At 38.9% G+C, this 123,551-nt stretch overlaps 4 protein-coding genes across 15 annotated transcripts in view; 1 reads left to right on the forward strand and 3 right to left on the reverse strand.

Moving 5' to 3' along the window:
- LOC113082821 (dedicator of cytokinesis protein 7-like) overlaps positions 1–19,121 on the reverse strand; it is a 44,919-nt gene extending 25,798 nt beyond the window's left edge. For 5 of the 6 annotated variants that reach the window (XR_003282949.1, XM_026254276.1, XM_026254277.1 and 2 more), the window contains exons 1-14: positions 18,967–19,121; positions 15,336–15,423; positions 12,156–12,331; positions 11,437–11,505; positions 10,318–10,441; positions 9,053–9,265; positions 8,603–8,688; positions 7,108–7,174; positions 6,829–6,978; positions 5,299–5,379; positions 4,811–4,967; positions 2,784–2,908; positions 2,594–2,687; positions 2,349–2,511 (exon numbers count right to left, since the gene is read on the reverse strand). Coding sequence is in view for 5 of the 6 variants with exons in the window: in XM_026254276.1 (XP_026110061.1) it covers positions 2,349–2,511; positions 2,594–2,687; positions 2,784–2,908; positions 4,811–4,967; positions 5,299–5,379; positions 6,829–6,978; positions 7,108–7,174; positions 8,603–8,688; positions 9,053–9,265; positions 10,318–10,441; positions 11,437–11,505; positions 12,156–12,331; positions 15,336–15,423; positions 18,967–19,016 (1,643 nt within the window). In the remaining variant the exon portion in view is untranslated. The remainder of the gene's footprint in view (positions 1–2,348; positions 2,512–2,593; positions 2,688–2,783; positions 2,909–4,810; positions 4,968–5,298; positions 5,380–6,828; positions 6,979–7,107; positions 7,175–8,602; positions 8,689–9,052; positions 9,266–10,317; positions 10,442–11,436; positions 11,506–12,155; positions 12,332–15,335; positions 15,424–18,966) is intronic. The other variant, XM_026254268.1, reaches the window with a different exon arrangement.
- Positions 19,122–34,309: 15,188 nt separating this feature from the next.
- On the forward strand, positions 34,310–51,401 carry LOC113082878 (ELAV-like protein 3). 7 transcript variants are annotated; one of them, XM_026254283.1, is made up of 7 exons: positions 34,310–34,820; positions 40,760–40,976; positions 41,056–41,159; positions 43,980–44,133; positions 45,026–45,254; positions 45,676–45,714; positions 46,341–51,401. In XM_026254283.1, the coding sequence occupies exons 1-7, from the start codon at positions 34,812–34,814 to the stop codon at positions 46,687–46,689; spliced, it is 1,101 nt and encodes a 366-aa protein (XP_026110068.1). In that variant the 5' UTR covers positions 34,310–34,811; the 3' UTR covers positions 46,690–51,401. The 7 variants fall into 7 exon arrangements, with proteins under 7 accessions (XP_026110068.1, XP_026110085.1, XP_026110076.1 ...); XM_026254300.1 differs by having other exon boundaries at positions 34,312–34,820; positions 46,362–51,401; XM_026254291.1 differs by having other exon boundaries at positions 34,312–34,820; positions 45,029–45,254.
- Positions 51,402–52,904: 1,503 nt separating this feature from the next.
- On the reverse strand, positions 52,905–60,391 carry LOC113082921 (glucosidase 2 subunit beta-like). The gene is made up of 18 exons (XM_026254344.1): positions 60,207–60,391; positions 59,812–59,958; positions 59,605–59,721; positions 58,397–58,492; positions 58,252–58,309; positions 57,947–58,064; positions 57,538–57,667; positions 57,318–57,402; positions 57,149–57,227; positions 56,970–57,053; positions 56,049–56,207; positions 55,712–55,802; positions 55,547–55,616; positions 55,260–55,349; positions 55,107–55,181; positions 54,118–54,217; positions 53,864–54,037; positions 52,905–53,231 (listed from the first exon to the last, which is right to left on the reverse strand). The coding sequence occupies exons 2-17, from the start codon at positions 59,903–59,905 to the stop codon at positions 53,891–53,893; spliced, it is 1,593 nt and encodes a 530-aa protein (XP_026110129.1). The 5' UTR covers positions 59,906–59,958; positions 60,207–60,391; the 3' UTR covers positions 52,905–53,231; positions 53,864–53,890.
- Positions 60,392–64,493: 4,102 nt separating this feature from the next.
- Positions 64,494–117,073, reverse strand: LOC113082913 (cAMP-specific 3',5'-cyclic phosphodiesterase 4C). The gene is made up of 15 exons (XM_026254336.1): positions 116,778–117,073; positions 81,235–81,420; positions 80,410–80,446; positions 80,188–80,258; positions 79,901–79,950; positions 75,210–75,322; positions 69,684–69,777; positions 69,331–69,494; positions 69,099–69,197; positions 68,032–68,196; positions 67,801–67,900; positions 66,605–66,759; positions 66,382–66,504; positions 66,077–66,259; positions 64,494–65,980 (listed from the first exon to the last, which is right to left on the reverse strand). The coding sequence occupies exons 1-15, from the start codon at positions 117,071–117,073 to the stop codon at positions 65,483–65,485; spliced, it is 2,334 nt and encodes a 777-aa protein (XP_026110121.1). The 3' UTR covers positions 64,494–65,482.
- Positions 117,074–123,551: the final 6,478 nt, after the last annotated feature.

A 123,551-nucleotide genomic window follows, 5' to 3' on the forward strand; every position in this document is an offset into this window, starting at 1 on the left:
AGCAAAGATGCCACTGAATAAATATGTAAAACTATTTAAATGTAATAATATATTTACTCAACATGCTCTCACACTATATATATACACACACACACACATATATATACACATATATACATACATATATACATACATACATATACACACACACCAAATTGAGTAAATATTGTATAAAATAAAGGTTTGATTAACTTCATTAATATTGTAGATTTTTTGTCATTCTTATTTTATTTCTCATCTCATTTACTAACATAATTATACTGTGATTCTCACTTCGTGTACCCCAATCTGTGAGTCCATGAGGAGTTGGACTAGTGTGCTCAACAGCTGGTCTGTTTGCAGGCTCAGATGAAAGCGCTGGAGCTTCAGGTCCATGAGAACAGAGATACAGTCACCAGGGTAGAGCTGGAAGAGACACAGCTAAAGAGAAAGCTAACCAGCCTGGAGGTTAACCTCAACAACTCTGTCCCAGACATGATCAAGGTAGTGAAGCTGCAGAACTGCCTTTCAATAAACACACTACAGTTTATCTGAAAATAACCAATAACCTCTTTTTTGACAGGACACATCACTTAAAAACATCTCTAACCTGAAGGACCTGACGAAGTGGACACAAGAACAGAAACTGAAATTGAGGAATCAAAACCAGCAACTGGCTGATTTACAGAAACAGGTAAGCCTTAGTGCAGACTTGCTAGTAAACATGCGATTGCCTGTAAAATCATCATTTCATCTCAGTATCTGCTTCTCATTTCAGAATATGGTCTAACCACAAAAAAAATAATAATCACATATGAGGAGGAACCTACTCTCATCAACACTCCATTAATGGCACTGCAAATGGATCTCATGTACTACATGTGATGAATATAAAAAAAAAAAAGTGAAATATGACACATATGTCCACTTTGCCAGCCGTTTTATACGCACATTGGGCCTCATTCATGAAGCCTTAACGAGAGTGAATTTTTGTAAAACATTTGAAACTGTGAAATGCTGCATGAAATTCCTGTGTTACAAATATTTAGCTACTTTTTGGTAGTGAATAATGTTCATAATAGCACAAAATATAATTATATATATGTAATGTATATGTAACTTATAACTTAATACTTTCTAACTTATAACTGAAGGAAAACAAAAGTTGTGTGTTGTCTTTTTCTGTTTTGAAACAATATTAATATGGCAAAAATAAAAATTATTTACTTTATACGTAAATGTTCATGGTCTTTTTATGCATGATAAAATCAGTGCACACAGTTTTAAATAAATACTTACAGAGTTTATATTTTCATAATCATTTAAAAAAACTTCTCCACATATGAATCAATGCAGACATAACCATGGCTGAATGGGTGGGCAAATATAAACCACCCAATAATTTCAGCTAAATTAAAGAAATAAATCACCCACAAATGAAAAAATAAATAAATAAAAATGTCAAGATGTACTCACCATTTATTCTATCCAACACAAAATAATAAATATATTCCATTCAACAAAACCAGATAGAGATTTAACACTTTTAACATTTTAAGGAAGTCTCCTATTATCACTAAAATTGCATTTCCTTGATTTGAAATACAGTAATATTGTAAAATATTATTGCAATTTAAAATAAACGTTTTCTACTGTAATGCATTTTAAAATCTAATTTGTTCCCGAGATGCAAAGCTGAATTTTCAACATAATTACTCCAGTCTGACATGATGCTTTAGAAATCATTCTAACATGCATCTCAAGAAAAATATATTGAATAAGATATAAAAAACACCAGTGCTGCTTAATATTTTTTGTGTAAATAAAACAATACATTATTTTAGTATCATATGATTAATAGAAAGTTGGAAATAACAGCATTAATTTGAAACAGATGTTTGTAACATAAAATGCCTTTACTATTTCTTTTGATCAATTTAATGCATCCTAGCTGAATAGTACAAATTTATTTTTTAAGCTTAGAGACCTTAAACTTTTAAAGGGTAGTGTGCGTAAACATTTTTATAGAAGTATGATGAGTGATTTGGTGGGAAAGATAATAAAATGGATAACGGCTTAAATTTTAGTCTGTTCTGGCTATCATATCATATCAGCTATCATATGAATTCAGGCGACACAGACTGTAGTTTTATAACACTCCATGATACCTATATGTGACCCTGGACCACAAAACCAGTCATAAGAGCCGATTCTTTTAACTTGAGATTTTTACATAATCTAAAAGCTGAACTGATGCATACAATGTATTGTTGGCCAATGCTACAAATATATCTGTGCTACTTATGACTAATCTTGTGTTCCTGGGTCACATATCAGCTGCTCTTTGACAGGAATGTGTGTGGACTGACCTGTAGGTAGTGTGTGGGGTGTAGACATAGCGAGCGGGAAACTCCAGCACTTCTTTGGTGGGGCGCACACGTGGGTCAGGGTAAGGCTTCACATGAAGCAGCTCTGGAGAAAGACAGTAGTGTGGGGACTCTGGAGCTGGGGAGATGTCTATCTTCAACTGAGCTAGACAGAAAGAGACCGACAGAGTGTGAGAAAAGGCTTAAATAATAGAACTGCTGAGGGAAAAATAAGTGCGGACAGGTACCAGTCACAGGTCTGAGTCGACGCAGGACAGACGACGGCCTCCTCATGTCTGCCAGGAACTTATATAAGTCTTCGTCACTCAATCTGTCCCCTTCCTGCAGCAGTACACAAACACTCAGCATTCATTCAGTGGGTATAATACTTTGTGATAATACACTACCATCAGAAATGTGCATGAATAGAGAACTGACCTGTTTGAAGAAATTGGTGACAGTGAGAGTCGCTGGACGGAAGTTAGTAAAGTTGCACATGTCCTCTCCTACACTCATCCTCTCAAATCCTTTCTTCTTCCTCTCATTCCACGTCCCCTTACGCTCTGTAAGGAATGACAAAATGCTGTTTGATAATAGTGTCATGCAACTAGGGCCGGCTCTGTAACACCTTGAATATTTATATTTAATATTACTTTGTTAGCCATATAAAATGAACCAACTCTGTGAATATAGGATCCAATGGATCCTCTGCAGTGAATGGGTGCCATCAGAATGGGAGTCCAAGCAGCTTATTAAAACATCACAATAATCCACAAGTAACCCACATGACTACAGTCCATCAATTGACATCCCGAAAAGTGAAAAGCTTCATGTTTGCGATAATTCAAACATTAAGGCATTTTTAACTTCACACTGCCACTTCAGTTTTCACTTGTAAATGGTGCTTGATCGGTGTATATTTTTCTTCTGATTTCGACAAAATGTAAAGATGTGGATTATTGTGATGTTCTTATCAGCTGTTTGGCTCTCATTCTGACGGCACCCATTCACTGCAGAGTATCCATTGCTGTGAGCTGTGAAGCAAGCGAAGTACTGCTAAATTTCTCCAACCCTGTTCAGATGAAAACACAAATGTATCTACATATTGGATGGCCTCATGGGGGGTACATTTTCAGCAATTGTTGGGGGAATTTATAATTTGGTGTTTTGTAATTTTTTAAACAACTGCTTTCAAATTATTAAACAAAAGAGAACTGGAGCGCTGCTGGAATCCCTTGTATCCTCTGGTGCTCTTGGAAGGGTTAAATATAGAAAAAGATTTTGGAAAAAAATCCAAGTCCAGGCACTCAATAGGATGCAAAAGTTAAAAAGCCTTTAATGGTTGGGCTAAAGCATGTGTGGTTCTGCTTTCAAATTATGTTCATTTTATCAGGAAATTCAAACAATGAACTGTTGTTTTGATGATCTTTAAATGTAGTGTGTGCCAGAATAGCTGTTCAAACTAATGTAGGGCATACTGCTCTCTTCCTCTTATCCTGCATCTTAACTAAAAGTTACAGCATGTAAAATACACATGGGTTTGGTTAAAGATATGGATAAACTTACTGAAAAGTATCATCTCTGCAATGGTCCAATTTGTGTTTAAATCACAGATGTCGTCAATGCAACAGCTTGTACAGAACATTTTACCTAACACTACGTTTACCTAGTTCCATAGCTCATAGCAAGAAAAATGCATATATTTTTCAATATATGCACTATATATTTTTATATGTATGAACTTAAACTGTTAGTGATATTGTAATTATTCAAGTTCTTTCTCCTCAGTTTCTATTGATTGTGGAGTTCCTCAGGGCTCCATTGTGGGGCCTATCTTTTTTCACTATTTTTGACTGTTTTATCTTTTTTAAAACAATACGTCTTATCTTCATGCTGATGATATTCAGATTTATTTGCCTATTAGATCTGGAGGAACAAGTTGTCATTTATCTTTATTATTATGTCTTGAGGAGGTGAAGGGCTGATTAGAGCAAAATCGACTACAGCTAAATGCGAGGAAATCTGTTTTCATTTTTGGCCCAAATAAGGTTGACAGTGACATATTATGTTTTAGGTACATGAACAGCATATGTGCAGTCACAAATAAGGAATCTGTGTCTAATATTTGACTCGGCTCTAACGTTTGACCATCAGATTAAATGTGTGGTTCTTTCAGTTGAGGACTATTGCAAAAATGAAATCATTTTTGTCTGTTGCTAAAACAAGAAACTAATAAAACAAACTTTTAATTACATCATGTATGAAAAAAATACCTTGAAGATGCATTTCTGGATCAAAATGTCTTAATGTAGCACATGTACTGAGTATTGGAAAAAGGCTTACAAATACAAAAATATACAGTTACATACAGTTATATGTGTTATTTTCAGAGACATCTTCAAGATGACTGGCTATAAGAAAGCAATAAAAAGTAAACTCTTAGCTGAGTTCAAATGTGTTAATACCCGTGTCTGAGTCTGAATCAGAGCGGTCCAGGCCTCCAGCACTGCTGACGATGTTCAGCAGATGAATCGCAGTCCAGGCGAAGGGCATGCGGAAACGACCCAGCCTAGTGCACATCTGCTCAGCCTGAGCCCTCAACTTCTCCAGCTTTTCCTTATGCTGTATGTAGACACACACATACACTTAAAGGTAAAAACCACTGAATCATTTCAGAATGTCCATCTGGGATGTTACACAAACCCTGTGTAAAGGTGATGGGTGATTTATCATGCCATTTCAAACAGCCGAAAAAAGCAACTTGGCAACAGAATTGTACAGTGACAGACACGGGCTCCAGCATCTACTGGACCTTGCTCATATTGAAAAAGATTAACAAATATTGCAGCAGTCCAGATCAAATTGAGAAATCCCCCAGAGGATCCCATAATCATGCCAGATGTGTCTGATGAAATACTCATGCAAAAACCCTCATGTAAATCTTCACTCGTACCTTAGTGGAGTCGGATTCCTTCATGACCATGTACGGTTCACAGCATTCGCCGATGTCTCCCTGCTGAAGGACTTTCTCCAGCTGAAACACAAATACAAGCAGAGCTTAACAACAAGGATGTCTGGGGCTAAATGTAGATTTATCATTTTTGAGAAGTCTCTTATTCTCACCAAGAATTTCTATTTTAATATATTTTGAAATGTAGTTTATTCCTGTAATGCAAAAGGTGAATATTCAGCATCTTCACTCCAGTCTTCAGTGTTACATGATCCTTCAGAAATCATTCTAATATTGATGATTTGCTGCTTTTTTAAATCAATGTTGAAAACAGCTTTGGCTGCTTAATATTTTTATGGAAACTGTGATACATTACCATTAAATATCTTGGAATACATTAGACAAAAATAATAAAAATAATGTATTCAGCAAGAATGCATTAAATTTACAAAAAAGTGACAGAAATATATTGTTACATTATAAATCTCTTTTCTATTTTAAATAAGTGCTGTTCTTTCGAACTTTTTATTCATTAAAGAATCCTGAAAAAAGTATGATGAATAATATTAAGCAGCAAATAATGGTTTCAAAATAGATAATAATAAGCACCATCATTAACAATTTAGCATGAACACTAAATTAATATCTGATTTTTATATAATATGGTTTGAGCATATTCAACCCAAAACAATCTGATTAAACTAATAATACACATACAATTGTACTTTTCACATGTTATTGAATACACTTTTGAGTAATCATTGAATGTACAGAATGGAGAAAGTATGCAAAACCTTTAATTTAGTAACTTCAGATAATCCTTTAGCAGAAAAACCTCTACCTAAATGCCTTCTGTAGCTGCTTATGATACTCTTGACCAATTTTGGAACATCCCTGCAAACATATCAGTTTAATCTTAATCAGTATTTATTGGCTGTCTTTATAGCACAACCCTCTTTAGGTTATACAACAGCATCTGATTTTGCTTACAGTCAGGAAAATGTGCATTTTCTTCTTTTCAGTCATTAATATTGCTTGTGTGGTTTGACTCCTTACGACTCCTGTAAAATGTCTTGAAAGGGTTTAAAATTCATTGTCGAAAACAGTTGCACTGCTTGTTATTTTTCAAGAAACTGCGAAACATTTTTACAGGATTCTTTAGTGAATTGAAAGTTCAAAAGAACAGCATTTATTTAAAACATAAATCTTTTTTTAATATTATAAATGTGTTTACTGTTACTTTTCTCAGTTTTTAGTGACTTTGCTCAATAACAGTATTTTTTTATAATAAAGAAAATCTTACTCATCACCAATTTTTTAAATGTAACGTATACTGGAATAGAAATACAGAAAATGTATATTGTATAAAATATAAAAAAAAAAGAAATTGTGGTAAGGCCACTGAGAAAATGCTGGCACAGCAAGAAAAAAAAAACTAAAAACTAATTCTTATGACCTAAAGTCACTCTTGTCCTGCTCTGACCTTTTGTACCCTCTAAAGGACACGTGCACTGCGCCCCCTGCTGGTCATACCTTAATGACTAGGAAGATGTCCGGAGACGGGTATGTGATGGAGAAGATCGTGGATCGTGCCAGTGTGGAAATGGCTACGTGTGGACAGTGGGGTCGCAGCAAGCTCTTCATCTGATCCGAGTTCAGGTCAAAGTGAAAATCCTCTGAAATCTGAGCATGGATGTAAAAGAGAAATGGCATGTCAATGATCATGATCTCAATTACAGGAACCTGCTTGGAACACACAAACTTTTCAGTAACTATACCAAGCATTTCGAGGTGAAGAACACCTTAACATACCTTCTTCTTTTCTCTGACATCATACAGAGCCAGGGATCCAAATATTGGCTCGATTTCAATCTCAAATCTAGAAGAACAACCACAGCAGGTCAGATCATACTGCAGCCTGCTTAACTGTTCAAGATGGACGTGTTACATCGCAATCAATGAATACAGTCACCAACTGAAGAATAAAGGGCCGTTCACACTGACGTTTAAAGTGACAAGGAAGTTATTTTTGACAGAATACTCCAGTCAGGCCGAGGAAATAAATTAAATGAACCCATCTGACTCTAGGTATGTTTCCATCCACCAATTTTTATGCACATTTTGGGATAATATTGTATGAAATAATAAAAAAAGACGCATACAAGTTCTAAAAATGCACATAAAAAACATATGTGCTCTGCTAAATTGGATTAATTACTTATCTGGTAAGAAATAAATGAAAACAGTTTTAACAAATCACATCAATGTGACTTCGAAACGGGACAGCATAGAACCTAGGACTGTGACAATAAAGCGATGCAGAATCGATTCGTGGATGGATTCTGAGATCTTCCGAATGCATAGTGATTCTCCTGGAATCGATTCTGAGCTTAGATTTTAACAGCAGATGGCGCTCTAATCTAGTTTTTATCTGCACACTCAAATGCTCACGAAGAAGAGCACTTGTGCATTAGGCTGAGTCTGTAATTTCACCTCGGCTCAGAATGTTTTTATGACACCAGATTAATGTAAACACAGCCAATATTTCAAAATGTATGAATTATTATTTTCGTTCATTTGGAAACAAGCAGAACACAGCTTTTTCTAAAGCATGCAGGGCCATCTGCTGTTCAAAACTAAGCTCAGAATCCACTCGAGAAAGAATTGCGATGCATTCGGAAAATCTCAGATTTGATACGGAATCATTTCTCGATTCGCGATGCATTGATTCATTTTCCCAGCCCTAATAAAACTGCACCAACCAACGGAGTGATCTCACTGCACAGCATCTGAAATGTTAGTTTTGTCATTCTAAAATGCTTGAGCAAATACTCTACAAAGTGCTTCATTACGATTAACTCCTAGAACTGCGTTCGCAAACAGCAGGGTCCAAAAAGAAGACTAGATTACTGCGTTTTTTTCTGCATGCTCTGAAGGTTGTAATCTATTGTATGCCAAAATTATCATATACAATGCCTTCACCTACTTCAGCAAATAACATTTTTCGTTGTGATATTTGGTGCAAGTTAATCAGTAAGGGACGATTTTGTGCTCTTCAACTCACTGGATACAAACGTTGCTTTATTCGCAAACGATTTATGCACCATTCCAATCTTGCACACAAGTTTAATTCATAGCTTTGAATATAAACCGCTTCTGATTGAATCAGAAAAATCCATTTTCTCAGTATTTTCTTTGTGTATATTTATAGGTTTACTATATTTACTATTACATTCTGTAATCGTTTTCATAATTTTACCAACAATACAACTACTGCACGATTGAATGGGGAGGCTGAGAACCTTACTTGAGCGCCAAACACTTGACCATGATCCTCTGGCCGCTGTGCTCTTTGGGCACCTCTGGGATGGCGCACCTCTCGACGGCCTCGTCCTGTCAAACACAAAGAACCATCAGCATGACTACGACTCAGTCTGCAGCACCATGGCAACGTTTGCTCAGTCATCAGAAACAATGTGTACACAGACATAAAGCGAGAGGATGAGCAGCGAAGATGCGGAGGAGCAAGAGACGGAGGTAAAACAAAGAAGATGTTTGACAAGATCAAACAAAATCGCAGATGGATCATCAGAGAGACGTCTCTGCTTTTGAACTTCAGCGTTTGACAGCTCTCCTACATGAAAGTGTTGGGTGTTACTCATCGTCTCCTACACACAAGACTCTACTTTCCTTTTCTACTTTCTTTTGCATATAGTCCTGAACTTTCTGTCTCATACGGTGTGTAATGATTTCAGACCTCATCCGGCGCGGGGTAGAGTCCCAGCAGATCAGCGTGGCGGCACTGCTGACGGTTTTCGGCGTTGCGCCGGTCCATGTCCTCTGCAGCCGTGCGCTCCAACACAGAAGGCAGCAGAGCATCATGAGTGGAGTTTTTCAGGTCAAATATACTGGAGGCCCAGCTCCCCCGCGGAGTATCATCCAGCGACACCGAGTGCCTCTTTGAGTCATCCTGCCACAGACAAACTCTGCATTAGGAGAACTCTTCTGAACATTTTTATAATGACGATAACAATAGCTAATCAATTATCCAACTAATTCCTTACATTCAAGAGAAAGTTCATTCAAAAAATCATTTACTCACCATCAAAATGTTACAAACCTGTATGAGTTTTCTTAGTGGAATACAAAAGAAGATATTTTGAAGAATGTTGGTTACAAAACAGCTGCAGGCAGCCATTGACTTCCAGAATGAAAAATAAAATAGCTTGAAAAGCTTCTTTTGTGTTCAACAGGAGAATGAAATTCATACAGGTTTGGAACCAGATTAGAATTTTTGGTTTAACTATCCCTTTAACCTTTTTACATTCAAAACAATAAAATAAAGTATTGTATTTACAACCATTCATCATTTCACAAAAACCATAATGACCATAATACAGGTATTTTCTTATAGGCATTATAACAACTTTTAATTTGATTAATAAACACAATTTTAAGAAATCAAATAAAACAAATTAGTTTGATATACTTTGCTCATGTAAACATTTATCCAGGCAATTTCAAGTTTGATTTCTAATACTGAATGTAATTAAATAATAAAAAGAAGTTTGAGACTTTTTGCTCACTTGAGGACTTATTTTTGTCACAAATTGCCATTTAATTAAATAACGAACATAAGTAATATATAATAAAATAAAATAAAATAAATAGAAAATTTGGACTTTTTGCTTACTTGAAGGTTTATTTATTATTATTTTGCAATGATCACTTATCTATTTATACGCATCAATTTATTTTCATTTGCTTAAAAAAAAAAAAAAAAAAAAACAGTTCGAGAGACTCTGTTCAGTTGAGATTTTTATAAATTTCAGGCATTTTTTCCCCCACCATTTTCACTTGTATGTATAGTCACAGCTATGACAGTAAATGACTGGGAGAAGAATAGGGAAAATGACACTAGCCTGTGTTACCCAAAGAGCAGCGTGACTCAATGCATCAGCATTAGGCCGCATCTCCAAGCACCAGTGGGATTCTACGCACTGCATGCGTTCACTGTTTTACCTGCTCATCCTGCCGATCAATGGTGGCCTCATCCAGCTCAAAGGTTTGTTTGACCAGTCCTTTCCGTTTCTCCCGCTGCCGCTCAGAGCTATGAGGCGTCTGTGTTGTGCTATATCGCTGATACCTGAGAGAGCACAAAGCAGCATGTTTCCACGTCCTAAACAACTTGTCCTCCAGTAAGTATTCATGCAGTACAAAGCATAACCACACACAGATGATGGTTATTAGGAACTTGAGCCTTCTGGTTTAAAGGCCTTTAAGCAAAACCTCTTTTATTATATAAATCGGTTTTGTAGACAAAATAAATTGTACCTGTGTGTTAAATTATTTTTTGTAGATGGACTAATGAATGAAAAAAAAAAAGAAAAGTCAACAAGCACCCAGCATACATTACTGTTGAAATGTCTAGGTCAATAAGATGTATTTCTTTATTCGAATGAAATTAGCATTTTTATTGATCTTCTATGAATAAAATTGATCAAATGTGATGGGAAAGATATTTTATATTGTGACAAAATATTTGATTTCAAATGCATGCTCTTCTAAACTTTGTACAATCAAAGTTATGAGCAAAGTATAATATTAAGCAGTAGAACAGTTTTTAACACTGCTAATAATAAGAACAATTTTAATACGTCAGTACCAATAATAACTGATAACATTAAGTACAACATATTAAAATGATTTCTGAAGGATCTTGTGACACTGAAGACTGGAGTAATGATCTTGAAAATTCAGCTTTGCATCACAGGAATAAATTACATTTTACTTGAATAGAAATTAGGTATTTTAGATGACAATAAAATTTCACAATATTGCTGTTTTTATTGTATTTTTGACTAAATAAATACAGCCTTAAGCATGTATTTAAGCAGAAAAAATTCTCGAAACATGAAAAACTTCTTCAAAATGGTTTACAAATATCCCAGGATGTACCTCAGTGAGTTTACTGAGAGGAAGTGTGATGAGCTGGAAGAGCAGCTGAGATGTTTTGATTGGTCACTAAATTACTGCCATACTTCCATTTGTTTTACAAAGTAACAGATTTCCAACTGTTACTGTGTGTGTATTTTATTTGATTGTTTTAGTCAAAGCTCCTGTAGAAGGAAGAACACTCACTTCCTCTGGATGATGAGCCAGTCGTCGGTGTAGACCCCCAGGGCATCCCTCACTCTGGGGTCCAGTGAGCTATCAACAGTGAGTACAAAGAGATAACGTCAACCCCCAGATACCCTCAGAGCACTGACAGACAGCACAGCGTGGCTGAAGCAAGACGGTGAGATGAGCTGACTAGCAGCGTGTGTGAGGAAGGGCAACGTTCATTACAGTCTAGACATCCGCCGGTGTTTCTATTTCGGGAAGTGTTTCAATAAAAATCTTCTATACATTCATTAATATAAGGTTATTCCAATATTTATTAACACATTGTTAAAATCAAAAGGTGCAAGTGTTGTTTAATGAATTAAACATTGTATTTTTTTAACGAAAGACTAATAACTTCTGTAGCAAATGTAGCTATCGCTCGTTGTGAATGTTAACACATTCAATAACTTTAACTAATGAGATCTTATTGCAAAGTGATTGGTCTTTGTTATTCTTTTGCACTTTAATCGGTGTAAAATGTTGTACTTTATACATTTTTTTGTGCATTGCTCTATTGTATTGTTAGAAAAAAGTTATTCAACCTGATATAGTTTATGACAACACTTTTGTGCAGCTAAATTGCAATATTGTGATAATACCATGTACTGTAATAAAAGCACTGGCAAACAATTGCAACTTGAAAATTTCATCACTATTACAGTGTGGCGTGTGTGTGTGAGTGATGAGCGACTCACTCCTCTTCCGGGACGGGGGGCTCTATCGTGGCACACTCTCTCTCCTGCAGCAGCAGCTCCAGGTCATCGCTGGGGAACTCCAGTAGCTGTCTGAGGGGTCCGGGCTCCGCTCCTGGAGGATGGCTGCTAACGTACTCCTCATAGTCCACCGGCTCCACCACCTCCGTCAGAGGCACCTAGAAGAGCACATCCATCACCTCAGGACCCAGACTCACAGCGGACGTCAAGGCTAAATGACTGAATACCTGTCGGTCTAAGAAATTCAACTAACTTTTATTAACTAGTGCAATTTCTATGCCATTCACTTCATCATCTGAAGATTTTTTACTTTAATAATTTTTAGCACATTCAATCACGTTTCTTTCAGGATTCTCTGATGAATAGAAAGTCCAGAAGAACAGCATTTATTTGATAAATATATATTTTGCAACAATATAAAAGTGTGTACTGTCACTTTTAATCAATTTAATGCATCCTTGCTTAATAAAACCATACTTATTTGATAACGATATTCCTATTTGGGTCTATATATATGCTTTGTTCATTTTTTTTTTTTTTTAAGATTAACAGTTTTTCCCAAAAGAATTGTTAGCTGCCAGTGTTTCCCGTCTGTCACAGTTATGAAAAGATTCGATTTCCAAAATGATTAAACTATATATTATGATTTTAAATCTGTATTTAACCGCAATGAAATTATTATAATCTTTGTTCAAGTTAATTAGTACTTTAAAAGTCTGACAGTAATCAGTGTTGAATCTGTAAAGTTAACCCAGTCGGCTGAAAATGATTAACATTTAAAATCATTTGTTAGAAAACTAATCATCTAAGTAATTCAATGTTACATTACTTGAATGATTTTGGCTAGTGGTCAGTTCAACTTCCCCTTTTCACCCCTATGTATAATCACATATATACAGAGATCCCAAAGTTTATTTGGACACTTTGGTCACATTTAAAAATATCATGCCATTGAATTAGATACAAAACATCCAACCAGCTGGCCTTGCAAACACCGATTTCTCAGAAGAACTTACATTGAAGAGCTATTTTTGACTCACTGACTTTTGATCGACTGGCGTCAAGGTGATTTTGAGTGACTGTGTGAAGTCATTTCTACTCGAGTTCACACAGGTGTCCAAACAGGTATAACCACAGGAGGAGAGAATCACATTAACTATAAACATGATCCACCTTGACAACAAGAAACTCTGCAAATAGTTCTGTTTTCATTTTCAACAGTATATCTGTTGTTTTTTCAGTATAAATCTAAAGAAATTTGATTTTTTTTTTTTTTTAGCTTTAAAGGTATATTTGTGTTGTGTTTTTTTTAAATAGATGCCACTTGGATATATTACAGTTTAAACATTTGAAGTCCGCAAGTTTTCTTTTTTCTTTTTTTTTTTAGAAAGAAGTCTCTAATACTCGCCAAAGCTTGTTTATTTGATCACAATTGCAGTAAAAACATTAATACTGCAAAATATTACTACAATTTAAAACTGTGCTGGTTTTCTATTTTAATATATTTGAAAATGATTTCTTTCTTTCTGTAATGATAAAGCTGAATTTTCAGCATCATTGCCTTCAGTGTCATGTGATCCTTCAGAAATCATTCTAATAAACACTTTTTATAATATTATCAGTGTTGGGGCTAGTTACTCAAAAAAGTAATATATTACATATTACATATTACTCTCAAAAAAAGTAATGCCTTACTTTACTTTATTACTCCCTGGAGAAAGTAACTAGTTATATTACTAGTTATATTACTAGTTACATCTTTTTTTCTTAATTACTCTATGATTGCCTGAGATGCATCAGATGGAGGGAGAACATACAAAGGAGGAGTGTTCTTTCGGGTCTTTATCAGTGGCGGCTCCTGCCAATTCTCTCAGGGGGGACAAATGTTTGCTCTATTAATGAGGATAGGTCACCCATTCAATTGATAAATTAACGGGTAGTTAAAGATGTAAAGGGAACCGAACTACTATAGTATTAATTAAAAATAAACTGACATTAGGAATCAATCTCTTGCACTCCTTATTTTTCTATATCCGTGTTAACACTATTCATCAGCATATGAAGACTAACACTAGGATGTGGTTTTTCCAAAAAATACTTTTTACTTTTCGATTTCAGTTTAATAAGAAATAATTGAAGTCACATAAATCACTGTTTACACAACTCACTTATATTACTGCTCGTCAGTACACCTGTTCTCTAATCAGCGGTTAATTCCATCAGGTGCGTGATTTCACATAGAGCAGCTGTTACTACACAGAGCCGTTATTAACTGAGAAGATGCGCAAATCCACGTTCATTTTCAGCGTTTATTGGCACGGTTGTATGAACCTATGGTCACTATGATCACTGTTCCATTCACGCCCTCCTTCCCTTCCCTTCTGTTCTCTGTGTTGTGTGCCTTGTGTGTGTGATGAAGGTGCTACTGGCAAATGTAACGCAAGTAACTAGCTTGGAAAAACTGTAATAATATTACCATTTTCAGACGAGTAATGCCTTACACTACTAGTTACTGAAAAAAGTAATATTATTACAGTAACGCGTTACTTTGTAACGCGTTACACCCAACACTGAATATTATTAATGTTGAAAGCAGTTGTGCTGCTTAATTTTTGAAAAAAAAAAAAACATTTTGTTTCATGACTGTCTGATAAATAAAAAGTTCAATAGAACAATACTTTATGGATTTATAATTATTTTGTAATATCATAAATGTCTAATTTAATGCTTCTAAAAAAGAAAAGAAAAAAAAAGAAACATACTGACCTCAAACATTTGAATATAGCGTATATTACGCAAACCCATTTTTAAGTATATCTAGGTACATTTTGGGACCACTTTATGTCCATTAATTAAATATTTTTTGTTTCTTGATGTAAAAACCTCAACAGTGCAAATGCATGTGACACTGCAAATACTTCTACATTAATTTCAGTTCTGATAAATTTCTGAAGAACAAGAGTATTGAATATAATACAGTATTGCACCAGATTAAACTCTGTATGAAAGTCTTATTGTGTGTGTGTTTGTGTGTGTGTCAATGCAAGTATTTTGTAAAGCATTAAATTACGCCCTCGTTCTTACTCAAGAGCTGGCAGGAGCCCACATGACTGTGTGCAGACAAGCAGGAATATACATGAACAAACACAAGTACACACTAACCGGTTGATGAGCTCCAGCACGTTTTTTGGACATCTGCGGAGAGCCATATTCCCGGGAAACCTGCTTCCTGACCTCAGACGCCACTGTCCTGTGAGAGACACAGAAAGGGACATTTATTATATTTCCTTGATTTCATACAGTCGAATCAGGAGCTCACATGCAGTGTCCAAATATCACAAAGATGTTCGGGATCACAACGAATCAGACACAGACAGCGGGACGGGTTCACATCAGATATAGTGGCCAGAGCCAGCAGCAGTTTAGATGGCGAGGGTCAAACTCTGAATGTCTGAAGAGATGCTGAGCCGCTGGCAGAAAGCAGGCAGGACGCCACAGCTCTGCCAATTTGGGAACTAAAAGCAAATGAGAGGCTTTAATGCTGAAAAAAACCAATAACCCCTCAGGTTACTACACTCAGAGATAGCCTGCAGCTGCTCCCTAACAAACTGAAACGGTCTCGTTCTCACAGAAAAACAGCTGCAGATGCTCCAGTTCCCTTCAAAACACACACGCCCCATCATTACTGCTGCTTGCTAAGGCAAGTATCCCTATTACTACAGCTCAAACTTTAGAGTTGGGGATTTAAGACAAATTGTATCATGCATCTGATATTGTGTGTACTGTAGGGGTGTAGCAGTATATTTAAAAAATGAAATATTGATACGTTACAGTACACAATACAATACTATTTTCATTACTGTTTCTTGCATAGTACTATTGATGTACATATATGTCTGTGTGTGCAGGAAGATTATATATTATGAATGCTTTTGTACAGTTGTAATTTATTAACTCTCACTTCTCCTCCCTATACTCATATTTTAAGAGTGATTCATTGGCCAAAAGAGAAAACAAAAACAAAAAATAAACAAAGTTAAAGAATTTGACTGATTGCACCCCTCCCCCCAGATATAATTATATATTAAATATAAATATATATTAATTAATATATAATAAAATTATTAATATATAATATATTTATATTAAATATATAAAAATATATATAGGTTAAATATATAATGAGAAGTATATATTTATATATAATATATAATATAAACTGAGAAGCTGCGCAAATCTACGTTCATTATCACCATTGATTTGCGCAGCTTCTCAATTAACAACAGCTCCGTGTAGTAACAGCTGCTCTAAGTGATATCACGCAGCTGATGGTATTTACCGCTGATTAGAGAACCGGCTTTACTGACGAGACATGCATTAATCATCAGCCGATATATATCGGTGCATCATTTTTAGATTTGCTAAACATAGAATGGTGTTTTTAAATTATTAGTGCTTTAAAGATGAACTGTAGGTAAGAGTTAGATGACAGCAAAGGTCATTTTAATGTAAAGTTAGGTAAAATGAGCATAATAATTAAATATCTTATTTCGAACCATACCGATAACTTCTAAATCTCTTTTATCTGCCGTTAACTGATATTTCCTGCATCCCAACACATCCACCCAGAACACCCAAACAAGTGTGCACTTGTTAACATCTTAGCAACAACATGGCAAAACCTGGCAACCAATATCAATACCCAGCAATAATTCCACATTTTCTAACCCTAACCACTGCTGCAGTCCATGATCTCCAAGCACAAATCCAGACTTTGCTCTACTAAGAAAACCCTGCCGACTACAGCATTAGGCCCTCCTGTCATTCAAAAACCCCCGATGTGGTCCAAAGAGCGGATGTAGCCCCCTCCCAGGGGTCAATCCACTGCAGTGACGAACCATTTCCTGACATTATAAAGCTGTGACTGTGAAGGGAAAAAACTGTTCGGACAAACTCCAAACTTGGCAGGCCAGCGGGGTCAAGCTGAAACAATAATAATATGCTGATCGGTTTACAGTGTGCAGCAAATTAAGCACATACAAATATGTAACCTGTGTTAAATGTCACAAAATCAGAGCCCCTAACAGGAATTAGGGCTGCACAATTAATCGAATTTCTAATAGCGATTACAATTACGGATGACACAATTACATAAATGTTCAAAGAATCAGTTAAACAAAGTCCACTTAGGATATTCTGCATGCTTAAGACGCTTTTTTTCTTTCTACATCTCATCTTAATGGTTTTTCCCCCATTATTTTATTGTTAGTTTAACATTAAAATACCATGCATATTTTACCTTTTTATTTAAAAAAGAAACCAATCCAATGTATAGTTGACATTTGAGGCTCAGTACTAAAGAAAAGCAATAAAAGTTTTTCAGTTAAGTGTTTTCAGCTTGTTTATTTTCATATAAAAATATGTCATGCAGTTGCTTCAAACAAAGGTGCGAAGATCATTCATTTAATCGTAATTAATAAATCGCAATTACAATTTCATAGGAATAATGGACAATTCTGATTTTTGTCATAATCGTGCAGCCCTAGGGAATGCTACCCAACACTGTGGGCTTCCTATTTCCTGCTTCAAAAGGAAAGAGGAAAACTAGTTTGCTCTAAAAGCAATGGGCGGAATGGAGCACACCACCCTTTCCTACATCCTCCTGCAGAGAAACAATGAGTCTGCGCTCACAGAGGTGAAGACAGAGAAAGATAACTCATGAAATACAATCCTATGCACAGGTTTCATGCCTCTCAGGTGGGGAAAAAAAGATCTCTAAAAGGTTGCGACTGTGCATCAACAGTTCTGCAAACCTAGGCAAGTTCCAGAGATGCTTTCTCAGCCAAAAGTGAGTTGATCCCCACTGAAGAAGAGCATCAACCCTTGATGAGCATATGCAAGGCTCACATAAAAGTGCAAAACAAATATGAAAAACACTAACTGATCAATCCATAATACCAGTCAACAGTCACATGAACACATATTTTTTATTTCATGTTGCCCCTCTGACAGAAGAGCCATAAAACATGCCATATTACAGATACAACTACCATATTTAATATATAATGTTATAACGGTCCCATATTAATGTAGTATGTGAGACTGGCATGTCTATATATCACAGCTAAAAGTTAAATCTGAAATATATATGTATATATATATATATATATATATATATATATATATATATATATATATATATATACTTAACTATCTAAAAATTATCACATAATGAAAAAAAATACACAATTGTTACTTAATTGTTAGCAACTATGTATTGGGTTTCTATTGAGCAACTGAGCAATTTTTACTGTACTTTTCCAGTGTTTATAACTGTTTCAACTTGTACCTTAAATAACAACTCTTTTTATTGCGCTATGATTACATTTTTTTTAACGGACAGCAAGCCCTAAGCTCATTCCTGAGCTGTATCTAACTTGAATAGTTGAATAGTTAAGAGTGTAGTTTCCAATATCACTATCATATCACATTACACTTCATGGCGCTCCATGCATCCTCTTTTCACACACAAAAGTCTGATTATTTAAGATTTAAAGACGATACACAACATGCATTCGTTACAAAGTACTTAAACGGGTTCACGTGTGAAACAGAAGTAGTTTAGTTGCAGTGTCACACTGTTGCGACGCCCGGTGAGTTGAACTAAACAAAAGGGTCATCCCTGTGTAACTCGTGGCGGATCTCTTTATCTTTCCCAGGCGAGTCAGTCCCGATGCGCGGGACAATTAATACACGACTCCTCTACCGTTAACACTCGGTAAAGTTCACCTACCTGTTAATCTTGTGCGCGAAAGCCCTCCGCTCGCTGGGTAAAGTTGCCATCCCATCTAAACAGGGAGCACTCCTTGCAGTTTTCCTGTACTTTGGTATTATTATTGTGGAGCGGAGGCATAAGCTTCCTTGTGTCAGTTTTTGGGCGCATAACAGCGCCTCCTCACGGTCCGGGGGCGAATGGCGCTTATAGTAGCTCTATAGTAGCTGACCAAACCGGTTTCCCATGACGCACCTGTCTGTCTGTCTCCAGGGATCTGCTGCGATGTTTATCGTTTCTGGATAGTTCAAGGTGATGAATGTTTTTCCTATTAAAGAGGAATAAAGCTAACTCTGCAGACTACCAAAAACACCACAAGCTATCTGTTATCCTAACTACTTGTTACAGGGTTTTCATTTCTTTTAAATGCCCCTCTTATGGGTAATGAAAGTTAATATTTTGGTTTTGCAACAGCAACAGATTGACATGCATGCAAGGTCAAAAAACACATTTGTTGTCTTAATATAATATTCTTTTTTTACCTTTCTTGCTCAACGATCTCCCAAACGACTCGTTTAACCCCTCCTTTGCATGAGCGTAATCAGCAGTGATTGGTCTGATAGGTCTCATTTTCATTTCATCGTGAGCATGTGACGCCTGATAAAGCAGCGTTTGTGAGCGCAGTGCTGCTTTGTATACAGTATTGTTATCGTGAAAACAGCTATTTTTACCGTTTCAAAAGCGGCACCAGTGGCAAAGAATTTGCATTTTCATTCAACACGAAAAGACCATCAAGTGGGCTGGGAATATGCGAATATGTCATGTTGACATCAACAGGAAATGGCTCGGGATTCGTTTTTAAAAAGACTCGTTTCAGTGATTCAGAGTCGTCTCTTTCTTTAGAGAGGTAATATCTTTATACATGGTGCACTTTCAGATTTAAAACTTTGCAGGATGTTTTCATTCACTTAGAGCCGTGTTACACACTGCATAAAAGGTCATTTTCAAAAATACATAATAGGGGCACATCGGCTATGTTGTTAAAAAAACAGCATACCAAAGCTATCAATATATTCTTTCAGAATAGTTTATTGATCCGATATTGTTGTAAAACATTTCATTAGCCAACTGTAGACTCCTAACGGATGTCAGGCGATATTATATAGAATTCAGTATTGATGTAGCATTAATGTAGATTATATATTTTACAATGGTTATAGGGTTAGTTTTTTTTCCGTGTGAATGAAAGTGGTGGAGCTGTGTGATTTTTGCCTGAGGCAAAGAGAAAGTTTTTTTTAACTGAAGGTAAATCAGTAGCAAAACTCGAGAGCTTGTTGATCTTGTGAGAGCTTGTCATATTAACATTCGTATTTGTACGCTGAAATTTTTACTCCCAGCTCTGATGTGAAAAGCTGAATCTTTCAATTGGCACAAACAGACAATTATCAAAACACCCGTGTTTTGAATCGGAAGTTGCAGATTAATAGTTACGAATGTGTAGAATGACATCCACACAAAGAAAATGACATATTTACTTTTGCACTTTACTTCAGTTTTGCTGCACAACATCAAGTCGGCACTTACAACCTCTCAGATCTGGCAGTTAAAGATCAAATCCTAGTGCTCTGACTTTTGCTACTCCTTTTGCGGCATTCCTGTTGCAAAACTCACATTTTATTAAGACATTTTATATGTATCAGTAATTTGTAAAACACTGCAAACTATTTTCACTGAATATCCTTAGCTTTTACAGGATTTTAAGACATTCATCTTTTAATTCAGGTATTATCTGGCAGACAAATAATGCAACAACAACACAGGCAGCATACGGTCTTCTGTATCAGCCGCGCTGCATGGATGCACTGTTTTTTTTTTCAAATCAAAGTGTAAATACACATAGAAAACATTTCCTTGTCGCGGCTGAAAATTATTCTTGTCCCTTCAAAAAGTTACGGTTGAACCACTGATGGCAGATGGACTATTCTGACTATGTATTTTCATATTTTTCCAGACATTGACAGTGTAAATTACTTGGCAGTCTATTGGACAGTCACAAGCCTCCTGTTTTTCATCCGAAATATCTTAAATTGTGTTCCGATGAACCGATGAACAATGCTTTTATGGGTTTGGAACGACATGGGGGTAAGTGTTAATGACAAAATGTATCTTTGGGGTGGAGTATCCCTTTAACTGCGGTTAATCTTTACAGAATTTATACCCTGAGATGTAGGCTATTTTATGTAGGACATTTACATTGAACATGCATAGGGCATTTAAGTTTTATATATATATATATATATATATATATATATAATATGTGTGTGTGTGTGTGTCAGGACAGCATAAAAAATGTGCAGAATAAAATGCAATGTAATGACAAAAATGTATCTGATACCCTATCAGAATCCTCTTATTTTTACTCAATGCACATTTATAGATCAATGCATAGTTACACAGACATATAAATACTTATTTTGCACATTGCTTGCACAACCGATGCATCCCCTCAGAGCCTTTTTCACGATTTACAGTATTTTTTATCTCAGTCTCTTTTTTTTCTAAATATATTTGTTTTTATTTCTTTTCTATATTGTATTTACTCAGAGACCCATATTATTCTGTCCCTGTGTTTTATGTTTACTGCAGCAGTGCTTCAAGTTCCCCCAGAGGATCACTGAAGTTATATTCCCTTATATTTTCAGCAAGCCCACACATTTGCTATATGTTATATTGCAGTACAGCCACCAGAGAGCGATGTGCTCCACAAGTGCCGGAGACTTAGAGCCTGAAAAGGCGGTGGCTAGGAAATAATGACTCAACCCTCCACCTTATTGTCTTGATGCAGCATTGTCCAGATTTAAAACAGCACACAGACAGATTTCATTAATCTTTTCGGAATAATTCCACAAATAACCTAACACAGCAATAATATAGATATGTAAGCTCAGTGTCCCTTCTAGTTAAACAATAGATCTAAAAAAAACAAAAAGCTGTTGTTGCATCCCAGGATTCTTCAGATTTCTCAGACAGTTCTTCCACTGCTAGTTGAATACACATACTCTTGTAAAATCGCATAATTATACTTCAAATAGCAAGACACCTATGTTTATTTCCCATAAATCAAGTCCCACACCCAAAAGCAGATTACCAGGAGGCATTTATTGACATTTTCCTTCACCCAAGGGCACACATTTATCAGTTTAGAGCGAAGCCATCACTCCTCTCTCCTTCTCCCCATCCCCCACGGTCAGTCAGTGAGGTATGACCATACAGCGCAGGCTTCCTCCTCCCTATAGCTCAGCTCAGCACCATGCCCCATTAATTCAGCACCAAGGAGAGCTGCTAGTGCAGGTACAACAAGCCAGCACTGACCTAAGGAATGATGCTGACAGTGTTTGTGTGTGTGTGTGTGTGTGTGTGTCTTTTCCCATTTGTTAAGCTCTCAGAGCGAACAAGGGCATTTCAGGAAACACTTCTGCCATGTGTGTTGTATGCTTTATATGTTTTTTGTGCAGACTATTCCCCTCACAGCAGTCTGTACTCCCATGCTGATGAAGATTAATGAATCTCTCTCCTCTCTTTGGCTTGCAAGTACTAAAACCTGATGCTTGGCATCACAAGGAATAAATATAGATCTTGTGAAGCTTTAGGGGTTTTTCTACCGCAGCCTTACTGGGGATTTTCATGTCATTTGTCCGGGTTTGAAGGATGAGCAGCATGTACCGATGGGAGTGGACTGGCTCGGAGATGTAATGGACCATCATTCGAGCAATTACATTAAGAGAATTACCGCATTGCGACTGTCATGCGAACCCAGTACATACATCCGTGGTGTGTGCGAGTGATACACATGCATCCTTGAACTCTGTGACACTCTGTTGGCAGTGATGGGATGCAACATGTGCCATCCAGATGGAGAATTAAAAATAGTTTTGCTTTTTGACTTGATTGCGTGCACTGTAGGCAGGCGGCGTTTCCATCATGTCTTTCTTTTCTTCCCTTTCCTTCTGCCTCTCCACGTCGAAGGCTTTCTGTTCCTCGACCAGCACTATTGTTTGGCTGCCCCTCCCCCCACGGGCAGGAGAGCACCCCCCATCCCTGCTGCATTACCGAAGAACAAAAGAGAGAGTGTCAGACGCCACCCTCTAGATCTCTTTCACGCCCCAGCCCCCACCCCGCTTCCAGATGGGGCTGCCTTTTTTCAGGGTCTCTCTGAACCCCAAGAGTCCTCCAAAATGGACGCGCCCCTCCCCCTCTCCCCACTCTTCAGCTGCCCGTCATCCACCTGCTCTCTCTGCCACGCGCCCGTGCCCAGAGCACGCCCCCTTCCCTGTCCCACCCTCACAGCCAGCTCCATTCAAATCGTTAACCACTTGCTTGCTGTGGCCTTGCTCCAGGACATTACTTTTTGCAGCTGTAAACCTTCTTTTTCTGATATGTAGTCCTCCCAGGCCTGCAGGGAGGGGGAAAACAATCATGTTTGCATGTGTAACGCTGTGTGATGAAGCAGTGTTACTCAACTCAAAAGAATCTACATTTGATTTTAAGTGGCAACCCAAGACAATACTAAAACAAAACAACAATATTGTCGTGAAATGCACTGTTACCGTGAATACTGGCTCAACAATATGCAAAATCTAAAAGAGAAATATCCCCATGATGTTATAAAAAAATGCAACCTCCTTCTACTCAACACGGTGTTTGCCCATGCACTGAAAATCAATGGGGTCCAGGTTATCATAACTTTACTATGTTATTATTATTGTGACCTCTCTAGAAATGTTGAAAATAAATAATGCTATCAATTACAGTTAGCTTTAATTTAGATGAAAATTTTCCCTTTGTTTGATCAATGAATCACACTCAAAATATGAGAGTAGGGAGGTGGGGAGAGTGTTTTATTACCATAACTGTTCAAAAGTGTCCCAAAAAAAACCTTACTCTTGATCTGTACTTCCTGCAGGCAGGCTGTTTAGCATCCCATCTTTTTTTATGAAATATAAAATATTTGGACACAGAGTACAGGTGGAGTGTCTTGTTTTTGTGGGACAGTAGCAGTATACATTGTGTTGTAGTTGTGCTTTTTCCCAACAAGATTGCTACTGGTGCTAAATTGTTTACAATATTATCATATGCATAGCATCAACATTTAGTGTTTTTTGTCCATAGAGTAAATAGGGTCCAAAATAGGGCTGTCAGTCATGATATCAGATTTTCACTACATGATGGTCATGGTCAAAAGAAATTTACAATAACATTATTTCTGCAATATCTATAGATATTAACTTTGCTTATTTTGTCTTTTCTATTTTTTGGCCAATGAGCCACATAAAAAAAAAAAGTAATGTACTTTTAAGTACTTATTACACAAACAATATACTTTTGAATTTTTAGAGTGCTTTTTTGATCCACTTACTACTTGAAGCAGAACGTAAGTGCATTTTAATATGTAATAATTTCATAAAATGCCAGCTTCTGCGTCGGCAGCATCACATGCATGCATCGTGATACTCTTGTGAAAGCACATCCAAGACTGACATGGAAGAGAAGAAAATGTTGAATAAAGTTGTTTTTGTTTTCTTTGTGCACAAAAAGTATTCTTTTAGCTCCATGCAATTATGTGCTATTTTAACGATGTCCTTACTACCTATCTGGGCCTTGAAACTTGGGCCTATTGTCTATGCAGGGTCAGAAAGCTCTCGGAATTCATCAAAAATATCTTAATTTCTGTTCCGAAGATGAACAAAGCTCTAACAGGTTTTTAACAAAATGCGGGTGAGTAATTAATGACAGAATTAACATTTTTGAGTGAACTATCACTTTAAACTTGACATTATTACAAAGTGCACTTTTTAATAAGTGGTAACAAAAATAGTAAAAAGGCCTTTTCTTACATTCATATTATCAGCAAGTACAGTTTTTAAGAAATGTAAGATTTGAAATAAATACACATGAAGAGTTCAGATGAAATTTCTTGTAAAATGAGCATTTTTTTAATCAATTGCATAGAAAAGATCATATCCTGTACATTGCCATTAGAGTAAAATTACTGAACCTTCACATAGGAGCCTGATAAAAAAAAATGCTCATGAGATGAACATTTTAGACGACACTTGAACTCTACACATGTACATTCAATACAGTGATAAGACAAGACATTTTTCAAAATATCTAGTGGTTTGACGTGACATAAAGGCAAATAAATGATGAAAGAATGTTCATTTTTGGGTAAACTACCCCTTTAACATGGCTGATTAAAAAAATTACAGTATTGTAAATACATAAACAACAGCAGAAGTGTGATTCACCAGCCTAACACATGGAACAAACACCAAGCAAAATATTGCATTAGAATATTGTCAAGAGCCAGATGAAGCCAAAATACCATAGTTTTTAGTTTCATTGGGCACACAGCCTTTGACGTCAACAACAAAAGGCAAGCATTTTCTCCTGAAAAGCTAATAAGTCCAACCATGCATGATTATATGCTTAGTTGCATAGTATTATTTGCATTAGCATAGTTTTTCCTTGCTGTCCGTGACCGTATTAGACCTGTGACCCCTTTTTGCATTGTCATCCACTACTGCAATGAGGGACAGGACAAAATGAAAACTACACAGAGTTCTTGTAGACACAGTGAGATCAGAACATCGCGGGGAATGTTTGACATAATCAGTACACTTATTTTTAAAGCGAATGATTTCAGAATGAGTCATTAAGTCTGCAGTGAGATCACGGTTTGCACTGGTAAGTGGTGATGCCGAGGAGGGGGCAGATGCTCAGTTGATTGTGTTTCTCCAAAAGCTCTGACACGTTGCATCCTCTGAGCTGTATTTGCTCTAGCCCCCCACACCCCACAGCACCCTCCTGAGCCCTCAAGGGAACGGTGGAGAGGAGTGGCACTGGCCTGCATCTGTCACGGGGCAGCTGTTGGTCACTTAATGGAATTTGTCCTATCGCTGATGGGCCAGGGGCAGTGGGAGGTTGGGCTAATGACTCCTGATTCTGCTAAAATCTTGCCAATTACTCAGAGATAGTGTAATCTATACTGCCATTTTAGCTTCTTCTGTCACATTCTCCTTAAAAGCTGATTAGTGATAAACTGGGATTGTATATGCACTGTAGTCACACATTCCAGCAATTGAACCTGTACAGCATGAACTATTTTTCTGCTGAATTCACTGCATTTTGTAACGTCACAGAAGTAAATTAGACAATATTCAAACCTTATATGTTATAAGTGGATAAATGGCAGAACTTGAGTTTTCAATGTAGGTGCAAGCCCCAGAAATTGGATAAAACCTATATTTCCAATAGATTCAAAGACAAAAATGAATGGGAACTTATTTATTTAATATAGATTTTATTTAATTTATTTAATATATGAATTGATTTACCTTTTTTGTATTTTATATATATATATATATATATATATATACATTTTTCATATCATACAAGTTCATATCAGTTCAACAGATTGCCAAAATTGACAATGTTGTACTGAATGATTTTACAATCAGACTCTGAAACCTCTAAATAAAGAAAATCAATGTACACGTGGCAGTCTGAGGCAAGTATTAAAGTAATGGCTTCCCTTGCAATTAAGCCACCATAAGTGCCTTCTCTTGCCTTCATTCCAGTGTTTTAGAAAGCATTTGTGTGTAACTCTTTGACTGTAAGACAATAAGCATTAAGCCACTAAGCATTACTCTGATTTGCACGACTCTTATTTTCCCCCCTGACCTGCAGGAAACACCAACCCCCCACAGCCCTGTTCGCCGTCCACGAGAGTTCAAGCAGCCAAATCAATGAGAAGAAAGAGAAGTGAGCCCTGTTCCTCCCTCTGCATCTGTTAAGGAGCAGAAGAGGGAGGGGTTCACTCGTGGGATGGGGAAGGGAACAATATCAGTCCATCTGTCACAAACAGCCTCATCTCTGCTAAGATGAAATGTAGCTCCAAAGTAAATCAAACAACATGTTACTCCTGCACATTTCCTCGTTATTGACGGATTGAGCCATAAAACTGATAAAAGCCAACGGCATTACATTTGCCGAGCTCCCTGCCCTGACTGATCCACTTAAATGACTGTCAACCAGGGTCAGGCAAAATAGCCTCACAAGGCCATGGATGTATCATATATATATATATATATATATATGTGTGTGTGTGTGTGTGTGTGTGTGTGTATGTCTAAGAAGGATACTCGGTGCGCTTTTAAATCTGAAGTGCTTTTCTCAACGTTCACCTGATAAAACCTCGGCAGCATGTAACACACCCCAGCCTGACGGTTTGTCTCATAAGTGGGGTATTTACAGTCTCCCCTCCCCCTCCCATGCCTTATCCTGCGCTCTCAGTAGCAGGTACAGCCGCAATCTCAGTCATTCATATTTAATTCTAGCAGAGTTTCCGGCCAGACTAATGCGCTATTGATTGCAGGTCTCCCATTACAGTATGGTGAGAGCGAATCGGGAAGGGAAAGAGAAGGGGAAAGAATACCGAAGACTTGGTGGTTCGGGAAAGACGATAAATCAGACAAGAGCGGGGGTAGCTAGCGATCTGACATTTAAGAAATATGACCGTACTTTTAATAAATATAGAAAATGGATGCCGTTTGTGCAGCGTTGTGCAGTTTTCTGCTCTCAAATCCTCAAACACAGTATTTTTAGGTCCGAAAGAGTTTAAGGAACCCCAATTCCATTAAGGCCGGCGCATGTGCTGAATGCAAAATCGTCCGAATGCATTTAAGTGTAATTAAAGATAAGTGCGCTGACATGTTAGAAAGGGCCTTGGCTTTGCTTTGCTTTCTTTAGCACAAGCTGGATCTAGATGTGCTCATTTATGTGTTATGAGAGAGAGCCGGCAATGCTTGAGCAAGTGGAAGAGATGGAAAAGCCAAAGAAAGAAAGAAAGAGGGCATCCTGGTGCTTTGTGTATTTAAGGTTTTCTCCCTGGATACCAACGCAGACGAGGCAAGATGAAAGATTAATAACCGAATCTCTATATTTAACAAGATTGGGTGTAAAACATGCTCCCTAGCAGACATGAGGCCTTCACTCCCACCCACAGCCACCGTCATATGAGCACAGTATAGACGAGGAACTGGGAAATATCTGCCATGTTTATGTGCGTGCTTGTTGCGCCTCACGCACTAACATGTTCGTGCCAACCACATGCATGAGCCGCATGGCAAGCTGAAGAGAATCAATAAGTAAAAAGATGACAAGAAATGTCTAAGTCAGATTCTTCCTCCCACCAGCCTGTCTGCTCTAATAATAGCCTGGAGAAAACACAGAAAGGCAGACGAGGAAAAACAAACTAAGGGGGAGAAAATGCCAAATAATGCATGCAAGGCTGAATTAGGCCAATATCCATTACCCGAAAATGGCCCAGAACTATATGTGGAGAGGCTAGGAACTGCTCTACCAACCCAACCACAACCCCCACCCCTTGCTCCCACAAGCCCATGCCACCCGGAGGGGACGGGAGTGTTACCCTAAGGCTTGGAGCCCACTAAACGGTGGGAGCACAGGCCCAGAGCGCCCATCTCTCACTGCTCTAATCCCATCAGACTCAGCAGCTCTGACTCTCTCCTAAAAGCACAGCAAAATCACATCAGCCTCTCAAACGCAAGAAAGCGCTCCATTACACCAAAGAAGCCGTCTTTTTGTAACGCATGAGTGTTGAAATAAAAAACGAGGATGTAGACAAAATGAAGGGAGATGGTGGACATGCAAAGGATTCTTTATTAATTGTGAGTGTTTATTATGACCGTCTAATCTTGTAAGCATTCTTATCACACCTCATCACGAATGTGCTAAAGTGCTTAAGAGAACGCCAACAAACATGTCCAAATCCCAAACTGTAAACTGGATAACCAACTGCACTTAATCTAATTTAGTAATTAGATTCAATTTCAAAGAAAAACATCATTGAATGCTTGGTGTGCCTCAAAATGTGACATGAATTATGACTATGACTATATTTATGGTGGCTCCAAAAGTCTGAGATAATGCTAGTGATGGATGATTGGATGGATGGATAGACAAACCAGACAGGACTTAAGTCGGTGGACTTGAAATTTAAAAATAGTATTTACTGATGTCTTTCTGCTTTTGAAACAAGATACCGTCTGATGTTCATTCAGGTTTCATTCAGGTTTATTTTATGTAAATATAAAAAGATGATCGTTTCACGTGCGAGAAACGAGACACTACAGTAATCGGTCACGACACATTAAAGAGTCACAAAATGGTATTCATTGTTTGAATTTCTTACTAAATTTCTGATTTTGAAAGCAGAGACCTTGTTTCATACGAGAAGTAACTTGCTCTGTCTTGTCTGTTGGTGTGTTTTCAGTGTCGTCTTTGCTCTGCAATGTATTTTTCACTGTGTGAGAACAAGATGTTGGTGTGAGAGATGCATGGCTTGTCGGACATAACTACGGTAACAAATGGGGCGGGGATCTTTGCAAAGGGTCAGTTTAGCCTAGGGGCTCAATTATTTACTATTTAACTCAACTATAGTTGGCTTAAATTTAACCCAAAATAGACTGAAAAATCTAACAAATAATTAGTATTACTAGATGCATCGGTAACAATCAAAAGGTGAACATTTTAATAAGTAATTTTAAAATGTTTATTGTTTAATTATCATCAAGTCCGTAATAAAACCCAGAAAGGTAGAAATAAAATTAGCTCAGTAAATTTGTGATATATGACAATGCACTTGCACATGAATTTTTGAATATCTCAATATGCATAACATTTATGTAAATGTGAAAAAGTTTTATTCAGTCTTTCCTGTTTTTGCTTTCTTGGCAGCAGCACTCGAGTTGCATAAACTTCATAAGTTTGTGTCAAACCTGATGATCATGTTCTCCTCCAGCATGAATTGAGATGATGCAAAGAGCATTCTGAGCTTCGATGGAGGAAGAACATCTGACCGTCTGTATAAGGTACATCACAAATCGAGAATCTGAATTATCAGGATTTTCAAGTGGCCTCATACCTTTGGACCCTACTGTATATATTTAAGATGCACCTTGGCTAGTGTGATTTACAGTTTGAATATATTGTTGTAGGTGTCACCAAGTTACATATAAATTCAATATAAAAGCATTCTATGAGTCAGGACCCTTCATGAAATACTGTCAAAACAAATGCCAAACAGTGTATTGACTGTGATTATATGAGCCGTCACGCTCAGCATAGCTGGGTAATGAGATTCCTCTTCATTATATGTTTCTACATCCTGAGCTACCGCTTTCAGTACGTGAGCAGAGGTCCAAATTATGCCGCAATAGTGTACTCATGTAGAGCTACTATTAATTCGTAAGACGTCTGTAAAAGAGGTAAAACTAATATTGAAGCACTGCAAAAAAGCACTGGAATAAATATTTGAGAATATGATACTGATGACATTGAAATGAAATAGAATCATTAAACTGATTTCAGAACAGTGTATGGTGAAGGATATTAGTTTTTCATTTACATTTTATGCATTTGTCTGATATTTTATAAAGTGAACTTTCATGCATACATGCTATATAAATTCAGCTATATAAATGTAGGTATTATTCCTAGTGAAAAACCCTAGCTCAAGTAGTACAGCATAATGCAAACAACATTAATATATTACATATAATTACTTTAAATATAATTTATTGTAACTCTGTTTGCACTCATCTTGGGTAAATTAATACAGGATTATTAATTTAAAGCATGAAATATGTATTTATAATCAATGTTAGGTAATGTCCCTAGCTTCACTAGTATAGTATGGTGATAAAAATATTGATATTTTAAATTTTTATATTTATTTATTTTAATTTACATTATCATGGTTGAAAGAATACAGCTTTTATTTATTTATCATTTATATTTATAAATTCCGCTAGTACAACATGGTGATTAAATATATATATATATATATATATATATATATATATATATATATATATATATATATATATAATTATTATTATTATTATTATTTTTTTTTTTGCACCTTTAAAAGTAGCAACAATGTTTCACATTTTATTCAAATTAAACCATATACAAATATTTAAACTAAAAATACAGCTTCAGAAACCAAAATACTAGAGAATGTTTATGACCACACAAAATGGAAATGGATGGTGTACAGTATAATGTTTTACAGTGTACATGCATTTTTTCATTTGTATATGGTAATGAAGGCATTTTAAGGTAAGGAAAAGCATTACAAGCTTAATAGATGCTATTTTAAAATACTGCCAAATTAAAAATCTTCTTTACCTCAGACCATAATAAGGAGAATAACACTAGCTGTAGCAATGGAACACATCTGCTTCACACAATCATATCTCCTGCGCTGGTGCTAAATAGATTCAGCGCGATCATAACATGCTTTCTTCCCATTAATGTGTAAATCCACAATTTGCAAATGTAAAACAGACATTTTTGAGTTATTAGATAAAACCGAGTGCACAGTTGTCTGTTTCCTCCAACAGTTATCTCCACAATAGCCGCGTTTGGATGGCCATAAAAAAGTGACTAAAATCAATGATCATTGAAAGAGCAAAAGAGAGTCTCTTATGCTGTAATGCCACGAGGGACAAAAGCGCCAGTCTCTTAATCGGCTCTTCTGGAGGGGCTCCTGAACATTAAAAATCATCAGTGAAATTAATGTGAGCTTCAAGCAACTGCAATGCTTGATCCTCTGAAGCAGGGTGGTGAATAGGTGCTTCAGATGCCCTCTTACCCACGAGCTGGACTCAGCTGCCCTGCTGCCAGCCAAGACCCCTAATGAGCCTCCGCAATTAAGACGGTTTATTCACGCTAAGTGTGAACGGGGTGCGTGTGGAACCGTAGGCAGCTAACAGACCTGGGCTCTTTGTGCCACAAGTGCCGCTTTTATTCAGCTCACAAAGCAGAAAACAACACCCGCACCTATAATGGCGAAGTCTTTCCCCCTCACTTGGTCGCGACTTGACAGAGCAGAGTGGGCGGGGTTAAGACAGACTGACAGCGGGGCCCATCTCTATCCTCTTATTAACGCTTAACGAGTGCCTTCCTCATGCAATATTCATCGCCACTAATATCATCCAAGCTCTGAGCTGAGCTGGCTACTTATGTAAGGCAATTATGTAAAATATCAGACAGGGCCCACACTCAGAATCTGACTGGGGTAGAGATGCGGGACAAGAACCAAGAGTGAAAGGGAGAACTGAAAGTGAAAGGGAGCATGAGAGAGGAGGACGAAGGCCAGGACGATTAGCCATGGTTATTATAGTTAACTAAAACTAAAACCATTATGTTACGTATGATAAAACAAACTTTAACTGAAATAAAATATGAACAATTTATTTTATTATAGCTAGTTGCCAAGGAAACATGTCTCAATGTTATTTAGATTCACTTGTACTAAGACTAAAACTGAAATAAAAAAGTATTTACAACAAAATTACTAAAAATTAAGAAATATTCCATCCAAAATACAAAGACTCACTATTTACTCATCCTCATGTCATTTCAAACCTGTATGACTTTCTTCTGTGAAAACACAAAATAAGATATACTGATTATTTTTATTATATTTTGATATTTTATGCTGGTAACTTCACAGGTCCCATTGACTTCCATTGTATTTTTAAGTCTATGCAATGCAAGTCAGAGAGAACCTTAACCATTTGGTTACCAACATTTATTAAAATCTCTTCTTTTATGTTTCTCAGAAAGAAAGTCAAACAGCAGTAAATGATGACAGAGTGATAATTTTTTGGGCGGACCATTGCTTTAGCTAAAATTCAAATGAAAACAGAAAATAGAAAAACAAAAACTAGTTTCAGATCTTAATAAATGATAACACCCGTCGCAATCATATTGCCATTCATTCCTGAGTACCAGATTGAGTCAAATTACCAGAGAATGCTTGGCCTTCGCTGTTAACCCCTACCCAGAAATGCACAACAATCAGCGCTCTCGAGCTTATCAAAAGGTTAACGAGTTTGAACGCATCTGCCCACTCACCCATCTCCAATGATTTCCCGAGAACTCATCAGCCAAAATATATATAATTGTCTATATTACTCAGAGTAGACACGTTGAGAAAATGCTGTTTTTCTGATCTGCATTACAGCGCATTTGCCCGCCAACGACAATACCTCCCACTCAGTACCTCTCTGACTCCTGATGCCTGATACCTGTGCTGTGACTGTCTACAATCTGCATAATCACAGAGAACTTCTGCTGAAGATGCGCGCACACACAGCGCTCGACTTCCACAAGGTCACCCAAGGCCGATGCAGATGTAGGTGAGTTCCAGCGACCTGCGGTCTCTGGCGCGCACATAAACAGACTAAAATAAACACATCCTCTAGTGGGAATGACATCCCCCTCACACCTCATCGGCTAAGCGTACATTTCCATAAGCCTGCATGCTCTGCAACCATCTCCTCCAACTTCACCCAACGGAGTGAAAGTGCCAAAGACATCCGCGTAACAGAGATAAACCGAGTGCACTCCCTCAGGTCAAGGCCCTGTGGGGGTCTGTGCAGAAATAGGTCATTTGTCACACATCAAGTCCTGGGGCAGGAGATGCATTATAGATGAGACCAAACAGCCTGTCTCAGTGAGCTCTATCCACTCCCTGAGACTGGAAACGGGGGGAAGGGAGCTTGAGATAACAACCGCTGCAATCAGTGTGTGGATGTTTAATATCAGCACCAACGAGCAACAAAAAGCAGACACATGCCTTCTGATTTTAGATATCACTGGACATTATGTCAATGGGATTATAAAACAATGCATGACATCTATATGACATTGACAACCAAAACGATGTCTTAATCCATATTGTAAGCACTGGCCTTTGTGTGATTATGCAACACACTCATTCAACACGTACCTGACATGAACCGTTAAATAAGTATGGGCAGGTATTCAAACAGTGGGCCGTGTCATGACCTTCACACAGTTATGCCTTCAACACAGCCATTATGCATTTGGAAGAAAAGAAATGCCGGACTCATTCACGGCATTCTTAGAAATGCAGCCCATCAGACTGAGAAGATGGAATTTGAGAGGAAGAGCTGCGCTGCAAGGACAAATAATCAAGAGAGGGAAAAACTGAGGCTTGAGTAAGGGGATGAGAGAGAGAAAGAGAGAGAGAGAGAGCGAACGAGCGAGGGGTAAAGAGAAGGAGAAAGCATGGCTCCTGTCTTTTTCTGCATCCATCTGTTCGGCGTGCAGGTGGAGCTCTATTCACTCAGCTCTGCATGTGTGGCGGGGGGAGGCAGGAAGAAAGGGAGGGCAAAAGGAAGAGTGGAGAGATGGTGGGGGTTGGAGGGACGGGGGGCTCTCGGTGATCTCTCCTGAAGGGGATAATGGGAGAGGAGAGCATTGCAATGGCTGCCATGTAGTACCCTCCCTGCACAATTAGCCAATCAGCAGCAAGCTCTGCCAGCCAGAAGGACACATAAAAGAAGAACATTGCAGCAGAGGCACAGAAGGAGCCTGCGAGGAGCTGGGAAATACACACACAACAGCAGAACCACAACACCCTCCCCTGGACACACCCTACTGGGGATCACTGCTTCTCTTTTTTCTGAACCATCGCCCACGCCACACGGAGAGAAATCTCTCTCTCATCATCGTCCTGAAGAAAACCCCCTTCTCCTCATTTTCCCACTGCTGAGGAAACCTACAATCACACGGGCTGAGCTTTCCTGCCGAAGACTGTCGTTTTTCCTTTTTCTTTTTTTTTCTTTTCGTTTGGAACCTGACATTCGTCGCTCTCGAGCCACGCCACGGCGTAATATCTGCAAGACGGCCTGAAGACCTGCGACTTGAAGGACCTAGATCACTATCATCTTTGTACATCAAGAATGGTTACTGTACGTATGCCCTTTTTCTCATGATCTCATGAAAAAACAATAACAGCATCACCACAAAATCAGTTCTAACAGCTGACATATATACTCAGATACACAATACAGGGCATATCAATACAAGCAAACCAAAACATATGCACACAGCATTTGGTCAAACATACTGGCACATCTAATCGCGGATCCAGTAAACAAGATTAACGATTAGCCCGTGTTATAAGTAATGTGATATACAGGCATGCGCGAGCTTCGTTTTCTGAGGGGATTCAAAACATTGCTTTCTCCTGCCGTAAGAGCCACTCGTCATAAATCACGTAATACGTAAAACCCTCCGCAATATACATGTATTCCTACATCAACTGATTAAACGCGTTCAGGCGATAATTAGCCATTGTTAACAAAGAGCGCCAAAGAATTCCTCAGAAATAGCTGAGGCGCGGCGGAGGCAGAAGAAGAAGGGCGTGAGAGGGCACATGCCTCGCTCGGAAAGGATGCTCGAGACTGAATCTCGGAGACAAAACACGATGCCTCGGAGGCTGAGAGCCCATCAAGAGCAAAGGCAAAGAAAAGGGTCGAGTCACTCAGCGGGGGATGGGAGATATTATGCATCCGTTGGAGATTCCTAAAGCTTGCGAAGCAATATAAGACACCGCGAGAGAGGAAAAGGCGAAATGTTATGTCTGGAAACGGCTAAATATCAGGCATTTCTTGAGACATCTTAGCGAGTTGCGCTTTTCTCCTTCCCTCGCCAAAAATATGACGACTCCGAACGAGTGTAAATAAGCAATTTGAGTGGAATACAAAGGCCTTGAGGGAAAGCGTTTTGGGCGTGTCTTCTCTAAAAGAAGACAGCGATGGCACGCGCGCAGAATCACCGTCTTCACGTAGATTTTCGGTGTGGAAACATAAACAGAAGCGCTTATTTGAATACAAACGTGTTCTCATTTAGAATGTTAAGATTAATTAATGACGTTTAATTCTCAAGGCCTGCTCGAAGTGATGCGCGTGCTGTTAACCGTCTTTGTTTCTTATCAGAAAGAAGTGATAATAGTAGATTGGTTTTAATGGCGACTCGTGTTGTAGAATATGATTTTAAAAGCCTACTCTTTGAATATTACACTAGCTATACCATTGACATTTTGCGTTTGATGTTATAGAGGCCTCTAGCCTTGACAAATAAGTAAATATATATTGTTCTGCGGTGAAGGACAGCCTGCCTTGTTTTATAGTGACCTCAAACAAAAGGCGATAGGCAACGACGCGCTTCTCTTTCGCTTTAAGTCTCAATCGATGTTGTGATGGATGAATGACGGGCCCCTCGGCGTGTTGTTCCGCAGTCCTCCGTGAGCACGAGCCTCTACCGCAGTGCCAAAGCACATAAAACCGTTGAGTCAGATAACCTTCTCCAAACCAGTCGCGTACGCAATCCAAGGACGAGGACATCACAACGATACACAACACAACACAACCGTCTGAACACTCGAGCTCCTCGTTAATCGTTCATAAAGGGGATTGCCAATTAAAGAAAAAGACGGCGTTTTAAAATAATATACATGATTGACAGTAGCTAGTCAAGGCCGTTACGCACGCTGTAGGATCACCAGGCCTCGTCTATTGTGAATTTGAACGGTGATTATTTTGAACAGGTACAGTACAGAAACGGATTTTAATCAAATTAACTTAATTATTACGATCATTCCATTTAAATATGGATTTCGGGTGAGAAAAAAGAACTACAATAGCACACACACACACACACACACACAAAAACCTTTCTGTTTGATAATGCATTTAATAATTGAAGCATTTTCTATTGTTTATTACTTTTTTATATATAAATCTTACTCCATTACAATTGAATTGTTTCTGTTTGTATTTGTTGTGGTTTTAGTTATTGTAAAGCACATTGTTCAGCGTGGGTTGTTTTTAATTGTGCTATATGAATTGTCATACAATAGAACAGAATATTATACAGGTGTTTTTATATAAAGGAAAAGCATGAGCTAGAGGCATTTCTTCGATTACATTGTTAATTAAATGTACATTTTTAATATTTTTGCTATTATTATTATTATTATTAAATGGTCTTGTTCCTGTAGAATATAGTAAAAGTGAAGACAGTTGCAATGCTCATTGTTCCCGGAGAGTCCCGCAGCCTCTGGTCTCGACACAAAGCTCTACTGTTTACATTAATATTCATAGTGCTGCCATGGTCTCTGTAGAGGAGGAACGGGTGGCTCTTTTGTTCGCTTGTGTCAATACGTTTATTCAGCAAAAAGGAGCTCGGATTTGTGAATGCCCACAGAGCACACGCGCACTTGTCCAATCAAAGGACGAGAGGATAACGAGTTTAAACGACTCGCAAACGTGTTTATTTATAAGGACGACATTAAGAGCTTAATGCCCACTTGATAAAACGGAGCCCGCGGCACCAAGGATATTTGTAGGTAGTTGTCTATGTTGAGCCACTCCCGGTTTCAGCACTCTGGATAGCGACCAAACAGGAATACCGGAATACGGCGAGCGCCTTTTCTTCCCGCGTTCTTTCAGAATTCTGATAATTGAAAATAGCAAATAAATAGCTTTTAAATAAAATAGTACTATTTACTATTTACTAGTACTAATATAAGAGAGACTTGTGTATCCGCGTGATAAATCAATGATCTTTCGCGCTGCAAATTTCACGAGTGAAATTATCCCAATTCACCGAAAAAACAACAACAAAAAACAAAAACAAATAAAAGGGTTTATCTGTTCAGTTTTGACTTGTGTCCTGTTGTTTTACTGCTGCCACAGTGATCCCTTAAGCTGCAGTGAGAGTGTGGCTAATGTCTTTTGTTTAGGATAATCCTGTAATCTGTTACTGAAACGGCCTATTGGTAATCCAACATTCCCATTTCAGTCAGGAGGCCCGTCCAGACACGTATACGTTTATGAATTACAAATGACAAAATTAAGGTCTGCGTTAAGCGTCAGAAATGTCACGAGAACAGATTCATTTTCGTTGACTGATAATGCCGGGAATCGCTACCCTGGCAGTCTGCAAATTAATGTTGACATGTTACATACAGCTAAAGATTAGATCAGCCTTATGCTTTATTTGTTTACCTCTCCGGATCTTGTTAGAGACTGTGTTTATTTTAAGCAAATGGCTTCCTCACTACACAGGGATATTAAGGAAGTGACGTGAGCCGATGGTCTTTACAGTCAGATTGCTTTTTTCTCATGCTGCTTTCAGGCCTGTTTTTTTTTTTTTTTTTTTAAAGCATGATGTGTTTAAGGCTGTTAGTGTATTTGAATTTATTAACATATTTTAAAATCATCTACATTTTTATTAAAGTCAGTCACATTATGTCTCTCAATAACAAAAATGGTGGTAATTAAACCAAGTGGCTTGTTTTTTTCTTACATTTGTGTACTGTGACATTCAAAAGGAAAAAAATTAATCTGGTCACACTTTATATTAGGTGGCCTTAACTACTATGTACTTAGATTTAAATAAATCATTTGATACATTTGATAGTGTATGTACTGCGTACATACATGTTTTTACATTGTACTTCTATAAATACCTGCATGTAATTTGATCTGTAATTGGTTTCTGTAATAACAATTGTAGTTACACTGTTGAACCATCCCTTACAATTTAAATAACCTAAATCCTACCAATCCCTATCTCTAATCATACCTGTATCCCAACTCAATAGCAGGAGTGTTTTGCAATAAAAAATGATCACAATAAGTACATTGTAATTATTTTTTTTTTATGTAAGTACATAGTAGATAAGGCCACTCTACAAAATGGGACAAAAATCACTTTTGTTTGACAAGGCTTGACGGTCATTTCAGTAGACTCTAATTACAGACTCACTAAGAGGAATCTTAGCAGTCATTTATCCTTATCAGCGCGCTGGTGGGAAGGTAATAGGTTTTGCGTAAGAGATGCAGGGCTCTTGTTTGCGTGCGAGTCTGTCTCCTTGTGTAGGCGATGCTGATGCGGTGCATTAAATATTGAGGGAGAACTCTCCCAGAAATAGAAAAGTACAGGCTGGGACGGAAGCGCCAAAGCCCGCTCGGTGGCCACATTTTGTTTCGAAATGCCTATTTTTAATGGCGTAGATTCAGGGACAGTTGGTAAGGTGTGTGATGTTTAAGCAGCACAGTGGAAGGAACTCCAGCAGTAAGCAGTCTCTTGCCTGTCTCTGTGAGTCATGTATTTTAGGATGAAGTGCTCTTCCTCCTCTACCTCTGCTGTGCTGGCGAAAGTATCTGGGCTGTAAGATAGTGTACGTGTCAGCCAAAGAGGCTGTGTGTTGTGTAACTCCCTACATTCGTCGCTGAGGATGGGTGGCTTGCCATAGGGAGGTTTACTTCAGTTCACAAATCACATTTGCCCTGATCCTGTCACTTTGTGTCAAGACTCACTCCGTTTGTGTCAAGGCATAGAGAGGGCCTGTTTGAGTAGGTTTATATTCTAAACCCGAGATAGTTCCTAGGCTATGAAGGCTATGGGCTACTGCCCAAGCAAAAGATGCCATTTTATCGCCATTCATGATCAAACGAACGCCCCTTTCTTGGAAATTCCTGTTTTGGTGACAGTCAGTTTTGCCTAGATCCATGTTTGCCGTGCTTTAATAACTCGTCTCTCTGAGCTTTCTCCTTGTCAGTGTCAATTTGCCTGAGATATAAATTCCGGCTGCCCCGAAAGCTTGTTTTATTAATGCAAGACAAAAAGCGATTTTAACCGAGCGCTAGTTCTCGAACATGCACACACTAAAAGTCAAGAAGCCAGCCAATAGCAACAGTCGTCAAGCTGCTGTTACCTGGGCAACCTGGTTAGAGGTAAGGCTCAAGGCAAGAATAAATCATTCCACCGAAGAGACAGAGCATTACAGAGAGATGAGAGGAAGAGGCAATGCTGAAGGGAGAACAAAGGAACAGACTTCCCACACTACTATAAATTCACCTGTTAGCGCAACTGAACATAAATTTTTAAATTACACGCTTAATTAGATATCAGATACACTTTCGTTCATTTCCAATTACGTTCCTGGAAGGGTTTCTCAAATTAATTTTAATCTAAAAAAAAAAAACGAAGACACTTGTGGCAGATGATTCTGCCTGTTGATCGTGGGACTCCAACAAAAAAAAGATGACGGATGCATTGTTAATTAAGTTGGTGAGACTCCCTGTTCCACCCCAGGGGCCGTTCTGTGGAAAGAGTGCTTTCAGTCAACTAAGGATGACTAATACATGAACATACATTACACGCGCCAATCTGTAAATTCTTGAGAGTAGCAGCCTTGGGAGAAATACAAAAACTAAAGAGATAAAAATGCTGGATTTCTTATGGTGCGATGCACAGCACTGACTTTAAGAACTCCAGTTGTACATTGTGACAGAAAGGGACCGTTAAAGACTGAAGTAGCGTCTACAACCTGCATACATCTGTTCTTTGAAAATCCCCTACAGACCAAATTAACCATCATGCTGTGCACCACACCAACACGGATGAACCAAAGACTCAGACACCTGCACACACACACACACACTTTTTATATAAACAAGGTGCCATCTTCTCATCTTTATTTGTCGGAATTACATTTTTTAAAAGTAAATGAAAAAATAGAGTTAGCAAATACATTTATGTGTATCCTCTCAGAGGCGAGTGATGTAATGCTGTTTGACCCTGGATAGCATGAAGGGGGCTGGGAGAGAGTGAATGGACTGTGACATCTGCAGGGCCAGGGGCTGAGAGTTGGAGAGAGATGAAGTGAGGGAGGAGGTCAGAGGAGGAGGGGAGGTGGAATATTGTTCTCCTCCAGCCCTATAGCATTCAGACGCATTGATTTTTAACCCCTCAACCAGGATGCAAAGCATTACGCCCCTCAAATTATGCGTTTTCACCCAACTCAGAGTGTAATTTGTCATTTTCCCACCTGCAGATAATTAGCACCATGGAAACTCAGGTGTCCAATGGTCCGAGCGGAACCAGCCTGCCTAACGGCCCCGTCATTAGCACTAACGGTGCTGCGGACGACAGCAAAACCAACCTGATCGTCAACTACCTGCCTCAGAACATGACCCAGGAGGAGTTCAAGAGCCTATTCGGCAGTATTGGAGAAATTGAGTCCTGCAAATTAGTCAGAGACAAAATTACAGGTGAGCACGCGATTTGGTCTTGGTGAAGATTAGCATCAAAGCAGAATTCACCAATGCCTTCTCATTCATACAATTGCAGGCCAGAGTTTGGGCTATGGCTTTGTAAACTACGTGGATCCCAATGATGCCGACAAGGCCATCAACACGCTCAACGGTCTCAAACTGCAGACCAAAACAATCAAGGTAAGAAACTCATGAAGCCACGCTCTTCAATCACTCAATGGGGAGGAATAAAGCAGGGCCCAAGACAGACGTTACAGCAGGACGGGAGGAGACTGGGAGGGGCAAGGGGAGGAATCGGTGGCGGGGACAAAAGGAGCAAAAGAAAAGAGAAAGTAGAGGTCAGAAAGCAATGGTTTGTGTGCAGAGGTGATTGTGATGGAAATGTAATTAGGGAGACGCAATGTGAGGCTTGGAGGTCAACACGGAGAGCCCCATCTGCCTGCAATCTTGGCTAATTAGGGCCTTCTTTGTCCCCAATTCAGCTGGGTTTTGGGGTGGGGAAAGGTCTGCCTGGGTTTCTGAAAGCGAGAGATAATAAACAGTCGGTCTGCGCCTACACCTGATCACCACACATCAAAGCCGAGGCAAGTATCAGCAGTTAAGCAGCTTCCCCAGACTTAGCGTGTGTTTGTATGTGCTCATATCATGTAAATCGCATGATAGGCCAATATGACCAGCAGAACAGTTTCATCCCGTAGTCTAATTTGAAACTGTCACGCACTGTTTTTCAGTGAATAATGACTGCAGTCCACGGGCGAACATTAATGGGATAGTTATTTAAACAACACAGAGTCCGACTGCTATTGTCCTAATTGTCTTGTTTGTTCAGCGCATTCATCCGGCTTGGCCACTGTTCTCTGACATTCAACGTTCGTGTGCCCACTGCCCTCAAATCCAAAGCCGGGCAAATGTCATATTTTCCATGTCAATACAGCATTGTTAGAAAGGTGGAGAGCCGATAGCCAGGATGGAAGTGGGGGAGGGAGGGAGACGGGGCGCAGGAGCAAAGGCTAGGAAGGAGCCGAATGCCAATGACAGGATTAGGGGCCATATGGGCTGCAGGCACCATCTGTGGGAGAGACAGGGAGAGGGTTAATTATGGGGCAGGATCACGTCCCTCCAATACATCTCCCCCCTCCAGTTTCTGCTGTACACTCACCCACTCACTGCACAATTACACCCCTACCTCAACAATACCGCTGCTTAGTCATACTGGCCTGCAAGACGCAAACACACATATGGTGAAAAAACACATAATTCTGCCAAGGTCTGACGGCGAAACATGCAAAAACTTGGTTGGACGTCGTAAAATGGCTTGAACACATTTAAAATAGACTCCTGTTTATGATAAAAGCAAGTTTACTTGCTTAACATTTTCGTTGTTGTTGCTGTAATCGCTTACATAAAGGTCATCAGATTCAAATATGCAAATGTATGTTGAAAAAATGAAATGAAATGCTTTGTTATAGAGCCCATTATTAAAGAAAAAGGTTACAGACAGAAAATGTTTTTTTCTTCTTGATTTAGAATTTATATAAATTCTAAATTATATATGTAAACATTAGCAAACAGCTATATGGTGCTAAACATTTGTAGAAAAATAATAAAAAGTACATATGCAATATAAATTTAATTAAAATATATATTAAAACAGTATATTAGTAAATAAGTAAAACAGGACCATTGGTAAAAAAATAATATATATGTGGCAAAATACAAATAAAAAATATTACATTATATTAGTATTGGGAAAAAGGCTATATGTATATATATATATATATATATATATATATATATATATATATATATATATATATAGGCTATATACTGTAAATGTTTTACAATATAGCATTATATTATATTAAAGTTGATTAAATTCTAAAAAAGTATGCTAGAAAATAAGTAAAAAATAGCTTTTGTAAAAAGTATTATATTATATATGCCATATAAAGGTAAATCGATTATATATAAAAGAAAGAAAAAAAGATTCTAAATAAAATATGTCTATATATAAATGAGAAATATTAGTTGTATGTGTAATACTGTTGAATAGAAATGATCGTACCAGAATAATCCAGAGTTTTGGTAAAGTGAGGGTGCCACATTTCCATGTGAATGAATTGGCATTGTGCTTTTTATTTGATTTGCTTTTGTTTTTTCATGGGGTATTTTGTGAGGATGTGTTTTGGGGAGTTGTCAGGGATGCTGGACATCTTGTAATCTGTTTACTTGGTTCACCGGTTGCCAGAGGAGCAGTTTCCCCTTGAGAGAGAAGACAAAGGAGAGATGGAGGAGAAGGAGGGGGCCAATCTCTTTATCTCAAAAAACCACATGCGCACACACTGACACCATCAATCAAAGTCAGCCCCTTTCAAACAGAAACTCATAAATATACATATTTTATGAGAAAAATCTGTTCGCATCTCAAACACGAGCAAGGCGGCTCAGTGGGAGAGTTTTAGGAATATAGAAGGGAATATAAAAATGAGATGAATATTTGAACGTCAAAACAAATGCCTAATTGGACTTGATATTACATGACACGTCCCAAAGCGGAACAGGTTCTAAATGCTGCTGTCTTGTGGAAAATCACCGGCTAGAATAACAGCCAATGATATCAAATTTTGATCCCCGAGGGAGCTGGTCTCAAATCGGCGCATAGGGTGTCGATGTGTCTGTGGGGGAAGTGTGAATGTGAGAGTGGGTTCATGTTTCTGCTGTCAGGAGCACAGTGAAGCTGAAGTAGTGTTTAATAAGGGAACCGGGTTTGGTTCGAGTGAAGTGCACGCAAGAGACATGGATTTCAAGGAAGGAGGGATGAGAGAGAGTGGGCCGATGTCTCGCCTTTGAGCGTGGCAGTACTGTGACATATCTGCTTCGACTACACTGCTGGGAGTTTAGGACTGTCACAGCTGTCTTGATGCATGCTTCTTAATATTTCTATTAAAAGAAATCCTAAACTGCAGCCCCTTGTTTTGTGTGTGTGTGTGTGCAATGTAGGTGTCCTATGCCAGACCAAGCTCAGCTTCCATACGCGATGCCAACCTGTACGTGAGCGGCCTGCCTAAAACCATGAGTCAGAAAGACATGGAGCAGTTGTTTTCCCAGTATGGAAGGATCATCACCTCACGCATCCTGGTAGACCAGGTCACAGGTAAACGTTACCTCACTTCCACTAACAGCATAGGCACCCTGTGTGAGGATTAAAAATCTCAATAAAGCTCTGGATGTGATGCAAAAATAAGCTATAGGCTCCACCACAGTCAACATGAAATCAAAAATAACCCTGTATTTGCATATCTAATGCACATTCCTGGCAGTGTTATTTTGGTAATATTTTGAATTAATTTGATTTCAGTTACAGTTTTAGTAATTATTTAGGTATGTTTAAACACGAGTAGTTTTTATCAATTTAATTTCAGTTATTTTAGTATTAACTAAACAAATGATGTTTGGCAACTAGCTGATTTTTTTTTATTGTACAGTATTTCAAGTAAAAAAAAAAAATAATCTTTTAGTTTTAGTAAACTATAATAATCTTGATTCCTGATCTTACTGTCAAATAAAAACATAAATAAATAAACTTTATGAGAAAAATTTAATCCTTTAGGTATAAAAGGATTAAATGAATAAAATGAATAAAAAAAAAACAGTAGAACCTCACAGAAATTTTTTAACGAAAGAATAAAGACATCTATTGAAATATAGTTATGCATTATTCACCTGTACGTTTTAATAATAAAAAATCAAAAACTATTTATGCATTTTCTTTGATATTGACAACATACAGTGTTAATCAAAAGCCAACCTCTCAGTACATAAAATCAAATCCCACCCATTTTTTTTATCATCAAATTTCCTGTATCAGTGAGAAATATGTCATAGTATGGAAATTAAATGGTGTGCAATGAATATGGTTATCATTTTTAAAGTAGATAAAGTAATAAAGTAAACAGTCTGGTTTAACCCTGTGTGACCACATGACTCACGTATCTGTCATTGATTTGATTGACGGTGCTAACATTTGCCTCGCTTTCTGTCCGGAGCAGGTATATCGCGCGGAGTAGGATTCATTCGGTTCGATAAGAGGAACGAGGCAGAGGAGGCCATCAAAGGCCTGAATGGTCAAAAGCCATTGGGTGCCGCCGAGCCCATCACCGTGAAGTTTGCCAACAACCCCAGTCAGAAGACGGGACAGGCCCTGCTTACCCAGCTTTACCAGACAGCTGCTCGCCGCTTCACTGGCCCTCTGCACCACCAGACTCAGCGCTTCAGGTACTGCTCCCACCTACAGCCCACACCCCTATCGCTCCCTACTCTTCCTCTGCCGGTTTTAAACCACAGCGCGTTCACGCCATCAGGGGGATTTTTTGCAACAAATCACAACGGGCCCATCTGAGGCAGTGCTTCATTTTAAAAGAACTGCCCTGCTTAGAGATAAAACACTGCATGTGAATCAGTCACATCATGGATGCATTCACAAGCATTCATCACAGTACTCTCAATCCATCGCCTGAGGGCTCTGTAAGCACTGCGTCAGTCTAACGGCGAGACGCCGCCTGATGATTGGTGGATGCAGTGCCCAGTAAAGAGCTCCCCCTGGTGGCTGAAGTGGCTGCATGAGAACGCTTTGCACTGGTTGTTGGATCTTGCAACTAATATCTTCACCTCCGTCACTCTTCCTCTTGCATTGCAGACTCGACAATTTACTAAACGCCAGCTACGGAGTCAAGAGGTAATTTCCAAAAAAAAAAAAAAAAAAGGTGTCCTTTCAAAAGCATCCATGCCTAAACAAGCTCAAACAAAGTGCCCGGAATATCACCTGCTGACTTATGCATTACCATTAGAGATTTGATTTGATAAACCACCTTTTCAGTAGACTAGATTGACGTAGCTGATATCACAGCAGGACATTCTGGCATGGCTTTGTTGAACCTTTTCGTTCTTTTGGTTGGTTCCTTGATTGAACTGATTTGTATGTATTTCTGTATTGAACTAACATTATTATTTTTTTCAGTTTTGGTTGCTTTAATGTATATTTTTCCACCAGCATGGACATACAAGATTCCGTTTGCGTCTCCTCTGTTCGTTCCAATTTTCCGTTGATTTGTTTCTGATTTGCCTTCATCCCTCTCTAGGTTTCTGTTTTGCTAAGTATATTGTTACACTGTGAATTATGTGTCTTAACAGGGACTAGAGTTTGGTTTGGTCAACCTAGGTAATAATACAATAGCTGCCCATTTTCTTACCTACTTAAGGCTGTGGAGAGCGAGTGTCCAGTCCTCAAAGAGACAAAAGTGGCAGGGACATGTGATAGTGAGAAGCACTCTGTGCTGAACTTCAGAATGACACCCATGGTAGCTCTCCTTCTTTCCTTCCCAGATTCTCCCCCATAACCATTGACAGCATGACCAGTCTAGCCGGCGTCAACCTGACCGGGCCCACCGGAGCCGGCTGGTGCATCTTTGTCTACAACCTGTCCCCGGAAGCTGATGAAAGCGTCCTGTGGCAGCTCTTTGGGCCGTTCGGAGCCGTCACAAACGTCAAGGTCATCCGTGACTTCACCACCAACAAATGTAAGGGCTTTGGCTTTGTCACCATGACCAACTACGACGAGGCGGCCATGGCTATCGCCAGCCTGAACGGCTACCGCCTGGGCGACCGCGTGCTGCAGGTCTCCTTCAAGACCAGCAAGCAACACAAGGCCTGAAGGAAGGCCTAGTCACTACTGCTCTTTAACATGCAGGGGGAGCTACTGAGCTCCCTGTACATTCACTCTACATGGGCCTGGACTGAGTCTCTCTCTAACACACATACACACACACACACACACACACGTTTAGTTGTTTCGAACAAAAATACACCAGTAGAGTTGTTTTTCTTTTCCCTTTTTCACAACATGCTAGTCCTTCCCAACATTTGCCTGTATTGAATTAGCAGAGTTGTGAGTCGGGGCTTGGGAAATCCACGAGGAGGGACAGTCTAATGAATGTGACAGAGAATGTCTGCAGAGATTTAATTTAATTCAGGCAAAGTAGGAGAACTGGTCAACGAAGGAACGAAATGAACGCAAAAAAAAAAAAAAAAAAAGTTAATCGAACGTGCAATTTACCCGAAATCTTGCCCTGGTTACTCTCCTGTCTGACTTCAGAGGATGTAGTCACTTTTTTACACTTGGGCATTTTGAATCAGTGATTTTTTTAGAGAAAAATGATTAAAACAGTGTTCTCTTATATATATTATGATATAACTATATATTCAACATTTAAGGTGGTTATAATAGCCAAATATGTAAGCATTTTCTAGAACTTTGATTACAGTTTCCTGGCTCTACATTAGGTTGCAAACTTGCCTTATGGCACCACACACACCTTACTCAAGGTCCAACCCAACAGCCACAGAACAAACGATGTAGATGGTAGTCAAAAATCGTGAGGTCACCCGGGGGTCATCACAATCACCTCAGCACACCAAAAGACAACGTGCATCACAGAGACACTCCCGCGCGCGCACACACACACACACACACACACACACACACAGAGACACACACCTCCGCTGGAGGGCATAGCGAAACATTGCGACCTAGGATCTCCACATATCTTTCCACAGTTTTAGAGTTTTAGAATTTAGAATCAATTCCACCACATGCAGTTGTCTGTGTATCTAGGGGCCTTTCGACAGTGTTCCCATGGTGATGGCATTTGGAATTCTTTTGAAAGTCTTTCAAACCAATTACGAAGGACGACTGCGGAATCCAGAACCATATTAGATCATCTTAAACAGGTCTGAATGGCTCGGGAATAGGAAACGCTGTGTGTCAGCTCTTTGAGCTAAAGAGTGTGTTGTTATGAAGGTCAAGGGCCACTGGGATTGGTCATCCTTGGTCTTCATAACTTCTCACATACATTTAGCTCCATTCACTAAACAGAATTGCATTATAATTCGCTTTCCCAAACCATTTTAGCAGCCCCTGCATATCTAAACAGCTACATATCAAATCAAATTTATAGTCCTCAAGGCCCTTTAAAGCAAGTCGCAGCCACACGAGCTACACAAAAAATGAATTTTTAAAAAAATATATGCATTTCATTACTGAAAAATTCTCTAGATACATTAAAAACAATGCCCAAGCTGTCCACAGCTCTGCGATAAAACAAACGAAACTGTTCCATGGGGAGAGACATTGCTGTAAAATCGCAAAACTTCACGTTATATGAAGAAAAGAACTGAAAGATGTAAATGTGTGCTCAAATCAAATGACATTTTGCTTTTCTAAATAACGCTGTGTTAGCCAAAGAGGACAATGATCTCTTTGAAAGGATTACATTAGAGATTAATATATTTTTATATCTACGAAGAAAAAAAAACAAGACCTTGTGCGACATTTTTACAGATTCTTAAATCGTGGAAATCTTTGGACACACCGCATGGCTTTTTATTTTCAGAGTTTTCAACTTTGGGGAGAGAGGGCCAGTCTGCGGTGTAAGGGAGGGGATCAGAGGGTTGGGGACTAAGACTTACATGCAGTGAAACCATTTCATTTTCAAAAATACAAAAAAGAAGAAAAAAAAGATAAACATACGAAACATTTAAAATAAAGAATCAGCAGACAGGTACATGTACGCATTAACGCAGGAAAATGACGTTACGGTTTCTCTAGTGTTGAAAAAAATAATAATCAAGCGTTGCTTCAACGACGGTGCAGTGAAGCTCGAAACGGCGTCACATCGAACACCCAGAGCATCTCATCTTGTATCGGTAAAAACAAAAAAGAAGAAATCACCTTAACGCTTCAGCATGTTCGGTGCACCAAAAAAAGTAAAACAATTGACAATGCAATGTAGCTGCACTTATCAATGTAATCAATTCTCACACCATAGTGAATTATATTCGCCAGTATGTCAACACAACAAGCAAATGTCTATCATTGTGCTGTCTAGATTTCTTTGTTTTTATTTAATTTCCACTTCACATATCTTCTGTGTTCAACCATCATATCGTCAACACCTAATTTTGCTCCTTTGCACAAGCACTAACCAACCAAGGGATCTTAGCTTTGTCACTGATGAAGGGAAAAATTAAGTCTGAAACATTTAGCAAGAGTGTGACTGCACACACACATACACTTAGACACACACACTGAACCACACAACACATATCAGTGTCTCCAGGACCTCCACAGCATTCACATCTTATCAAAACTGTGTGATACACTTTAAAGTAAACCCCTTAGCTTATGCCACATTAACATCGCAACATGTTTTTCTTTCGCTAACGCAACTCATCATGGAACTCATCGGTGGTGTGCCCTAAAGGGGACAAAAATCCTAGACGTAAAGATTGGTCCGCCCTCTAAAATGAGCGATGGGGTAGATACAGTGACCAGTGCAACCCTGTAGTGCACCTGGTGACCCTAGGGAGGTTTTAGCGTCGTCCCGACGAACCCTTTAGCTACACCGCTCCCCCATCCCCTCAGAGAGCCAAGGACAATGGCAGGAAACAAACATACTGCACCGCTTGAGCAACTACAATAATAATCATTAAAAAAAGACAAAAAAAGACAAAAAAAAAAAAAACTTTCCTATGGAACAGTAAGTGCAATGTGCTTCGTTTTTATATTGACTGAGAACAAAAGATATATATATTTTTTAAAAAAGAAATTAAACGTCACACTGAAATGGTTTGCAGAATAATGAAAGGATCAAATGTTACGAACAACAACAAAATGAAAAACAAAGTGTTAACTAACAGATTCATGAGAAGAATCAAACAAGCACCAAGAGCTCTGGTCTCTAAAAATGTCCATTATCCCTTCCTCCACCCCCTTATTAGTGCTCTGACCATGCAAGCTAAAACAAAACAGCCGTCTATGGTAGCCTACCGAAAAGAGCAAATCTAAAAGACCGTGAATGGAATACCGTCTAAAATATCATCGGTTTTAGCCCATGTTGATTTCAGAGTATCATTTTTCCTGTAATTGATTGATTTAGTTTACATATCAGAATCACACGTTAACTTAGCGTATTTGTGTTGTTGATGTTGCCATAGAGGACACACGTGGGTCGAATACTTCATTTCGGTTCCTTTTATTGGGTACGGTTTCTTATATTTGTTTCCATTATTTATAATTAGTTGCTGTTCTTACAGTGTATGCAGGTTTTAGAATTAGTTAGAAGTATTTCTTTTCAATCAAAATGTGTTTAATTGTGTTTGTAAAAGTCTGTGGTAGCTTCCGTTGCAACATAATTTAAACTGAAAAAAAAAAGATCAATATAGCGCCAATGAACTTGTATTATTTGGGCGACTTTAAGCTTGTAGTTTTAACTTATTGTTAACTTAAAAACTATTTATTATGATTATTATGATTATTATTATTGCCTCGTATGAAAGTATGTTTTGTGTATATTTATTTCATTATATTTGCAAGTTTAAATACTTTTCATTTTGCCAAAATGTGGTTACACCTTTTTGTTTTTCTTTAAAGGGAACAAATAGATTTAAAAAAAAGAATAAAAAAATAAAAAAACAAAACAGAAAAAAAAAATCTGCTTTAGAATTACAATTTGGAAAAGTTCTCCATAGGCGAAGAATGCACTGCTATATTAAACTAATTGAAGTGTATAAACATACATGCTGTGTGCTAGATGTTATGCCTTTAATGCCTGTGTTTTGTTTGTCTTGTTAAATGAAAACCTTCTGATTATTTAATCTAATCACAGTCTTGTTTTTCCAACCACGTTCAGAACCCCATAGCGAATCAGGGCCCGGAGCGAGGCCTAGGGCAGGGGAGGGGGGCATGTTGAGGCGCGGTCCGGACCCACAGCTAGGCCTAAAGTTCAGTGTCCCTCGCCAAAAACCTCTCACCCGCTGCCTTACAGCCGCCAAACCGACCGAGAGAGCGGTCTAGAAAATAAAAGAGTCAGTGGGAGGGCTAGAGCGCAACGTTTAGCAGACGTGGGCGAAGAAAGCGCAGCGGGGGAGACGGGCCAGGCAAGGCGAGGCGAGGCGCTGAGCTAGATAAAGGGGTCAGTGGTCACTCTGTTTCTCAACCAGTTGTATTTTGTGTCAGTTAATTTAGGAGGGACACAGAGTTACTTAGCAACGTTCTTCTGAAACCATTTTCCAGGAATAACAGAACAATAATAGAATAAAACAAACGAACAACAATAAAAAAAAAAAGATCAAAAGCAGAACTCCTGATCTCAGTGTCTATGTGTCACGAAGAAAAATCTCACACTTCCAAACATGAACAAACAAAGACAAACACATTACAAAGGGGAAAAAATATTAAACCTTTCAGTTTAGTTTAGGATATTTATTACTGGGATTTCAACTGAAGACGCTTGAGGACTTTTTCATGGAATTGTTTAATTATTTGTACTTTACATGCCAGAAAAAAAATAAAAGATATGAATCTCAGTGTTTTCTTGGTGACTGTCTTTTTTTTCTTTTTTTTTTTTGAGGGGAGCTGAGGGGTTGGTGGATGTACATCACATGCTGCTGCACTCATTCAGGACAAAATGAAATTTTGCATCCAATTTGATCATGGTCAGTAAAGTTAACAAACAGCTTGATATGTAACAGGTTCAAAACAGGTAATGCTGAAGTTCATAGTCTAATGTGTAAAACATTAACCTCAGCTAGCCAATGACAATTTAGGTTGACCACTTCCTACACTAAAGAGGTGTAATTATGCACTACTCAAAGCTATTTTGTTGTATACAGTCTAAAAGTACTTCAAATAACCAGATAATGCACTTAACGGTTGCACAAGTCCTTATGCAGTTCAGGGGAAGGGTCTATTAAACTGATACTGAAATAAAAAATAACTTAGAGAAAATTCATACACTACACCAGGGTTATTCAAATCTTGTCCTGGAGGGCCAGTGCACTGCAGAGTTTAGCTTCAACTCTGATCAAACACACCTACCTGTGATTTTCTAATGATCCTGAAGACACTGATTAACAGGCTCAGGTGTGTTTGATCAGGGTTGGAGATGAATTCTGCAGTGCATTGGCCCTCCAGGACAAGATCTGAATAACCCTGGTGTAGTGTATGGATTTTCTGTAAGGTAGTCCATTACTGATTTCAAACTACATGACAAAAATTGTAGTTAGTAATGTAATCCATTACATTACACATTTCAGGTAATATAAAGAGACTACTTTTTGATCACTTCTGACTGAACACATATATCAAATACAACAGGATATTCTTGTACCATACGGACATAAAAATACAAAGAGAGAAAAAAAAAAATGTTGCATAACATGAGGTGCATTAAACACTACATTATGTCAACGTTTCACAAATGTGGTTTGTGAGTTAAGTAAAAAAAAAACGAAAGAGGTTCAGCTACCAAAAAAAAAAAAAAGCTAAGAATTCCTGCAATACATGTAAATAAGAAATAACAAGATTGTGCATTTAATGTGGTTAAAAAGACAAAAGCCTTCCAAAGAAATTGTAATATGTAGTTAAATAACTGAGTGATAATTCAAACAAACACTAACGTGTAGTTGATGCAACACTTAAAATTGGTATGATTTTTTGTACATCCAGTGCTCAAATACCGTGTGACCTCTCAATGTTTTGTGTATTTAGATCCACCTGACTAGTGACTAGTGTCTTTGTGTGGATGTCCACAAAACTGGAAGGCTTTCTGAATGCATGTATACGAGCAGTAGGCTTTTTTAGGAATGAATGATTTATTGCTTTTGTGTGAATAATATGTAATCATTGCATAATCATAACTGTAGTTTGACTCACAGTATTTTTAAAAGTAATATACGGTAATCTAATACTAATTCTTGGAACCTGATTATTTAATCCATCTTAATTGTTATCAGCTAATACCCAGCACTGATCCTGAATCGGTTTCATTTAGGACAACTAAGATCATTTTTCAACAAGCCACAACAATGTTTGAAATATGAAGTTGAATTTATTTCAAAAGTGCTTAACCGTCACAGTTTTTCTTACGCAGCCAAAGGGAAAAAGGCTATCAGACTGTGTTCATAAACTAGACAGTAGAGTACATTTTTGAACAAGTCACAATTATTTTTGTTGAATTTCATAATTATCCATGGAATGTAAAGAGATCAGAGTTTACCCCAGTAAAAACAACAAAACATTGCAGTTTACCACATGTAATGTTCTCCCAGCCTCATTTAGCAGATTCACAACTAATGGAAGATGTTCTTAAACAGCCTGAACAGGAAATGAAGTTAATGTTCCCACAGAGCAACAACCTACAGACCCAAGAGACAGAGAAGGGGGGAAAAGTTAATATTGATTTGTCTCCACACGCAAACATTTAATGTATTCTGAAGAACATAATACACATTTAACTGCACTTTAGGGTCATAAATTGATGATAATGCACAGTGTGCATCAGTATAGATGCAAAAGCTGATTTCAAGAAATTTGCAAGTTAGTTTACTGTAATCTGAACAAAGTCAAAGGCGTTTAAGCTACAACTCCAGACAAAACAAGACAAGATCTTTCGTGTATAATTCTTGACATATGCACACTTGCTCCAGACAGCTAAAGACAGTTTTCCAAATTTGATATAAACAGAATGCAAATGTTGTTGATTATTGGTGCATGCATTGGTGGAACGAAGCAATATTATATACAGAACTGTCTTCAGTTATAAAGTTCATAATGTTGCACATACACGAAGGCTAACTGAATCTATTAACACAACCTGCAGTAAACTGTCAACACTATGGCAAAACCCAGACTCCATTACATTCAAAGTGTGAAAAATGCATAAAACCGATTTAGACCCTACGATAATTGAAAAATTAAGCCTTGTTTTTTTTCCATTTAGAGTGCTTTAGACGTTTAAAATAGAGTCTGAATGTATTTTGTGGCACACCATGCATCAGCAAGCTCCTCGTGGAGTCTAGAGCTCCTCGTGGCCATGTGGCGAGCGCTCAGTGTTGTTTGGCTCTTGGCACACTGCAGGAGTGGTGAACTCCATTAGGTATTCACAGCGACTCGGCTCCGACGTCGAGGTCACCACAGTCTCCTTCCCACAAGTCAGCTTCACCTACCACACAAAGACACACTTAGCAGAAAAACTCCCAGCGTGAATGGCACAGAGGAAGCAATGAAAGAGCCGGTACTTACTGTAGTTGATCTGTTCGGACCTTGCCAGCACCCAGTGCCATGCTCGTATTTCATCACCAAGTACTTATTATTTTCAGGCCCTGACCAACTTCCCCATGTCCTGGGAATGTGAGCATCTTTTATTAAATACTGTCAAAAACACTCACGCCATGATACTGCAAAATGTGATGACAAAGTGATGTGATATTGAAGAAAAGAAAAAGCTAAAACCGGTCTACGGTGGTTTGCTGGTCTTAACAGGTTTAGGCTGTTAACACCAATCAGGTGTTTAGTTGATTGCTATCGATGCATCATAATAAAAAATAAAAAAAGTATAGGACTCATACCACTACATAAGGCAATATTAAAAGCTGTGAGTCAGAGACTGTGAATTATAGGAGATCCCAAAAAAAAAGTTAATTTTAAAAAGAAGTAAATTTAGACGCTGAAGCATTACAAGATTATAATGTCACGAAAAACAAAGGGGTTATTCATTTTGAGGTTTTCAAAAAAGATCATATTTAAAAGTGCTACTAAAATATTAGTTTTAAAAATTACCTTTAAATAAGTGTTAAATAGCAAATGTTTTTTAAAGAGTCTTATTCTCATGAATACTGCATTTATTTGATCAAAATAAAAACATTAATACTGTGAAATATTATAAAAATGTTTTCCATTTTTATATATTTTAAAATATAACTTATTCCTGTGATGCAAAGCTTTGTTTCCCTCAGTATCATTACTCCAGTTTTTAGCGTCACGTGATTCTTCAGAAATTATTCTAATATGCTTATCTGCTGCTCAAGAAAAATTTCTGATTATGAATGTAAAAAAAACAATTTTTGTAAATAATTAATGTAAACTGAAATCTTTATAAAAACTGTAAAAGTCTTCACTGTTGCTTCTGATCAACTTAATGCATCCCTGCATAATCAAAGCAACTGAAAAGTGCCCGAAAACCTCTAAAACCAAACCACCCTGGTTGCTCTGGTTTAAGCTGTTTTTCTTACCCAAGGTTGGTCTCTGAGCCCCCATACTTGGGTTTCTGTGAAACCCGGTTGAAAGGACAGAGCCTGTAGACGTACCTAAAAGCAAACAGAACACAGAAATAAATCACAGCACAAAAATATCACTCCAAAACAACAAACGCTGGTTTCACTTACTCGCTAGTGGTAAGTTCGTAGCACTGGCTGTACATGTAGGTGAACTCGGCATCAGGGCCGAAATCAAACGACAGCTCCTTTTCAATATTTCTGCAACACAATCAAAGGAAAACTCAACACTCCTGCGCACCGGCGTCAGAGAACACTGCGTATGCATCGAAGGACGCAAGTGATGCAACCATAAGTCAAACTCAGACCAATGAGAATTTCAGTTCGCTACACTCCCACTTGATTTCAAACTCAACTTCTTTTGACCATTTTGTGGAAGACAGCAGCATTGAACAAACCTGATTTGATCGTCCATCTCCCGAAGAGCTTTCTCTGAATCCTCAAAGTCATCTCTGGCCTTCTGAGCAGCTGTGAACCAGAGAACAGTTGGTTAGCAGAGCAAGACAAAGAACAGCTCGATGAGTACAAACGGATTGATGAATAGGACCGGCAGCAGAGCCAACCTTCGATGAGGGCCTGGGTGTCTGGATCATAGGGTGGCATGGCTTCCTCATCTTCCTGACTCTTCTCTGGAGTCTTAACGGTGGGCGGCGCCTGCACAAAACACAACCACGCTCATATACAGATATCATTTTTACACCTGCACAGTACGGTGAGCATGAGTTATAGCACACTATGTTGTAAGACCTTTGCCACTGCGCCTCAGGATATGAGTTAAAGGTTAAGGACTTTAAATGTCAAGAGGAGAAGTGTTAATAGAAGAATCAAAATGTCACTGTGGATCTAAACACCATTGAAGTTAATGCTCGCTCAGGTTTTCTGTGCGATACACACACTCACCTTATCATCGTCTTCATGATAATCATCTTCGTCATCCTCTTCCTCGTCGTCTTCCTCAGAGATGTCGTCTTCTGGGTACGGCTCGGAGTCATTGTCTACAACTGGTTCCTTCACTTCATCTGGAGGCGTTTCCACTGGGGCAGGTTCCTCAGGCTGGGACTGAGAGAGAACGGAGGAACAGTCAAAATACATGCTAATGGGCTCTTGAGTTCAATGAACGTGGAATTACAGAAAAACTGATTTGTTTTGTTTCTTTTACACCAAGTAGACATGACATAAAGCAAGACATGTAATCAAATTAAAAGACAATTTAAAGTACAAAATAACTAACTACACTATTACATTGTTGCGAAAGATTTCTATTTAAAATAAACGCTGAAAAATAAATTCAGCTTTGAAATCACGTTTATGAAACTCAATTTTAAAACATTGATATAGAAAACAGTACGTTTTAATTGCAACAATATTCCATGATATAACTCTTTTTAATGTATTATTGATCAAATAAATGCAGCCTTGGTGAGCATAAGGCACTTTTATAAAATAAAATAAAAAATTGGTAATGATCCCAAAGTTTTAAAAGGCAGCGTAAATAACTAACATTGTTGAGCTATTTAATAATTTATCTAAAAAAAAGAAAAAAGAGGAAACAGAATGAGATTATTTAATTTTTTTAATATAGTTAGTTAATACTTTTTATATCTTTGTATAATAAATTAAGCATATTAATTACAATATGTAGTTAAATGACTACTTGTCATACTTAAAGTTTTAATTTTCTATGTTCATTTTTGTTATAGTTTATATAGCTTTATCACTTTGATTGTTTGCGTCTTAATTGTTTTAAAGAGATTTAATATGACACAAAGTGTTACCAAAAACAACTTCAGAAGTCATTTAACGTGACATGTCTCTACTAACCTCTGAGTGGTACTTGTCTTTAATGTTGGTCCAAACACTCTCAAATGTTGACGTGTCCACCTGCGCAGCTCCTCCCATCAGTCCCTAAATAAATCACAAAGCAGGCTTCTAAATTAGTGCCAATAGACTCAAAGATAGCAAGCACATTTTGACTGAGAAATGCTTAAATGCAAACACACCTGGACTTCAGTTTCAGTAAGTGTGCCATCGGCATCTGGGTCCAGTTCAACATGAGACTGAAGCTCAGAAACAGACACACTGACACAGAGACAACACGCCAGATTATAATCATTCTCTAGCTATATGCACAATCAGAGAGAGAGAAAATATATAATCATTGGCACTTACAAGCCATCTGCATTATCATCCAGCTCCGAAAAGGCTTCTGCCATTTTGGCTTTGTCCTTCTCCAAGCGAATAGCTGCCTTTTGCTCTGGAATAAAGTTAAAAAACAGATTAGATCAGCATTAATGACAAACATTTGATGAAATGAGCCAGACTGCAAACTAAACACTATATGTCAGTTTTCAAGTGGATTAAAGGTATAAATATTAGCAGCTTCACTCACCTTCCCAGGCCTTGAGGTGGCGCTCTTTAGCTTCCTTCTCAGGCTGCTCTGCAGTCTCTTTCACCGTCCTCAGTGCTTCCACTTTCTCCTCGAGCTGTTTCTTATTTTCCTGCATATCAGTCACTTTACCCTACAGAAGAGATAGCATTTTACATTTGCCAAAACCTTCAGAAAGAATATGGGTTTTTAAAAGTGCACCGCATACAGGCAATCCTTTAATGTGGGAACTGGATGATTTCTGTTGCATGTGAGAGTACAATAAAAACAGAAAAAACCAAGCAAAGCAAATATGACTGCAACATTTCATCATGTTTAAAAACTAACATTCGCTAAGATTTTTGCAACACTAGCAGCTGAACAAAGTGTATGATGATAAAAAAGGAAACCGAAGCATTATGACAAATCTTACCTGCTTTTCTTCTCGTCCTTTCTTGGCTTCCTCAATGAGCTGCTGCTTCAGGAGAAAGCCCTCTTTAGTGATCTCAGCCATCTTCTGCAGAACTTCCCGCTCTTTACGACCTAGTTCCCTAAGAACCAAACAAATCGCTCATATATCAATGTGCTTATAGCCTTTGCATCATAAGTAAAACTGGAAAGTAAAACAAATAAATATTTTCACAGATCTTTGTTCTCATAAAAACAAATGTGTACTGCATTTATTTTTATGCTATTTAACATTTCTACAGCGCAAAAAAAAAAAAATAGAGAACTCACTTGCAGGTATTTTCACATATGGCTCCGCTGTTGTACTCATCAGTAGTGTCGCAGCAGTCTGTGGTGAGGAAAGATTTCAAATGTAATACCATTCCATTCATTGAACACTGCTGAGGAGAAATTTCCAAATGCAGAGTCATCTTACCACAGATGCCATCATTAATCCGGGAGGATGGGATAAACATGGGCCTGTAACCAGCATTGGTGCAATGGAAGCTGCCATTCGGACAAGCAGCGGTGCCTGAGGACCGACAGAAACAACTGTCACGCACGATGCCAAACTATACGGCATCATGTACTGGAGACAGTTCACACACAATATTACAACTCTGAGATCTGTTGTACTCAACCTCTTTCTCTTTCAACACAATGAAGTCATACTCTTCATTCACTTCCACGGATTGAATGAAAAAGGGCAGCGTTTGTATTCTTTTAGATGTCTTCTTTTGTGTTTCATACAAGAAAGGAAGCCATGCAGGATTTTTTATTATTATTAATATGTATGCATAGAGTAATATTTAGCCCTTATTTGTTGTTTTTTAGCACATTTTTGTTATAGCACAAACACAGTTTTGTTCCGGAGTGTCACACAAGAATGTCAAAGCTTCCGTTTATCATATTTGATATGCTTTATATACGTGCTGTCCAACACATATAGTGTTTATAGTTATAAAGCTAAAGTTTTTGTTTACAAAATGTGTGTATACTGTGTACGTTTATTATGCATATATAAATACAAATGTATATATTTAAGAAAAATGTTATTTTTATATTAAATATATTTATATGATATAAAATATATAAATATAAATATATTAGTGTATACACATGCAAATATTTTCAAAATATATTTAGTGTGTGTATTTATATATACTTAATAAATATACACACAATGTGCACATATTATGTAAACAAAAACTTCTATCTTGGATGCGATTAATCGTGATTAACTAGTGTTGATCAATGTTTATATGTCAGTAAAAGCCTAAATTAAATCTACTCACCATATAAAGTGATCATGTCTCTTTAGAAGACTTTTACCATACCAATGATTTACTTTTACAATGCATTTATGAAATTTTTGACACTTCCAAAGTTTCAGCAGCATGAATTAAAAAAAAAAAGCATAGAAATCTCTCTATGCAAAACAAATGTTTTATGGTTTGAAATGACATGAGGGTGAGTAATTGATACCCTTTAACAACCTTTTAAATGTAAAAACTAGGCAGAGTTTTCAGGAAAGCGTTTCACTGCTAAATGACTTTAAATATAAATCGGAGGAGAGAAGCTCTCAATTAAAGACTTGCAAGATAATCCTTCTTAAATTATAAACCAAATTAAAAAATGAAGTACCTGGCTCATCTGAACCATCCTTGCAGTCACAGTAGTCATCATTCACACGGTCAAAAGGAATAGTCCGGGATCCATCGAGACAGGTGAAAGGCTTGTTCTCCTCATAAAAATGTTTCTCTTTATTTTTTTAGACAAAATATGAGTTAAGCCAGTTAGACCAGAATGTGGTTTAATGCAGAATAAATGATAAATGATATATGACTTTACTTGTCAGTGGCACTCCTCGTGGCCGCTGAACCTCTACAGTTGTCCCCAAGCTGACAGCAAAGCCCAAAGTCACCAGCAGGTGCAGGCAGGTCATGATGCCTCAGGAAAAGAAGGGACAAACGCAGACTCCCACCAGAGGCGTGTGACCTCGGAGCAAAATAAAGGCACAGTGCATTGTTCAACTGAACATCATCTCACAGTACATCTAATCCATTCATAAACACAGATCTCATACCAATGGTTTACAAAAGGCTAAACAAATCAACGTTATTCTTCATTCAAGCGATGGTCGCAGATAAATCCGTCTATAAAATGTCTTATTTGCATCATGCTCGTTAATTCAATCTGAAATGGCTTCCGCACACACGGCCAGCCGAGCACACTCAAATACTCACCGATCTGAAGTGATAAACAATGCAGTGTCACGATAGGAAGTATAATGTTTCAATAAACAGCGCCTAAATTATATGTGCGCTTGTCTAATTAGTCAAAGAGATCTAAAAAAAAATTGTAAGACAGTAACTTCCGAAGAGCGTTCTTACACCGTTTTTACGTCACCAAGATGAGCGGTGTTCTCATGTGATTGGTGGATTCAAGCGGAGGAATGCGGCATTGTGGGTAATGCAGTCATAAAAAGGATGGATTTGCCTTTTTCATTTATTTATTTATTTTTTTTTAGCTTTTTTTTTTTAGCAAAATCAATGATATGCGTAATAATAAATCAGCTACCATATATTTAGGCAAAGCGTCCCACCTATGGAGGACCAAACCTGAAACCTGAAACCAGAAATAAAAAATAACCAAACAAATATATAATTAAATAAATAAATAAACGACTTGATAAAAAAACAAAAAACAAATACAGTACATTTGTAATAAAATTAATCCTGAATGTATTTTTTATTACTCTTTTCCTTTATTTGGTATTTTCTGTATTTATTTCTAATTTTTGTATTCGTATTTAACTTTTATTTACTTTTTTTTCGTTTATGTTTTGGTTTATTTGTGTATCTATTTATTTTTAAACGTATTTATTCAATCGTTTCTTTCTTTCTTTATAATTTCATTTAAATTTAAATAATTTAAATAACCTACTGACAGATCAGCTCCTTCCAACACAGTGGCAGGATTAAATCCTTTTTTGCATAAATAATTGTAAACATAATCATTATTTCAGAAATAATTGAAGCTTGAAATGAAAACAATGTGTTCACGTGACGTGCGAAAAGCCCGCGCGCGGTTTTTCTGCAAGCCTATGTTGTAGCTACTCGCTGACTGTGCTAAACTTATTTTAACCGCATACAAGTTGTTTAAAATGTTTGTAAGGATTTAAATTAGTAATGGGTTGGGTAATTTAGTTCTGAGAACTTATTTTAACCCAAAGTTTCAGGACTTCAGGTAAATAGTTAGTAAATTTTGACAAATAGGCAACTGTGGCCGTATTAACGAGGCTATTAACTGAATTTCCAAATGACTATAACAAAGTCCAGCAATTATAATACCTTTAAACAAAGCTTAATTTGTAACTTTGTCTAAAGTTCCATGGTTAAAAGTAAAAAGGCGTTATGAACGGTTTCATGTATGATGATTAACTGACTGAATGTTTGCTTTAATATAGCCAGGTCAAAGGATAAAGAGGAGGTCATGAGGATAAAACTACGTCACATGCAGGTGAGAGCTGTACCATAAGAGAAAATAGTGGATGTTGTTTTGTTACCAAACATTTAAACAATATATTATCATTTATTGTAAAGAGCATCTTACAAAAACTAAACACAGGGAAATGCAAGTTCTAGTGTAGTTGGTGACACAACTCTGCCCCCTACCTTCAATTTAAAGACATTTTTCCTATTCTCACATATTTAAACAGTGAAATTACGTCTTAAATAGGTTATTAACACTTCTCTTTCATGAATAATTTATACTTAAATATATAGAAATTGTTTTATTTTAAATGAAAAAAAAAAAAATCACAGGTCCTATATAGGACAGCTTCAGAGTGTATACATTATTAAGCTACTAAAAATGTAAAAAAAAAAAAAAAAAAAAAAACACCTTCGGTTTTTAACAATAATACAGCAACCATTCAACAATTGTGTTTTACTAGAAACCTTTGTCTTTAAATAAAGCCAGTCTGTAGGGGTCAGTAAAGTGTCACACATTACTGACTGTAACTCTCTCACCAAATATATATTAACTACTGTTTTGCTAAATACCACTTCATCTTCTAAACAGATGATGCAAAATATTTTCGGTGTTTTGTTGTCATGAGGCGTGTAGTGATCATACACAGAAATCAGCCTGGTTACATGTTGCAGTTGTGAGATTGCAGATAAAAAAAAAATAATAATAATAATTCAGATATTGCATTTATTAGAAAAATCGTCCTTTATTTGTATTTTCAACACACTTTACAGTACTGAACAGTGAAAGAAAAAAATATACTGGTATATATTTATATATTTGTTTTTTTATATATAGCTGTTTGCTTATTAAATGCATTTTATTCACAAAATGACAACTTAGTTCTCTCAGAGGAAAACCTTTCATAAAAATAATATAATATAAAATAACTTGGACACATTATACACATTACAGCAATATAATGTACAAATATTACAATCATTTTCCTGTGTTTTCTTTTTCATTTATATTATTACCATAACTTGTGAACAAGTAACATATTATTTAAAGCCCAGAGAATAATTTCATTGGAGAGTCTCATGAGGCGTGACTTCAAAGTACAAAGAAAAACTGTTCTCCGATTCAGCCTCATCATCTTTCCGACTGTCTCTTGGTCATTAACCTCACAGAAGTATTTAAAAACCCTATTAAAAGCCATTACAGTCTAGATTATTGACACAGAGTAGCTGATGTTGCTCAGTGCTTTAGCAGAAAATGGCATTCAGGACCAAAGAGACGACGTTTGGACCAAGCCATTCAAAGTGCTTACTCTGTGCCATGCTATACAACACTCTATACCATTCCCCTGATATCAGCCATCTCACAACAGCTTCCTACAGAAAAAATAAAGTGCTGGTAAAGACAAGTTTTTAGAAACAATGGATGATTAGTCTGTTTTCCAATACATTTCAAATATTCACATTTAAAGGTGGTGGGAGGTTGACTAAAATCCCCCAAATGAATGGCAGGGAGATGACAAGAGAAATAAATGAAATGATGAAATTCCACAATTCAACTACAGTTCAGTATAACTAAAAGTGATTCATTGTGACAGTGACTGATTCTGAGAGATTTCAAATTTACAATTCAACATTACAGTATATACAAAACAAGCAGTGATTCGTCTACTATTTATATAAGATAGTAGTTTTTTGATTTCCAAACCATCAAACCAGAATGATACAAAAATAAAAACTGTACACAAACTGTTCAAAGAAAACACTTGTTTTTCCTTTTGATATCCCAAAAGAATGGCAGCAAGGAATTAATTTGAATAATTTCTTAATAAGAAACAATTGCTACAGTGTCGTGTTAAAATGGCAAATATTATTTGTTAGCGTAGTGCTCACAACATTAACGTAAAGCCACACAACAAAGCAATTTTAAGGTAAGACAGGCAAATGTTTATGGGAATCACACAAACCGATCGTGTAACCTCGGCCTTTCCTCCTGTAGTCCACCAAATGAAAACTTTCACCGTGACATCCTCTAATCCTGTCACAGACGAGTTCAGTTATCACATACGTACTGGTTTGACCTCGAGTTACTGCTCTGACCGGCACAGGCTTGTCTAAAGCTAAGCTACTGACCAGCAGGAACTAGCTTGCCATTTTATTTCAAGAGGGATACTCACAATATAGCAACAATTGATTCATTCAACTGAACTAAAACCAAACCAAACCAAATTCTGAGAGAAGAGAGAGGCAATATTGCAAATCTAACATCAACCTGAGAACTCACTCTCATTCATTCTTTTCATTCTGTCTCTCTCTGTCTCCCTTTAAACATTGGTGAAAGTCAAATAGACACCACTAAAAGATGCTGGACATGAAATACATTAGACGAGCAAAAGTTTCCTTTAATGGTATGACCTGCTTTCTGTCTGTACTGCATTACAGTCACTTTGCCATGCAGAAAAAATACCCAACACCTCCAGATGGAGCTATTGTGAATTTATTTAGGAAGGCATATAAGACATGAAACAAATAATCTGGGATCTAATGCCAACATCTTATTATTCCACAAAATGACAGGTAGAAACCCTACAGTTGACATTAAGGCAAAAAAGCATCAAACTCAATATGGCTGCATGTCTTTCCAACATCTAGCCACCAACGTCTTTCTCTCTCAGATATGCTTCAACTTCTCTCCCCATCCTCTGTTCTAGCGACTGATCGAGGCTCCTCCAACTTATCAGTTTAGCACTCATTCCTTTGGCAATACATAACTTAGTGTGTTGTGGTGTAGAGAATGCATTACCAGCATGAGTGGGTGAAGGTGAGAGAGTCTGTGCGAATGTGTCCTGCAGTTGACGAGACTGTTGCTTTTACAAATTTGGCAGGAATGGACATAACAAAACAAAATAAAAAGAAGGCAAAACATATGTTTCAAAGCGTCACATGGCTTATCCTCAGAAAGTGACTATCATTAATTATTCACATGGAAAGTGAGGGCAGTTTGTAAGCAATGACAGTGATAAATCTAATGTTGGCCCTAAATGCTTGGTTGGCTTGAACGCAACAGAGGAAGACTGACAGATGAGAGCAGGAACTATTGCAAAGACAATGTGAATGCTCCATGCTGGCACGAACCATATTCAATGGAGATAGATTGCTTAAAAAGAGAAAGAGACAATCAAAAATGAAGACAAAAGCAGACACCCCTGTCCCACGATGCATTGCTTCACAACAGCTCCAGAGTTGAAGCTGGTGTTTCTGAAAGGCACACGGCCATCTTGCACTGGTAGCACTCCTGGGTAAAGGGTAAGAGGGGGTGGGACCCACTAACAAATCATTTCCGACATACTCATCCCTCCACAGTCTTCTGGACAGCAGACGTTATCTTATTTTCTCCCGGCAGATGCAACTGTGTTCTCTCTATGACAGAAATTGAAAAAGAGTCTCAGATTTCACTCAGCGTGTGAATTCTGAGGATTCAAGTCGCTGTTAGAATGCTTTAAAAACTGATTATTGACACTGATGCTCCTTTTTATGATGGCTTTTTCCCAAAGAGATTCCTTTCAGATCCAAGCCCCCTGAACACATACACAGACACACAGCTGTGTGTTTGCATGTGCTGTGGTATTGTTATATAAGGTTAAAATGTAGGCATGTATGTCTGTGGATGTGTGTTTGTGTATGTGTAGAAATTCCAGAGTGCTACACTGACGTAATGGCCCTTTACAAACCCCACCGCAATTCTGGTTTTCTGTCAAACCTCACCCTTGCTGCTGCTGGACGGACTCCAGCTCGCACTCCAAATCTACAGTTGCTGTGTTCAATACTTCTATGATATCAATATTATTTTGTTCCCTTTTTGAAAAATAAAATCAAATGTCTTATTGGATTGGCACACAAGACGTATTCTGTTCATGGTCTAGCTAGCAGAAACAGAAGAGTCCTATGTGAGCGGAATTGGGACAGAGTTTTTGAAGAATTGCCCCTACTTAGCCCCCTGGGCCAGACAGCTGTTCCTTCAGTCTTGAGTATTACGTGTCATCTGTAGGAGAGGATGACTTCTCCTCCTCCTCCGTCTCCTCCACGGGGCTCTCATCAGACTGTCTCTCATCTTCCTCTTCAACTACTGACTGAACCTGCAGTCGCCTCGGTCCCGACCTCTCGACCACGACCTCTGTCACCTCCTCACCGTCCTCCATTTTTTCCTCTATCTCGTCCTCCTCAGCCTCTTCATCTGCCTCCTCGTCTTCTTTCTTTGCCTCTTGACCACAGCTGTCTATGTGGTTATGACTGGGAGTGCTGTCCTGTCCTGGCTCTCCCTCCAGGGTGAGCTCAAACTGGAATTTGTTCGTGCAGGATTCAAGCTCATTATCTGGGCCGTCCGGCGGTGGCGATGGGCTCTGGGGAATGGTGCTTTGGTACCAGTCCCGGTTGTCCTCAAGGGTGTCCAAAATTTCCTGAGCATCAGGGTGGACAAGGTCCCCCCAGGTCTCCCACAGGGGATGCACAATATAATCAATAAATCCCACCTGAACAATGAAACCCAACATGTAGTGAGACCGTTAAGGAGCAGCTTATGCCAGAAGGTTGAGAATGTATGCTTGTGTAGGTGCTTATACGTGTACCTGACTCTTTTCCACAGACGCAGTGTGTTTGTCACACATGGGGCTGATTTCCATCCCACGCTCTCGCTCTTTATCGCCCTGCCGGAAGAACTCCTCCATAATACGCTCAGTCCATTGCCTGTACACTGCCAGGGGCTTGGTTGGGTTACTAAGGTCAGCACAGTGCACCATGTTCCTCAGGACCTACACACACATACATACAAATACACACTTGTGACTAAGTAGTCTGTCTTTTTTTTCTATACTGCACTCACAGACTCATGTCATAGTGTTGAACTGTTTTGTTGCATGATAAAGACACACACCTGTATTCGGTCATTATAATGGTCCAGCATCAGCACACCTGAACTTGTCACTTTCTTGGTCTCAACCATCGTCTTTAAATCTGCCAGCAAGCTCATGTGCTTTGACATGTCTGTTGCCAGAACCTGGAAAGACAAGGAAATTAAAGTGTCCATTAAAAATGTTGACCCTCTGTAATAAAAACAAAAACAACTGAGGTTCAGTGCAGTGCCATCAGGGTCTAACCATGTCGATGACTAGCTTGCGCAGACTCTGTCGTTGCCTTTTGGTGAGGTTCTGAAAGATGTCACAGTTCTCCTCATGCAGAAGCTTGAAACCTACAGCCAGATGGTGGTTCTCCAGTACAGATTCATCATTGTACATTAATGCCAGTTCTGAGTCTGTAAGAAAAGAGCAGGACAGGCTATCAGCGGATTTCAGGGTCTTCTTGGGTCCTTTACATAAACAAGTGAGGACGATTTTGCTGATTTTGCCCATTTTATTTACAATATTTAGCCTCAGATGCAGTATATTAACAAACAGTATAAAATTCAGTAACAGGTATTATCACATACCATGGCAAGCCTAGCTACCGATATATTATCTCAAGGGGTGGGAAACATTTATTACCTCACAGTACGATTCAGATGGATTTTATTTATTTATTTTATTAACATTAATGTAACAAACGGCAAAGTTTATTAAGCTGCTTACACTTTAAGAACAAACGCACAGATCTAATTTACTGTTACATCTGATTTTCTCAAAGCTTTTTATGTTCCCATTTGGCATCATAGACTGTGTGCTCCACACAATGTGCATTTTGACATAATTATGTGTGTATTTGACCATTTAAGCGCAATAAGCTTTGAAAGCGAATTCAGGTCACATTGCTTCTGAGAGGCAGCATTTGTGCTTGCACATCAGCTGTATGTCCATCAGCAAAAGTATTGAGCCCTTTCCGCAGCTTCCTGTGATTAATAACACTAACATGTTAATAACCCTTGATAGTACAGTCAGCAAGTTAAATATAACACTATAAAAACCATTTTTGAATTTTGTGAATCAATGCGAATTGGCAGAAGATAGAATCAAGATTCATATGTGAACCGATTTTTTTCCCGTCCTTATAATGATCAAGCTGACTAACACAGATGCAGTTTGATTAAATCTGTGATAGTCTTGGAAGCATCAGTAAAAAAAAACATCACTCATGTTTGCATAAAAAATGTATCTGTAATGCAAATGTATTTAGTATTCGTATCATTTTACTTAATATTATTTCTAGATTATATAAAAATTGGTTGTTAAAAAATATGTTCCTTTTGTTCCAAGTACAGTAAAAAAGCTGAATACATTCTTATTGTTGAGGCCTATGATTTTGTGCTGCCATAAACTAGTTCTCAGAGGACATCATCATTATTTTTACAATGTACACTTACTGGTGTTGATGAGGAACTGGTTGGAAACTCCAGGGTGGTCTACATCATGAATGGCAGCAGCAAACAATGCAGCCAGGATTTCAAGATCAGTGAAAACAGCCTGGTGGGAAGATACCATAGTATGATGGTCATTATGTAAAGTGTCAGTGCTGACTATGAAATCTGTTTTCAGATAATACAACTTTTTGCTTTTGCATGGGCACTGGCAGTCCCATGTTGGCATATACTCACATCCAGTGCCGGTGTGGAGAGCAGCACATGTGTTGACTGTGTGACATCAGCGGCATGCAGGCTGTTGTGATAGGCCACGTTGGCATGGTAGTGGTCTTCCAGTGTCATCACATAAGTGATAAACGTGTCCACTGGGATCCGAAATGTCTTCAATAGATCCCTTTCCTTTAACGCATCGCAGATTGTAGACAGAACATAAAGAGTGGAAATAAAGTATCACGAGTCAATATAAATAACAATGTTTGCTGTTTTAACTAGCATTTTGCTGGGAATCAGTACTGATTTCCTGTTTCAATTAGATTCGTATTTTGATTCCAGTAAAAAGCCTTGTTCACACCAAGAACGATAACTATAAAGATATCTATATTAGCGACCACAGCATCAGATAATATAGTGTTTATTCTAAGTACACGCTTGTCTGTCACTTTAAATTCTCTAGCTTATTATAGCAGGGTGGTTTCTGATCAGGTGTCAATGTTTTTATTGTTCGTCAGCCTGGAAAAATTGTTCCGAAAGTTATTCCAATGATATTGTTTCTCTGTGCCTTTTTTGTTACAGCTGTGGTCTAGACTCTGCTATTCTTAAATAGTGAGAACGATTTATGAAATATATATTTATCATTATATTTAAGGCCTCAAGTCTGATTTGCTTCAGTTCAGCTGGTATATTTCAGTTATGTTTACATACAGCATTAAGGAAATTAGTTCTCTGCTAATGCTTTTTTTATTGCATCACATTCAAAACAGACTGCAAACTTACATTCACAACTCAGCAGGAACACTGATACAGGGAACATTCTGTGAAATATTATGAAAATATCCATTTTAAAAGTTAACTATGTAGTTGAGTGAGTTAGTTCAGCAGAACACAGTGGCATGTGCAGGACAGAAAGTTCAAACACATTTCCACACAGCCACTGAAAATTGTCACTAAGTAAAAGATTGATATGGGGATTATAAGAAACGATTTTGTGATTGTTCAAGTTTAAATCTGAGATAAATCTGACCTATTTAAAAAGTACAGAACAACACAGGAACTTAAAAAGAAAAAAAACAAGGACCACACACCTGGAATATAGCAAACATGATGCAACTTAGAGGTCTGTTATTGGAGTACTCAGCCACATGGAAGATATTAAGGCCCCACTTGTTTAAGTCATTCAACTCCTGTAAAGAATAGTAAATTAAATCATCAAATCCATCTGACAAACTAACTTTTTCATACCAATAACTAGTAGTAATGGTAGAAGATTGGGTGTTGGTAAAGTTCTGAGTTAGTATGCATGCATTGTGCCTGTACCCTGGCCAGTGAGTCCTCCTGTTCCGTTTTGACCCCGAAGCGGGGCAGGGCTGCACTAGTGAGGCTCGAGCTATGTGTAAGCTTCTTGACACCACTGATGTGAGACATTGGTTTATCTCGCTCCCGGAGTGTAGGAGAGGGGATCTCCACCTCATTCTGTTTGTCTGAGACACAACCAAAGTATAAACCTTTAACATATGACAGCTAATTTTAAATCGGTAAGCACTGAGTTTTTCAGAGCAGTGAATATACTCAAGTATAACATACTGCAGTGTTGAAACTAAGGTTCTGCGCTTCTGAAAATAGTAGCAAGGCTGAGATGTACAGAGCGGAGCGTGCGCAGACTCACTCACCTAGGAAGGTTGTGGAGATGTATTCAGACACCTGATTTCCCGAGCGGCTCATCTCAGACAGATGAGACAGTTCCCTGTTTAACATCCTCTTGAACTAGAGATCAGAAGGGGAAAGATGGGGATAGACAGACAGAGAAAAAGGGAGAGTGATAAGTACACAGTAGATGGTAATAAGGCAGAAAAATAAAAAGTCTATCTGAGCAGAAACTTTATTACAAACAGGCATTATGTACTAATACATGATTATATGCCAAATACTGTACATTGTTTTAAATGGATAGTTCAACCCCACCAAAATTCTCAAAAATGAAGATGATGAAGAAGAAAACTGTTCTGAACAATATTGGAACCCACTGACTTTCCTTGTTTGGACAGAAATTTTTTCAAAATGATGATGGGTAAATTATGGCAGAATTTTCATTTATGGGTAATCTGTCCCTTTAAAACTTACTTTTTGTCTGTATTATTTAGATGTTTACTTTCGCTATTGCATATAGATATAAAACATATATTGAAAATGTCTGAATGCCACCATGGTATGTGGTACTGCAAGGTCATATGCAGTTTGTGCTAATACAGAGTGCAGATATTGTAAATGCAAATAAACCTAAGGCATTTCTAATGTTGTAGCTGTAACATTGTGTGGTTAGAGGAAGGGCTCGTCTTTAATTAAAATCTAATTAAGTGATGGCTATCGGGGGGAGAGCATTGTGGACTTGTCTCCTTAAGTCTCTGCAAACCATTGCTCTAACAAATAGGAGAACAAAGGTCTGTGCAACAAAATTAGAACAAATATGTGCCTTAAATGACTGAAATTGTGCAACTTCAGCAGATAACGCATCACAAGTACACAGTCACACAGCACAACTTCGATAAGACCCCTGGTCTGTCCCACTGACTGGTCCTTCACACATTACAATCTCCATGGAAACCAGCAGGTTTCCTTAGCAACTGCCTCCTCACAGTCCCTCCTGCAGCATGATGGGAGCGAGGCGATGGGTTGGGTGACAATCTGAGAGAGTAGGCAGGTGTCTGTCTCTGACCTCCTCCAAGGTCAACACTCTCTGTATCACTCACCATCTCTTGCACTCCTCCATTCTGTCTTTATCTCTCTCTTTAAGCCCCCATTTTCGTTTCCTGTCTCTCTTTATCTCCGTCCTCCACATTCTCTCCATTTTGCTAATGCTATTTAATCACCCTCTGCAGTCATATTTTCCATTGATTGTGTTTCTATTCATTCTCCTTCATGGTCTGCATGTCATTTCATTCCTATATTACATGGATGTGTGTGTATCAGACATATGCAAATGCATTTCTATTAAATGCATCATCATTGTTGTTAAATCATCTGAAAATAATGGGTTTAAAGACGCAAATAATGCACAATTTCTAATCAACAACACAACAGGAAAAATAACAATCAATGTTAAGTGTAATTTTTAAGTAAGTCCAAGTCAGTTCTCTGTCACAGCTATCAACCCACTCACTGTGAACCTGAATCTTCCTGAATTTTCCCTCAGGGATCAATACACAATGTCTACCTTACACAGTCAAGCTGTGAGTTTATATAAAGCGTCATTACAAAATCCTCTTTCCTCTGCAAGTGCATATTACATACTGTACCAAGGCTCTGTTTGTACTGTGCTGAGTCATTATTAAAACATTCACAGAGTGCCAACTGTTTTTAGCATGCATCCTCTGGAGGACCAAGATGATACCAGATCATGTGGAAAGTAAATCAGAGCAAATTATTACAAATATGTGTTACTAGGGGAGTCTGATAGTATCTGTTGCCTTTATTTACCAAGATTGAGTTTGATGTTTGAGTCTGATAAAGTGGAAACAAAACCTCTATTTACATTTAAATCTTTCTAATTAAATGTACTGACACTGAATAAATTAACCACTTTAAATAGTAATAATACAATTATGGCCACACTTTGTTTTGAAGTCCAATTCTAGTGATTATAAAATTATTAACTATGACTATTGCCTCAATAAACTCCTAATTTTCTGCTTCTTAATAGTTAGTAAGGTAGTTGTTAAGTTTAGGTATTGGGTAGGATGGGTATTAGGGATGTAGAATATGGTCATGCAGAATATGTGCTTTATAAGTACAAATAAACAAGCTAATATGTTAATTATAGGCATGCTAATAAGCAACTAATTGTAAATAGGGAATTGATCGCTATTTTAAAGTGTTACCAAAATTATTTTAAATGCTTAGGCATTTTAATAGGCTAATATCTACAGGTCCAATAATCAGCTTAGATGAAACCTATATGTCATTCAACAATTAACAAGAGAATGCATCGCGTCACTGATTGTGTCCCAATGTTTTTAATTGTATCTGCAACAACAGATTTTAAATAGCCCATGACCAAGGTTAAGGCTTAAGGTTTATTGCGAAAAAGAATTAAAAACATTGGGGCACAAAAAGTGTCTCTGTTTAATTTCACTATCATCAATATTCACATCTAACCTCACCAACAGTACACAACTCTTGGATGAAGGAACTATGCAGAAAAGCTGGTCCTACACTACCAAATATTGACCAGATGTAGCCAAGTCCCAGGACAGACTGAGAGCAATGGAGAGAAGGCTTAAGGAAGGGAGAGAGGCGGTGGTAAGAAAGGGGTTGAAGCATCCTGAGACACAAGCCCAGTGTAAAGGTTCTGTCCATCTCTAGGCACATAAACAACATAAGCCAAGAGCTACAGCTGCAGCCATTTTCTCCCAGCCACACAAAGTTACACTTTTTTTAGATAAGTTTAGAGCTCAGGTTTAAAATCACACTTGAGCTAAGGAGAGCGGTACAAATTTGGATACACCGAACATGCAACAAACATCATCACATTATCACATGTAGTCTGATCCAGAAGCATTACAGGACACAACACCTGGAACTTTTCTTTTTACCCTGTCCTACTTGCATCTCCACATTTTTATCTCTCTGCTGAACAAACAGTCTTGCCTCTTACTTGGACCTGACCGACTGTTTGATAACAGATATTAAGTATCCTTTTTCTGTTCATGCTGGCCCTACCTGGTCCCACCAGCCAATCAGCCAGGGTTTGGAGCAGGTGTCACAGAATAGATCCATGAAGGGGGTCCTACGCTCGGTGGCCTGACCATCCCCATCCAGCACCCCATCTGCAGCTGCCCCGAGCTCCAGCTCTGACCCTCTTCTCCCCTGTAGGGGGCTGTAGCTGGAGGAGTGGGCCAGCCGGTAGCCTCCGGGCACAGGTGAGGGGCAGGAAGAGGGCGGCGGGTCAATGGCCTCCAGTACACCCATGCTGAGGGTGACGGATGGCATAGACCGCTGACAAAGGCAAGAGGCACGGAAGTGCACGGGGGCCGAAGCGCGGCGGGTGCCCCAGCGGCATGTGGGTGTGGTCAGGGTGTGGGCAGAGAGGCCACAGCCTAGCAGGCCGGGATGCTCCAGAGTGACGGCTGCCCCCAAGAGGCGGGGAGCAAGCGGCAGTGAAAGTCCAAGCAGTACGAGAACTAGGCCCTCCTGAAAAACACTGAGCAGGCTCCACGGCGATCTGCAGGCAAGTGTCCCCTGTGAACGGCCCGCCAGGAGCCGCCCAGATCCACAGGCCAAAGGGACTACATCTCATCCCAGCAGGTGAGCAGAGCTGACCCCGATTTAGCCGGAGGGGAAGAAAGTGGCGAGGGGTGGAACAGACAAAGATGGAGAGTCAAAGAGACGGTACAGTCTGAAGGACACAGAGAGGATGCCGTAGGAAGTGGAATTACGCGAGATAGGGAGAAAGATGAAGATGAGCCAATAGCTAACGGAGACTGAGGGATGACAAGCGGAAGAAAGAAAACAACAACAACACAGGTAACAGCAGGAGGAAATGGATGAAAGGAGATAGAGAGGATGAAGGAATCAAGGGGACACAGAAATGCCAAAGAGATAGGGCCTTTAGTCGAAAGTCAAACTACAAAAGAGCGGTGGTCTGGAAAAACATCCTTTCTTTCTCTCCCTGCGTCGACTCCCCTCCCCCAACGCAGAGCTCCAGGACCCAGGCCCAGTGTTCCCAGCGAGTTGTGTTCAGAGTGCACAGTCCATAGAGCACAATACCAGTCCTGTCAGTACAATGCAGCTCTCTTCAGCAGCCCCGCTATTTAATCCACATGCGGCATCAGACTCGCCGAAGCAGCTCAGCCGATGCTCTGCCTCTTGCTCTGTTTTTCCTGAATGCTGTAGACAGATCTCGCAAGCTAATCAGCCTCTGTGGCAGGAGGCGCATGCTTGGGTGTGTGTGCTAGTGGCGTGTGTGCGTGTACGCGCACCCTGAGAGCGCATGTGCGGCAGACGGCATGTAAGAGTGTGGAAAAATGGAGAAACGTCTGTGTGTGTGTGTGTGTGTGTGTGAGAGAGAGAGAGATGTATTTAATAGTCTGACAAAAAGGAGGGGAGGGAATCTAGGCTTTAGTGTCTTCTCTAATCTCCGCATGAACGATTCTGCGTATGGGTGTGAAAATGTGTGTTCTCTGGTTCATTATACAAGCTCTGCCTCAATCGCCCAAGAGATCTTCCATTCTCACACAAATGCTGCTTTCTTCTCATACTGACACCTGCCTGATCATGTAGATAGCAAAACACCGGTATTATGGTGCATGGACACAACCATACAAAAAAACTGCACATCCAAAGTCTTCGTGGCTCTGTCTCTTTAAACAGGCAAGCTATGGAAGAGAGCAACAGATTTTTCATTGGCCAGCATCTAAATCACATGCCTCATGGCCAAAGTGAAGAGCCAATGGTTAAACTTGCAGGGTAGACCTTGCTGCAGCTCGATAGCAACGAAGGTTACAGCAGAAACACTGGCATCAGGACCAAACTGCAGCCCCCTCCTCCCTCCCTCATGTCCTCCTTATCCATCTATTTACTCCCCCTCTCCCCATCTCTCCTACACTTCTCAAACCAGAGCATAGTGTAAGGACAAGGTGTTCAGAATTGCATGCAAAAGCTTTTTGCATCAGTGTTTACGGATGATAATTAAAAATACATTGAAGAACATCACTCAGGCGGGACCATATCAGACAAACCGGCACACAGCCTGCTCAAGAATCTTTCTCCGCATACACACAGATATAGTCCTCCATGCGTGATAATCCACAGAATGGCAGATCTTGAAACCTCTTCTTGATGAAATCTAATATGTCATGATAAGTGTTTTGTAGAATGTAAAGGATGGAAATTATAAACAATGAATTGACACATGAAATGGAGAAAATACCTAGTGTAATAGGCCACAACCTTATGGTAGACTGTGTTAAAAAAAGTGCCTTTGAGATGGTAAGAATAGAAAGAAAGAATAAAGTTCTACATCCTGCAGATTTTTGTTCTAACCATTTCCAACTCGCTTCATGTTAGTCTGAGGACCTTGATTAGCTGGCTTAAGTGTGTTTATTTAGAGTTGGAGCTGAACTCTGCAAGACAGTGGCCTCAGGAACAGGTTTGGACACCTGTTCTACAGAAACCAAACTAACAATTAACTGAAGAAACACCTTGTTGGATGCCATTTCGCTAACAGAGCGGTGGGTCTGAATGGTCTCCAGCTGGTCCAAACACCAGTCAAGCTCCTCCAGAGTCTCCCGGGCCAGCTGCTGGTATGTCTCATCTGCACAGGACATAAGACACAGCAATCAGCACCACATCACGACAGTACTGTCATATGCATTTAACACTCGCTGTGGGACACAGCAAGAACTCTGTTTGTGAACAGTGGGGATGTTGTTTCCTGACAGGAGGAAGTAAAGAATTGTCTGAGTGATGTCTTCATCGAAAAACCTAGCATGAATATTTCAAGAACTTCATATGGAGAGATAAAATGCCTCATAAATAATGGATCTTTTCCTCATATGAATGAATAATCAAATTGTTTTCAAACCAGAGGAAAAAATAAAATTATAGGAAGATGACTATGACTGTAAAATTTCCAAAAACGTGATATAAACTGATTTATAAACTTAACAGTATCAAAGAATCTCAATTAATACTTTAAGGATGAATTAGAACAACAAGCAATGTTCATCAGTGTCTAACCTCACTGACCTCAGTACTAGCAAACCAATAACCTGGCAGCGCAAGAAAACCATGTTTATAAGACTTTTATCATTCCATTTATTATGTGAGGTAAAGCATAAAGCAAAATATTGGAAAATGAAAGCAGGAAACTTTTACGGACTCATATTCTTTTTCTTGTGCAGTCATATTCTTTTTCATGTACAGAATTTTGACTACACCGTTTCAACTTGAGCTGCATGAGATGAGACCAAATTTTATAATCTCCTTGGTCAAAAAAAGAGTATGTGAGTTGTTTGCTCAGGCCAGATGTGCTCAGTCCACAGTACGAACACTTTACTGTTACATTGCCAGACATGGGCACTTCAATAAGCCAAAAGAACACAGGTTACAAGTTTTTGCATGCAAGGTGAAATTGGGGTAATGGGCAATAATCTACCAGTTTTGATTGGCTCATGCTTAAGCCATTTCAGAGGAAAAATTCAGAGGGTTTAGTACCAATTTTCTGAAAATATCTCAGTATTTTGTCACTAATAATAAGTAGATGATATTTTGCTGAGCACATTATTGTGCTGGTACTTTGGCAGGTTTAGTACTGCCATGGATAGATGACTCCCAAAGCTTTTGATATTCATCATATTCTGTGAATTGGTTAGTTTGCAGGAGTAACAGAAAATTACTTACAAGGTTAAATAGATTTTTACCTATTTTGTTTTACCTTTATAAAGACACTTTTTTCTAACCTAATGAAAGGGGTCATATGATTTTTAAAGATCATTATTTTCTCTATTTGGTGTAACGGAATATGTTGACATGCAGTAATGTTAAAAAAAAAACACATTACTTTTTAAATACTGTGCATTATTGTAGGACCTCTATGCCCTGCTTCTCTCAAACGCGACATTTTCAAAAAAAAAAAGTCCCTCCTTCAGACAAGAGGAGTCTGCCCTGATTGGCCAACTGCCCCAGTGCATTGTGATTGGCCAATGAAGCTCCTATGTGTTTGCAGTACACAAGCCACAGACGGTTAAGACAGTTGACTCCACTGTATGACACTGTCTCTCTCTCTCTCTCTCTCTCTCTCTCTATCTCTCTCTGGGCCCTATTTTAATGATCTGAAATGCAAGTGTCAAAGTGCGAAGCGCAAGTAACTTTGTGGGCGGGTCCGGGCGCTGTTGCTATTTTCCCGGTGGGATAAATGGCTCTTGCGCCTGGCGCAAATCTAAAATGGGTTGGTCTGAAGTAGCTTCATTATTCATAGGTGTGGTTTGGGCGTAACGTGAAATAAACCAATCAGAACGTCATCCAACATTCCCTTTAAAAGCAGGTGCGCAAGTTCCATTATGGATTGCTATTATTGTGGCGTATTTACCAGGCGCACGCCAGGAGCGGTTCACAGCCGAGGAGACTAATGTTCTTGTAAGAGCAGTGAAAGACAGAGAAGTTGTGTTGTATGGGGATGGGAGAAACCCACCCAAAATAGCGTCGGTTAAACAGGCGTGGGAGGAAATAGCCACAATTGTTTCATCGATTTTTTTTCCTGGTTTTTGACGGACAAACCAATTTGTCAGATGTCCTTATATACATATATGTCTTGCCACTGTCGGGCAAACAGGTCTGATCCTTAATTACTACAATTAGCCTGAATAATTTGTAAGCTAGATTTATGCCTAGATTTTATGCCTAGATTTATGGCACACCACAATGATTTAACACATCTCATGTGTTAATATTTTTTTAGTGTTACAATTTATGATTTGCAAAAATAACTGTTGCATCTGTGTAGATTACATGAGCAAAGTGTATGCGCGTTGTGCATGCTATACATTATGGTCAAGCATGCGCCCTTAAAATAGCATAATGAACAACGCGCAATTGTTTAATAGAACAGCAAAATAGCACCAGGGATTGTTTGTGCCAGAACACGCCTCCTTTTTTGCGCTGAACTGCCCAGGGAGCGCAAGTTCATTCACTAGTTTAGCGACGTGCTTCTGTGGAGGGAAAAGCGCGCTTTGCTCAGGTGCAAAATAGGAATGACACATGCGTCGGTGTACAAAGTCAATTGCGCTGGGTGCAAGATAGGGCCCTCTCTCTCTTTCACACACACACACACACACAGGTGTACAAGCCCGCACACACACACGATGCACAAAACTCCACATTTGAATTCAATTGCAAATACTTTAATAGCAAAGCATACTTACAATAGCTGATTCAGAAGTGCCTGAAAGTCAAAATTACCTCTCCTAGGTTCACGAAACAATTGTCCATAAAATGCCTTTCTGTTCTGTTGGAAGTAATCGTAAAGATTCCTAAATGCATTTACTCTTGGAAGGCCAAATAAAGTGCTTTCTCTTTCGTCTAGATACACAGAGCATCTCCCTGACATGGCTGCTTCAACACTAACTGCGGTTACTGTAACCAAGCCTTCTTTCTTTGCGTGAACATTCGGGCGGCATTATGCAAATACTTCCACATAGTGATGTAGTCATGTGGGGGCATGTTAGAACGAGTCATTTAAGGAGGGCGTGGACGAGTCTTGACATTGATAAAGAATATCTCTTTGGGTTTGAGACTTTAGTCTTTGCAACTTTACAGATCTTCTTCACGCACCAAGAGCGTATAACACTCCAAAGAGAAAGGAAAAATTTAAATCGCATCATATAACCCCATCTGAAGTATGCATCATCTGATCATGTCAAATACATAAATCAATACATTCAAAAAGTAAGACACTGTAGGGCTGTCACCAATCAATTAAAATCTGTATCAGCAAAATCTGTGTTTGCAATAAAGAGGTGACACAGTATCTGCAAGTGAATTGGCATTTACATGCATTTACACAGATTATTTGCAGGGGATGAATGCATTTAACCTGCAGTTGCAAAGGCATAACTATTGTTTTGATGTTTTTTTTAAATGCTAAATACTAATATTTGAAAATATTTTGGAGAAAAAATTGAAAATATATAAAAAATATCCAATAGGTGGCAGCAGAGTTATAAAAAAATTCACCCCCCTCACAGTTGTCGGGAAGGGCAAAATTAGCTATTTAGACCAAAATCTTTTTTTGAACCAGGCTGTAAACATGTTTTTTTCTGCTGTAAAGTTGGGCATTTTAACATGGGGAGTCTATGGGACTGACTCCCTTTTGCAGCCAGCCTCCAGCGGCCAGTCGAAGAATTGCAGTTTTAGTCACTTCCTTATTGGCCTCACGAGAGAGAGCAAGAGGTGGGTGCTTGTGAAACACCTTAGTATGTTGCTCAGAGATGCAAAACTAAAATAAAATTAAAATAAAAGCCACAGCAAAACTTAAATTATTTGAATTGACTAAATAAAGCAAAAAGTCCATTAATATTAAATTATTGTTTATTGAACTGTTTTTTCAACCTTTAAAACATTTGCAATTGTGCTGATTTTTGAGGAAAAACTACTATTTGTGTTATTAACTATATAGGAAGATATAACTATAAACCATATATAAATATCACATGGTGGCATTTTTGCCATCTTACGATGAAATTTGGGGGAATTCTAAATGTATTTTAATAGACTAAATCAAGCAGTAAAAGCATTAACTCTAAATGTGCACACACATTAGGCTAACCTACATCATAGTGTTAGGGTCCACTCTCTGGGTGTGTTTTTGTTTTGTTTTTGCAATATACTCGATTGTCAAACCGCACATCATTTAAACAAAAATTACAAAATTATCACACACCCCTAACTACAATACGCAACCTGCTCAACAGAAGGGACTATCTACATACATTTGACCATGTAATGATAAGATCTGATGAGGGCTCAAGTAAAAGTGATATCTTAAATAAGAAAAATATTTATATATGATTATATAACTGTTTTTTATAATTGCAGTTATAATTTTATAAGTTTATAAGTTCAACATGTGGAGCACCTTCTATGCTGATACACTTCTGAGTTCCTGATAGAAACAAGCGACTCAGGACTGTTATTCAGCTAGTTAAAGCATCTGGTTAGGTTCCAGACCTGTTTCCCATATGGCTCCACTATTTCTGATGCTGTAATTCATTTTACTGGCAACAGTGCCTACAAGAGGAAGTGTATGCGTAATGTGAGAGACACTGTGTAGGAGAGTGCTAGTGTGGGAGATAGAAAGCTCACCAGTGACTAAGTTACAGTACAGTAAACATACCTGAGAGCGTTGCTGGGGGAACCGTGGGTTGGCTGGTCACTGGTGACCTCCTGTGGTCAGAAAGATAATTACATTAGTGATAGTGGTGGAGGTCGCCCTCTACTGGCATAAATCCAGTTAACACAGCTCACTGTGAGGAGGTCTGCACTTGTAATGAACTGAGCAATGTGAATATAAAAATGCTGCTAAATATATAAAATGATTTATTGGAGAGGATACACTGATGACCGTAAGGGGAAGCAGAAATAAAGAAACTGTTGCATCAAAGCTGGAGGAGCTGAACTGACTTGTTGGTGGGAGTTGTGACATTGGCGAGAATTGTGAAGTTGCTTCTGACAGTTCGTAGACTAGCCAACACCTGTGTAGAAAAGAAGGAAAAGAGAGAGAGAGAGAAAATAAGAGAGAGAGCAGGTGAACAGCAGAATATCACACAACTCCGCCTCAGCAAGTCATGATAAGCAATTAGCACTCATTATATACTGTCTGCCAGACACAACAGTGAGTCTTACCTGAGCAAAAGGGGTGACTATGAGATCTTCAGCATGACTGTGGAAAGAGGAAAGAGCAGTTTCAGTAAAATGAAAGAAAAAAATATGATATACTTTGGCAAATGTTTACAAATGTGACCCTGGACCACAAAACTAGTCTTAAGTTACACAGGTTTATTTGTATCAACAGCAAAAATATATATTGTATGTGTCAAAATTTGATTTTGCTTTTATGCCAAAAATCATTAGGATATTAACTATGGACCAATGTTCCATATAGATATTTAGTAGATTTCCTACTGTAAATATATAAAAAAGTAATTTTTGATTAGTAATATGCATGGCAAAGAACTTCATTTGTAAGACTTTAAAGGCGATTTTCTTAATATTTAGATTTCTTTTGCACCCTCAGATTCCAGATTTTCAACTAGTTGTATCTACGCCAAATATTGTCCATACATAAATGCAAAGCTTATTCATTCTGATTTCGAGAAATTTACCTTTATGACTGGTTTTGTAGTCCAGATTCACAATTATTGGTCTTTTAACAATATTCAGATGAAGCCAGAATCATCCCCAGGTGTGAGGAAACAGATTCAACCCAACATTAAAAATGCTAATTTTTTTATGGCCATGATCCAAGCGGCAGTCACAGTGGTCACCGCTGCATGCTGGGAGCATGAGCTCTTTTAAGGGAGTAACAGTATTAGAGAGGGATTTAGTCTATGAGCTTAAATACTGCATGGTGATTCTGGGATAAAAGAACTTCCTCCGAGGCCTTTTATAAATGAAAAGTGGAGACAGTTAACAGTGAGACTGTGCTGTGTGTTGAGGGAGACGGCTTACCCTTCACTGTTGATGGAGGAGTTTCGTGACATGGTCTTTGGGGACATGTCGTAGTCAGAGTCGGAGCGGTAGAGGAAAGATTCCCTTCTCTGACTCTGAGGGAAGGAGGGATGGAGCACCAGCCCAGGTATCGCCTGCGAATCCATAGGGCTGCAGCCAGGAGAGGGACCATTCTCCCCATCATAGCTGTACAGAGAGAGAGAAGCCAAAATGACAGGGAGAGAAAGTAAAAATGCATGTCTTATCATTTAGTTTGAACAAAGCTTTGCCAGCGGCAGTATTAGATTTCCAGTCTCTGGCCAACACAGCACAAATAGAGATGTGAAACACAAACAATCATGATTGCCTCTTACTCTAGAGGCAGCAAACGCTCTCTGAATGTATAAAGAGTTGATGAAGACTGTCACCCTGAACAACCATTAAAGGAAATCACCAGCCCTAATCAGAGAAGAATCCTCAGCCGCCACTTCACAATTTATATTCTATGAGCACTTTGTGGCTTAAAGAAATAGTTCACGCAAAAAAAAAGGAAAATCTGTTATTATCTACTTACCCACATGTCACCAAACCCATATGCATATCCTTTTTTTGTGTGTGAAATAGAAAAGGATGTTTCTTTTCAAATAGTAAGAGCATGCCACTAGCAATGCCAAAATCATGTGTTTGATTCCCAGAGCGTGCATTAACTGATAAAAATATATACCTTGAATGAAATGTAAGTCACTTTGGATAAAACTGTGCCAAATGCGTAAATATAAGTTGCATGTGCTGTAACCACATGTGACATGTCAGATCAAACATGAAAAATATAAAACTAGGAGCTGCCATGGAACATTGTCTATTCTTAACAGTTTAGAAAGTGTTGAACATGGTGATGTGGACATATTTTTTGGTCCTTCATATTTCACAGAAAAAATAACTAAAGGTTAGAGTCATAGGGCGAGTTAATAATGGCATAATTTCAATTTTGGGTGAACTGCTGCTTTAAGCTTTGCACTAAACACAGACGTCTGTGGAAGCACTAATCCACACAGTTTCGGCATTAAACATGTGACTAGTGGAAAAGTACCGGATACCGTGTCTGACCCCATCTGGGGTTATAATAGACATACTGTATTTGTTCAGTTATCGTGGTTCTGTGATAATGAATGAAGACTAGTCATCCGGAAGAACCTAATGACTGCAGAGCTGAAAGTGAGCATGAAACCTATTGCAGGTCATTGGCCTGCAGTAAACAAGGCATATAATGCAACCAAATCCGACTGCAAAAGCAGATATAATAAAGGACAGGGAGAGTATTGGAACAGTGCAAAGTACACAGCTCATCCTCAAACCATTTACCCAGGATCACCAGATCCTCAAACAATGTAGAAAAGCATCTGCCCATGAACCTCATAGCAGGGTTAGGGGCCAAGGGCAAGGTGCGAGAAATACCAAGCAGAAGAAAGAGAGGGCTTTTGGATGATTCCTGATTCCTCAGCTCAGGTTCCAGCCTCCTCTGAGTCACGCCGCGAATTATGGGTACCAGCACCAGCGAAACCTCAAACCAAAGCCTACACTTCAGAAGTGAAGCGTCAGAACTAGATGCCTGCCAAGACTTCAGTCTCTCTCGCGCGCTGTCAGTCACTCTTCCTCCCCCTCACTCCCTCGCTTCTCACAGACAAAATACTAAAGCCCCTCTTCCCACACGCAGTGCATGAGGCATCTGCGCTCGTCTCCTTCCCCTAACTGCAGAACTGAAGGTACTTTTTAGCCTGTGGCTATGGAAAGCTACTGTTCCTACATAGCAGCTGGGGAGCCGGATCTGGACTACGCCTAGGTTCAAATAGTTTTTTTATGCCACTTGTTTACATTATCACACAGACGTGCTACAGGTGCTACAGCATTTGAAACATGCCTGAGCTGGTTCTTTCTAGCAGCTGCCATTCCCTCTCTCTGGAGATCCCGAGTGATGTCTGTCCTCTCTACATGCCCCTCGAGACAAACACCACCTCGGGCTCTTGACCTACACCTCCTCTTCCCTCTCCATATCACACTTCTTCTGCTTCCATCTAAACCCTTCCCTCTTACAGTTGCTCCTTATGTTTTTCCAGCTCTCACACTCCTTATCTCGCAGCTCCCAGAATTCCTCTCGCAGCGATGGGAAGCCTGAGCGACATGAGCGACTGAAGATGGAGTGCACAAATACTTAAAAAAAGCTTGAGGAGAGCTAAAACATTAAAGAGGAGAGGAAGAGCAAGAGGGAGGGGGTGACTCATGGCCTATCTAAATATTTACATGCCCTAGGTGCATGTACAGCTTCTTCCAAAATCATTTTATATGTATTTTTCCAGCAACAACTGCAACTCCAATTACACATGACAACACAAGTTGACCTTAAAGAGTCAGTGTACCACTCCATGTCACTATCTGCATAACTACAACAGTCAGGCTTTACTGCACAGTCCAAATAGCAGCTTCCTATTATGAAGAACAAGCTCTTTTTTTTTCAACATTAACACGGCGCCTTTCGTTCAGAGTGTGTTGCTTTTCTTGCACTGTATTCATTTCTGTAGAGGTAGTTTCTGTGTGTGTGTGTGTGCGAGAGAGAGAGAGAAAGTGAATGTGTGGGCGCACACGAATGCTCCTGCTTTTCTGTCTGTGCTTCACTTTAATGCCTCCTGTAGTCATGTGACATCTGTGCTGCTCAGAGACTATCCACAAAGGAGCGAACAATAAGAAATGAGAAGCCTTGTCAACCAGTTTTCCCCTCTTCTCCGCTTTCTCGTGTTGTGATTCGAGCCCCTCTCTTTCTCTTTCACCCTCGTTCTAACTCCTTCTCTCCTCTGGCTTTTTACCAGTCTCTGTCTTCTGTCTCTCAAAGATCTCTGCCTTTCACTGCCTCCTTCTCTGTAATTTGTGTCTATGGCTGTGACTCAGCCCAGAATAAAAAGCAAGCAGAATGCATGCTGGGATATTGGAGTTCTCATTTGTTTATAAGGCACAAGAGACACACTCGCTATACCCTCATAGATACACAATCAAAGGGCATTTTTGTGTGTTTGTGTGTATGTGTCAAACACTGTGTCGCTAACTCTTGGAAATCTAAAACTGAGCTTTGAGAACTGAAGGAATATGATATTTACTGTTTTGGGAATTCATATAAACAACACTACCATCAAGTTACACATGTATGTGTGCAAATGGCTTGTATTAACAATCATAAAATAATTGTGGAAGACGAAGCAGCAATTATCTTGCTTCAGTAGTCAATAAGGGTGGAAAAATGCATTAAGCTTTCATCATAGATAATGTACTCGTAAAATACACACACAAAACACACTTTTTTCACACGCTGTGAGTGCAGGATATGTCATTGGCAGCTCTTGCTTTCATTCGGCGATAACAGAATCCCTGGAGAGTAGCACTCTGGACAATGACATGATGATCATAGGGGGCACAGAGGAAAAGATTTGTGCCAGCTGGGTGAGTTTCCTATAAAAGATAACACATTAGCATCAGCACATCCCTTTGCCTCTGAAAACAGACCCTAGCAAATTGATTGGGTTGTTTATGTATCTTCTACGCCTCGCTAAATGACCTTGGAGTGACTGTAAAAAGCTGCAACCTTACAATAATTCCAGAAGACAAGAAAAGCAATTACTGCTTTCAAATACAAAGGTACTCAAACTGATGCACACCAAAGTCTAAAAATAAAAGAAACTGTTATCCGGTAAAACTCCTGAGGGAAGAATTCAAATTCATAATAGCTCACACATGTGCCCCCTGAAGGCTTTACACAATGAGGATGTCTTCCTAACGTCCAAGAGGCTGCCTGAATGTGACAGCACAATTAAAGTAATTTGATAAATGTTGTACCGTCCTCTACACAGTCCAGGAGAGTGCGCGTGGAGGCATGATTCTTACGTTCAGAGCTTTTCGAGATGGCAGTTTTGAAATTAATTGAATATAAATCTGGGCCTATGAGTAATAGAGCGTGTAATGCTCTAAAAGAAGTAGCTTTGAGTCACAAGGATTTGGACTAAAAGACGACTCGCCAAATAAATGCATGCACTAAAACTACCCCCATTTTCCCTCCGAGATCACAATCTTAATGCCACCACCATGTAATCCCAAATTTATAGATGAACCATCGACCCCTCATCTGAAGAGCTTGCCTCAAGTACATACTGTGGCACTTTACTCCATATTTGCCACTACAATGTGTTCCAGTAACTCATTCTGAATGTTTTCATTTACAGAGCAATAATAAAGGAATTTGATTATGTTCCATTAATACTCCAGATTTTAAAAGGCTTTGAAGTTTGACTAAAAAAACTGACTGAATTAATTAAAACATGGTGTAGAGTATGTGATGGACAGCTTGGAGGATTTGCAGGCTCACTCCATCCAATGACCCTCTTATTGATTCCTTATTACCAGTAAACACAAATTCTGGGCCCTGGAGATTCTCGAGCTCCCTGAGCACATGGCTGCAGTCCATCACCGGAGCGGAGTGAATTCTTTAAGTGGGAATAGCAATAAAACCCCACTTCATTCTGTCCCTTTCAGTTAATGATTAACCCTTCCCCCAACCCCCAACCACTACTGCCCGCTCGCCCGTTCCCAGCACGGCAGCCTGAATGGAGAGTGACAGTTATTTCCTGCCTCCACTTTCATCACTGCCAAACACAGATGCTTGTTGCTTGTGCACACCAACACCCCCGATGACTGCCTCCCCTTCTCCTCACCAATGCATTTAGCACCTGGTTGATTGCTGCATGCAGGGAGGTGGCAAGAGAAGAGGGCAGATGTTGGGGAGTGGGGGGCAATCATAAAATCAGTGGCGACTGTATATGATGCTGTCAGGTCACTGGCTCTTTAATCAGCAGCTAATACCATGTGATAGAGCTTTTATTGTGGCGGTCTGTCCCTTTGGCAGTGCATTACAGCAAACTGTGTATCATCAGTCCCCACTCTGACTCACAAAGATATTTAAGGGAGTGTGAGGAATAGTCTCTTCCAGCAGCTGGAGTCCTGGTAAAAGCTCCAAGGCTCCTGATGTTCCCCCACACGATGGTTCGCTGGCTGTGATCTTTGCCCTGTGTCACAGTTCCGACCAAACACGCAGGTAGGACTGAAAGAGGCAGGCTGGCCATGTTGCACTTCCTGGCGTGAAGTCATCTTGCCGGACACCATGCTCCAGTCAGATAAGAGAGCTGGGGATTACAGCAGATTATCTGACAGACAGGATCAGAAGCACCCCATTGAAAGTGTCCCAACAGTGAGAGCACTACCATTTCAGACAAGCCAGGCATCTGCCCTCAGGAAGAGGCTTTAAAGCCTTGATACCATTGATTCAGCTGTACAGTCATTTCTCTGAGAGCCATTGAGAAGATTGTTTTCACTATCTATATTATGGCTGGATGCGTTTCCAAATTCCATATAAGCCTCGGCTTTGCACATAAGAGTGGCTCTTCCATGGTGTGCGATGTTGGAGTCCTGTACAGACATGATGGGCTACCACAAAATATGTTTTACTACCGTCCTGCTCCCTGTCTGTTTCCGATATCTCTGAGTTGCACTGCATTTGTGCACTTTTTTGTTCTTTTTGCTTGATATCTCTATTTTCATTAAAATCCTTGTGGGACTCCTTTCATTTCTTATTAGACAAATGATATTAGCACACTGCTGACTTCAAGAACAGTACACTCTCTTCACTATTAATACAACCCAGAAAATGTTGTCAGCATTAACATCAGCATTTATGTCTTTCCAAACCAGTGTGACTTTCTTCATTCCACAGAAGACAAAAAAAAAAGAAGACGGTGCATAAAAGGCTGAGACTTTCAAGCTTTAAAAGGACACAAAAACAAACTATCATACTATTGGTCCATACATGTTGAATACTACAGTCTTTTTTAAGGAATAGTTCACCCAAAAATGACAATTCGGTCATTAATTACTCACCTTCATGTCGTTCCAAACCAGTAAGACCTTCTTTCATTTTCGGAACACAAATTAAGATATTTTTGATTAAATATTAGAGCTTTCTGACCCTGCATAGACAACAATGCAACTCTTATATTCCTAACAATACATTCCTCTGCTTGCAAATAAGCTGCGCATCTGGGTACAACGTCAGAATGCCTGCTCCTGCGTCAGCAGCATCACATGAATGTGAAATTGTTGAATAAAGTCTTTATTTTTGTTTTCGTCACGAACAAAAAGTATTCTCAAAGCTTCATAAAATTATAGTTCAACCACTGATGTCACATGGACTATTTTAATGATGTCCTTACTACCTTTCTGGGCCTTGAACGTGGTAGCTGCATTGATGTCAATGCAGGGTCAGAAAGCTCTCGGATTTAATCAATAAATATCTTGTCTTAATATCAATATTTTTGTTCCAAAGATGAATAAGGTTATGGGTTTACAGGTTTGGAACAACATAAGGGTGAGTAATTAATGACAGTATTTTCATTTTTGTTTGAACTATCCTGTTAAGTCATAAGGTAATGGAATAAAAATTTAAGTTGTAATTCACTAAAAAGAAGCCATGAATGATTCATAAAGTAATTGGACAATTTCTTTCCTTTAAAGATTATTCGTCAACCAGTATCACAATGTCATCTTTAGTGTTTCAGGGAACAAAGAAAGCCATACAAGTTTGGAATGATTATCTTTGAATTACAATTTGTGGGTGAACTATTCCTTAAAAATTTTCAAAATTGATGCAAAACATAACCCTTGTTGTGAACAGCATTCGTGACTGGCCGGCTGAGTTCAATAAATGATTCTTTTCGCTGCCCCACTGCGCTCTCTTCTCAATCCCATCCTGCGGTGTCACACAGCTCTGACCTCATAACAGCAAACTTCAACCAGTGAACCCCACTGCCATGCCACAGTAGCCATCACAGAGAAACATTACTTAGTAATGTTGGAAACCAACAGCCTGCCAGGTCCCGGCTCATATACTCAAATCAGACTAATTCCTACTGAGTACAGCCACTGGCAACCCAAAGGCTCTCTCTCCCACCGTTCATTCCTCTCAATCCCTAGTGCGCACTAACCTTTTATATGGAAATCATGTCTGTGCATCTAGGGGCCATGAGGAGTAATGCGAAACTATTAAGAATCTGGTTTCCAGCATACACATCTTTTAACAAGCTTTAGTGAACAAAAATGTCAGGGGGAAGCCCCGAACAAGTGTTTGTTTTAATGAGGGTTGCTTGTGATTAGCATCTGTCTGCTTTCAACACTCAGCAGCACTTGAGCACTTTCATCCTCACTGGTTTCAGTATACTGGGATTTATAGCACATCGCAGGCTGAACATATACATGGACTGGGAGGAAGGTACACAAAGGACCGGTTACAACTGAAACAGTTTCATTCACATACACAATAGCTGATCTGAAACATGCAAAGTCTTAAGCTTTGTTTACATCTTACGCCAGCGAAAACAGACCCTTAGGTAGACTGCAATGCTCCATTTCACTGTATGACGATGTACTGATTTGTTAATAGCACCAATCGAACATCATTTCCTGGTGTAATGACCAAGACACAGAAGTAACTGGGGAAAGGAATTCCATAATCAAGAGAGCAGTGGTCAGTTGGCTGTCTAACAATGGCCCTTCAGAGACACCATTAGAGACATCGCAGCTGAACTGGAAATACAATTAACACACTGATCCATGTAATAAGCCAATCAGAGATATTGACATCGGCTCTGATCCAGTGAAAGCATTCATCATGTGCTTTTAGATGGCACATGGAGTCTCATGCTGCATAGACCAAATCTGTAATGTACAAACCAGCTTCCAGAGCTGCACCCCCGCCCTGATCTCCTAGTGCAGCCCACACACAGAGGGGTATTTTTAGCGTATCACCCTGTCTCTGAGATGGAAAGCATAACTCCCCCTCTGCAGGCTGGGGCTGCTGGGGCACTGTTATTTTAATCCAGACTGGAGAGAGAGAACGAGAGAGATACAGAAAAATAGGGAGGGAGTGAGTCATCAAGAGCTACCTTTGTGTCACTGTAGAGTTGTCTTCTGCGCCACCATCATCTCTCCATCTCTCTCTGCACCAATCTATGTTATACATTACAGCCATATAGCATTGCTATCTATCTATCTATCTATCTATCTATCTATCTATCTATCTATCTATCTATCTATCTATTCTTCTTTTTGTATCTTTTATCTATCTTTTTGTAGTATATTAATATACACTGATCAGCCACAATATTGCACAACACAGCTGGCATTAGGGTCATAGGTGCCCAAGGCTCAATGATGCATGTTGGGAGTGAAGGCTAGCCTGTCTGGTCCAGTCACACAAAAGAGATAATCTAGCTCAAATAGCTGAAAAGCGTAGCTGGCCATGATAGAAAGGTGTCAGAAAACATCATGGTTTGCTGCGTATGGAGTTACATAGCCACAAATTGGTCAGAGTGTCCATGGTGACCCCTGTCCACTACCAATACCAAAAGTGCCAGAACTGTACCACGGAGGAGTAGAAGTAGGTTGCCTGATTTGAATCACATTTTCCTTTAGATCAGGTGGATGGCTGTGTGCGTCATTTACCAGGGGAAGAGATGGTAGAAGGATGAGGCAGATGCAGTGTTTTCTGCAGGCAATTTTCTGCTAGGAAACCTTGGGTCCTGGCATTCAAGTGGATGTTACTTTGATATGTATTACCCACCTAAAGACTGTTGCAGACCACGTACAACCGCAGAATCCCCCCCCCCCACCTCCAAAAAAATGGCAATGAAATGGTGTTCCTTGAAGGCAGTGGCCTTTTTCAGTAGGATAATGCACCCTGCCACACTGCAACAATTTTTCAGGAATTGTTTGAGTAACAAATAATTGAAGGTGTTACCTTGGCCTACAAATTCCTCCAGATCTCAATCTGATTGAGCATCTATGGGATGTCCTGGACCAAATCTGGTCCTGCCTCACAACCTATAGGACTTAAAGAATGTTCTGCTAATTTCTTGGTGCCAGACTCCACAGGACACATGCTTAAGTTTTGTTAAGTCTTAGCCTTAGAGCTGTTTTGGAAGCATGAGGGGGATTATATTAGGCATATTGTGGTTTTAATGTTGTGGCTGATAGGCTGGTGTTGTAGATATACAGATATAGATATAAAACTCTATTAGCAGGGATTGGTTTAAGATTGATTTAAGATAATAAATATTTGTGCTTGTGTGTGTGTGCACTTGGGATGGGTTAAATCACTTTAACATGATAATATAATATATATATTAGTGCTGTCAAACAATTAATCATGATTAATCACGATTCAAGTTTTTGTTTACACAATATGTGTGTGTACTGTGTATATTTATTATGTATATATAAATACACACATATACAGTATATAGTTTAATATTTACATGTATTTACATGTGCATATTTCTATTTCTATTATATTATAATTTCTATTATATATAAATATATTTAAGATATAAACTTAAACATTTTCTTAAATCTATACTTGCATGTTTGTGTATTTATATATGCATAATAAATATACACAGTACACAAACAGATATTATGTTAACAACAACTTTTATTTTGGATGTGATTAATCATTTGACAGCATTAATATATGTATACAATGTATATGTACAATGTATATCTTTTATACATCTTTTGTACTAAATATTATTTAAGTTTATAATGAAGAGCGCAATGTGATATTCTAAGTATTACTTATGTTTAGTAGTAAAATTTAGAATATCACTTTGCACTCTTTGTGATGTACTCTAATCTAAATGAAACTGTGCACAGGATTCCATGAACAGATGGCATGGAGAACCCCATTGAAGCCAGGCTTCACTGGGTGTCTATGACAGATACCTGTTCTGTTGACTTAATGGAGCAAAGGTCTCTGTTCATTGGACAAGAGACTCTAAACACGTCATTTTGAGTCCTGCTGTGACACTGTGCTTCTATGGGAGTTACGGCAGCATTATGTGCATGGTTTGCATTGGAAAGAAAAAAAAAACAGATTTTTCATGGAAACTGGGATTTCAATCGATTTTTCATACATTCAATCATGCCTGGAAGCACTGCTTCTCAATATGATGAACTCTCAAAGGATTAGGACTTTGCCACCAGTGTTGGGAACATTACTTTGCTATATGTCAAATATATATACATATATTTTTTTAACAGTTTTCACAAGTCAGTTGAAATGAGTAGAACAGAAAGGTGTTCGTACATAACTTTCGATATTTATTGCACGTCAAAAGACAGCAAGAGTTTTATCCTGCACTTCAGGTATTATCTTTGTAAGAAAAGTGTTTTGGGCCACTAGCTTTGTAGATGCGTGTGTCACACATTACATGTAGGCTAGACATTACATGCACGTTCTTGCATTTGACCACAATGAATTTGAAGTAGCGCTTATATCTCCACCTTGAAAATGCCAACTTTTCATCGGATTGCTCCTGACTCGCCATTTCTGCTGCTGCTGCGAATCTCTGTGTAGCTGTTGCGTGTGTGTTTGTGTGTGTTTGGCGCTGCTGGCGCTTGTGCCGGCATGTGTGTAAAAACACTGGGTCTGATTGGCTACCAAGAAACACATGACTCTGCCTTAGCCAATCATAATCGCTTATCTCGTTTTTAACCCACCGCCACACTCGCTGTGTGTGAGCCAGGGGTGCGTTCGGATTGCATAGTTTATTAAATCAATGATTAGTAACGCACCTCATTCAACTTTCAGTAATGGTAACGGCGTTGTAACGACGGGAAAAGTAATTAGTTAGATTACCCCGTTACTGAAAAAATAACGTCGTACCTAACGCCGTTCTTTTAAACGCCGTTATTCCAAACACTGTTTGCAACACATCAGCACTAATTTAAATTTAAGTTTAATTATCTATCTATCTATCTATCTATCTATCTATCTATCTATCTATCTATCTATCTCTTTTGATTTCCATTACGCTGGATTTGTAAATCTGAAGTTCCTATGTTCCCTCTTTGTAACAGGCAGTATATTAATGAGATTTTATCTAATATGGCAACCTTCACAATTGATTTGTCGCACAAAATTTATAAGACACAAGGATATGATACCAGATTATGAAAAACATATCATGAATGCTGACTAGTATAATGAGGGAAAATTAAACAAGTTTAATTGGAGGATACAGGATAAGAATGTGAACAATGTTTTCATTTGCTAATTGTATTTTATTATTCACTGTTGAATTTGAAAATCAATTTCCAGGTTATGGTGGTTGACCTTGCAGAACGGCACTGATAGACAGATGAGTGGCACTGAACTGCCAACAGTGGAGAGCAATAAAAGATTTAAACAGAAGCCTGTGAGGGTACATTTACTTCAACATGGGTATTACACCTATATTTCTCAGGATTAATTAAGTTATCCTGAGAGGATAATAATTATGCTCATTGATAGAAAAGGCAAAAACAGTCATTAGTGGGAGAGGGAAGAAATCTGTTCCATGGAGAATTTTGCTTAAACCGCATGAACTGCATTCACCCTGAGGCTACACGCTACACACATTGTGTTGGTTTTGGAGACACTGTCAAAGCTAAAAGATTTGAGACAGAAAAATAATATTTTAAGTTAGACTGTCTGGATGAAGCATCAGGGTCTTTTCACATTGCAGAGGCGCAGCCTGACGTCTGTCTATCTGTGAATAAGCCGTGTCACTCCAGCTGTGAAGCCCCTCCAAAATCAATTTTCATTGAATGTTTGCAGCCTTGACCTCTATCATCAAATGGGCATCAGCCGTGGTTGACACCGACTTGCTTTTACTAGAAAGAACAGCTCAGACTCTGGCTCAGAGATGTTATGCTTTCTTATAGAATCCCACTGGCTTTTATTTATAGTGTTTTCTTGCACTTTTATAGTTCATGTGATTTGATTGTGTTTGACGTCGGGCTACTTTGAGGCAATGGCCTGCATCACATTGAGAAAGAGCTTTATTGTGAGAGTTTGTCATTTTATCTTCAATTGGAAAAGCGGCTGGATTATTTTAGACACTTGGGTCGAGGGCTGGTAATGCTGAAGGATCCATTTAGGCTGTGCATCTAGACTTATGCTCTAAAAATGGGCTATTCAAAGACAGCATCTTTGTTTCTGCAGCTGCATTTGTCTTATCTGGTCCTCTCTCTACCACTCGCTCATGAACAAAATCATTCTTTTTCAGCTCCTTTTACCTCTTCTCATGTGTGTCTCTTAGCACTCCATCTTTCACAATCTATTCTGTCACTCCTCAGTACACGGAAAGTAAATCTCTCTCTCTAGCTTTTCACATCTGACCACCCTCTGATGAATAGACTTCAGTCACTCCTCAGCCAAGCAATACATTAATGCAAGTAGACATCATGTTTCAACTGATATTTATGATCGTAATTGGAGACGAGACATATAGGAAGTACTGTGGTTACTGACTGCGTAGTGGGAGTAGTTATTGGCAGTGGACTGAGTGGATGCACTGGAGGAAGCGGTTATTGGTGGAGAGATTAAAAAAAAGGCAGATAACAGGGCAAGTAGAAAAGCTATACGTACAATGGAAGAAATACTTTTTCTCTATGTACATGTCAATGCAATGAAAAACATGGATTGTTGTGAAAAAAATAGAGCGGAATGTGTCCAAACCGAATCAGAATGAGGAAGAACTTGTTATAAAGGAGTCTTGTCAAACTCCCATTGCATTGTGCATAATTGTTTTCGGGTACTGAGCAACATAACAACTTGACGCATTAATATAAAATTCAGCTGATGTGTAGTGGCTTTGAACGTGGCTCATTGTGCTTTTGTAATATGACTTTATTTTGTTTTTAACTCGTGTTACATAATGTGAAGCTGTTTGGGCACTGATGCCAGATTTATCATTCATTTGTTATGAATAATCATCTTTTGGATGGCATCCATCAAGTTCCAAATAAAAAAAGAAATAATTAAATCAGATGAAGTATCTTTTGTTTCTTAAGTAATTGATTTACCAAACAGTACGAAAAATTTACTTCTTTAAAATATAAGCAATTTTTGATGATTATCCAGAAAAAATATATACATGTAGACTGTCAGTTACATATTTTATATATATATATATATATATATATATATATATATATATATATATATATATATATATATATATATATATATATATTATATTATATATATATATTATATATATATATACACAGAGTACAGACCAAAAAGGACACACCTTCTCATTCAAAGAGTTTTCTTTATTTTCATGACTGAAAATTGTAGATTCACACTGAAGGCATCAAAACAATGAATTAACACATGTGGAATTATATACATAACAAAAAAGTGTGAAACAACAGAAAATATGTCATATTGTAGGTTCTTCAAAGTAGCCACCTTTTGCTTTGATTACTGCTTTGCACACTCTTGGCTTTCTCTTGATGAGCTTCAAGAGGTAGTCACCTGAAATGGTCTTCCAACAGTCTTGAAGGAGTTCCCAGGGAGATGCTTAGCACTTGTTGGCCCTTTTGCCTTCTGTCTGCGGTCCAGCTCACCCCTAAACCATCTGGATTGGGTTCAGGTCCGGTGACTGTGGAGGCAGCACCCCATCACTCTCCTTCTTGGTCAAATAGCCCTTGATGCCTTCAGTGTGACTGTAAAATTTTCATAGTCATGAAAATAAAGAAAAGTCTTTGAATGAGAAGGTGTGTCCAAACTTTTGGTCTGTACTGTTCATAAGTCCTGCTTTTGTCCTAAGCAATTCAACTGCCTGCTGTTCTTAAGAAAAATCCCCCAGCTCCTGCACATTCTTTGGTTTTACAGCATTTTAAGCGACTGTATGATTTTGATATCCATCTTTTCACACCAAGGACAACTGAGGGACTCATATGCAACTATTACAGGAGGTTCAAACTCTCACCCCAGATGCTCCAAAAAAAAAAAAAAACATGCATCAAGACCAGAATGGAGATGTGTACATTTTTCTTATTTTGCCTATATATCATATTTCTTCATTTAGACTTCAGAAACTACAGAAGATAGTTACATGTTTTTCAGAAGACAAAATAAGTAAAATTTACCCTGATCTTCAAATTCAAAAAGTTTCCCCGGCACTCAATGCATGTTTTTTCCATCTGGAGCATTGGTGAACATGAGACGTTAGAAGATTTTAGTCATATTGTTCAGCCCTAGCAGTTAAAGTGTTAAAAAAAATGCAGAGCACCAACAGCAAGCACCCCTGGTGAGCCGCAGCCGTACTTTAAGAGCGTCTGCTCTTGGAGGATCTTACAGCGTATGGCAGAGAGCATGTATGGGCTGCCGACCAGCAGTATGGCCAAACAGACTGGTCGTCTCCCACTCTGTCCCCAGACACATGCAAATAGTCAGTGACACTCGCACATACAGTACAGGCACATACTCACAAACACATACGCTAACACGTGCTTGCAGCGCCAGAAATCGCCTTGCTCATCATGAGAACTGGCTAATTTTGGTTAGACCTTTTAACTTGAAGAGAGGCATTTAACTACAAAAAAACATATCTGACATAAAAACTATCTTGACAAGCTGATTGCAGCCATTAGTGTAAAACACAGCTTGCTGAAGAATTTTTATGGTACTGTGGGGTGTTAAGCACATTGCCCTGATAAAGGACAGATCACAAGAAAAAACGGCACACCCTGAGTGGAGGTGTGGTGACATTGTGTAAAACAGTAAAACGCCTTATCAAATCCATAAACATTGACACTACAAAAACAATATGGGGAGCATACAGGCGTGTGATGTGCACGTGGCTTGCCTGCTCTGTTCAAATATATTCTTAAGTCAAATTGTTAATTTACATATTCTTAAGTAAATTATACTGAAATAATAACCACAAATATCCACCTTATTTTTCAACATGGGAGTAAGCTGTTTTCTGTGTTAGTTTGAGACTTCTGATTGATTAGCCATAATGAGGAAATAATGAGAAGATAATACATTAAAATAATATGGTAAAAAAAAAGAAATACCAGTTTGCAGTTTCGAGCAGCTGTAACGAGCTGTTTTGTACAGTTAAAATAACTGAAAGCGTATGACAACTGACGCCAGACACACAAAATTTACTAATGGCCACAGCCGTTTTAATGTGAAAAATAAGGTGGATACAAAAATCATTGTTTTGTTTTATTCCTTTACTTACAATTCTGACATTTCAGCAACTTAATAACTTTTTGTGACCTTCATCTACACGCACATGATATGAACTCAGTATTTGAACATTTAATAGCAAATACTTAAACTAATAACAAAATATGCCTAAAGTAGCTGATTCAGAAGTGCCAGATTGTCGTAGCAAAGTCAGAATGACTTCCTCGTCTAGGTTCACGAAACGGTCGTCAATAAAATGCATTGCATTTCTGTTGCAAGTAATCTTAAAGATTCCTAAATGCATCTACTGTCGGAAGGCCAATTAAAGTGCTTTTGCTGATTATTTTCAATTACCCTTTTAAATCGGTTCGCAAATCGCAACAAACAATTCCTTCACAAATTCAAATGATTTGATTGCAGCTGTTCTCGAGTCGTCAACTCACTGATTCAAATGAACTGTTTAGTGCAAGTCTCCAGTGAACTGAATTCTCAAGTAAGAACCGGGAGATCTTGTAAGCACACGCGAAACTGATGCTGCTAAAAGTTAGTGTGTGAAATATGTAAAGTTCACATATAGACTCTTGAATATATGTCCAAGAGTTTTACAGTTATTGTACAAACATTTCCAGGGCAGTCCTTGGCCATTAAAAGCGGCCAAAGTTCCCTAACCTTCTGCCTTCAGTCTAAAGGTCTGTCTACATGAGACTAAAGCACACTAAATGATTGGAAAAGTCTGACATACTTGACCAGAGAGAAGTCTATAATTTCACTGGAAAATAGAGACATCATGATTAAACATGACTAGTGCATAACAATAATAGAAAATCACATGAATAATGAATAATTGGAATTATTTGCATAGAACTCATTCAATACAACTTAACTTAATCTAAATAGGTAATTGTGACAATGGTGGTAAGTTTGAAGTCAAGGAGCTTAAGGTCGCTCAAAGACTTAAAATAGTTAACTGAAAACTGAATGAAAACTCATTCATTAAAACTTCATTCTTTAAACTGCTCTTTTCTGAAGCAAGATACATATGTGATGCTCAGTTCACATTGGAGGTTTGGAATTAATCTCATTATAGTAGAAGCATGAGGCCTCCTATCCTGTTTATAGCATTCACAAAGAGGCGGGCTGGATCCACGAGGCCATGCTGCTGTGGCCTCATGAGTGATACAACTTGGGCCAATCACAGCAGGGGTCAGCTTCAAATTTGATGTGGCCAAATGGAAGACCGCCATGAATCTGTAATGACAGCAGGAATCACTAGCATCACAGCTTCCTTTCATCTGCCCTACCCCTTCAATCCCTCTGCCCTCTGTCTCTCTCACCTACTCTCACCCCGTCTTTCTCTCTGTGCACTCTCCCTGTCCCTTTCCTGTCCTCGATCCACCTGTCTCTCTCCACAGAACACCTAGACGCCTGTGTCGACTCCCATCACAACGACAGGATTTAAACATAGGCGACGACAAGTGCCCTAATATGTCACAGGCGATAAGCATCTCAGGAGCAGAAGGAGAGGGGGCGGGGTGAGCGCCACGATGTGTGTGTCAACATCACATTCCACTGCATTCCTTTCAATTACGGTGTTTTTATCGTTCGTTTGGTGTTCCGAGCAAGCATAACATCGGATACACAAACATAAAGCTGAAAAAAAGTGTCCGAAAACCTTCAGCGAACGTATAAGGCCTGACTAAATGATCAGTTAACACACACACACAGGGGCAAACACGTAATCAAGTGCAGAGGGGACAGCAAAAACTGGAAAAGTAGGGCAAGAGAAAGAGCAGACTGCGATAATCTGAATTTAAGAGGGAGAAACAAGGTCTCGCTGTGCTTAGAGTTGATGCTAATGAATTACCCTTGTTGGAGTTATAACTGGCTCTCTGCCCGTTCCCAGCATCACAGGAAATTTCAATTCCTGCTCTTTTACAGATGTCCAGACCCATGCTGCCAATCACATTACAGCAGAGACCAGTGCTGCTGGGGAAATCTTTAACCCACGGGCCCGTCCAAAACCCGCACATAAGGACTTTTCACACTGCACTTGGACACATGACTCGATGGCGCCGCGCATGGCTGCTTCAGTGCTTGGCTCTCCAGTGTTTGTACTGTTTTTGTTCGTTTTTCCTGTTTTTTGTTTAACAAACACTATCAGTTTCACCAGGGATGAACTGCTGAACATTCGGCAGAACACACCACAAGATCTTTTACCAGATTTAAATTATTCAGACGTTTTACTGAACGTTGTTATCAGAGGAGCGGCGGCGCTGATCAAACGCTTCAGGACGCGCAGACGGGGGAAGCGAGCGGGAGCGCTCGTCAGACTCAGGAAGCGCGGATTTCGAACGCCGTTGCCTAGCATCCATCTGGCAAATCTCCGCTCTCTACTCAACAAAACAGACGAACTCCTTCTGCTCTCTCGGACAAATAAGGATTTCTCTCACTCTGCTGCTCTGTGTTTCACGGAAACCTGGCTGAATGACACCATACCGGACAGCGCGCTCTATCTGCCGGGCTTTCAGCTGTTCAGAGCGGATCGCGAATCAGAATCCACGGGGAAATCGCGCGGCGGCGGGACATGCTTTTACATCAATGAGCGGTGGTGTAGAGATGTAACTGTGTTAAAGAAGATGTGCTGTCCTGATCTAGAAATGCAGTTTGTCAACTGCAAGCCGTTCTATTCCCCGCGGGAGTTTCACTCGTTCATTCTGGTTAGTGTTTACATCCATCCGCAAGCGAACGTGAGCTCAGCTTTACAGAAACTTGCTGATCAGATCACAGAGACAGAACAACAACACCCGGACTCTGTTTTAATCATTCTGGGGGACTTTAATAAAGCCAATCTCTCCCGTGAACTGCCAAAATACAGACAGCATGTTACATGTCCCACCAGAGACAGTAATATATTGGATCACTGCTACACTACAATAAAGGACGCATATCACTCTGTTCCACGAGCAGCTTTGGGAAATTCTGATCACTGTCTGATTCATCTTATACCATCCTACAAACAGAAACTTAAATCTGCTAAACCTGTAGTAAGGACTGTGAAGAGATGGACCAGCGAAACGGAGCAGGATTTACAATCTTGTTTTGACCTCACTGATTGGAGTGTTTTTGAAGCTGCTACCACCGATCTGGACGAACTCACAGAGACTGTAACATCCTATATTAGTTTCTGTGAGGATGTTTGCATTCCTACCAGGACTTATTTAACATTCAACAACGATAAGCCATGGTTTACAGTAAAACTCAGACATCTTCGTCAGGCCAAAGAGGATGCCTACAGAAATGGGGACAGGGTCTTGTACAATCAGGCCAGGAACACACTGAACAAAGAGATCAGAGCGGCTAAAAAGAACTACGCTAAAAAGTTGGAAGACCAGTTTTCTTCCAACGACTCAACTTCAGTTTGGAGAGGACTGAGGGCCATCACAAACTACAAGACACCATCCTCTTGCACTGAGGCTAATCAACGGCTTGCTAACGACCTGAATGAGTTTTATTGCAGATTTGAAACCCCCAACACCCATTCTGACCATCTCCCTGCACAACCATTAACACCTCCTGCAATCCCCCGTTCCACACCTACTGCTCTTCAAATCTGTGAAGATGATGTGCGCCAGGTCTTCAAGAAGAACAAAAGAAGAAAAGCACCAGGCCCAGATGGTGTTACACCAGCCTGTCTGAAAATCTGTGCTGACCAGCTGGCCCCCATCTTTTCACAGATCTTCAACAGATCCCTGGAGTTGTGTGAAGTACCTTCCTGCTTCAAACGCTCCACCATCATCCCCATCCCAAAGAAACCCAAGATAACAGGACTTAACGACTACAGACCTGTGGCTCTAACGTCTGTCGTCATGAAGTCGTTTGAAAAACTGGTTCTGGGTTATCTGAAGGACATCACTGGACCCTTACTGGACCCCCTGCAGTTTGCTTACCGAGCAAACAGGTCCGTGGATGATGCAATCAACATAGGATTGCACTTCATCCTGCAACATCTGGACAAAACAGGGACTTATGTGAGGATCCTGTTTGTGGACTTTAGTTCGGCTTTCAACACCATCATCCCAACAACCCTCCAGACCAAACTGACCCAGCTCTCTGTTCCTAGCTCTATCTGTCAGTGGATCACCAGCTTTCTGACAGATAGGCAACAGTTAGTGAGACTGGGGAAATTCACATCAAACAGCTGCTCCACCAACACTGGTGCCCCTCAGGGATGTGTTCTCTCCCCTCTGCTCTTCTCTCTTTACACCAACGACTGCACCTCTAAAGACCCCTCTGTCAAGCTCCTGAAGTTTGCAGATGACACTACAGTCATCGGCCTCATTCAGGACGGTGATGAGTCTGCTTACAGACAAGAGGTTGAGCAGCTGGCTGTCTGGTGCAGTCTTAACAACCTGGAGCTGAACACCCTCAAAACAGTGGAGATGATCGTGGACTTCAGGAGAAACCCACCTGCACTTTCCCCACTCACCATCATGAACAGCCCTGTGACTGCAGTGGAGTCATTCAGATTCCTGGGAACCACCATCTCTCAGGACCTGAAGTGGGACAATCACATTGACTCCATTGTAAAAAAGGCCCAACAAAGGTTGTATTTCCTTCGCCAGCTGAGGAAGTTTAACTTGCCACAGGAGCTGCTGAAACAGTTCTACTCAGCCGTCATTGAGTCTGTACTGTGTACTTCTATAACTGTCTGGTTTGGCTCAGCAACAAAATCAGACATCAGAAGACTACAGAGAACTGTTCGGACTGCTGAAAGGATTATTGGTGCTCCCCTGCCCACCCTTCAAGAACTGTATCATCCAGAGTGAGGAAAAGGGCTCATAAAATCACTCTGGACCCTTCACATCCAAGTCACCCCATTTTTGAACTTTTGCCATCTGGCCGGCGTCTCAGAGCCGCAAATACCAGAACAGCAAGGCACAAAAACAGTTTCTTCCCCCAGGCAATCTACCTCATGAACAGTTAAATGTTCCCCACTTATGCTTATGCAAACAAAAGTGCAACATCCTTATATTTATTTGTTACCCCTCCATCCTAGTACATCCCTGCATCTTTTTCAATCCTATTCCATTATCATTTATAGCACAATTGTTTATACACTTATTTATTTGACTACCCTTTTTTTTTTTTTTTTTTTTTTTTTTTGTCTGTGTGTTGGTGTCTCTGTGTACTGGAAGCTTATGTCACTAAAACAAATTCCTTGTATGCGCAAACATACTTGGCAATAAAGCTCTTTCTGATTCTGATTCTGATTCTGTCATTCTAAACCCCACATTAAATTATGTAATGGGGTAGAGGAACATTTCACACTTGTACTTTATATAAGTGGGGTTAACACCACTTTTTACCCTGGTGTTATGAAACCATGCTATGGAGCTAGCATTGCTTTTGCTGTGTTTACCCCGCATTGCATTGCCAGTGAACTAATTTGAACTTTGTGTCAGTATTTCATAATTGGAACAAGGCAGCAGTTTACTGTTGGGGATTTGTCATGTCGCACCATACCACATTCTGCATCACTGATTATAATGATTTCTATAGTATTTTGTTCCGCCATGCCACTCGCGTTTGGTGTAGACAGACTTCATTATAATGCTAAGGCTAGATGCTTAGCAAACAAACAACCAATCGAGTGGCTTATATTCACGTGCTTTGGACTATCACAGAAACAAAATACAGTATATAGCAGCTGTTTCAATGTTTGAGGAGAAAATGTCAATTGGTAACAGAAAATGTGTCAACTGGAGTCTGAAACAGCAATTTGTAATCAGTAAAGTACATTTAAGAAAAACAAGCTTTCACCAGTGAAATCTAGTCATTGCAATTGGAATATGCAGTTGGGTGGGAAAATTTGTCAAGCAGATTTTGCCTGTGTTAAAGGCAGTCACGTGAATTCAATACTTTAACCAAACTAGGTGTTTGATATCAGTTGTACTATATACACCTCTACACTATTTACAATAGATATTTTTTACATTTAATCATTTACATTTAATCATTTAGCAGACGCTATATATAACTGGTTGCATGCTGTGTTTGTTAAACCAATGACACTTACCATGCATGTATGCATATAAGAACAATAGCTTGGGGTTTACAAATGTGCAATTTGAAATGTCAGCTTATGGCTACCCTGTTGCAAAAACAAGCATTTGGTGACTCTAAAAAATGCTGGGTTAAAAACAACCCAACTTGTGTTATTTGGCATCCCAGCACTGGGAAAATATTGGACAGAACACATGCTGGGTTTTACCCAACATGCTGGGTTGTTTTATTTGAGTCAACTATTGTTTAAAAAGGATTATATTGCTGTCTTAAGATGGGCTGGAAATTTAAAATCACACACAGAATTACTAGAGGCAACAGCAATAATCAAAGGCTGAACAGTTATTATTAATCATTAACAAAAAGGGCATGGACAAAATACAACACAAATTGAATTTATTTGAGTGAACGCAGAATAGTTTACAACATTGCATATTTTACAACTTGTCTAACAATCATTTTAGGAATAAAATATTTTACATTTAAAAGTAGCATTTTTAATTTAAGCACCGTTCTCTGTAAACACTTTTTACCTAAATAACGCTAATGTGTCACTGAAATCTGAGCTGAAGGGCTGCTGTTCGCGGGGGAACTGAAAACAAACAGTACTGAGATTAGAGAACAAATTTTAACTTCAAATTAAATAAAACTCAGTGGCAATGGGTGTTTTTCAGTGCAAAACGACCGCTGCTGACCCAGCTGGCATCTCTTCCTTATGTTGCATTGTGTTAAATAATAAAATTTATAGCACAGTAAAGACTTTATAAATAAAATAATGTATACAAACCTTCATGTTGCTGAAGAAGTACACCAAATTGATGGCTGAGCTGAGAATTGCTCTCTTCTGTGGACTCAAAAAGACTGCAATCTGTAACTCAGCAGCTGGGTTGGTTTGTCATAGACAGACTCAATCCAGCGGTTGGGTAGAAAAAAGAACCCAGCGTTAAAAATGACCCAGCAAATCAGTTACAGGAAAATTACCCAGCACCTCGTTGAAAAATAACAAAAAATAACCCAATAAAATGAGGCAACATGCTGAACCCAGCATTTTGGTATATATAAAAAAATAACCCAGCATTTTTTAGAGTGTATGTTTCAAAGCATTTTGAGCTGGTTTAAGCTGGTCATGTGCTGGTCCTAAGCAACATTGGCTACCCTATGGCAGGTTTAGGGGCTTTAAGGCGTGTTTATCAATAGATTGTTATAATATCTGCATCTATGCAGTTACAGTGTGTCATGGGGGTGCAATCGCTTCCCTATCTACTGTAAAGTTTTTGCTGCATCCACCCTTCATCACACCACAACTGTTTTCTCCACGAAGATTAAGCCCTTGACCCATGAAAGCATTACTTTAACAATTACGTTGCTATTTTCATTTGAAATTTTTACTTTAGAAATAAAACATATTAAAGCATATGTGTCAACGAGGTTTGTATACTTGAGCTAAAGAAAGAGGTTTGTACTAGAAATACAAACAGTAACATTTTATTTGTACAGTAAACAGGTGTGTGTAACCAGGAGGACTTGTATTTGGCCTTTTCAGTACTCAAATATTACACCCATCTATGAAATACAGTGGAATACTGTAATAAGTTATATATACCACTCTACCCTATTATTTCATTCATTATTATTTTTATTATTATACCCCCCCCCCCCGCCCTCAAATGAAAATGTCATATAACTCCTGCTAAGAACCTAGCCTCCTTCTTAGAACCAGCTTAAACCAGCTCAAACCAGCTTCCATGCTTTAAAACATACCATGTACCGTATCCATGATTAATGGATAACCCTGTCTTAAGTGTGAAATGTAAAACAGGATAACCCAGGATAATGTTTACTCAAGGTTTACAAGGACCCAGAGTTAACTATTTCAGGCATGAAAAACCCCATATATCTAAAATCTGAGGATAATAGATTCAGTCCCAGCATGGAAGGCAGTCCTTGGGTACACAGGGAATCTAAGGCCTTTAAATGTCACGAGAGGCGGGAGTTTTATCCCATGACTGTTCTGCTAACAGGCTGGGCTTCCAGATCAGATGAGCTTCACAGAGGTCAAGAGATGGTCCCGAGGGACTGAAGCTGTGTCCATTACTGTAACTCAGCACTGTGATGTAATGACCAGATCAGTCATGTCTTTGTCGATTCCTGCAGTGCCCTAGCATCAATAATGCAGGAACCTGTTCTAAGTTTGTCATGAATTATCCACTGCGGTTTTGGTAAAAAAACAATTACCGAATATTAAATACAGCTCAGCACTGATGCTACACAACAGGAATGTGTTTTGACTGAAACCGAGAGACATTTTAAGCATCACAGCAAGTACCACTTGTAGGATCCCTGGTACCACCCTGAATCAAAAAAAATTTTGAACAAAATGTTAGTTGTCTGCAGGTTATGTAATGCGGGTGACTCAGAAACAGCAGTTTCCAGTCCAGTTCACACATGACCAGACCACAGTCCTCTCCAGCCGAGCAGGCCGACTCATCCTCCCGCTTTTTCTTTCTCTCAAAGGATATTCATTTTGTGCAATACTACTATTCCGTGTGCAACCTAAAAATCACGACACACCAAGCCAGAGGACATAAAAATACAGCATAATAAATTCACTGAGGATGCAGTAATTATATTTATCTGCGAGCCGATTCATTGGACCGAGTGATAATGTTGTCTAAATGACTAATGTTTAGCATGGAGACGTGTATTTGCGAGCTAATTCATTATAGGTTAGTACAAGCGAAAGGCAATATTGTCTTGGATCATGGTTCAGTGTGACAGTCAGAGCCATATTCTGCTGATACCGAAGCCATCTGTCCTTCACCAGTGAGCAGGACTGCCACTTTCTCTTAATTATCCAGTGGGTTGAAGGAAGTTTAGGGGTTACAAATCCCTGGTGACATCGTACATCAGGAAGGACAACAGGAAACCCTGCCTCAAACATAACAGGTGGATGGCATACTTATTAACTGAGGGACGCTCTTCATATCTCTCAAACCCCAGGTGTGGTGACGCACTCGGCTCAGCTCTGATTTGTTTGCTGTCCTCAGTTTGAACTAGACTCTCCCCGGTGTGCTTTCTGCTGCCCAATCTACATTATCTCACCCGTCTATTGCTCTGACAACGGTCTTTGTGATGTCTCTGGTGTCATGGTGTGTGCACATGTGAGTGAGAGTGTGTTAATGCATGTGCGAGGATCTGACAACTCGGTGACACAAGTATGTCGGTCTCTCTCAGAACTGCCGCCCGCTGAGATGAGAGTCCGCAGTGCTCACGCACACGCATTCAGACACGCTTACATACTCAGAGAGGGTCCAAGATCCCTTGACGGATGTCACTGCACAGCTTATCATCAAAATGTGAGAATGGGAATGAAGGCTGCCGCTGTGCAGCGTGTTGATTCAGGTTGTCTGTCTGATAAGGCACAGAATTCAGGTCTCCTTACACCTCCACGCAGATCCAACACGATCCTAGCGAAATGCACTGATGCTAAATAGTAGAGCTGAAACAACGAATCGATTTAATCGATTAAAATCGATTATTAAAATAGTTGTCAACTAATTTAGTAATCGATTCGTCGCTAAATAAATTTTATTTGCCATAAGCGGCTCATTTCGTGCATATTTCAAATCTGCGGTGACCAAAGTGTGGCAGTAATGAGCCACCGGAGGTTTTACTCAGCCAGTACAGCAGGTGAAGTAGCGAATAGCCAATAGCTGGCCTCGTTTTATGTCACGTGCTTCCCGAACAGCGTCTCTGCAGCATTCAGCGGGAAGTGGGAGTACTTTACTTTGAGCCTTCAAAATGAAGAGTAACCTGTAAACTCTGCACTACTGAACTGTTCAAGGGGCCGTTCACATATTGTGTCTTTTGCGTGCTCAAGTTCGTTATTTCCTATGTAGGCGCGCAGTATGCACTCTCATAATGGAAGCGACGCGGTCGCGACACGCACGCGGTGCGATGCGCCCGTTTTTCCAGGCGCGTCCACACCGCATTCATTTATCCTTTGCTGAAATTTCCGGGTCTTAATGGAGAGGGCACGTCATGGAGAGCACGTCATGGTTGCTTAGCAAAGGCAGACGCCTCAGGGGCGCTTCTGCCCGAGCGCTTTGGAAAGAAGGAGAAAGCGGCGTGACTAGCGTTTTCCACGCGTTTTTTTGTGCGATATGTGAATGGCCCCTAAGAATTTTATTTGTGCAGATTCTCCAGTACAAGGTTGTTTGCAAATGTTTAGTCGTAAAAGCTGATAACATTGCTTTTTAACAGTTAACATTTAAAGCTTTACAAACATGTTCTGTGATCAGTTTGTCGTTTACCAGTTCATAATTCAGACTTGCAGCTTAATTATGACTGAATGAGAGAGGTAAATGTTTGAGTATATTTAAAATGCACTTCTTTTCTAAGTATTCACTGCTCTTTTTCACACAGCAGGTTTTTTGTGTGTGTCCCAATTTTTTTTTTCTGGACAACCTTCTGATGGATTTTACTTTAAATTGTGAGTTCCATTCAGGTTTCATGCCATTGGCACTTTTTTTCGAAGGATTGTTTACAATTTCACAGCATAAGCTATAAAGCTTTTTCCCAGTAAATAATAAAATACAATGCACTGCAATTTTATTCTGTTTTATCCTTATACTTCGTGAAAATATGTTCCCAAAGATTCCTTAAGCTTTGTTTGGGATGTTAAACTACTTTAGGAGCTCTAAGGACTGCCATGGTGAAAACAATATTTGAAATCTCCTTGTGAATTTTGCTAGAGTATGGGTCAGTGTTTTGATTGCAGAAGAGTTCGACAAAGGATTACTAACATAATAAAACAACTCCAGGTATATTTTTGATGAGGATATGACAATGCAAAATGGTTAAAATCTCTTAAAAATCTATGCTGAATGATAAAGACCCTTTATTAATAATTTACTTGGGGAAAAAATGGAAAAAAACTAAAATATAAGTACATAAACCGATTAATCGATTAATCGTAAAAATAATCGACAGATTAATCGATTATCAAAATAATCGTTAGTTGCAGCCCTACTAAATAGCAGATGCACAGAGGACTGTGAGAGCCGACCCCTTTGCAGACAATCAAAGGCAGCTTGGGAATTTAAAGTGTCTTCTTGCATCAAGAAATACACTGTCAGAAAAACATTATGGCAATAGCTTTTTGTTTCTATTAGCATATGAAAGTGAGGGCGGGTGGGGTGGGGGGCATTTATGACTGAGCCAATTATGACTAAACTAGACTATTTTACCTGGCATTGAAAGAAGCAAATAATATTTATATATATATATATATATATATATATATATATATATATATATATATATATATATATATATATATATATATATATATAACACAATGCACAGTGTACTTCACATTTAAAGAATGGAGATCCATTCTACAATCATTTTCTTTTCATTTAAATGACATTTAAGTTGGTTAAAATGTTTTAATCTCCAGCTCTAACCTGCTGTGAACTTTCTGAAGCCCATGGGATTATGTTTTCTGGCACCGTGCATACACTGTGCGATTTCCGTGTGATTTCATCAAGGTACCAACTTTCACTGTATGAGAAGATCGCATGCAATGTAAAATCAAAGCTCACAATTTACGTGCTCACACTGTACGGTCCGATTGTTGACACAAGCACAATTTATGTGCTCACACTATACATGTGAAATACTTGAGTTGCGCAGGCGATGACACTGTTTATGGAAAATAGCCAGAGATATAAAAAATATATATATTTTTAAAGCATCAACTATCAAAGATATCCAGAGGATTTGGAATTTTCCAATTCATTAATTAAATTAATACCATTACTATTATTATTATTTTTTATTATGGTACATTTATTATTAAATTTATAGGTCTGGTACAATTCATTTGCCCTGGAATAATTTCAAAGCTCATTACCGCACAACTGACACGCAGATAATAAATGATTACATGAACTTACTTCTCTTTGAAAATGATTTAAAACATTTAGTTATATTTCACAATGAATAGGCCTATAATTTAAATTCCTTCTAAAGTAGCCTATGTCTGTACAATAATAATCAGTTATCAATGAAAATCTCAAATTTGTTTAATACGAAATACTTATCAGCCATAAGAGATTTTTTTTTTTTTTTTTTTATAATGAAAATACCCAATGCATCTTTCGTCTCCTTTAAAAATATGTGGCGTTAAGCGTCAGATACCAACAGCTGAGTAAGTTTATTCTTTACTTTCTGTAGCTTAATTAATAGACTGGAGTTCATCACAGGCATATGCAGTTTGCACATTGCACATGTGCTGTTTGCACATTGTTTGTGTGGCATGCACTGGCTCGCCCTCATGGTTAAAAACTGAAATATTTCTAATTTTGCAACGTGTTTGTCTTTATCACTAATTGCAAAATGATGGAAAATCATTCACATTTCCCATGATAATAACATTATTTTATCAAAAGATCTCCCTCTTTTCATTTTCTTTTTTGCTGCATTAAAGATTAAATGGTAAAATTTATATTTTCACGCAGGCACAGTTAGGGAAACAGCAATGAGTTTAGGACATAGCGGTGTCTGACTAGAGTCGACATGTGGGGTGATGACATAATTATTTCCGAAAATATACGGATGGCCCCGTCTACACGAAAACGCAAAGACAGCATTTTCAAATTTATCCAGTCTGGAACCAGGGTTATTGCAGTTTTGCCTTCCAAAATTGCAGGATCCGTGTGGATGAAATGCGATAAAAAAATCTGTGCGTATTCACAGAAACACATTTCCGTGTGGACGGGGCCTTCTAAAACATATTTTAGACTTAATATTAAGTAGTATGCCAAGTAAAGTTTAATTATAATTTTTTAAGTCTTTTGCAATATGTCAGTAAATATGTTAATAGATTTTAACTATACTTAGGATGAAATAAACATATTTTAAATATATAAATTTTTTAATTGGTTCAATAAGTATAATTAAATTCTTGTCAGTGATCTTCTGATTAACATCTAGTGTGTGTATATAATTCTTAATATAAGTTGTATATATAAGTATACTTCCTGTAGATAAATAGTCTTCTTCACTGCAAAAGCAAGTGTTCAGCAGCTATATGAATCTACTCCATCAGCATCTGGCACTTACTTCAGACCTAAATAATGCTTGAATTCAATCCTCTAATCAGATCTGTTACAGTAGATGTGTACTGTGGAAACGCTCCTGGTTTCACTCTTCCAGGCATTAGGCTGAGAGGTAAAGGCAGGTCAAAAGAGGGTGAGCATGGGGCTGCTTAGCCTGTTGGTACACGAAGAAAAACAGATGTCTCTAACCGTGACATCACATGCCCAAACCTGAGAGCCAACGTTATCCGTGAAACTGGATGCCTAATGCTTCCTCATTAAAGCACTCGACTGAGCTACAGCAATATGAAGGTTATAGATGAGCACAGGAACACATTATGTCTCTCATATGGGAAGCAAAAGCCTTACAGGAACAAAACAGGCTGAATGCAGCATAAAGGGTTAGTTAGCCCCCCCCAAAAAAATCTGTCACCATTTATTCACCCTCATGTTGTTGTTATTCTTTTTTCTATCATGAAACACAACATTTCAAAACTGTGCAGATTGCTTTTTTACCATGCAAATAAAATGAATGGGAACTGGCGCTTTCGTGTTTTTTTTTCCATGGACGAAATTCATATCGACTTGGAACCACATGAGGATATGTAAATTAATTTACATTTTTTTGCTATCTTTAAGCTCTATCGCTCCATCCAGCTGATTTCCACAACAAATAATATTGAATTGTCTCTGGCTAAATGCATTAAAAGTAATGCACTCACAATAGAAGTCTGTGGGGAAATTGTACAGAGCCAGAACAAGCATGAAAAATACACAATTAGCCCCTTGCCCCTTTAATCAGCAACGTAAAGTGCCATTTCTAGCAGTTAGTCTAATTTGTAAGTGACTATAAAAATAAACTGTTACCCATGCTTTTTTATTTCTTTTTAGGGGTTATTAAAAAAAAGTTCCATTCTTAACAAATAACAATTTGTACAAGCAACATACAAAACTCTAATATTACAGCAGCTTTTTTACCGGTGTCAGATGTGAGATGGATGGGAATGTAAATATATAGTTTCCTCAAGGTATTATACACCTATTATCTCCTCAGTTTTGCCTCATTTCCCAACATCTGGAATGGACTTCATGAGCATTTGAAGAGGGTCTCACACTGCAAGCATGGCGTAAACCCATTAAACACTTTCAGAGGCTTTAACTTGTTAATGATCATGTAGATCTCAGATAGTCAGGCTTATTACACAGTCGAGATGGAGCAGAGGCAAACCGCAGGTATCTTGAGAGCAGGCGGACATGTCTGGGTGTGAGCTAAAAGCCTGGTGCGTTACTGTAAAGTGTCGTGGGGAACTGATGGATGGCACAGAGAATGCAAGGGATTTTTGAAAGGCCGCAGCATCATTTACAAGGCTGCACCCACAGGGAATGGGAGAAGTAATAAATGACGGCAGAAAGTCTAATGGCGGGCAGTTCATTCAGCCACTGGGGAAATGGAAGAGAGAGGGAGAATTAGATGAGTTTGCCGGTCCTCTGATGATCTCTGTGGACATGCACGAAAGTGGGAAGAAATGATAGATTTAAAGATAGGCCAGCGGTGTGATTAACTCAGCGGTGAGCACGAGTAAAGTGCGTGAGAGGCAATGTAAGTGACACACAAGGCCCGGAGAAGAAGGCAAACACAATGGGGAGCACAAAAGGCAACTGGAGAAAAGAGAAAGCAAGGGGTGCGGAGCGAAAATCAGACAAATAAGATGATAAGGAAAAAAGGGGGAGAAAAGCATTGAGCAGACAGCTGAGATCGAAGTCAGTAATTTCCACGCACAAAGAATCATACGGACTGCGTGATGCGGAGGGAGGATGCCGAGAAGAGGAAACACAGGCACACATATGCTCAAAGCCAGAGATATGAGTGAAAGACACTCATCCGTCACAAGAGGAAGGAGGGGCCAAAGCCACCAGACAGTAACAGACTCAAGTGTCGGTGGGTTTCAAGAAATCTGCGAGGGATCGTTGGGGCAACCAAGATGACATTTGAACCAAACAGAAAAAAACACTCAAATGCAGGATTGGGAGCATGTTGAGTGCTTTGAAGTATGAAAATTCTGAGAATCAAGGGGGCTGTAAAAGCAAATAAATGTGGAGCCTAGCTAAGCAATATATGGGAGGACAGATTGCATTTTCGGAGGTGGATTTGCAATGAATATGCCTTGGGGTGAACAATAATAATGGCCATTAGTGCGTACCTGTGGACTGGTTTGTATGGGGTACCAAGTACATTTACACAGCGTGTTACATCTGCAATGCCAATGCAATTGTTGAGCTAATTAATTGCAGGTGTTTCAAATTAAGCATTTAACGAGCTTGGCAGCGTTCCATTAGACTGTCAAATAAACACAGTGTAGTTCATCTATAGATTCACTTTTAGGTGCAACAAAGCAGATCAAAAACCAGCCGGTGACTGAGAATCATAAACACTCGTAAACAACAACTGGGAACAATGTGACTTACAGGAAATCCGTGGGTTCTCAGAGATGGCAGCTTATTGAAAGTGTAAATCCACTACACATTTAGCAGCAATAAAACATATTCGCCTCAGCATATTAAAACAACATACTGCGCATCAGGGATTGAAACTTCCTTTTGGCTTTTTGGGCAAAATGTGTCTATTTTACACAAGCACAAAACGTAACCATAGCAACAGAACTGCAGGATGAGCTGTTCTTCTGTTCAGCGTCGGTCATTCTCTCCTCAGTGGTAACTTCCCATACTGCACTGGGGTATGGGACATGTTCAATAATGCTACCTTCATCCCAAGGTAAGGTTTCACAAATTCATTTCATGTGAAAGAAATAAAAGCTGCCAAACAGCCTTTGCCATCTGAGAAACGGTTCTGTTTCTGAGTCCTATCAAGTTTTAATGACAGAAAGCAGAGTCGGTGAGTTTGGGAATACGAGTGACAGTTCAATATTTCAGTGGGAGGTACAGTTAGAAAGGCTCAAAAACAGTACAAGCTATACCTGGAAGGGAGTAAACAATCAAAAATCAAAAAATATGTCCACCGACAAAAAAAAAGCCGAACGATCAATCTTCAGCACCAAAGGTGTTCAAAACTCAGTTTGGAGTCATGGTGTTTCTAATAAATCAGTCATCATGCTTCCTTTAAAACCTGGTGCATTAAAAAGTAATGGACAAATGTATACAGGTGGGAAAAATACTGTCAGAGAGAACAATGGTCTTATTTTGGTCCAAGGAGTCTGATAGGTTGAAGATCCTGAGAGAACTGCTGATTACTTCTCACATCGCCTCCAGTGATTGAACTGAGAGCAGATATGGCCCTATGGGTTTACTTTTCATTTTATTTAACGTCTTCTAGAAACTTGTATAAGAAAAGACTGTTCCTACAAACATCTACCTGGAAATGGTTCAGACCATCTCTCCCAATGGTGATTATTTAAAATTGTTCAATCGACAGCACTTGTGGCAAAAATAGGGTTCTAAGAAATGTGGTTTATTTTTTCCCAAATTCTTTGTTTCTCATTTGAATTTTTCTGGATTCTGTTTAAATGGTTTCATTAAATCACTTTTTTTATCAGATTTTAATAATCCAAATTATGTCTCATGAATTAAACTTTAATAATTTAATATCTTTTTTTAATATTTAACAAAAATAGTTCACAAGAAATGTATTATTTGTATATAAATCCTGTTTTTTTCCCCTCTGAATTCTGTGTTTTATGATGTGATACAAATTTATGAATTACAAACAATGCTAACAAATCAGTGCTTAAAACTTAAAATTGTGAATAAAAAGTACATAAAATCTAATAAATTAAATTTTAATAACACCTTTCATTTATTGGCAAAAGAGCTGCAGAACAGGGTTTTATTGTTTCAAATAAAAGGACAAAAATCAATAATATTTGGTATTCTTTAAAAAATGTTGCCATTCATTTCCATTCGTCCATTACACTTCATCACAGGAACTTCAAGTTTTACTTTTTAAAGAAATCAAAGGAGTTGCAATTTTTTTTTTTATAGTAATCGAAATTGTGCCACAGCTGCTGTTGATTGAGATTAACTTGCACTGAACCCTGAATATTCCTTTAAGGGTGATATAAGTCTGTCACGAAAGGGCATGAACTTCATCATCCTCAAACGCATCACACAGCAAAACACGAGGCATTAGTGTATCACTGGGCATGCAGCTGTGTATGAGGTTGATTTAAGTTTAGCCCCAGGCTCAGAGGAGCAGATGACATGGAGGGGGTCATCTAGACTCAAAACAGTATATTACTTAAGCTCAATAAATATACACTGGGGGCAAGGCACCCTGCTTTGAGCTCCCATTAAAGGACTGCTGGGATATCTTCGCAAAAAGAAAAAATATAAAAATTTGTCACTGCGGCGAAGACCTCTCTACCATCTCTTTGATGTGACCATACATGAAAATTGCTCATTATCATCCGCCTTTTTCTCTAAAGCCTACAGCAACGCATGCGCAAACACACCAGCACGCAAGCATACATCATATCCATATACGTGAACAGCCTGATATCTATCAAAATATGCATATTTTAAAAGCACATTACATAAATAGGTTTGAGATTTTATAAATGTCCTTTTTGATCAGTTTTGATGTCAAAACTTAAACAGAGATGCACACAAGACCCCGAAAATGCTGACAGAAAGCCATTACAAGTATTTACATTAAAAAATATAGCAAATGTCGGCTGTGTGCTTGTTCATGTTGTCGCAAAATGTAAGGTTTATTATCGCCCAGCTCTGTATATGAAGTTTGATGTATTATATCCAAATGTATCCACATACATACAGTGTACTCACATAAAATAATATATACTACATTGCAAATCTCAGTTGCTTACTTCTATTTAGTTACAATATGTAATATTATCCCAACAGCTTGATTGCTTGTATCGTTGCAATTGTAAACTAAAATTATCGCCGGCTCTAATCTGCTAAATGTGACAATAAGGTAATTAATAATATTGTGGTTTTCTGAAAAGCTGAACTGAAACAATGTGTATTGTGAAAAACGCTATACAAATAAATATAACGAGCCTATCAGGCTTAGCTTAATCTGGTTATGACCTTTAATCAATAATAAAAAAAAGAAAACTGTTTAAGCAGTTTTTGTGACCTCACATTGTCAAGTTATTTAGGATAATCTGTTGAGGATTTTACATTTAAACACACTTATTGACACAACACATACTGGGTGAGTTTTGGAGACCTATGCCTTTGCTGGCAGATCATGTTACAAAATGTAATGAGTGCGATGAGGAAGTGAGCAGATAGATATGGACATCTAACTCTGCTTCTTGAGAAATCACATTAGCAGAGCCACATCCAGCTTTATCTGTCTCTCGCTCTTTATTTCTCGTGCCGCTCGCCCACAGCAGAAGTCGGACAGTCCGAGCCAGTGCTGCTGCACTAATTCTTGGACTGGCTGTGAGCATGTCCTGGGGAAGGGAATACAAATCAGGCTTTACTGTACTGTCAGGCAGAGCTGGCCTGGCTCCCAGGAGCCTGCCGTGCAGACCGTCTGTGGCCGAGGCAAAAGTTGACAGGAAGGAAATCAGGGCCTTCAGCTCTCAGCCTCCCCTGGGGCTCATGGCCCTCACAGAAGCGGATTTTTTTCAGTAATAATCACCCAATTTGGTGAGGCGCCATTCAGCGGAGAGTCACATTTTGCCTCTTCCAGCAGTAACATCAGTCTGTATGCGCATCAGTCTACGTACAAGCACAGCAAGCAACACCCACACTTATCCTTGAGGGTAAAAGCAGTGTATTGTATGCTACAGCATATCGTGCAAACCCACAAAATCAACATGAATGTCAGGCTGACAAATGTGTTTCTCTGTAAAAAACTAATTTGAGATGATTATTTATAACAGCGCTGCACAGTGCTGCAAATTGAAAATCCAAGGAATACAGAGCTTCTGGTGTTTCTGTGCATGCTTCGGCTTGTTGGCTAACATTATATTGCATTTATACACATTTGGATCCCCATAGAACTATTCAGTGAGCATTTCCCAAAATAACCATTTGTGACCCTGGACCACAAGTTAAGCCTCTGGGGTATATTTGTAGCAATAGCCAAACATACATTGTATGGATCAAAATTATACATTAGGAAAGCTCATATTCCGTGAAGATATTTACCATATAAAAATTATATATATATATATATATATATATATATATATATATAATAAATATATGAAAACTTTATTTTTGATTAGTAATATGCATTGTTAAGGACTTCATCTGGACAGTTTTAAAGGCGATTTTCTCAATATTTAGATTTTTTCACACCCTCAGACTCAAGATATTCAAATAATTGTATCTCGACCAAATTTTGTCCAAACCTAAGATACCATACATCAATGAACAGCTTATTTATTCATATTTATTCATGTATAAATCTAATTTTCGAAAAATTGACACTTAAGTGTTCTAGGGTAAAAAAAAAAATCTTAGTGTGAAGACCATTTTAATAATTTAAAGAACCTTTTTCCACCATAAAGAAATTTTTTTGGGTGGGAAAGATAGATGAATGCTAAACATTATTTTTGGAACCAAAGATGCCAGTTAAGAACCTTTTTATTTTTTAAAGCACATTATTTTATCATGAAGTTTGTAATTTTAATATATTATCATAAAACCAGAAGAGAGATACAGAACCACATCAATGTACACAAAAAAATCATAGCTTCTTACAGAAAAAAAAAATGTATATATATATTCTCATATATATTTTTTAAGTCTTAAACCCCCCATTTTGTCACTAATTTAATGCTGAAATGCTTGATTAGATAATGCTAATTTTTTTGGAATGCGCTTATGGTGTCTGCGCGTGCCAAGAGCGAAAGCTCATATGCCATGACTGTAATATGTAAATGAGTGTAATATTCGTGCTTTTTTAGCTCTACATTTTATCAGTCACTACACTTTGTGGTGTCCACAACGGGTGCCCCTGCTCTCCAAAAACCCTATTACGTGCGCTCCTTCTACACTTATAATTCAGACATAAGCATTATTAGTAATCAGTTATGCCATCAGCTGCTCATAACCGGCTCGAGGTTACTTCTGGGGGTAACGCTCGAGGCATTTCAAACTCACGCTCTCTGAGAGATGCTGGAGCCGTTACGCATTACGCATCATCAAGGATGCCCACGCGTCCCGCCTCTCCACACAAAAGCACCATTAACCCTTCCAGCATCATTATTATCAGTTTTGGGCGTTCATCACGCAGAAATAGCTCGTTTGCTCACACGCAATTAGTCACTCGACTGTCTTACCGCTTGCTCCCAGCGCAGTTGCTCATGGACGCGCTGGTGGTGCCATGGAACGACGATGGCCAGGACATGCGGGACTTCCTGAGCCCCGGCCGGTCACTCGTGTCCATGGCATTTGAGCGCTCTATCTGTCGGTGGTGATGCCGGTCGGTGTCAGAGTAACCGCGGTGTTTGATTTTGATGGGGGTCCGTGGCTGTCTCCACAGATGCTGGGGGGGCTTGAGGGTCGCCTGTCCCTCCCGGGGAACCGGCAGCGAAAGAGACAGGCTCTTTTTAGAGCAAGGTGGCGGTTCCATCATAGTGCAAAATTAATAGATGTACCAAACGCAACGTGCTAAGAGGAATAAAAACAATATGGCTATGTATTCGTTAAGAAATCAACCCGTCTACTGTCCGTAGCTGACTAGTCTCCATGTCTAACAGCGGAATGTATTAAAAAGCAGGTCCAAAGGCAATAAAGATTCAGTGCTTTTGTGAGAACTAATCACAGTGTTCAGATAACAGGTGATGGCGCAATGTCGTCCTGTATTCTAGTCATCTCCGCAATTATGTCGCTGATAATTCCAAAAAGTTCCCGTGTCTCAGAGATGCTCCACTTTAAAACATCACAAGGCGTCGTATAGCTAGCATCCGCACAAGTGAAGCTCTTCCCCTGAAGAAGTTTCTCATAGCGCCTCGGGACACTTCTGTTCAGTAGGGATTTATTGCTTTTATCAACCGTCCCTCCAGACTGGTTTCCTGCCGCGATTATTGCTGCTAAAGACCGCACATGTCTCTCCAAGCTCTGCTGTCTCCAACTGGATGCATGAGAACTCTGCAATGTTGTGCATCTGGAACTAACGGCGACTAAAACTCAAGCTCGCTGTCAGGAGATTCACCTTCCACCTCCATTAAAACCTCGCCGCGAACAGTTTCATTACGCGAATCATGTTGAATTTTGCCTGGAGAACAGCGCGCGTGGGATGATGGATGTATGGGAGAGATCCATGCACGCGGCTTCTTCGTGTCCTCGCTTTCTTCTTTCCAGAAGCCTTCGTTCAATTCCGCGAAATCATAATTGTAAACCAAAGTTCACCGATCTTCGCGCTGTACTTTAGTTAGTTTTGCCGTCTTATCTCGTTCGTTTCGTTCAGTTGTCGACAGATGTTAAATTATGGCATTTGAGAAACACTCCACCGTCTCTCTCTCTCTCTCTCTCTCTCTCTCTCTCTCTCTCTCTCTCATTTAAGAGTCTGCGCCTCGATGCAGTTTTCTCCTTCATTTAGACAAGATGGACCCAAACCGCTCCAGTCGTCACTAGTTTTCTCCCATGAATTGATTTCGCATGTAATTCCATTAAGTAAACAAATTTATTTGACAAGTAATGTGAGGTGCATTTGGAACTGAAAAATCGCCATACTTATCTCTATCAATTTTAAATGAAATAAATATATAATGTGGTGGGGCTAATGATTTTAACCGCATTAAACAGGGTTATTTTTTTTAGATATTTGCTTTGATGTTTTTACCATAGTCAACATGGGATGATTATGGTACCACATTATTCTCAAAGGATGTCTGCTTAACCCCCTGAGGAGAATACCTGTAGAAATATATATCTTTCAGCATCCCCATTCATCTCCATGACAGTTGCTCGACTGGTGCAAAATCCCCATGTACACGATTTCAGATCTACCATTTTTCCTCATGGGCGCACAATCCTGCTGCCAGGTTATTTTGAGCCAACCATCTAATTACGGCAATAGACAAGGAAAAGGGGTTTTAAGAGGCCTCTAAGAATCACTAGAAACCATTTTGTATAAAAATAACAAAATATGAAATGTTCACTGCAATATTCAGAAAATATGAAAACATATGTTATGCCTTCTTTTAAATGGCCACTAACAAGGCCATCCTAACCAGCCAAACCATGACCGTTTAAAACCCATAAAATGGTTAGCTCTTCTACATTAGCACAATTAAATGATTTAATTCATATCCTGAGCTAGTTAATCCATCAAACTAATGGCATAGCAATATTTAGCAAGGAAACATAACTGTGAAACATAATAACAGGATTGAACACGTCTCCGGAGTGAACGCATCGTTTACAACATGATGCTTCCTCTTTAATCCTCTTGTTACAGGGCAATCGTTGGTGATTAGATAATTAACCTTCGCTTTCATGCCCACCCTTTGGCTTTCAAATCAAAGTCACATTTTTTAGCCTGAAGACAGAAAGTCTTGTTAATGTTTAATCCAGTGATTCCCAATAGTTTTGAATGTATGTTCCTATCCAAAACAACGATTTCAAATATTGGGAGTAGTCTACTTACAAATTAATGAGTTTTATCAGGTCAATGTGATTAGAGAAACCACCAAAACATGTACTGTAGGGTGGCCTCCAGGAACAGGGTTGGTTTGAGCTAATCTCTAGTTATCTCTAGTTACTGAGCAACCTTCGACTGTGTTAACGCAATACCCAAATACCCTTAAACTTTAAAGCATACATGTTGGTATTCTAGATGTCTCGTGCATCTGTCTCATCTGGCTCTCATTTCCACTGTAAAGTTGACAGCGGCGATATTGATACTTCACTCATAATTAGATGGCACTCACTCATGTATCGCTGTGACGAAAGGCTTTTGCTTTTTTCGTTGCATTGATCCTGTTTACATTAACTCACTGCTGTGATAATGGAGGGTTCTTTCAGTTGGACTTCTTTAAAGGTCACGCATCTACGCGCTGCTGGGTACACGAAGCACAGCATTCGTTTTATGTATACATTGACATTTCCAATAGACAGATGGTGAAATATGCAAGTGGGCATGCAAGGGTGTCTGTTGGACTTTTATATTGAATGAATAGCCTATTGGTTTTCATTGCGCTGACGATAAATTACTTGCGGACACCTTAAACAAAAGCGCTCCCAATGTGCATCTTAATGGAAATGTCAAGCACTTTAAATTTATCCTGCTTATTCTGGATCAAAATAGGCAAAGTCACTGCTCACTTACCCTTGTTTCCCCTTTAATACCCGTAAGTTAGCCTGAAATATCACAGCTCATACGGGGCAGTAATGTATCTTAGTCAAAATAATAAGGCCAGTGTTCAGAGTGCATCTGGTACGGTGCATCTTCAGCGAGCAGTTTGTCTGCTCCTATTTTCACTTTGCAGTGAGCGTATGCTACTTCTCAGCCCACTCAGAAGCACACATGCATAGACGAGCTCTGAAACATGAAAGGCGATTTCTCAATGTAATGCCAAGAAAAGCTTTTCGTCTGGCTGGTGTCCCAAACCATATAGTCTTAGCATGAGGGCAACGCTGCGTTTGGGAAAAGGCTGTAAAATATTAATTTGATCCTCTCAGGAATGGACTAATGAATGCAATATAAGTGCAGTTGGTTGTGCATCTAGCACCTGTATCACAGAACAGTAAATATGGAATGCACTTGGGCTTGAATGATGTGTAACCACCTCCTACACTAGGATATGTGGTATGTTTTGTCGCTTGGCGTCTGAAGAAGCTGAATATTAGTCCAGAACGAGGCATGCCTATTTTCAGCAGTTTCTGCAGCTCTGTGCAAGGAGGGAGCACTTTGTTCTTCTTGTTTACCAGGCTGTTACCGGGTTCTGTCCACTTTCTTAAACACCTTCTGCTAATGCTTTACTTGGACAGAGAACAGTATTAATCTTTTTAACAAGAAAGGGTCTTTGTTTTAACAACAATAAAGAAGATCAGACAAAATGTGCATCATTAAATGATTTTAAATAAATCGGACTGTTGAGAGCAAATTACCAAATATATGAACAATACACTAAAAAAATGTTCAATGTTCAAATACACGTTCAAAATCTGGGGTAGGTAAGACTTTCACTCTCATCCTCAAGAAAGCTACATTTATTTGAGCAAAAACATGATGAAAATTTTAATTAAGTTCTATTTTAATTTATTTTGAAATATTATTTATTCCTGGGATGGTCTTTCGTTTCCTTCAGAAATCACTCTATATGCTGAGAGATCAAAAGAACCACATTTATTTGAAATATTTAGAAAAATCCTAAAGATATTTTATGTCTCTTTTATCAGTTTGATGCTCAATATAAGTATTAATTCTTTCAAAAACTAAAATCTTCCTCACCTCGAACATTTGAATGTTAGTGTATGATTAAAAAAAAACAAACAACAACAACAACCAAAACAAAAAAAAACAATCCAAATGTAGAATATACACATTATCATGTTTCATATTTGGTTTAATTTTGCACTTGCAATTTTTAGTCTAAGCAAATTTAATGTTAAACAATGACAAAATTACTAAACTTAATGGGAATTTTTGTTGAAAGACAAAAACTATGAGCACGACAAAAAAGACCTGCGCAAAAAGAACACTGGCAGAAAGAAATGATTGAGAAACCCAAGAACTCAGCATCAGATCATTCAAAGACGTTAATGACGTGTTTCTGGAAAAAGTGGACACATGAGAACAATGTGGTTTTCTGAAAGAATGAACTAAGTACTCTACAACCGCCTAATTGCACTTTAAGTGAGTTGCAGAAGTTGTGAAAGCAGAGACTGAAGAGTGTCAAGATGGGCCCGGAGATAGGGTTGAGTGTCATTTATAGCAGGCAGCCGGCCAGGGTGCCCTTGCGCTTGTAGTTCACCATGCACCATTACCATCCACTCTCATTACCTAGCGGCCCATCATCTCAGACGCAGACAATATTGGCAGCATTAACGCTACCCGCAAGATACGATTTTCCATTCCACCTGATGGAGGAAGAGGATGACATGTCAAGCCTCAATAAACGATGATTCATATGAACCAGACGCCGCTTACCCCCCGATAACCGAGATGTTCTAGAACCTTCTGGCACAGTAAGAGTTAATGCTATCCAATCACCTCCTGCACGTTTTATTCTCCTTGCCTTTCTTCTGTTCAGCATTTTGGGAAATCACAGGTTTCTACAGCAGAGTCAACACCAACAGTGCAGGGGGACTGTGTGGGTGGAAAAATGAAAGGCAGAATTCTAAATGCGTCTGACATATCGTCCACTCCTCTCCCTTAGAGCGCTTGAACGTAGACAACTAGCAGAGCTTCTCCATCCAGAAAGAATCACAGAGCTTTGTAGAAAATGGAAATCAGAGCATAAGTGCACATACGTCAGAACATAATAACAGGGATCGCTTGTAGTGCGCTCGAGTGCCGTTCTCTATTAACATCTGCAGCGACATGCAAAGAGCAGGGGAAGTCATCCAGTTAGACCGAGCTTATTGAAACATGCGACGGTCCATTTGTCTTATTGATCTGCCTATGCTCCGTAGCAGCATGCTGCCATTTGCATTAGATCTACCATTGCCTTTTTTAGATGCCCTTTGGCTTCTTGAGTGTTTATTCCTCTCGTTTAGCAGCTCAATGCCAAGTGGGCAGGGGCACATAAGCTTAGCTTTAGTCAGCCAATCACAGCAGCCTTTAACCTAATTACCAGGCTGAGTCTCCAGAAGAGGCTCTTGTCCTCCTGCCGTGGTCTTCAGGGTTGAAGGGCATGGAAACAAAGGACACCGAAAATAGTTTTTTTGAAAAGAGGGCGAGTGGGAAATATCTTCCCAACACCTCCAGCGCTCCACCACAATTCTTTGTGGAAAACATTCCAAACCGAATCAGAATTCGAGAGGGGAACCTTGACATTACTCTCCGATAAAAGCGAGTGGAAGTGGAAGGTGTTGACATTTTCGTATTTCTAAATGATAATGTCAAGCCACCCTATGAGTATCTTTTTCTTCAAAAAGTCAATTTAAAGTCTCTCGTTACAGCAGTGTGAGGCCTGTATTGACATTCCTCTACTCTACAGAGATATATATCCCAGATTGTTCGTGTTTATTGATGAGTAATCCTAATCTTCAAATCCTAACCTTTGGTGCTGACAGAGGGTGCAGAGTGACTTTTTCAGGCGGCCAGGTCCAGCAGGGACGGCCTTTTTCCGCAGCCAAATCCAACTCCATGGGGCTTTCACTTACGTCAGAAGAGGAATTCTCTGCTCTCCAAAGTGCACAACAAAACGCCATATCAGCATCAATAGCATTAAATGATTCCCTATACATTAGTTCCTCTCATGCATTAGTAAAAAAAACAACTCTACACTTACCCCGTGTGTGCAATAAATATAATTTAATCAAAAATACATTTCTGTTTTCTTTTTAGATGTGTTTTTCAGTGGCAGAAATATTTTAGGGCAAGAACTGATCAGGAATGTATTTCATTTTCACTTCAGGATGCTTAGACACGGTAAATTTGGAGAGAAAACCCCTTTCTGTAATCCAGTAGGTTCTGCTTTTTGTAAATTGTTTATCAGGGACACTCGATTGGCCGATGGCGCCACAAGAACGCTCACAGTCACAAGCCCTTCACTGGCGTGACTTGAATTGAATTAAAGCAGATATTAAGGTGACAATGTTTGAGATCTAAGCAGAGGTGTAACAAGAAAAGTTGTGATGCAGCAAAGTTACGCTCAAGGGCAAATTCTAGAGCACAGATGAGGACTGTTGGAGAAGAGCTTTATTTTCATTATGTTGTGGGGTGTAAAGCAACAAGATCGCCTTATTTTCACATTGAGGCATCAAGGATGACACCTAACCTTGCTTGCTATCATAAAATCTGGTAGATATTGTTTATTCTGACCCAGAATTTAGACAGAAAAAGGCCAGCTGACAGAAATGAACAAAGACTAGCCACATTGTCCGTGACTTATAATGGAAGGTGGAATTTTCTGATGCTGGTGTATTTCTATCTCAACTTT

The sequence above is a fragment of the Carassius auratus genome, chromosome 5, assembly GCF_003368295.1.
Source record: "Carassius auratus strain Wakin chromosome 5, ASM336829v1, whole genome shotgun sequence".
NCBI lineage: Eukaryota > Metazoa > Chordata > Actinopteri > Cypriniformes > Cyprinidae > Carassius > Carassius auratus.

Coding starts and splice junctions, on each gene's coding strand:
- LOC113082878 (XM_026254283.1), top strand. Junction 40,977..41,055: donor AGTCAGAGACAAAATTACAG/GTGAGCACGCGA, acceptor ATACAATTGCAG/GCCAGAGTTTGGGCTATGGC. Junction 45,255..45,675: donor CACCAGACTCAGCGCTTCAG/GTACTGCTCCCA, acceptor CTTGCATTGCAG/ACTCGACAATTTACTAAACG.
- LOC113082921 (XM_026254344.1), bottom strand. CDS start 59,905: ATGACCTGCCTGCACCTGCTGGTGACTTTGGGCTTTGCTGTCAGCTTG. Junction 58,310..58,396: donor GATTAATGATGGCATCTGTG/GTAAGATGACTC, acceptor TCCTCACCACAG/ACTGCTGCGACACTACTGAT. Junction 54,038..54,117: donor GTCCGAACAGATCAACTACA/GTAAGTACCGGC, acceptor TTTGTGTGGTAG/GTGAAGCTGACTTGTGGGAA.
- LOC113082913 (XM_026254336.1), bottom strand. CDS start 117,073: ATGATGGAACCGCCACCTTGCTCTAAAAAGAGCCTGTCTCTTTCGCTG. Junction 75,323..79,900: donor TCCCCCAGCAACGCTCTCAG/GTATGTTTACTG, acceptor TGTCCTGTGCAG/ATGAGACATACCAGCAGCTG. Junction 66,760..67,800: donor CCAGTTCCTCATCAACACCA/GTAAGTGTACAT, acceptor CTTTTCTTACAG/ACTCAGAACTGGCATTAATG.